Consider the following 112042-nt stretch of genomic DNA (forward strand, 5'->3'; position numbering starts at 1 on the left):
ATATACTTTTATGTTGATACATATTTCACCATTGGATGTATAATGTTTAAAAAAAATATAATAAATTCGGTGAATCGTAAGTTGTAATGTACACTTGTAAATATATAAAATATTATTAACGCGCCGAAAATTGTAACTAGAAATACTTAAAAACATTATACTATAAGATATACACAAAATATATGTACATACGTATAAGCATGTGTTATATATAGTAGCTGCTTTTTTATCTTCTAATTGATGAGCTATACGCTTTCAAGAAATATTTATAACTTTTTGATTATACATAGTATGACGGATATTTTTTTCGAATTTTGTGTTTATATGTTGGAAAACTGTTGTACACATTTTACGTTGCTAAAGCAGATCCGACATTTATCGTTTAAAAGTAGTAAAAAGCGATAAATAATAGAAAATTCGTCGTATTGATTGGAAAAAACACATGTTAAACGCGCAATTATCGTAAACATGAATTTGAGGACAAAAGATTTTAAATTTATACTTCTTATTTATGTTTATATTTCTTTTAAATATAATTGTAATTTACAATTTAGATTGGCACATCTTGCAGCATTTTTAAGTTTATTAAAAATATTAATATTTATATTTATCAATAAGGTTAATATTGTATATAAATAACTTTGTGAAATTAGAATGTGGATTTACGTAAAAAGAGAGTAAAGAGAATAGCAAAGTGGAGGGGGGGGGGGGAAGGGAAAGGGGAGATCTTGTGTTATGTAATTTATTATAAATTAAGAAATGCTAATCAATCACAAATTTTATATAATAACATATTAAATGTAAAAAAAAGTATTTAAGTATTGAACATATAACACATATAATTAGTTTACATATAACGCAAACATCACTAATTTTTATACAAACATATTTTATATATATGTATTTATTTATTTATTAATATTATATTGTATTAATTATATAATTATTATATAATGTGATCTGTATATGTATATAATATACATAATATATAATATATAATATTATTATTTATTGTAGAAATAAATTTATTTCGTAAATTTTTATAGCGAACAAATATAGGTAAGATCAAAGTGATTATAAAAGTGTTTTCTTAACCGACTATTTGCTTAAGACAAATACTGTCAGTATAAGCGACAAATAAACAATACATTGTAAGTCGACATGTGTATTTTGCAAACTTGAAAATAAACTATACGATTAGCCTGGCGAGCTCGAGAAAACAAAGAGATGATCTAGAAGGTTCGAGACAAATTCGAAGGTGCGAACGGAAGGATATACCAGTAACATTAAATTAAATAATTACTTCAAGTACACAAAAGAGTCTTTATTTCGATTGCTTCATCTCTCCTACATCAAGAGACACGGTAGTGTCTCGCGACCAGTTAAGGGCGTAGCGGAGACACCGTGTATCTTAACGCGAGTCGGACATTTGAGTCTTTATAATATTTCGAATCCTCAATAATGGCTGAAGCAATCGAGTTTATACTAGACTTAATCGATAGATTGAGTTCGAATTATATAATAAAAGTGTCTTTATTTCTGCTCTACGTGATTTGTAAGCAGAGATATATAAATGCAAAGTCGAAATATGAAAAATTTCTATTAAGAAACGTCCCCGTCATCATTATCATCATTATCATCATTATCATCATCGACCACGCATACATAGTAGTATCGTGCTACACGTATTCACACGTATACAACACATGCGCACACATATATCACACGTACACAACACATGCAAGATGCATGTAGTGGTAATTTTGTCCATCTCGCACGTTTTACAACAGATGGCGATAGTGGCGCTCCGCCATATCGGCAGCGTGCGGGGTTATGTTGGCTAACTCTCTCTCTCTCTCTCTTTCTCTCTCTCTCTCTCTCTCTCTCTCTCTCTTTCTCACACACACACGCACACACACACACACACTCTCTCATTCTCACTCACTCACTCACTGTTCGTCTTGTGTACTTATTTAGTACATTCATGATCGGCAGCGTGCGGGGTTTTCGATTGCTTTTCTTTATTTCGATTGCTTCATCTCTCCTACATTAATTATATACATCACGAGCGCGTGATTACAGGTACATATATACTATAGATAATAACGAATTTAATAATACATATAAACATAAATATGTTAGCTGTAAATTTTTGTAATATTTATATAATAATTTGTTATACACACACACACACACCACACACGCACACACACGCGCACACACACACACACACACACACACACACACACACACATGTATACGTATACATATATGTATTTTTGTGTGTATGTGTGTGCGTAAACATATAATTTTATTAATTAATATAGAAAAATTAAAAACAAAGCAATATATAATTCAAAATATTTAGATAATATATTTAGGTGCATTTATCATTTAACAAGCAGATTTATATACTTATATTATTTATATATTTATATTATTATATTATATCTAACAGTAAAATTTATTGTAATATTACATGGCTACTTTCTTGTGACAACACAAATAATAATATATCGTTGAAACTACTTCATATAAGTTCACAAAAAAAATGAAATCTTTTTATACATACAGTCACAAAGTTTAGTAAATACAGAAACATCGAATAGTAATACATCTAAATAAACAATAATAGTTAAAGCAGTAAAATAAATAACACATATACAATATAAAAAAATTATATATATGAAGTATATCCATGCATGCAAAGCTGCAATTTTTTTAATTTCACACAAAGAAAAACCTATGATACTGTCTCTGTCTTTCGATTTGACTTTTGCGAATTGATATCTTGCTTTCAGCTTTGTCAGACTTCAGCATTATGGAATCCTAATAGATATAAACAAAAATTTGCACAATAAAATCAATATACTGTTTATATAATAAACAAAACTAATATAAAATTAATACGCAGAAGTTAATAAGCAAGATAGAACAATATTTATTTTTCTTTCGATTTTTATAATAATATTTATTAAATTTACCATTTCTTTTATTTCATCAAATAATATCTTTGCATAGATCTTCAACCATTTAACGTGTGTGTTTATTTCCTAAAATGTATTATTTTTTAACATTAATATAACATTATCAAAATTATTTAAACATTAAATAATAATTATTAACATTGCATTATTATTAAATTTTGTATACATATATAAACATGTAAAATTTTTACCTTAGTTAGAAGATTTACGGAATATACGTTATTAATAATAATAATTAATGCTGCAGTTATATCAACATGTCTAAAAACAAATGTATATATAAAACACAATAAATTTTTGTAAATATTTACAAATATCACAATAAATATTTATAAAAATATGTCACATTACTTTGGTTTTGTGTCCCAAAAATGATTAAATATGAACAACAGAATAGTTGAATTCTTTGCATGCTTCGTAATAATGGATAAGAAACTGTTAAGAAGATATTGATTTTCTTCTTTAAAATTAAATGTATATCTTAAATAGTTTTTAATCATATTATCATCTTCAGTGCAAGCCAAGTATTCTAAAAATTTAGTGTCAGATTTGTTAAATCCTATATTGTACACAGATTGTCAAGTCTCGATCGTGGCTATCATCAAACCTTTACAATATGTCCATTCCTTCCACCATGGCAAAAGTCTATAACATAAAAAAAATTACATTTTCTTATGAAAGATTAGCATATGAATATCTTGACCAAATTATTTAAACATTGTAGGTGATACCTACAGAAGAATTTGATTAAGAAAGGCTAAAAATATGTAACAATAGTTACTTGTGTTTTGTAAGATCTTGGAGGTGTTGTTTTAATTTAATGTTGGCATTTTTCTTACAAGTGATGTCATCAAGAAGACATGCCCATCTTGTAGCTTCTTGTCGTAAACATATTCTAAGTTCGTCTATATCATCAATTTCTTCATATTTGATTCTTTCAAGTAGCTTGTGTAATGAGTGCTTTACTCTTGACTAAAAATCGTAAAATATATATTTATTCTTTTATATATTATAAATATATATTTAAAAATTCTTATATTTTTTATTATTTTTCAATACATTCTTAAAATTTTCTTTATTTTTAAACAAAGATACAGACAAATTCACTTATAGATGCTATCTATTCACGTACAAATATACGTGCAAATATATACATATGTACAATATTATACATGTACGCAAAAATATGATTTAATTTGTGTGAAATGTTTATAATATTTAATAGATATTAAAATTTCATATATTTATCAATCATATTTTATTTTTAAATAAGATATAAAATATATCTTTTTTAGAAATGTAAATTTTTTTAGCTATATATATTTGTTATATTTTTCAAGTAATGTCATCAAGAAGACATGTCCATCTTGCAACTTTTTGTCGTAAACATATTCTAAGTTTGTCTATCTCATTAATTTTTTTATATTTGATTTTTCTAAGTATATGGGATAATATGTTACTTATTCCTTCTAAAAATCGTTAAATATATATGTATTTGTTTATATTATAAATGTATTTAATAATAATTATATTTTTGTATTAATTTTCAATAGATTCTTAAAATATTATATATTTTTCTTTTTCTATAAATTATACAAAATACATACAAAATACATACAAATTCATTTATAGATGCTATCTATTTTCCAATAAATTCTTAAAATTTTCTCTTTCAATGAAACAAACATACATACAAATTCACTTATATGGTAGACGCTAACGTTTATCTATTCACGTACATATGTATACGTGCAAATATACATTTATAATATACATGTACGTAAAAATAAGGTTTAATTTGTGCGAAATGTTTATAATATTTAATAGATATTAAAGTTTTATAGCTACATATTTATCCATCATATATTATTTTTAAATAAAGTATAAAATATATCTTTTTGAGAAATATATAATTAAATTTTTTCAATTGTATATGTTTTATTTTTTTTTAATTACTAATATGTACTATTTTTTAGAGTTATCAACATGTTATATTTAAATAAAGCCAATATAATTGCATTTATTGACAAAGATTTTAAGCATCTAGCTATACATATATTCAATAACAAAGTTATATACTAATAATATTGGCAGTAATGAAAATCATAGACTTTTCGGATAGTTCTTCAGGTGAGTAATTATTCAAACTGAATTTGTTTGCACATTCGTTTGCGACGTAATAGTATGTAAAATTTTATCGCTGCTGGATATATTTTTCTAAGTATTTAAATCATTTGTGATCAATGGGTGTATATGTAAATATTTAAATTGTAATATTTTCATCAAAATTGATTAATATCTACCGTATAATATCTAGTTTCTTCTTTCAACACTGGAAAAGAACTACATATATATTCCAGAGCTTTAAACATAGGATACCATGCTATATAATCTTCTTCTTGATGCAAATACGATGTAATGTTCCAAAATATATAGGAACGGAGATGGCCTGCTATCATTAAATTAAATGCATCATCGATAATTTGGGCACGATTAAGAACATGAATTTTCTTGTAATTATGGGAGTGTAGATAATTTGTAATTCTTTGCCAATTCTCTTCATCATAGTTAACGCGATAATATCCTGTCGAATAGTAAATAAATTTTATCAATTCTTATTGTTCTGAATAATTTTATTATTAATATACTTATTTTTAAACTTATTTCAATTTTTGTTTCATACTTTCTTAATATAAATTATAAATTAAAAACGTATGAAAAATTTGATACATGTAAATAAAATGAAATACAAATAGAAAATTAATTATAAAAATGTCATCCTAATACTTGAAATTGCAGCAAAAATTAAACTGTGCAAGATATTGTTGTACATCATATATCATAAAATAAAATTGATTCTAGTTGTGCATAAATAACAAATATTTAATGCTAACCAATATATAATTTCGGTAACATGTAACGTTAGTTCGGTAACATATTACAAAAATTGTATTACCTGCACTTATTATTATTAATTTTAAAAATATAATTATCTTTTTAATAATTTTTACTATTAGTAGAATAAAATATTTTATTAATATTGATGATGTTATTTAAAAAACGTGTATATATTACACGTATAAACTATGTATATCTTAGAAATATTATATATAATAATATGATATATATAATGATATTATTTGATAGAAATATAATATTAATAATATATATAATGCAGGTGACGTAGTTTGACACCCAGATAGCCACAGTAATTATTATGACATTATTTTAATGTCAAAATGCATCATTTGCCATCAAAATGATGCATTTTGATGTCAAAATAATGTCGTAATAATTACTGTGACTATCTGGGCAGTTGTGAGGAGGTGATGAAAGATGAGATTGAGATGGTAGAGAGAAAGAAAAAAGTCATAAATGACGTATATAAGTAGTAGCTGAAAGAACTAAACTTTATGGTGAAGAGACTGGTGGGTGTGGTGGAGAGTTGTGGTATGGAGGTGGGAGAGGAATAAAGCGGAAAGGAAGAAAGGTGAGGAGGTGCCTTAGGAAGAAAGGAAAATGGAAAGGAGGAAAGTATGATTGAAGAAAAGATAAAGAACAAAGAAGAGAACGAAGAAAAGGAAGGTGAAGAGAGTAAAGTAATATGTGGTGATAGTGAAGAGAAGTGGTCAGAAGGAGAAGAGAAGATAAAAGGTTAAGAGGTGCAAAGAAGGCGAGAACGGTGTATGAAGACGGTAGTGGAGAGAGGGAAGAGGAGTTAGGAGGAGGTGAGAACGGAGGAGAGAAAGAAAGAAGTAGTGCAGAGAAAGAAGAGAGAAGAGAGGAAGGAAAATGTATTATGAGATGGTAAAAGAAGATGGACGTATTACGAGATGGTACAGAATATGATGAGAAGTGTGGATGTAAGAATGGAAATGAGGAAAGGATAGGTGCTTAAGGAGGAGTATAGAGTTGATGGTCGGGATGGTGGAGAAAGAAGAATAAAGGTGATTTGACGGGAGGAGAAATAAGTGTTACGAGAGAAACGAGAAAAACTGTAGTGGCGAGAGGAGAAATACGGTTCGTGGAAAAGTGAGTAAAAGGAAAGAGAGCTAGGATGGAAACGAAAGAGAAGGTAATGGCAGAAGATGAGGATGGTGGAGAAGACAGCGGTGAAAAAGAAAGGAGAGAGAAACAGGAGAAAGAAAGCAGAGGAAAAGAAGGAGGAAAAGAAGATCGAGGAAGAATGAGTTGGGAAAAAAAAGAGAAGAGAAAGATGAAAAGATGAAGGAGGGGGGGGGGGAGAAGTATTTATTGTAGAGATGTAGAAAGTGGTGGATAATAAGAAATTTTGGAAAAAGGGTGGATGATGAGCAGCCACAATTTCTTTCCAAAATTTCACAATACCTTGACTATATAATTGGCTAAATTCACACAATATATAAAATATATAAAAAAATTACAAATATGTTAAAATTATCTGTATAACGTTAATATTATAAAAAATTTTAATAAATACTAAAAAGTAAAATATAAAATTGCACTATTTATATATTTATATATCTTATATTTATATTATAATAAAAAAAATATAATATAATTTTAATAAAATTTAATAATTTTATTAATTAAGAATTTAACAAGGCTCTGTAATATAAATATAAATATAAATTGAGAGTGTCAAACAGGCAATAAGAGCCAAATCGCAGATGACAGTGCGTTATCCCAACGAAACTAAATTTTTTCGTTGGAATTAAAAACCTGTGCACACAAAATCTCTTGTAGAGATTATTCCAATTTTAAATCTTAGCCGTGACCAAGTAAAATTTAGTGTCTTGTGCACAGGACTAACGCATGCCGAATTTGTGCTGAATTAAAACCGTGTTTTCACAAGTTTGAAGGTAAATTAATAAAAGCCACTTAACCGTTTGAAAGATTAAATCTGGATTTCAAAGGCCCCTTACCTACTAAGACAAGAAACCAGTATATTTTAACAGTTGTTGATAAATTTTCAAGATTTCCTTTTGCTGTACCGTGTACTGACGTCTTAACAACTACAATAATAAAACACCTAAAGCATCTTTTTTCCATTTTTGGGACACCGGCATACATACACTCAGATAGAAAAACATTATTTATATCACACGAGTTAAAACATTTTTAACTTCCCAGGATGTCGCAACCAGCCAAACAACTCTCTATAACCCAAGAGGAGACGGTTGAAAGATACAATAGAATAATATGGAAAACTATCACGCTGGCTCTAAAGTCAAACAATATGAAAACTGAGCGGTGGGAGAAAGTAATAGACTCTGCATTACATTCTATCCGCTTCCTTCTCTGTACTGCGACAAACGTTACTCCACATAAACGAATGTTTAATCATCCCAGACGATCATTTAATGGGAGTTCATCACCAACGTGGTTGACTAAACCTGGACCAGTCTTAATGAAGAAATACGTCCGCACTAGTAAACATGATCCATTAGTAGAAGAAGTAGAATTAATAAAAGCAAACTCAGAATATGCATACGTTAGACTTTCGGATGAACGAGAAACAACGATATCAACTAGACATCTTGCTCCTCAAGGAGAAAAATCAAATGAAATAGAGGAGGAAGATGAAATTAAACTGCCCAAACATCAAACAATAAATCAACAAAAGTAGAAGACAAAAAAACAAAGGAAAATGAAGGATCCGCGATCGACTGAGAGTTCAGATGAAATACGACGCATGTACGCTTAAAACATCCTTCTGATTATTTATCAGATTATGTAATAGACTAAAGGGGAGGATGAATGTGATACTATTTAAGTATGTTTCGGTTGGTCAAATTGAGTAACTAGTTTATTTTATGTTTTATGATTGGCTATACTGACAAAAGGAAAACGCACGCTTCTTGTGACACAACTACATGGTTATGTGCAAATATTAGAATAAGAATTTGTACCAGATTTTCTGTTTGTTAAAGCCTTGAATAAATAAGATAAATACTTACTACAATATCTAATATTTGTGACACATACATTTAAATGTATTATATGTTTGGAAGCGTAATATAGTAAACGCGTGGGTCAAGACGGAGCCAGGGGCTCCGCCCCTTTCCTTGCACCCACCCCTTTTCCATAAACTAACCAACCTATGTTCAAAGAACGAATTTTAAACATAATTTAATTAGGGTTAGTTTTTGAGAGTGAGGAGGTACAGGAGGAGGGGCGGAGTCCCTGATTCCTTCTTGATCAACGCGTTTACTGTATTACGCGTCCAAGCATATAATGCATATACATATTTAAATGTATTATATATTTGGACGTGTAATAAAGTAAACGCGTGAGTCAAGAAGAAGCAGAGGCTTCGCCGGGCTTCGGTCCTCTCCTTGCACCCCCACCCTCTTCAAAAACTAACCTTAACCAATCCATTAATATTGAACCAAACCATCAATATTCCATTAATATTGAATGATATTATTTGGAAAATGTCTAAGTATATCTTAAATATAATATTACATATATAATATATATAGTGCAGGATACGCAGTTTGGCAGTTGTCAGATGATGATGCGAGAGGAGATAGGTGTTAAAGAGAAAAAATAAAAGTCATAAATTATATATGTAAGAAAGAGTGGAGAGAACTCAGTTTTATGGTGAAGAGACTAGTGGGCGAGGTGGAGAGTTGTGGTATGAAGAAAGGAGAGGAAGAAAGTGGAAAAAAAGAAAGGTGAGAAGATGCGTTAAGAAGAAAGGTGGAAAGGATAGAAGTGTGATTGGGGGAAAGATAAAGAAAAAAGAAGAAAAGGAAAGTAAAGAGAGTAAAGTAATATGTGATCATAGTGAAGGGGAGTGGTCAGAAGAAAGAAAGAAGAAAAAAGGGTTAAGAGCTGCGGAGAAGGCAAAGACGGTAAAGAGACGGTAGTGAAGAGAAGGAAGAGAAGTGAAGAGGAGGTGAGAAAGATGGAGAAGAAAAAAAGAAGTAATGAAGAGGAAGAAGAGAGAAGAGAGGAAGGAGGACGTATTACGAGATGGTAAAAAAAGGTGGACATATTACGAGGTAGTACAGAAAGTGATAAAGGAAGAAGTAGTAGTATAAAGTTGTAAAGAAAGAAAGAAGAGAGGAGGTATGAATATGGTCGAGAAGTGTGGATGTAAGAATGGAAATGAGAAAAGAATAGATGGTTAAGGAGGATTATAGAGTTGATGGTAAAAATGTCGGGATGGTGATAAACGAGAATAAAGGAGGCTTGACGGAAAGAAAAATAGGTGTTACGAGAGGAACGAGAGAGGATGTAGTGACGAGAGGAGAGGTATGGTTGGTGGAGAAAAGAGTAGAAGGAAAGGAGAAGAGAGGGAGTAGAGGGCTAGGAGAAGAACGGAAGATGAGGTAGTGGCAGCAGAAAATATACGTATAGTGCAGAAGAGAGCAAAGAAGAAAAGAGAGAGAAAAAAACAGGAGAAAGGAAGCGGAGGAAAAAGAGAAGTAGAAGAAGAGGAAGACGGAGTTGAAGAAAAAGGAGAAGAGAATGAAGAGGTAGAGAAGGACGGGGAGGAGAGGTATTTATTGTAGAGATGTAAAAAGTGGTGGACAAAAAGAAATTTTTGGAGAAAGAGTGGATGCTGAAGAGATGTGGGATTGGGATAAATGTGGGCTTGACGATGGTAAAGAGATGGGTTAGGTGATGGCTAGAGGATTGGGGAAAAAGTTCATACGAGGATGAAAAAGATAGTACAAAAAGTGGATAGAAAGGGAAGGATCGCGAAAATGAAGAGAGTTAGAGATAGAAAAAAAGAGAGATAAAATGGAGTAAAAAGTGGAACGAGACGATTAGAAAGGGCGAGACAGAAGAGAGTAGAAAGTACGTTTTGTTTTTTGTTAAAGAAAAAAAAGGAAAAAGGAGATGGAGGTTAAGGTCAAAAAAGGAGAAAGCAGAGAATAAAAAATGACAATTACGTATGTGTAAAAATAAAGACGAGGAATAAGACATAATAAGTCTCTTGGTCTATATTTACCAATTTGTTGTATATTAAATATTATCCAACCATCCTCATTAAATGGTAATGATAATTTCCAATCTTTTTCCTTGCATACCATATGATGAGTAAAATTGTTAAAATCCAAAGACGTTTGCGTAGTAAAAGTTACAGGAAGGCAATTAATTTTTAATTTGTCGTTATCTTTAATCGATACATTTGCTTCGCTCATAATATAATTTTGTGTTATTTTTATGATAGGACAATACGGTTCTTTATACCGTATATTCATTATTTCTATAGCAATATATGGTTCTTCTGCCACAGCAACAATTTGATCCGGAAATTCATGAATTTGAAGACTTTGACGATGTAATTGATCAAATTCACACAGTATGTAAAATATATAAAAAAAATTACCAGTACGTTAAAATTGTTTGTATGATGCTAATTTTATAAAAAAACTTTAATAAATATTAAAAATCAGAACATAAAATTGCACTTCTATTTATATATTTATATTATGATAATAAAGAATATAACATAATTTTAAATAAAAGAATGATGGCAAATTTCGTCCATTTTTGGGACCTCAGATTTCAAATTTTTTTTCATTGCCAAATAATACTATTAGATAAACTATTAATCACAGTAAAATTTCAAGACGAGCATAGGTACGGTTCCGAAGACACAAGGGGGATAGTGATGATTTTCAGTCAGTTTTATGAGAAATTGTCACCTTCATTTCTACATATTTAAGGAACCGTGCCTATGCTCATCTTGAAATTTCTGTGGAATTAATGTCTCATCATATAGTACTATTTGGCATAAAAAAAAGTTTGAAATTTGAGATCCCAAACTTTGACCATATAAAATGAGCTAAAAAACAGTTCTTTTTGCTACCATTCTTTAATAACTTTATTATAAATTTTTTAGGCATTATTAGCATTAATAGAGATTATATGTGAGTAAATTATTGAGAGAGTTATAAAATGATTAAAAAAAGAAATAAAACAAATAAGAATTGAAGACGAAACAAAAAAAAAGAAAAATAATATAAAGAAAATCGTTTTACGAGAGACGAAAATAAAATAGAGAAGAAATGAAAAAAAGATGTAAAGTGTTAGATATTTAAAAACCTGATAAATAAGATTAAAAAATAAATGTAGCACAAAATGTAATTAAAAGAAAAAAAATTATTTGAATTATAGACCATATGAAAAAAGAAAGAAAAAAATAAAAAGAGTAAAAACAATTTAGAAATTATTTAAGACAAAAAATAAGAGACATTTTATAAAACCTCTATTATTAAACATTATTTATGTTACACAATTTTATTTTTCTGATATTATATTTTATATTAAATTACTCACGTGCTATTTATATATGAGCGAATGCTTTTCCAAAATGTTTCTTCGGTGAGGGCGTGTTGCAACATGCGCAATATAAAAGGTGCTATGATTTAAATCAAAATTATAAATTAGATATATTATAAATATAAATAAATATTTACTATAATGATTAGTTGTAAACATAGTCATTTTTTAAAGAAAAATGATATATTTGTATGCCGGGTAATAATGGCGCAAGAGTGAAATGTTTTTTTATTGCCGCACTGTTATCATTCTATTTAATAAGTAAACTCATTAATACTTACAAAGATAGCAAAACTTTAAAGGACCATTCAATTAATTCCCTCTACCTACATATGCGTGAGTATTGCCAGACACTTTGTGTGTGTGTGTGTGTGTGTGTGTGGGTGTGCGTGTGTGCGCGCGCGCGCGTGTGTATTACACTATTTATATAGCTTATTGGTAATGAATATTGCGAGAAATCGATTAAAAATAATTAAATTATTTATAATAATTAATAATTAATTAATAATAATTAAGTTAGATCTATTTGAAAAAACATGAATGATTTTCAAATTACCTTGACAATCAACCTTTAGGAAAAAGTCAGTAGCGTTCACTTCTTTGTCTTTAGGAATCATACAACTTTTATTTAAAACGTTTTTCGTTAAAATAAACTGTTCAAAAATTTTTTATATGAATATTTTAAAATGGAATAGTGATGTATATGCGCGCACACACATAAAAACACCCATGCGCTCACACACATACACACACGCGCACGCACACACACGCGAAAGCGCACACTCGCGTACGCGCTCGCGAGCGCGCACACACACACACACAAATTTATTCATTTTTAAATATATATACAGAGATTTATTGAACAATTTATTTTAGGGAAAAGCGTTTTAGATAAAAAATTATATAATTTCTAAATACAAACAGGTGATCTCTATTGACATTTGTTTAAAGGTTGCTTGGAAGGTTATTTAAAGAATATTTGTTTTAATTATAAAATAATTGTAAAAAGAATATTATATTGGATATTTTATATCTTTAACACATTACTTTACATAAACGCAAATATCTCATGAAATATTAATTTTTCGTCAATCATGTTTCAATAATTTTGTATATAAAATAATGAAAAAAATTAATATTTTTGCAAAGAAAACCACATAGTTTTCAAGGAAAACTGTGTAGCGGCTAGTTGCAAAATACATTTATACATATATATATTGTTTATATTCATAAATACATTAAATATTAATGACAGAATATGCATAAATACGCGCACACGTATATACGTGTGCGTGAGCATGTACGTTGCGTGTGCGCGCGCGTGTGTGTATGTACATTTATAAAAATAATATTTCATTAAAATTCAGATACATAATTAATTATCTTCTAACTTTACACATATTGTAAAGTATTAATAATTAAAAATTTAGGCGGATTATTTTATTATCATATTACCTGTGATAGATTTGCGAATTTTCAATAAACTGTCATCTTGTGAAGTAGAAGGCCACATATGAAAACCATTCAAATTAAAACAGTAATGTTGATCTTGAACTACAAATAAATTTATTATTCTGTCATCAGAATAAATCTAGAAAAAAATAATTAGTATATCGATATAACCTTTTTGAAAATAGTTGCATTAAAAACAAAAACCAATATTATTATAACGTTACTTTATTAAAACGAAATACTTTCTCATTTTGAAAAACACATTAAAATAAATATATAATAACGAAATTTAACATAAATTCCAAAAAATATTAATAGCAGTCACTATTATTTAAATATAATTAGTAGAAATTAATCTACCAAACTAGCGAATAAATAATTTATTCAGTTTCACGACGTTTCGACCATGTGATTGTGGTCTTTATTTAATAAAACACTAAAATATTTTATTACATATATATTCTTTTTTAAAAACATATTAGAATCTGACGATCCTTGGAAACCTGGAAAATTTCAGCAACAACATCTCTAAATCGCTTAGAAAAAAAGGACTAAGAGTAGTATATAATTTACAGAAAAAACGAAGTAGCTTTATCAAAAGAGGTAAGAATACCACTCCTAAATTAAATAAAACAAATGTCGTTTATAGATTGGAATGCATTGATTGCAATGTTTCTTACATAGGACAAACAAAAAGACATCTAAATACTCGCATAAAGGAACACCAGAACAACATTAAAAAGCATGAATCGAATCTGTTTATTGTTAGCAAACATAGAATAGAATGCAATCACGATTTCCGGTGGCTTGACCCTTGTATTTTACACACTGAAAAACATAGACGTAAGAGAGAAATTGCCTAAATATTATATATTAAAAAGCAAACAAACACAATCAATTTTCAAACTGACACAGACAATCTTAACTCTGTTTATGATAAGGTCATTAGAATAATTTAGCGTCTTGTATCAGTAGTTGACAGAATGTCTTAGCGACATGTTAAAGTTCACAGCACTTAACATATCATAATTTATATCTCTATATCTTAATGTGGCTTATTGGAATTGTTTTAAGTAAGTACATTGTTGTCTCTCCTTGCACGAATTGACTTGTATTTAGTTTTAGTTTTGCGTCGCCAACTATTGATTTTTTATAATTTTAGTACTTGAAAAGGATCTAAATTTAAGGTTGAAACGTAATGTACTTCATATCTAATAAAGACTGAATTATAAATAAAAACCAGTATGGTCGAACTAATCATTAATTTTCTTTTAATGTTTTCACTTTGTACTATTGATTGACTTATATAATTTCAAGAAATGTTACTGCCTAAATTTGTATAATAATGTGTTAACTTTAATTTATTTCATTTGTAATTATGGTTTTCAGTTTTATTGATATGATCATTTGTGAATTCTTTTATGTACGTTAATAACTATTTTTGTAATAAAATATTTTATTGTTTACTTGATAAAGACCACAATCACATGGTCGAAACGTCGTAAAGCTGAATAAATTATTTATTCGCTAGTTTAGTCGAAATCTAAAGTTTTGTATTAATATAATTAGCAAATATTACACATTTTATAATTATTGCCTCATGACATTATATTGCAGACTTATTTATATCAAATTTATTCAGATAAATATCATGTGTACTAGCTTATTATTTTATTTTTAATTTTATAAAAATTTAAAAATGTCCAAGGAAAGGTATTAAAAAATAAAAATTTTTAATAAATAAAATAATAATTATATGTATGTAAATGTGTGAAAAGGTATTTAAAAAAACTGTTGATTATTTTATATAATGCTAAATGTTTTAAAACAATTCACAAAGAATGTGTATGGATTTTGTAAAAAGGGTTTGATTTAAGAAAATATTGCAATATGAATGCATAAGTATTGTATCGTTTGCGAGAAGTACGTTGGGAGCGAGATAGCGTTGAAAATATTGAGAATAACCTTATTGACAGAATACGTTGCAAGCAATGTAATAAGACCGTCTTTAAACCAAAAATCCGACACTAACGGATTGTTCATCATGTTATTAAACCATTGTTGTGTCACTTTACGTCCTACTAATTGAGCTACTTCGATTTTGTGAGCAACAGGATATACATTTTTATCGTAGATGATATCGGTTTCCCTGAAAGTTATATTTAAATGTTAAGAGTGAGAACTTTTATATGAAATAAAACTTTATTTTTGTTACGATATTTTAATTCCATTGCTAGATGTACGATTTACAAACTCATGGATACGATTTAGCAAATCAGTATTGTAAATCGTACCAAATAATATTTTCTAATTTTTTCATTTACCATATGAAACTACGATAAATTTAATGTGTAAATTGTTGACTGTTAATATGTATATTGTTGACAAAAAACAATAGATTAAAATAAATAAAAATGTCATTTCTGTTATAGCTTTACTGCAGTTTTAACAACACACTTAGGGAGTACGATTTAGCATACTTTACCTTTTATGCATTTATTAAAACGGTATACTTTAACTTTGTAATTATATAAATAAACATAATTCTACAAAAATTGTTTTCGCAAATCCTTATTCTTTTGCGCATTTACAGAAACAAAAGGTATACACGTTTTTATATTTTATAATTTTGCATGCTAATATAATTTTATTTTTATTGTAATTTTAAGCACTTGTACTCACTTATAAAAAACAAGTCCGAAAACTATTGTGCCTTTGTCATGAAAATTTGGAATTGCAACATGATCCACCTTCGAAATAATGTTCGAATGTTTCCAATTATTATTTAGAAACAACGTGATATTTTTAATTACATTTTCTGTATATTCCATGTAAAATTGCAATTCGTTTCTGCACCATATTGTAATGTTTTGAATTTTGCTATCAAGACAGGATATGTACATAATATTTTGATCTGTAATTTTCCCAGTTTCTATGTTCAATCCATGACCGCACCGCTTTTCAATATTGCGAGTTTTTATATCACTAGGGATTAGGTAATTAGACACAATTATTGTTGCGTGATCAGTCCGCATTAGAGGTGTGGTATTGTAGTGCTTCCATTCCATATTGTTCTCATCTACTTCTATATTTTGCAATGGCATATTTGTCATAACCGTGCATTGATTACATCCTACAGATATGTTAAAGGTTGCTTTGAACCATAGTTCATGTGGATGCAAACATGAATAATATTCAGAAAATGGTAGGACGACTATTATCAGGAAATGCACACCACCTACCCAACTACATTTCAAAGAACATCAATTAATGAAACTTTTTTGACAAGCATAAAAATATTGGGAATTATATAATGGATAAATGTTATATGCGGCAATACATATTATATTTCATAACTCCATTACGTATTATTATAATAATAAATATCAGGGTTCAACCTTAGATTTAAAATCCGCGATATATAATAACTTTTGGGATATTTGTAATATATAAATAGTATATTAATTACAATGTCCTATGTAATTACATATTGTACTTTTTTTAATAAACATCTATTATTTACTTACGTAGATTCTTCTTTCACATCGAAAATTCTAAAGACTTTATCAGCAATACCAAAATATTTTATATTTAAGGTGTAATTTCCTGGTGATAACTCATTCTTAAATAAAATTTCAATTGTGTCTTTTTCAATATTATATGTCGGTTTATAAACTGTATCTTTATCATGCTCATGATATCTTTCAAAATTTTTAATTATAATTATATTTTTAATACATAATTGTTCTGAATGTAAATATATGTGTTTCGTTTTGTTAAGAATGTTTATGCTGATATTGTATTCTCCATAGAAAATATTTCCTTCCATAAATGTTGAAAGCATAATATTGTAATGCATTGGTATTACATAGTTTGATGGTTGATAGCATAAAGAATTACGAATTGAAGCCGTCGCAGCGATAAAAATTAATCCGCTACTTAGTAATAGTTTTAGAAATATCATCATGTCGGAGAAAAGGAATATTTATTTTAGATCTAGAAAACACTCTGCTGGAAAACAAAAGATAAATAAAAAAATTAAATATATCTTTGATGTATTTTTAAATGATTCTTGTATATAAACAAGTAAATAAATATAAAAAGTATTAGAATTATTAATTGAACAACTATTCTAATTAGCGGAATATTATATGGTGAGCAAGTAATGTGCAAATTTCCATTTGTACAATTGTTTAAATATAATTATATATATATATATATATATATATATATATGCTTCTGCAATTAACATACTGTACCAAAATATTAGGTAAGTCAAAATAAGTTAAAAATATAAAAACATATATTTGTCTACAAATAAAAAAAATGTGCGACACTAAAATACATACATACTTGTATATATATATATATATATACAAGTATGTATGTATTTTAGTGTCGCACATTTTTTTTATTTGTAGACAAATATATGTTTTTATATTTTTAACTTATTTTGACTTACCCAATATTTTGGTACAGTATGTTAATTGCAGAAGTATATTAATATAAATGATATATTTTTTTAAATTAATTGCAACAAATTAATGTTTTAGCAGTATGCAATGTTGGCAGAACACAAAATTTCACACATACTTTGTTACAATCTTTATATCTATCACGGTATGGTTTGGAAGATCACGAAAGACTGACTGATTCTCTGTACGTTTTATCGTGATAAATATATTGTGTAGGTCAACAAAATTCTGAGGTCGTTAATATGCACGTTTGCGTGTGCGTGTGTGTGTGTGGCAGCATTTGTGTGTAATAGTTGTCTTAATTAAACATCTTCAAATTTCGTTCAATTAATCAAATAAATTATGCATTATTCACAAATTTATATCCCGCTTATTTGAAAAAAAATGTAAGCAGTCTTTCTAGTTCTCTATTTCTAATAGTAATCAAATTAATATGCATTATTTACTAATTTATATTACTTATTTTGAAAAGCATTTTTACAAATAATATGGTGTAATATCTTGTAATATACTCATCGCTTTCGATAATTTTACCCTAATTATTTTCTTAATTTTATAATTTTAATAATTATCTCAATTATTCTATGCATCTTATTCATATTAAATATTTTTATGAAAATTAATATTCGCGACTCTTCTTCTCCTTGTACATATTTAAAATTCGCAATATATAATAATTTTTAAGACATTGAATATATAAATAGTATATTAATTACAATATCCTATGTAATTACATATTATATTTTTTTTAATAAACATTTATTATTTACTCACGTAGTTGGTTCTATCATGTCGTAAATTCTAAAGACTTTATCAACGGTACCATAATATTTTATATTTAAGATGTAATTTCTTGGTGATAACTCATCCGTAAAGGAAATATAAATTACTAAGGTAGTAGATATTAAACTGACTACACTGGCTGTCTATTAGATTTGTTAAACTATATTTATTGACGTTTCGACCATACGGGCTGTGGTCCTTTTCAAAATTACAATAGAAGCATTCTAGAAATTAATGTACATGCAATCAGAATCAACATTTAAATTGAAAACGTGAAATGTAACAAATGAGACTTACAATGAGTTACTGCATATCGTTATTGACATTTAAAAGTACGCTCCGGTGAGACTTAACTTAAGATCGGATGGTAAATTAACTGCGTTTCACTTGTGTCATCTTGCCACGACTGAGCACACTGTACTAACGAATAAACACGCCGAAAATTATGTCAAAGTTAAAAGTTAACAATAATTACATTCTCGCTAAATTGTGATGTACCATATGGCAAATTACTAAAATAAAATATAAAAAATAAAAAATAAAATATAAAAAGTATAAGATAATAAAAAGATAAATAAATAAATAAATAGATATATTCGGTTCGCTTATGTCATCCTGCCTTAACATACCAATAATAAACTACTAATAATAGCTCCCAACAATGTATGTTAAAAATTTTTTACTTCAATTTCTAAACAAACTGTCATATATCGTACTAAAGCTTTCAGTGTCTTTCTGTAAATTGATAGTGGAATTCAATTTCTTGATAAAGTACATTTCGGCTATTTCTCTTTTTCTTCTATTGTTTTCTTTATGCAGAATTAAAGGATTCGACCAATCAAATTCATGTCCTTGATTAATTCTGTGCTCACTAACAACAGAAAAATTGCTCGCTGAATTTTTAATATTACGTCGGTGTTCGTTAATCCTAGTACTAAGATGTCTTTTTGTCTGCCCTACATAATTAGAATCACAATTGTTACAATTAATACAATAGACTACGCCGGTTTGCTTATTAATATCTAAATTATCTTTCCCCGATTTTATTAAACAGTTCAGTTTTTTGGGGATGGTAAAAATTACGTTAAGGTTCTTTTTGTTTAGAAATCTATATATGTCATTAGTGAACCGATTACAATATGGAATAACGATGAAATTTTCCCTCGAAACATCCGTCGAATCTACATTTATAATTTTTTTATCCTCAATGTTTATAGGTTGTGACAGCTTGTGAGTTCTATCATTGACATATTTATTAATGAGATTTTCCGGGAAGCAATTATTTTTCAAAATATTCTTTACAATTTTTAAATTAGAGTCATGAAACCGTTTGTTAGATAAATTTATTGCATGGTCAACTAAATTGGTAATGGTGTTAATTTTATATTTCGTCGGATGATTCGAGAAAAAATTGAAGTATCTTCCTGAGAATGTTGGTTTTCTGTACCAGTTAGTTATGAGCTTATTATCATCCCTGTAGACAATTGTATTCAAAAAGCTGAGTGAATTATTAGTTTCAATCTCATAAGTAAAAGTTAGTCTTGGGTGATAGCTATTAAATACTTTTTATATTTTATTTTTTATTTTTTATATTTTATTTTAGTAATTTGCCATATGGTACATCACAATTTAGTGAGAATGTAAATATTGTTAACTTTTAACTTTGACATAATTTTCGGCGTGTTTATTCGTTAGTACAGTGTGCTCAGTCGTGGCAAGATGATACAAGTGAAACGCAGTTAATTTACCATCCGATCTTAAGTTAAGTCTCACCGGAGCGTATTTTTAAATGTCAATAACGATATGCAGTAACTCATTGTAAGTCTCATTTGTTACATTTCACGTTTTCAATTTAAATGTTGATTCTGATTGCATGTACATTAATTTCTAGAATGCTTCTATTGTAATTTTGAAAAGGACCACAGCCCGTATGGTCGAAACGTCAATAAATATAGTTTAACAAATCTAATAGACAGCCAGTGTAGTCAGTTTAATATCTACTACCTTAGTATTTCATTCCTGGCGAACGAAATTTAATATTTTATTGAAATATAAATTGTATCTTTTTCAGTATTATATGTCGGTTTATAAACTGTATCTTTATAATTCTCATATTTTTTAAAATTTTTAATTAGAACCATATTTTTAATACATAATTGTTCTGAATGTAAATATATGTTTTTTGTTTTATTAAGAATGTTTATGATGATATTGTATTCTCCATAAAAAATATTTCCTTCAATATATGATATTGTAATGCATTGCTTTTATATATATTGATGATTGATCGCATAAAGATTCATTACGAGAAGAAGTCGTCGCAGCGATAAAAATTAATCCGTTACTCAATAATAGTTTTAGAAATATCATCATGACGGCAAAAGAATTTTTATTTTAGATATGTAAAATATTGTACAATTTGGACAAAACATAAATAATGGAGAAATTAAATATTGCTTTGATGTCTTTTTAAATCAATCTTATATACAAACGAGAAAATAAATATAAGAAATATAAAAATTAGTAATTAGAAAATCATCCTCATTAGTAAAATATTATATGGTAAAAAAGCAATGTGCATATTTCCGTATGCACAATTTTTAAAAAATAAAATTATATATGTATAAGTATAGTAGCTATAGTTCTTATCAATGTATATTTTATTAAATCTTTCTAATTGAAATACTAAATAATAGAGAAATTAAATATATCTCTAACGTCTTTTTAAATCATTCTTATATATAAACAAATAAACACAAGAGATATAAAATTATTAATTGGAAAACTATCCTAATTAGTAAAATATTGTATGGAGAGAAAGCAATGTGCAAATTTCCATTTGCAAAATTTTTGAAAAATAAAATCATATATGTATAAATATGATTTTCTATAAAAAAATTGTGTGTGTGTGTGTGTGTATTTCAGTGTCGCACATAACTGTAATTGACAGATATATACAAAAATTACATTCACAATTTATTGTATATTTTCTTTAAATAATTATTCTTATTATCAATAAATTATATACATTTAATATTTATAAAATATAAAAGTTAGAATATAAGAATGTAAAATACATAAAATTAGTTGTGTGAAACAAATTACTTTTATAAACACAAGAGCCGTTACTTTTATATAAATATAAGCCTGTGTGTTTATTCAGAATAAGAACAAAACAGTACAATTACAATAAAGGACTGAGCAGCGGTGGCACACAGAAAGAGAGAAAACATGTTTATTATTATTTTTCTTTATAGGTCTGTGTTATCTCTTCTTAAATTGTGTATTATAAACTCTAAACGGACAATCACTGAGAATAAAATTAAAATAAAATCAATATTAAATTAAATCAATTATAAACTTAATAATAAATATTATATAAATATATACAAGGGGTCCCAAAACTAGCAGTAAACCTGTTAATAGCAGATACCTCAGATCATATTTAGACGATTTTTCCTCAGCGAAAATGTCGAAGTATCAATACTTTTTTAATTATCAACGACTGAAATTAAATGGTTATTCACAAACTGAGCGTTGTGGAAATAAAATATTAATAAAACACATTCATCAATTAAATTTGAGTAGACTATACATTTAATAGAATTTTAATTTAAGACTTGATTGCAAAAATACATAATGGCAAATTTAGGAACATGCAAAACATATTAGTTTCCCGCGACATTTTGCGGAGAAAAAATTAGCTTCAAATGATCCCAGAAAACTACTATTAACAGGTTTACTATTAGTTCCTACACATCCTGTATATAATGAAGTGTTTTTCAGATATTTCAGATTAAACACATGAATAAATATGTGTTAACAATTGCTTTAAATCTATATTATGGATTTCTTCATTCGATTGACAATTATAATATTTTACCATTTTACTCTATAATTTATATTTACTAAATCATTTTTATAATTTTTAATTGAATTGATACAATTTCTCATCATAGCCTTATTTTATTATTAAGTATTAAAGCTATAGTCCTTATCAATGTTTATTTTATCAAATCTTCCTAATTGAAATATTTTATATATATTCTCATCATCGATATACATGTAACATTATTGTGTTTAATTGTAAAAGTAAAAATTAAGTTTTAATCAGCAAATTTAATTCAATACCTGAAAATGTTTTAACTTTAATGGAGTACCTTATTAAATCAATATGAACTATTGTTTATGCGTTTTTAATGTAATATTAACTTATGCGTTTTGACCGTTTTATAAAATATTTTATGTGGCTAATTTTACGTAAAGTATTTAGTATCCTATTTTTAACTTATAAGGTTAATATAATTCTACTTATTTTTAAGTGTTGTATTTATATTTATTTCTCACTTAACAAAATTAATTTGTTCACATTTTTTATAATACATCATAGTTATCATAATGATGTATTCGATATATTCCCTTATTAGGGGATATATCGAATAAAAATTGAAAGCAATTGTTTTCTTTTTTTATTTTTCTTAATTATATAATCTTTAACAACGAAATTAATGTTAGATTTATTTTTATTGTTACAGTTATTCTATTCAATGTCAACACTGTTTAAAAATCATTTTAAATATTAAAATACACACAGATATTTTTTTATAAAAAAAAGTACGACAACTTTTAGAAAATAAAATTTAATAATCTTGTAATAAAATGACAATTACATAAGTGTCTGTTATAATATTTATTATCTGTTATGTAAATTGTAGTATTTTTAAGTTTTAGAAGTAATTTATTTGATATCAAATTTTTGTAAGTCCAAAATTATTTCAACATTACAGTTTGTAAAATATTATAATATCGACATTATTTGAAATTATCTGTGGATTAAAATTTGAAAATATTTTATAATAAAACTATTTTCTTTATACTTTCATGTTGGAAATTCTTTAAAATTCCGTTATAATGTATAATTAAATTATTGTGGTGTTTGTAAATAAATATATGTTTCGATATTTTAATTTTGACTTACCCAGTATTTCGTAACCGAATGTTAATTGGAAAATTATATTGATAAAATTTATATTTTTTTCTAAATTAACTGAAGCAAATTAATGCTTTAGCAATGTGCGCAATGTCGGAAGAATGTAATTATTCACACACACACTTTATTACAATTATTATGTCTACTACGATATGGTTCGAAAGACCACGAAAGACTGACTGATTCTCTATACGTGTCATCGTGATAAATATGCTGTGTTAAGTCAACATAACTTCTAAGATCAATACATGTATATCTGTGTGTGTGTCGGCATTTGTGAGTAACAGTTGTCTTAATTAAACATTCAATTTTCAGCCGATTAATCAAATAAAATGCATTATTATTTAATTTATATTACTGATTTTGAAAAACATGAAAGCAGTCTTACCAGCGCTCTGTTTCTAATAGTAATTAATAAAACAAAATGTCGCATTTTTTTAACACTGAAATTTTTACAATTAGCAGATAAAAACAAGTATTGTAATTGTTTAGTAAAGAATATGTAATACATCTAAGCATATATCTCTTGAATATTTAACATATGTATAAATTTAATAAAGTTATTAAAATATTTGCGTAAATATTTATGCTTTGGAAAAACAAATATTAATGTTAAAGAAACAAACAGTATAACTAAAATTATTAATTGCCTAAAAAGTAACATGCTGTTAAAAGTACTTTTAAAACAAGTTTTATAAGAAGACAATTAAACAATAGTTTTAATTACAGAAAAATATTTATAGAAAGATATAATTTTCCAGAGATTCAGAATAAAATATAAAAAGTTTCGTTATTTTCCAGAGCTTATTCACAACCTTTTATTATATAATTAAAAAATTTTATATAATTATATATTCATAAATGATTTTGTCATTGGTCTTTTATCCTGTCAGATACTGCTTTCAGTCGAATTTTGGATAACAAGTTGCCCCGTTTTGCTTAAGAATAAAATTATTTTGAGTTATGAGAATTATTTTATATAATTTTGTATTGTTGGAAATAAAATAATGTTTTTATATTGATTTTAAGTTAGAATCTAAATATGACACTACTTTTAAAAACAAGGCATTTATTGACATACGTTATATGTATAAACTATTTTGATAAATAAGATACGCTTTAAAAGTAACAGCGCACAATTGTTATAATAGTTATATCTCGTTGAAAGTAAGACTAGAGTAATTATTATAATTAAAAAATACTTATAAAAATACTAATAATATTATTACTTGATTTTATGTTTGTATAGTATTATTGTAGTAACATTTGTAATAACAATTGAAATATTAAACATATGGGGTATTATTTATGAAGTGATCCACCCAAATTTTCAAAGTTTTCCAATCACGCTGAAATTAGCAAAAAGTGTAGTCCTATCTAATCCTATTATATTTTTTAGAAGTAAATATGAATAACTAATTATTTATTTGCAAAAATAGAAATTTTGTTTTTCTGACTTTAGATTCGGATTCAGCGGATCAAATTACATTAAAAATAACTTTTGTACTTCATTTGTATGGAAATAGTAAAGATTTGAATAAAAAAATACATACAATTTTTTATATAACTGACAAAACCAAGGTCATTATTTAACATTTTTCAAAATCGCCACACGGCATAAAAAACTGGATGCTTCAAGCTCAACTTTGGTACCTTGTAAGTTAAATTTACTTCAATACAATTTTGAGCGAGGGGGTGGCCGATTTGACGTGGAATGACCCATATATTATATATTTATACATGTATATAATTTAATTCATAAGTAATGCATTCTAAAACAAAGCATAACTATTTTTAATAATTAACTAAGTAGTACAGTCTTGAGTGCACAAATGATTGTTGATATACTAACATTTAAATTGTATGTCTGTGTAAAAATATATACTTTTAAGACACTTTAGGACATTTTAAGATACTTGTTTAAGATATATACTTTTGTCTTTTATGCCTTGTTCTCAATTATGACAGCGACAAATTATTTTTTTTTGTCTTAACGCACAAACATTTGCGTTAGATCACATAGCCTGTTTATTGTTCGAGTTATTTTAATATATGCAGCTTTATATTAGTATTAATATACTTTTATGCTGATACATATTTCACCATTGGATGTATAATGTTTAAAAAAAATATAATAAATTCGGTGAATCGTAAGTTGTAATGTACACTTGTAAATATATAAAATATTATTAACGCGCCGAAAATTGTAACTAGAAATACTTAAAAACATTATACTATAAGATATACACAAAATATATGTACATACGTATAAGCATGTGTTATATATAGTAGCTGCTTTTTTATCTTCTAATTGATGAGCTATACGCTTTCAAGAAATATTTATAACTTTTTGATTATACATAGTATGACGGATATTTTTTTCGAATTTTGTGTTTATATGTTGCAAAACTGTTGTACACATTTTACGTTGCTAAAGCAGATCCGACATTTATCGTTTAAAAGTAGTAAAAAGCGATAAATAATAGAAAATTCGTCGTATTGATTGGAAAAAACACATGTTAAACGCGCAATTATCGTAAACATGAATTTGAAGACAAAAGATTTTAAATTTATACTTCTTATTTATGTTTATATTTCTTTTAAATATAATTGTAATTTACAATTTAGATTGGCACATCTTGCAGCATTTTTAAGTTTATTAAAAATATTAATATTTATATTTATCAATAAGGTTAATATTGTATATAAATAACTTTGTGAAATTAGAATGTGGATTTACGTAAAAAAGAGAGTAAAGAGAATAGCAAAGTGGAGGGGGGGGGGAAGGGAAAGGGGAGATCTTGTGTTATGTAATTTATTATAAATTAAGAAATGCTAATCAATCACAAATTTTATATAATAACATATTAAATGTAAAAAAAAGTATTTAAGTATTGAACATATAACACATATAATTAGTTTACATATAACGCAAACATCACTAATTTTTATACAAACATATTTTATATATATGTATTTATTTATTTATTAATATTATATTGTATTAATTATATAATTATTATATAATGTGATCTGTATATGTATATAATATACATAATATATAATATATAATATTATTATTTATTGTAGAAATAAATTTATTTCGTAAATTTTTATAGCGCACAAATATAGGTAAGATCAAAGTGATTATAAAAGGGTTTTCTTAACCGACTATTTGCTTAAGACAAATACTGTCAGTATAAGCGACAAATAAACAATACATTATAAGTCGACATGTGTATTTTGCAAACTTGAAAATAAACTATACGATTAGCCTGGCGAGCTCGAGAAAACAAAGAGATGATCTAGAAGGTTCGAGACGAATTCGAAGGTGCGAACGGAAGGATATACCAGTAACATTAAATTAAATAATTACTTCAAGTACACAAAAGAGTCTTTATTTCGATTGCTTCATCTCTCCTACATCAGGAGACACGGTAGTGTCTCGCGACCAGTTAAGGGCGTAGCGGAGACACCGTGTATCTTAACGCGAGTCGGACATTTGAGTCTTTATAATATTTCGAATCCTCAATAATGGCTGAAGCAATCGAGTTTATACTAGACTTAATCGATAGATTGAGTTCGAATTATATAATAAAAGTGTCTTTATTTCTGCTCTACGTGATTTGTAAGCAGAGATATATAAATGCAAAGTCGAAATATGAAAAATTTCTATTAAGAAACGTCCCCGTCATCATTATCATCATTATCATCATTATCATCATCATTATCATCATCGACCACACATACATAGTAGTATCGTGCTACATGTATTCACACGTATACAACACATGCGCACACATATATCACACGTACACAACACATGCAAGATGCATGTAGTGGTAATTTTGTCCATCTCGCACGTTTTACAACAGATGGCGATAGTGGCGCTCCGCCATATTGGCAGCGTGCGGGGTTATGTTGGCTAACTCTCTCTCTCTCTCTCTTTCTCTCTCTCTCTCTCTCTCTCTCTCTCTCTCTTTCTCACACACACACGCACACACACACACACTCTCTCATTCTCACTCACTCACTCACTGTTCGTCTTGTGTACTTATTTAGTACATTCATGATTAAACATCTATATGCATTAATGTGAAATTTACTTACAATTAGTTTACTTGAAATATTCAATCTCTAAAGTGTTTATCTTATAAGATAGACAAAAAAATCTGAGTAAATAATAAGAAAAAAAAACAAGAATTATTATTGTCATAATTTTTTATCAATTAAGTACTCTCAACTATCCAATAATTAAATAAATACGTACAAATGTGCGCGCGTGTACACACATACACATATTGATATTAAAGAGATTGAAGGAGAGGAAGGAGAAGATAAAAATTTAAATATTCACATATATTTTCAAATATTATATATGAATTTATAGTTTACATATCTAATTAATAATGAATTTCTAATTATATTAAACATATCAAAATAAAGACATACATGTATTTATCAAATGAATAAAATTATTGAATACAGACTTAAAAAATTTATTAAACATAGACTTAAAAAATTAATTAATTAAACATATTCCAAATTTAGAAAAAATAAACTTTATTTATATATGCAACAGCTTTTTAAACTAAATTTTTAAATTCTATTTTATATTAGACAATTATCTCAATCAACATCTACGTCCACATTAGCTGCACTGCAGACTACCTCTACAGCCACATTATCTGCTCCGCGGATATAGCGTTATGCCAATACGATACATTACATGTACTTACTTACTTGCCTTTACTGTACCAACTCTTGTTCTTTCCACGTAATCATGTTTTTACAGTTATCGTTTGCTGTATATCTTCCAGCAAACTTTATTTCGTGTGAAGTGTATTTAATTAATTAAATCTCTGCGAAAGATTGAGAAGATGAAGGGATAATTCAAACTATGAAGACATGGTTACATGGAAAAGACAAGAGTTGATACAATAATAAAGACATACATGTATTTGTATCCTGCTGGCATAAGGTTATAGAAGTTGATTGAGATTGAAAAATAATAATGAAAATAATAAAAAAAATAAAGACACATGTATTTGTATCGTGCTGGCATAAAGTTATAAAAGTTGATTGAGATTGAAAAATAATAATAAAAATAATTAAAAAAAGGAAATATTCAATCATCATTTAAAAGCATATTTGAAATCTGTAGAATAAACAGTTTTTGCAAAAAATGTGGAGCATTAGAGCTCTAGTAAGTCTAAAAATAAATGTAAACATCAATTAATAATAACTGATGTTATATATATATTATATATGTAAACCAATTTGTTGCAATATTCACTATAAAAGGTTGTAAGGGTAAGATGGCTAAAAGTGAATAATTTAAAAGATAGTTAACATAATTTTACATAAACTGAAATATTTCATAAAATAAAATATTTGTAATATTTCGAAGTTTATGTAAGATTATGTAAAAATTATACCTTTACAACTTTTTATAGTAAATATTACGAGTTAAATCGATTTATATGAGAAAAATTAAGGTAATTCTATTTTGAAAATATAAGTGATCTTTAAATAACCTTGAAAATCGCCGTTTAGGAAAAAGTCTGTGTCAACTTTTTCTTTTTCGAAATCCTGCAACTTTTATCTAAATTTAATAGAAAATGTATAAAAAATGCTCGACATTAGTACACACACACACACACACACATATACACACACACACACACATATGGGTAAATTTATATAAATAGGGTGCTTTAGGAGGAATGATCAGGATTCTAGGATATGATTGTACACATCATTTTAAGCAAAGAAGTTTAGATAAACATGTTTAATAATTGTTCTATTCCGGTCATAAAAATATACAAAAATGAATGATATAATCTCTAAAAACTCACCTTTAAAAAAAGGTAAAAAAAGGCGACCAGTTAAGGGCACGCCATTAACAAAAATTATCCATTGCAAACCTATGTAGAATCCTATGAAAAATTAATCATTGCAAACCCACGTAGAATCCTAGGCAAAATTAACCATTGCAAACCCATGTAGAGTCGTACCCATTGCAAACCTATGTAGAATCCTATGAAAAATTAACCATTGCAAACTCATGTAGAATCCTATGAAAAATTAACCATTGCAAACCCATGTAGAATTGTATTAAAAATTATCCATTGCAAACTTGGATAAAAAATGGATGGATAAAAAAAGGCTAGAGGTAAATGTGGATAAGACAAAAATAATGAGGTTTAGAAAGGGGGGAGGAAGAATGAGGAAAATGGAGTGGAGATGGAAAGGGAAAAAATTAGAGGAAGTGAAAGAGTTCAAGTATCTAGGATATAAGTTACAAAGGAATGGAGGACAGGAGGCGCATGTGAGGGACAGAGTGAGGAAAGCAGGAGCGGTGATGAGACAAGTATGGGGTATGGGAAAGAGAAGATTTGCAGGAGACTGGATGAAAAGAGTATGGTTAATGGAAAGGTTGGTGGGAACGGTGATGGAGTATGGGGCGGAAATATGGGGGTGGAAGGAGAGGAGAGAAGTAGAGGCAATGCAGGAAAGATGGATTAGGTGGACGTTAGGAGTAGATTGGTGTACGCCGGGGTATATGGTAAGAGAAGAGATAGGAAAGGATAAATTCAGGATAAGAGCAGGAAGAAGAGCGATAGGGTATGAGAGAAAATTAGAGGAGGGAATGGGAGGAAGTTTAGCGAGGAAATGCTATGAGGAGATGAAGGAGAGGGTAAAGGAAGGAAAGGAGAAAACGGTGTGGGAGGAAGAGAGGGCAAAATTTTTTGAAGGAAGGGGGATAGAAGAGAGGGAGATGGAGGAAAAAAGAGAAAAGGGGGGAGGAAGTATATGAGGGATGGGAGCAGAAGGACAGAGAAAGGCAAAAGGAGGAAAGATGGGAGAAGATAAGAGAGTCGAGATACAATAGATGGTATGGAGAATGGAAGGAGGAGGGTTTACCGGAATACTTGAGAAAGGGATGGGGGGAAAGCAGATGGAGAAGGATAGTGAGGTATAGAATGAACAATGAAATGAGGGGGGCGAGATACTGGGAAGAGGAGGGGAAAAGAAGATGCAGACTATGTGGGATGGAAGATGAAACTTGGGAACATGTAATAGGAGAATGTGGGGGAGAGGGGAATAAGGGAAACTGGTGGGAAAAAATGAGGGAAATACTGCAAGAAGGAGGAGAGGGAGAAAGGTGGATGAGGGAATTAGAGAAAAAGAGGTTGGGGGGGAGGGTGGAAGGGGAAGAGGAGGAAGGAGGTATGAGGAGAATGTGTGAAAGTATGAATGAGGTGTTGGGGAATGTATGGGGAACTGGAAGCCGAGGCGAAGCGAGGAATAGGTTAGGGACAGCTCTTTCTCTCTCTTAATTAGTAAATAGGTAGATTAAGTAGAGATAAGATAATTGTAAGATAGATGTAAGAGTAGAATGTAAGAGTAGTCTATAAGTTAAGATTGTAAGAAATTTGTAAGGTTTGGGTACGCTCCTCAAAAGCGCCTTTAATCCCTGAGGGGGCAAATAAAGTATTGAATTGAATTGAATTGAATTGATAAACAAGATGTCAAGTCCATGCGCCATGTGAAAAAGAAATAAAAAAATTTTAGTTAAAAAAACTGGGAGCGCTGCTAAATAATATTCTAACAATATTAAAATTAAATTGTTACTTTTAAACTCATTACAGTTAAAATATGTTTTGTGTTTAAATTAATTAATGTTACTTTAAGGTGCATTGTAATTTTGAAACTTAGCAGCGCGCCCAGTTTTTTTAACTAAAATTTTTTTATTTCTTTTTCACATGGCGCATGGACTTGGCATCTTGTTTATCTTTTTTTTTAAAAGATAAGTTTTTTTATGGTACGATTCTACATTTGCAAATTTAAATTTTTACTGATTCATTATACGACTCTATATATGTCTGCAACTTTAATTTTCCACTGGTACAAGTTTCTACTTTCACTTGGCGCAATTTTTTTTTTATTTCATTACTTTTGTTACGATTGTACATGGGTTTATAATCGATAATTTTTCATACAATTCTATTGTACATGGGTTTGCAATGTAGAATTCTACATAAATTTGCAATGGATAATTTTTAATACAATTCTACATGGGTTTGCAATGGTTAATTTTTCATAGGATTCTACATGAGTTTGCAATGGTTAATTTTTCATAGGATTCTACATAGGTTTGCAATGGGTACGATTCTACATGGGTTTGCAATGGTTAATTTTGCCTAGGATTCTACATGGGTTTGCAATGATTAATTTTTCATAGGATTCTACATGGGTTTGCAATAGGATAGGATTCTACATGGGTTTGCAATGGATAATTTTTGTTAATGGCGTGCCCTTAACTGGTCGCCTTTTTTTACCTTTCTTTAAAGGTTAATTATATACATCACGAGCGCGTGATTACAGGTACATATATTCTATAGATAATAACGAATTTAATAATACATATAAACATAAATATGTTAGCTGTAAATTTTTGTAATATTTATATAATAATTTGTTATACACACACACACACACGCACACACGCGCACATGCACACACGCAAACACGCGCGCGCGCACACACACACACACACACACACACACACACACACATATGTATACGTATACATATATGTATTTTTGTGTGTATGTGTGTGCGTAAACATATAATTTTATTAATTAATATAGAAAAATTAAAAACAAAGCAATATATAATTCAAAATATTTAGATAATATATTTAGGTGCATTTATCATTTAACAAGCATATTTATATATTTATATTATTTATATATTTATATTATTTATATATTTATATTATTTACATATTTATATTATTTATATATTTATATTATTATATTATATCTAACAGTAAAATTTATTGTAATATTACATGGCTACTTTCTTGTGACAACACAGGTAATAATATATCGTTGAACTACTTCATATAAGTTCACAAAAAAAAAATAAAAAACTTTTTATACATACAGTCACGAAGTTTAGTAAATACAGAAACATCGAATAGTAATACATCTAAATAAACAATAATAGTTAAAGCAGTAAAATAAATAACACATATACAATATAAAAAAATTATATATATGAAGTATATCCATGCATGCAAAGCTGCAATTTTTTTAATTTCATACAAAGAAAAACCTATGATACTGTCTCTGTCTTTTGATTTGACTTTTGCGAATTGATATCTAAGTAATGCATTCTAAAACAAAGCAAGACTATTTTTAATAATTAACTAAGTAGTACAGTCTTGAGTGCACAAATGATTGTTGATATACTAACATTTAAGTTGTATGTTTGTGTAAAGATATATATTTATAAGACACTTTAAGACACTTTAAGTGTCTTTACTTTATATAATATGATCTGTATATGTACCATATATAATACACATAATATATAATATATAATATTATTATTTATTTATATACATCGACACACACACGCGCGCGCGCACACACACGTGATTACATGTACATATATACTATAGATTTACTATAGATAATAAATAAGAATTTAATAATACATATGAACATAAATATGTTAGCTGTAAATTTTTATAATATTTAAATAATAATTCGTTATATACATATATATATATGTATATATATATATATATATACATATATGTATTTTTGTGTGTGTGTGTGTACGTAAACATATAATTTTATTAATTAATGTAAAAAAATTAAAAACAAATTAATATTTAATTCAAAATATATAGATAATACATTTAGGTGCATTTATCATTCAACAAGCATATTTATATATTTATATTATTTATATATTCATATTATTTATATATTTATACATTTATATTATTATATTATATCTAAGAGTAAAATTTATTGTAATATTATAGGATTACTTTCTTGTGACAACACAGGTAATAATATATCGTTTAACTACTTTATACAAGATCCCCCCTCCAAAAAAAATGAAAAGTTTTTGATACATAAAGTCATGAAGTTTAGTAAATACAGAGACATCGAATAGTATTACATCTAAATAAATAATTAAAGCAGTAAAATAAATAATACATACAATATAAAATATTATTCATATGAAGTATATCCCCGCATGCAATGCTGCAATTTTTCTATTTCCAATGCAAGAAAAACCTATTATAATACTGTCTCTGTCTTTCAATTTGATATTTGCGAATTGATATCTTGCTTTCAATTTTGTCAGATTTCAGTATTATGGAATCCTAATAGATATAAACAAAAATTTGCACAATAAAATCAATATACTGTTTATATAATAAACAAAACAAATATAAAATTAATACGCAGAAGTTAATAAGCAAGATAGAACAATATTTATTTTTCTTTCGATTTCCATAATAATATTTATCAAATTTACCTCTACTTTTATTTTATCAATGAATTCTTCGATCTGCAACTTTTTAACGTAATCGTTTATTTCCTAAAATGTATTATTTTTTAACATTATTAATAAACAACATTATTATAACATTATCAAAATTATTTAAACATTACATAATAATTATTAACATTGCATTATTATTACATTTTGTATACATATATAAACATGTAAAATTTTTACCTCAGTTAGAAGATTTATGGAATATACATTATTAATAATAATAATTAATGCTGCAGTCACATGAACATGTCTAAAAACGAAAAAACAAATGTATATATAAAACACAATATATTTTTACAAAATACTTTTAAAAATATGTCACATTACTTTGGTCTTATGTTAAAAAAAAAATTATCGAATATGTCCTTTAGGATAATTTGATTATTCGCATGCTTCGTAATAATATATAAGAAACTGTTAAGAAGATATTGATTTTCTTTTTCAAAATTAGATTTATATCTTAAATAGTTTTTAATCATATCAGCATCTTCAGTGCAAGCCAAGTATTCTAAAAATTTAGTGTCATTTTTTGCAACACCTATAGCATACACTGATTCCCAAGTCATTTTGTTGGTATTTATCATCAAACCTTTACAATATGTCCATTCCTTCCACCATGGCAAAACCCTATAACATAAAAAAAATTAAATTTTTTTATTAAAAACTAGCATATAAATATCTTGATCAAATTATTTAAACATTATAGGCGATACCTACAGAAGAATTTGATTAAGAAAAGCTAACAATATATAACAATAGTTACTTGTGTTTTTCAAGATCTTGGAGATGTTGTTCTAATTTATTGTTGGCTTCTTTCTTACAAGTGATGTCATCAAGAAGACATGCCCATTTTGCAGCTTCTTGTCGTAAACATGTTCTAAAATCGTCTCTATCATCAATTTCTTCATATTTGATTCTTTCAAGTAGCTTGTGTAATGAGTGCTTTACTCTTGACTAAAAATCGTAAAATATATATTTATTCTTTTATATATTATAAATATATATTTAAAAATTCTTATATTTTTTATTATTTTTCAATACATTCTTAAAATTTTCTTTATTTTTAAACAAAGATACAGACAAATTCACTTATAGATGCTATCTATTCACGTACAAATATACGTGCAAATATATACATATGTACAATATTATACATGTACGCAAAAATATGATTTAATTTGTGTGAAATGTTTATAATATTTAATAGATATTAAAATTTCATATATTTATCAATCATATTTTATTTTTAAATAAGATATAAAATATATCTTTTTTAGAAATGTAAATTTTTTTAGCTATATATATTTGTTATATTTTTCAAGTAATGTCATCAAGAAGACATGTCCATCTTGCAACTTTTTGTCGTAAACATATTCTAAGTTTGTCTATCTCATTAATTTTTTTATATTTGATTCTTCTAAGTATATGGGATAATATGTTACTTATTCCTTCTAAAAATCGTTAAATATATATGTATTTGTTTATATTATAAATGTATTTAATAATAATTATATTTTTGTATTAATTTTCAATAGATTCTTAAAATATTATATATTTTTCTTTTTCTATAAAATTTATACAAAATACATACAAAAATACATACAAATTCATTTATAGATGCTATCTATTTTCCAATAAATTCTTAAAATTTTCTCTTTCAATGAAACAAACATACATACAAATTCACTTATATGGTAGACGCTAACGTTTATCTATTCACGTACATATGTATACGTGCAAATATACATTTATAATATACATGTACGTAAAAATAAGGTTTAATTTGTGCGAAATGTTTATAATATTTAATAGATATTAAAGTTTTATAGCTACATATTTATCCATCATATATTATTTTTAAATAAAGTATAAAATATATCTTTTTGAGAAATATATAATTAAATTTTTTCAATTGTATATGTTTTATTTTTTTTTAATTACTAATATGTACTATTTTTTAGAGTTATCAACATGTTATATTTAAATAAAGCCAATATAATTGCATTTATTGACAAAGATTTTAAGCATCTAGCTATACATATATTCAATAACAAAGTTATATACTAATAATATTGGCAGTAATGAAAATCATAGACTTTTCGGATAGTTCTTCAGGTGAGTAATTATTCAAACTGAATTTGTTTGCACATTCGTTTGCGACGTAATAGTATGTAAAATTTTATCGCTGCTGGATATATTTTTCTAAGTATTTAAATCATTTGTGATCAATGGGTGTATATGTAAATATTTAAATTGTAATATTTTCATCAAAATTGATTAATATCTACCGTATAATATCTAGTTTCTTCTTTCAACACTGGAAAAGAACTACATATATATTGCAGAGCTTTAAACATAGGATACCATGCTATATAATCTTCTTCTTGATGCAAATACGATGTGATGTTCCAAAATATATAGGAACGGAGATGGCCTGCTATCATTAAATTAAATGCATCGTCGATAATTTGGGCACGATTAAGAACATGAATTTTCTTGTAATTATGGGAGTGTAGATAATTTGTAATTCTTTGCCAATTCTCTTCATCATAGTTAACGCGATAATATCCTGTCGAATAGTAAATAAATTTTATCAATTCTTATTGTTCTGAATAATTTTATTATTAATATACTTATTTTTAAACTTATTTCAATTTTTGTTTCATACTTTCTTAATATAAATTATAAATTAAAAACGTATGAAAAATTTGATACATGTAAATAAAATGAAATACAAATAGAAAATTAATTATAAAAATGTCATCCTAATACTTGAAATTGCAGCAAAAATTAAACTGTGCAAGATATTGTTGTACATCATATATCTGTGGGATCCGCGAAAAAGAATCGGGCCTTCGGGTGACTAGACCGGGACTCGAACCCGGAACCTTCCGCTTGCCGGGCGACTGCTCTAACCATTAAGCTACCTAGGCCCTCTGCCTAACCTTCTCGCATCACCCACTTACGCGTTATGGAGGAGTCCCGATACTACATATCATAAAATAAAATTGATTCTAGTTGTGCATAAATAACAAATATTTAATGCTAACCTATATATAATTTCGGTAACATGTAACGTTAGTTCGGTAACATATTACAAAAATTGTATGTTACCTGCACTTATTATTATTAATTTTAAAAATATAATTATCTTTTTAATAATTTTTACTATTAGTAGAATAAAATATTTTATTAATATTGATGATGTTATTTAAAAAACGTGTATATATTACACGTATAAACTATGTATATCTTAGAAATAATATATATAAACCCATACAGCACAGATTATTGCAATTATATTGCAGCAAAGTTGCAATGTTGCAAGTTGCAATGCAACATTATAAAGACATTGCAGAGATATAAGTGCACAAAATTCCAGCACACTTGTAGCAACATGACATTAATATTTCGGAAATATTGTATGTAATCCAAATTCTATAATTTATATATTGTAATATATATGAATTAACTACAACGTATTTTCATTAATGATTTATTTACATTTCTATACCTGTATATGCAACATTATAGTTTATGGTTGCAATAACAATGCATTATTGCAAACTCATAACATATTGCAATATTGTTGTAATATTTTGTTGCAATCTTCCAAAAAGCGGACATTTTAACATTGCTGCAATTCAACAGCAATGATGTAGCAACATTTTGCAGTGAATTTGCAATATTGCAATATTGCGGTAAAAGATTGTTGTAATGTTTTTGCAATCTTTCGGTGCTGTATGGGAAGATATGATATATATAATGATATTATATGATAGAAATATAATATTAATAATATATATAATGCAGGTGACGTAGTTTGACACCCAGATAGCCACAGTAATTATTATGACATTATTTTAATGTCAAAATGCATCATTTGCCATCAAAATGATGTATTTTGATGTCAAAATAATGTCGTAATAATTACTGTGACTATCTGGGCAGTTGTGAGGAGGTGATGAAAGATGAGATTGAGATGGTAGAGAGAAAGAAAAAAGTCATAAATGACGTATATAAGTAGTAGCTGAAAGAACTAAACTTTATGGTGAAGAGACTGGTGGGTGTGGTGGAGAGTTGTGGTATGGAGGTGGGAGAGGAATAAAGCGGAAAGGAAGAAAGGTGAGGAGGTGCCTTAGGAAGAAAGGAAAATGGAAAGGAGGAAAGTATGATTGAAGAAAAGATAAAGAACAAAGAAGAAAAGGAAGGTAAAGAGAGTAAAGTAATATGTGGTGATAGTGAAGAGAAGTGGTCAGAAGGAGAAGAGGAGATAAAAGGTTAAGAAGTGCAAAGAAGGCGAAAACGGTGTATGAAGACGGTAGTGGAGAGAGGGAAAAGGAGTTAGGAGGAGGTGAGAACGGAGGAGAGAAAGAAAGAAGTAGTGCAGAGAAAGAAGAGAGAAGAGAGGAAGGAAAATGTATTATGAGATGGTAAAAGAAGATGGACGTATTACGAGATGGTACAGAATATGATGAGAAGTGTGGATGTAAGAATGGAAATGAGGAAAGGATAGGTGCTTAAGGAGGAGTACAGAGTTGATGGTCGGGATGGTGGAGAAAGAAGACTAAAGATGATTTGACGGGAGGAGAAATAAGTGTTACGAGAGAAACGAGAAAAACTGTAGTGGCGAGAGGAGAAATACGGTTGGTGGAAAAGTGAGTAGAAGGAAAGAGAGCTAGAATGGAAACAAAAGAGAAGGTAATGGCAGAAGATGAGGATGGTGGAGAAGACAGCGGTAAAAAAGAAAGGAGAGAGAAACAGGAGAAAGAAAGCAGAGGAAAAGAAGGAGGAAAAGAAGATCGAGGAAGATAGAGTTGGGAAAAAAAAGAGAAGAGAAAGATGAAAAGATGAAGGAGGGGGGGGGGGAGAAGTATTTATTGTAGAGATGTAGAAAGTGGTGGATAATAAGAAATTTTGGAAAAAGGGTGGATGATGAGCAGCCACAATTTCTTTCCAAAATTTCACAATACCTTGACTATATAATTGGCTAAATTCACACAATATATAAAATATATAAAAAAATTACAAATATGTTAAAATTATCTGTATAACGTTAATATTATAAAAAATTTTAATAAATACTAAAAAGTAAAATATAAAATTGCACTATTTATATATTTATATATCTTATATTTATATTATAATAAAAAAAAATATAATATAATTTTAATAAAATTTAATAATTTTATTAATTAAGAATTTAACAAGGCTCTGTAATATAAATATAAATATAAATTGAGAGTGTCAAACAGGCAATAAGAGCCAAATCGCAGATGACAGTGCGTTATCCCAACGAAACTAAATTTTTTCGTTGGAATTAAAAACCTGTGCACACAAAATCTCTTGTAGAGATTATTCCAATTTTAAATCTTAGCCGTGACCAAGTAAAATTTAGTGTCTTGTGCACAGGACTAACGCATGCCGAATTTGTGCTGAATTAAAACCGTGTTTTCACAAGTTTGAAGGTAAATTAATAAAAGCCACTTAACCGTTTGAAAGATTAAATCTGGATTTCAAAGGCCCCTTACCTACTAAGACAAGAAACCAGTATATTTTAACTGTTGTTGATAAATTTTCAAGATTTCCTTTTGCTGTACCGTGTACTGACGTCTTAACGACTACAATAATAAAACACCTAAAGCATCTTTTTTCCATTTTTGGGACACCGGCATACATACACTCAGATAGAAAAACATTATTTATATCACACGAGTTAAAACATTTTTAACTTCCCAGGATGTCGCAACCAGCCAAACAACTCTCTATAACCCAAGAGGAGACGGTTGAAAGATACAATAGAATAATATGGAAAACTATCACGCTGGCTCTAAAGTCAAACAATATGAAAACTGAGCTGTGGGAGAAAGTAATAGACTCTGCATTACATTCTATCCGCTTCCTTCTCTGTACTGCGACAAACGTTACTCCACATAAACGAATGTTTAATCATCCCAGACGATCATTTAATGGGAGTTCATCACCAACGTGGTTGACTAAACCTGGACCAGTCTTAATGAAGAAATACGTCCGCACTAGTAAACATGATCCATTAGTAGAAGAAGTAGAATTAATAAAAGCAAACTCAGAATATGCATACGTTAGACTTTCGGATGAACGAGAAACAACGATATCAACTAGACATCTTGCTCCTCAAGGAGAAAAATCAAATGAAATAGAGGAGGAAGATGAAATTAAACTGCCCAAACATCAAACAATAAATCAACAAAAGTAGAAGACAAAAAAACTAAGGAAAATGAAGGATCCGCGATCGACTGAGAGTTCAGATGAAATACGACGCATGTACGCTTAAAACATCCTTCTGATTATTTATCAGATTATGTAATAGACTAAAGGGGAGGATGAATGTGATACTATTTAAGTATGTTTCGGTTGGTCAAATTGAGTAACTAGTTTATTTTATGTTTTATGATTGGCTATACTGACAAAAGGAAAACGCACGCTTCTTTTGACACAACTACATGGTTATGTGCAAATATTAGAATAAGAATTTGTACCAGATTTTCTGTTTGTTAAAGCCTTGAATAAATAAGATAAATACTTACTACAATATCTAATATTTGTGACACATACATTTAAATGTATTATATGTTTGGAAGCGTAATATAGTAAACGCGTGGGTCAAGACGGAGCCAGGGGCTCCGCCCCTTTCCTTGCACCCACCCCTTTTCCATAAACTAACCAACCTATGTTCAAAGAACGAATTTTAAACATAATTTAATTAGGGTTAGTTTTTGAGAGTGAGGAGGTACAGGAGGAGGGGCGGAGTCCCTGATTCCTTCTTGATCAACGCGTTTACTGTATTACGCGTCCAAGCATATAATGCATATACATATTTAAATGTATTATATATTTGGACGTGTAATAAAGTAAACGCGTGAGTCAAGAAGAAGCAGAGGCTTCGCCGGGCTTCGGTCCTCTCCTTGCACCCCCACCCTCTTCAAAAACTAACCTTAACCAATCCATTAATATTGAACCAAACCATCAATATTCCATTAATATTGAATGATATTATTTGGAAAATGTCTAAGTATATCTTAAATATAATATTACATATATAATATATATAGTGCAGGATACGCAGTTTGGCAGTTGTCAGATGATGATGCGAGAGGAGATAGGTGTTAAAGAGAAAAAATAAAAGTCATAAATTATATATGTAAGAAAGAGTGGAGAGAACTCAGTTTTATGGTGAAGAGACTAGTGGGCGAGGTGGAGAGTTGTGGTATGAAGAAAGGAGAGGAAGAAAGTGGAAAAAAAGAAAGGTGAGAAGATGCGTTAAGAAGAAAGGTGGAAAGGATAGAAGTGTGATTGGGGGAAAGATAAAGAAAAAAGAAGAAAAGGAAAGTAAAGAGAGTAAAGTAATATGTGATCATAGTGAAGGGGAGTGGTCAGAAGAAAGAAAGAAGAAAAAAGGGTTAAGAGCTGCGGAGAAGGCAAAGACGGTAAAGAGACGGTAGTGAAGAGAAGGAAGAGAAGTGAAGAGGAGGTGAGAAAGATGGAGAAGAAAAAAAGAAGTAATGAAGAGGAAGAAGAGAGAAGAGAGGAAGAAGGACGTATTACGAGATGGTAAAAAAAGGTGGACACATTACGAGGTAGTACAGAAAGTGATAAAGGAAGAAGTAGTAGTATAAAGTTGTAAAGAAAGGAAAGAAGAGAGGAGGTATGAATATGGTCGAGAAGTGTGGATGTAAGAATGGAAATGAGAAAAGAATAGATGGTTAAGGAGGATTATAGAGTTGATGGTAAAAATGTCGGGATGGTGATAAACGAGAATAAAGGAGGCTTGACGGAAAGAAAAATAGGTGTTACGAGAGGAACGAGAGAGGATGTAGTGACGAGAGGAGAGGTATGGTTGGTGGAGAAAAGAGTAGAAGGAAAGGAGAAGAGAGGGAGTAGAGGGCTAGGAGAAAAACGGAAGATGAGGTAGTGGCAGCAGAAAATATACGTATAATGCAGAAGAGAGCAAAGAAGAAAAGAGAGAGAAAAAAACAGGAGAAAGGAAGCGGAGGAAAAAGAGAAGTAGAAGAAGAGGAAGACGGAGTTGAAGAAAAAGGAGAAGAGAATGAAGAGATAGAGAAGGACGGGGAGGAGAGGTATTTATTGTAGAGATGTAAAAAGTGGTGGACAAAAAGAAATTTTTGGAGAAAGAGTGGATGCTGAAGAGATGTGGGATTGGGATAAATGTGGGCTTGACGATGGTGAAGAGATGGGTTAGGTGATGGCTAGAGGATTGGGGAAAAAGTTCATACGAGGATGAAAAAGATAGTACAAAAAGTGGATAGAAAGGGAAGGATCGCGAAAATGAAGAGAGTTAGAGATAGAAAAAAAGAGAGATAAAATGGAGTAAAAAGTGGAACGAGACGATTAGAAAGGGCGAGACAGAAGAGAGTAGAAAGTACGTTTTGTTTTTTGTTACAGAAAAAAAGGAAAAAGGAGATGGAGGTTAAGGTCAAAAAAGGAGAAAGCAGAGAATAAAAAATGACAATTACGTATGTGTAAAAATAAAGACGAGGAATAAGACATAATAAGTCTCTTGGTCTATATTTACCAATTTGTTGTATATTAAATATTATCCAACCATTCTCATTAAATGGTAATGATAATTTCCAATCTTTTTCCTTGCATACCATATGATGAGTAAAATTGTTAAAATCCAAAGACGTTTGCGTAGTAAAAGTTACAGGAAGGCAATCAATTTTTAATTTGTCGATATTTTGAATCGATACATTTGCTTCGTTCTTAATATAATTTTGTGTTATTTCTATGATAGGACAATACATTTCTATATGCCAATAATTGATTATTTTTACAGCTGTATATGGTTCGTCTGCACCAGCAACAATTTTATCCCAAAAATTAATCCCAATACTTTGATGATATAATTGGTCAAATTCACACAGTATGTAAAATATATAAAAAAATTACCATTATGTTAATATTGTTTGTATAATGCTAATTAAAAAATTTTAATAAATATTAAAAATCAGAACATAAAATTGCACTTCTTTTTATATACTTATATATATTATATTTATATTATGATATTAAAGAATATAACATAATTTTAAATAAAAGAGTGATGGCAAATTTTGTCCATTTTTGGGACCTCAGATTTCAAACTTTTTTTTATGCCAAATAATACTATTAGATAATATATTAATCACAGTAAAATTTCAAGACGAGCATAGGTACGGTTCCGGAGACACAAGGGGGATAGTGATGATTTTCAGTCAGTTATATGAGAAATTGTCACCTTCATTTCTACATATTTAAGGAACCGTGCCTATGCTCATCTTGAAATTTCTGTGGGATTAATGTCTCATCATATAGTACTATTTGGCATAAAAAAAAGTTTGAAATTTGAGATCCCAAACTTCGACCATATAAAATGGGCGAAAAAACAGTTCTTTTTGCTACCATTCTTTAATAACTTTATTATAAATTTTATAGGCATTATTAGCATTAATAGAGATTATATGTGAGTAAATTATTGAGAGAGTTATAAAATGATTATAAAAAGAAATAAAACAAATAAGAATTGAAGACAAAACAAAAAGAAAAGAAAAATAATTTAAAGAAAATTGTTTTACGAGAGACAAAAATAAAATAGAGAAGAAATGAAAAAAAGATGTAAAGCGTTAGATATTTAAAAACCTGATAAATAAGATTAAAAAATAAATGTAGCACAAAATGTAATTAAAAGGAAAAAATTTATTTGAATTATAGACCATATGAAAAAAGAAAGAAAAAAATAAAAAGAGTAAAAACAATTTAGAAATTATTTAAGACAAAAAATAAGAGACATTTTATAAAACTTCTATTATTAAACATTATTTATGTTACACAATTTTATTTTTCTGATATTATATTTTATATTGAATTACTCACGTGCTATTTATATATGAGCGAATGAATTTCCAAAATGTTTCTTCGGTGAGGACGTGTTGCAACATGCGCAATATAAAAGGTGCTATGATTTAAATCAAAATTATAAATTAGATATATTATAAATATAAATATATATTTACTATAATGATTAGTTGTAAACATAGTGATTTTTTAAAGAAAAATAATATATTTGTATACCGGGTAATAATGGCGCAAGAGTGAAATGTTTTTTTATTGCCGCACTGTTATCATTTTATTTAATAAGTAAACTCATTAATACTTACAAAGATAGCAAAACTTTAAAGGACCATTCAATTAATTTCCTCTACCTACATATGCGTGGGTATTGCCAGACACTTTGTGTGTGTGTGTGTGTGTGTGTGTGTGTGGGTGTGCGTGTGTGCGCGCGCGCGCGTGTGTATTACACTATTCATATAGCTTATTGATAATGAATATTGCGAGAAATCGATTAAACATAATTAAATTATGTATAATAATTAATAATTAATTAATAATAATTAAGTTAGATCTATTTGAAAAAACATGAATGATTTTCAAATTACCTTGTCAATCAACCTTTAGGAAAAAGTCAGTAGCGTTCACTTCTATGTCTTTAGGAATCATACAACTTTTATTTAAAACGTTTTTCGTTAAAATAAACTGTTCAAAAATTTTTTATATGAATATTTTAAAATGGAATAGTGATGTATATGCGCGCACACACATATACACACCCATGCGCGCACACACATACACACACGCGCACGCACACATACGCGAAAGCGCACACTCGTGTACGCGCTCGCAAGCGCGCACACACACACACGCACAAATTTATTCATTTTTAAATATATATACAGAGATTTATTGAACAATTTATTTTAGGGAAAAGCGTTTTAGATAAAAAATTATATAATTTCTAAATACAAACAGGTGATCTCTATTGACATTTGTTTAAAGGTTGCTTGGAAGGTTATTTAAAGAATATTTGTTTTAATTATAAGATAATTGTAAAAAGAATATTATATTGGATATTTTATATCTTTAACACATTACTTTACATAAACGCAAATATCTCATGAAATATTAATTTTTCGTCAATCATGTTTCAATAATTTTGTATATAAAATAATGAAAAAAATTAATATTTTTGCAAAGAAAACCACATAGTTTTCAAGGAAAAGTGTAGCGGCTAGTTGCAAAATACATTTATACATATATATATTGTTTATATTCATAAATACATTAAATATTAATGACAGAATATGCATAAACACGTATATACGTGTGCGTGAGCATGTACGTTGCGTGTGCGCGCGCGTGTGTGTATGTACATTTATAAAAATAATATTTCATTAAAATTCAGATACATAATTAATTATCTTCTAACTTTACACATATTGTAAAGTATTAATAATTAAAAATTTAGGCGGATTATTTTATTATATTACCTGTGATAGATTTGCGAATTTTCAATAAACTGTCATCTTGTGAAGTAGAAGGCCACATATAAAAACCATTCAAATTAAAACAGTAATGTTGATCTTGAACTACAAATAAATTTATTATTCTGTCATCAGAATAAATCTAGAAAAAAATAATTAGTATATCGATATAACCTTTTTGAAAATAGTTGCATTAAAAACAAAACCCAATATTATTATAACGTTACTTTATTAAAACGAAATACTTTCTCATTTTGAAAAATACATTAAAATAAATATATAATAACGAAATCTAACATAAATTCCAAAAAATATTAATAGCAGTCACTATTATTTAAATATAATTAGTAAAAATTAATCTACCAAACTAGCGAATAAATAATTTATTCAGTTTCACGACGTTTCGACCATGTGATTGTGGTCTTTATTTAATAAAACACTAAAATATTTTATTACATATATATTCTTTTTTAAAAACATATTAGAATCTGACGATCCTTGGAAACCTGGAAAATTTCAGCGACAACATCTTTAAATCGCTTAGAAAAAAAGGACTAAGAGTAGTATATAATTTACAGAAAAAACGAAGTAGCTTTATCAAAAGAGGTAAGAATACCACTCCTAAATTAAATAAAACAAATGTCGTTTATAGATTGGAATGCATTGATTGCAATGTTTCTTACATAGGACAAACAAAAAGACATCTAAATACTCGCATAAAGGAACACCAGAACAACATTAAAAAGCATGAATCGAATCTGTTTATTGTTAGCAAACATAGAATAGAATGCAATCACGATTTCCGGTGGCTTGACCCTTGTATTTTACACACTGAAAAACATAGACGTAAGAGAGAAATTGCCTAAATATTATATATTAAAAAGCAAACAAACACAATGAATTTTCAAACTGACACAGACAATCTTAACTCTGTTTATGATAAGGTCATTAGAATAATTTAGCGTCTTGTATCAGTAGTTGACAGAATGTCTTAGCGACATGTTAAAGTTCACAGCGCTTAACATATCATAATTTATATCTCTATATCTTAATGTGGCTTATTGGAATTGTTTTAAGTAAGTACATTGTTGTCTCTCCTTGCACGAATTGACTTGTATTTAGTTTTAGTTTTGCGTCGCCAACTATTGATTTTTTATAATTTTAGTACTTGAAAAGGATCTAAATTTAAGGTTGAAACGTAATGTACTTCATATCTAATAAAGACGAATTATAAATAAAAACCAGTATGGTCGAACTAATCATTAATTTTCTTTTAATGTTTTCACTTTGTACTATTGATTGACTTATATAATTTCAAGAAATGTTACTGCCTAAATTTGTATAATAATGTGTTAACTTTAATTTATTTCATTTGTAATTATGGTTTTCAGTTTTATTGATATGATCATTTGTGAATTCTTTTATGTACGTTAATAACTATTTTTGTAATAAAATATTTTATTGTTTACTTGATAAAGACCACAATCACATGGTCGAAACGTCGTAAAGCTGAATAAATTATTTATTCGCTAGTTTAGTCGAAATCTAAAGTTTTGTATTAATATAATTAGCAAATATTACACATTTTATAATTATTGCCTCATGACATTATATTGCAGACTTATTTATATCAAATTTATTCAGATAAATATCATGTGTACTAGCTTATTATTTTATTTTTAATTTTATAAAAATTTAAAAATGTCCAAGGAAAGGTATTAAAAAATAAAAATTTTTAATGAATTAAATTATAATTATATGTATGTAAATATGTGAAAAATGTATTTTTAAAAAAAAATGTTGATTATTTTATATAACGCTAAATGTTGTAAAACAATTCACAAAGAATGTGTATGGATTTTGTAAAAAGGGTTTGATTTAAAAAATTATGCAATATGTGTGTGTGTGTGAATGCATAAGTATTGTATCGTTTACGAGAAGGTGGGAGCGAGATAGCGTTGAAAAAATTTAGAATAACCTTTTGGACAACATATGTTGCAAGCAATGTAATAAGACCATTTTTAAACCAAAAATCCGACACTAACGGATTGTTCATCATGTTCTCAAACCATTGTTGTGTCACTTTACGTCCTACTAATTGAGCTACTTCGATTTTGTGAGCAACAGGATATAAATTTTTATCATAAATAATATCTGTTTCCCTGAAAGTTATATTCAATTGTTAAGAGTGAGAACTTTTATATGAAATAAAACTTTATTTTTGTTACGATATTTTAATTCCATTGCTAGATGTACGATTTACAAACTCATGGATACGATTTAGCAAATCAGTATTGTAAATCGTACCAAATAATATTTTCTAATTTTTTCATTTACCATATGAAACTACGATAAATTTAATGTGTATATTGTTGATGTTAATATGTATATTGTTGACAAAAAACAATAGATTAAAATAAATAAAAATGTCATTTCTGTTATAGCTTTACTGCAGTTTTAACAACACACTTAGGGGGTACGATTTAGCATACTTTACCTTTTATGCACTTATTAAAACGGTATACTTTAACTTTGTAATTATATAAATAAACATATTTCTACAAAAATTGTCTTCGCAAATCCTTATTCTTTTGCGCATTTACAGAAACAAAAGGTATACACGTTTTTATATTTTATAATTTTGCATGCTAATATAATTTTATTTTTATTGTAATTTCAAGCACTTGTACTCACTTATAAAAAACAAGTCCGAAAACTATTGTGCCTTTGTCATGGAAATTTGGAATTGCAACATGATCCACTTTCGAAATAATGTTCGAATGTTTCCAATTATTATTTAGAAACAACGTGATATTTTTAATTACATTTTCTGTATATTCCATGTAAAATTGCAATTCGTTTCTGCACCATATTGTAATGTTTTGAATTTTGCTATCAAGACAGGATATGTACATAATATTTTGATCTGTAATTTTCCCAGTTTCTATGTTCAATCCATGACCGCACCGCTTTTCAATATTGCGAGTTTTTATATCACTAGGGATTAGGTAATTAGACACAATTATTGTTGCGTGATCAGTCCGCATTAGAGGTGTGGTATTGTAGTGCTTCCATTCCATATTGTTCTCATCTACTTCTATATTTTGCAATGGCATATTTGTCATAACCGTGCATTGATTACATCCTACAGATATGTTAAAGGTTGCTTTTAACCATAGTTCATGTGGATGCAAACATGAATAATATTCAGAAAATGGTAGGACGTCTATTATCAGGAAATGCACACCACCTACCCAACTACATTTCAAAGAACGTCAATTAATGAAACTTTTTTGACAAGCATCAAAATATTAGGAATTAAAAAATGTATAAATGTTATATGCGTCAACACATATTATATTTCATAACTCCATTACGTATTATTATAATAATAAATATCAGGGTTCAACCTTAGATTTAAAATCCGCGATATATAATAACTTTTGGGATATTTGTAATATATAAATAGTATATTAATTACAATGTCCTATGTAATTACATATTGTACTTTTTTTAATAAACATCTATTATTTACTTACGTAGATTCTTCTTTCACATCGAAAATTCTAAAGACTTTATCAGCAATACCAAAATATTTTATATTTAAGGTGTAATTTCCTGGTGATAACTCATTCTTAAATAAAATTTCAATTGTGTCTTTTTCAATATTATATGTCGGTTTATAAACTGTATCTTTATCATGCTCATGATATCTTTCAAAATTTTTAATTATAATTATATTTTTAATACATAATTGTTCTGAATGTAAATATATGTGTTTCGTTTTGTTAAGAATGTTTATGCTGATATTGTATTCTCCATAGAAAATATTTCCTTCCATAGATGTTAAAAGCATAATATTGTAATGCATTGGTATTACATAGTTTGATGTTTGATAGCATAAAGAATTACGAATTGAAGCCGTCGCAGCGATAAAAATTAATCCGCTACTTAGTAATAGTTTTAGAAATATCATCATGTCGGAGAAAAGGAATATTTATTTTAGATCTAGAAAACACTCTGCTGGAAAACAAAAGATAATTAAAAAAATTTAATATATCTTTGATGTATTTTTAAATGATTCTTGTATATAAACAAGTAAATAAATATAAAAAGTATTAGAATTATTAATTGAACAACTATTCTAATTAGCGGAATATTATATGGTGAGCAAGTAATGTGCAAATTTCCATTTGTACAATTGTTTAAATATAATTATATATATATATATATATATATATATATGCTTCTGCAATTAACATACTGTACCAAAATATGTCTAAAATCTAAAATTATTTCAACATTACAGTTTGTAAAATATTATAGTATCGACATTATTTGAAATTATCAGTAGATTAAAATTTGAAAATATTCTATAATAAAACTATTCTTTTTATACTTCCATGTTGGAAATTCTTTAACATTCCGTTATAATGTATAATTAAATTATTTTGGTGTTTGTAGATAAATATATGTTTTGATATTTTAATCTTGACTTACCCAGTATTTTGTAACCAAATGTTAATTGGAAAATTATATTGATAAAATTTATATATTTTTTTAAATTAATTGCAACAAATTAATGTTTTAGCAGTATGCAATGTTGGCAGAACACAAAATTTCACACATACTTTGTTACAATCTTTATATCTATCACGGTATGGTTTGAAAGATCACGAAAGACTGACTGATTCTCTGTACGTTTTATCGTGATAAATATATTGTGTAGGTCAACAAAATTCTGAGGTCGTTAATATGCACGTTTGCGTGTGCGTGTGTGTGTGTGGCAACATTTGTGTGTAATAGTTGTCTTAATTAAACATCTTCAAATTTCGTTTAATTAATCAAATCAATTATGCATTATTAACAAATTTATATCCCGCTTATTTGAAAAAAAAATGTAAGCAGTCTTTCTAGTTCTCTATTTCTAATAGTAATCAAATTAATATGCATTATTTACTAATTTATATTACTTATTTTGAAAAGCATTTTTACAAATAATATGGTGTAATATCTTGTAATATACTCATCGCTTTCGATAATTCTACCCTAATTATTTTCTTAATTTTATAATTTTAATAATTATCTCAATAATTCTATGCATCTTATTCATATTAAATATTTTTATGAAAACTAATATTCGCGACTCTTCCTCTCCTTGTACAGATTTAAAATTTGCAATATATAATAATTTTTAAGACACTTAATACATAAATAGTATATTAATTACAATATCCTATGTAATTACATATTATATTTTTTTTTATAAACATTTATTATTTACTCACGTAGTTGGTTCTATCATGTCGTAAATTCTAAAGACTTTATCAACGGTACCATAATATTTTATATTTAAGATGTAATTTCTTGGTGATAACTCATTCGTAAAGAAAATATAAATTGTATCTTTTATATGTCGGTTATTATATGTCGGTTTATAAACTGTATCTTTATCATTCTCATATTTTAAAAAATTTTTAATTAGAACTATATTTTTAATACATAATTGTTCTGAATGTAAATATATGTTTTTCGTTTTATTAAGAATGTTTATGATGATATTGTATTCTCCATAAAAAATATTTCCTTCAATATATGATATTGTAATGCATTGTTTTTATATATATTGATGATTGATCGCATAAAGATTCATTACGAGAAGAAGTCGTCGCAGCGATAAAAATTAATTCGTTACTCAATAATAGTTTTAGAAATATCATCATGACGGCAAAGGAATTTTTATTTTAGATATGTAAAATATTGTACAATTTGGACAAAACATAAATAATGGAGAAATTAAATATTGCTTTGATGTCTTTTTAAATCTATCTTATATACAAACAAGAAAATAAATATAAGAAATATAAAAATTAGTAATTAGAAAATCATCCTCATTAGTAAAATATTATATGGTAAAAAAGCAATGTGCAAATTTCCGTATGCACAATTTTTTAAAAATAAAATTATATATGTATAAATATTAAAGCTATAGTTCTTATCAATGTATATTTTATTAAATCTTTCTAATTGAAATACTAAATAATAGAGAAATTAAATATAACTCTAACGTCTTTTTAAATCATTCTTATATATAAACAAATAAATACAAGAGATATAAAATTATTAATTGGAAAACTATCCTAATTAGTGAAATATTGTATGGTGAGAAAGCAATGTGCAAATTTCCATTTGCAAAATTTTTGAAAAATATAATCATATATGTATAAATATGATTTTCTTTAAAAAAATTGTGTGTGTGTGTATTTCAGTGTCGCACATAACTGTAATTGACAGATATATACAAAAATTATATTGACAATTTATTGTATATTTTCTTTAAATAATTATTCTTATTATCAATAAATTATATACATTTAATATTTATAAAATATAAAAGTTAAAATATAAGAATGTAAAATACATAAAATTAGTTGTGTGAAGCAAATTACTTTTATAAACACAAGAGCCGTTACTTTTATATAAATATAAGCCTGTGTGTTTATTCAGAATAAGAACAAAACAGTAGAATTACAAAGGACTGAGCAGCGGTGGCACACAGAAGGAGAGAAAACATGTTTATTATTATTTTTCTTTATAGGTCTGTGTTATCTCTTCTTAAATTGTGTATTATAAACTCTAAACGGACAATTACTGAAAATAATATTAAAATAAAATCAATACTAAATTGTATCAATTATAAACTTAATAATAAATATTATATAAATATATACAAGGGGTTCCAAAACTAGCAGTAAACCTGTTAATAGCAGATACCTCAGATCATTTTTAGACGATTTTTCCTCAGCGAAAATGTCGAAGTATCAATACTTTTTTAATCATCAACGACTGAAATTAAATGGTTATTCACAAATAGAGCGTTGTGGAAATAAAATATTAATAAAACACATTCATCAATTAAATTTGAGTAGGCTATACATTTAATAGAATTTTAATTTAAGACTTGATTCCAAAAATACATAATGGCAAATTTAGGAACATGCAAAACATATTAGTTTCCCGCGACATTTGCGGAGAAAAAATTAGCTTCAAATGATCCCAGAAAACTACTATTAACAGGTTTACTATTAGTTCCTACACATCCTGTATATAATGAAGTGTTTTTCAGATATTTCAGATTGAACACATGAATAAATATGTGTTAACAATTGCTTTAAATCTATATTATGGATTTCTTCATTCGATTGACAATTATAATATTTTACCATTATACTCTATAATTTATATTTATTAAATTATTTTTATAATTTTTAATTGAATTGACTCAATTTCTCATCATAGCCTTATTTTATTATTAAGTATTAAAGCTATAGTCCTTATCAATGTTTATTTTATCAAATCTTCCTAATTGAAATATTTTATATATATTCTCATCATCGATATACATGTAACATTATTGTGTTTAATTGTAAAAGTAAAAATTAAGTTTTAATCAGCAAATTTAATTCAATACCTGAAAATGTTTTAACTTCAATGGAGTACCTTATTAAATCGATATGAACTATTGTTTATGCGTTTTTAATATAATATTAACTTATGCGTTTTGACCGTTTTATAAAATATTTTATGTGGCTAATTTTACGTAAAGTATTTAGTATCCTATTTTTAACTTATATGATTAATATAATTCTACTTATTTTTAAGTGTTGTATTTATATTTATTTCTCACTTAACAAAATTAATTTGTTCACATTTTTTATAATACATCATAGTTATCATAATGATGTATTTGATATATTCCCTTGTTAGGGGATATATCGAATAAAAATTGAAAGCAATTGTTTTCTTTTTTTATTTTTCTTAATTATATAATCTTTAACAACGAAATTAATGTTAAATTTATTTTTCTTGTTACAGTTATTCTATTTAATGTCAACACTGTTTAAAAATCATTTTAAATATTAAAATACACACAGATATTTTTCTATAAACAATAAGTACGACAAATTTTAGAAAATAGAATTTAATAATTTTGTAATGAAATGACAATTAAATAAGTGTCTGTTATAATATTTATTATCTGTTATGTAAATTGTAGTATTTTTAAGTTTTAGAAGTAATTTATTTGATATCAAATTTTTGTGAGTCTAAAATTATTTCAACATTACAGTTTGTAAAATATTATAGTATCGACATTATTTGAAATTATCAGTAGATTAAAATTTGAAAATATTCTATAATAAAACTATTCTTTTTATACTTCCATGTTGGAAATTCTTTAACATTCCGTTATAATGTATAATTAAATTATTTTGGTGTTTGTAGATAAATATATGTTTTGATATTTTAATCTTGACTTACCCAGTATTTTGTAACCAAATGTTAATTGGAAAATTATATTGATAAAATTTATATATTTTTTTAAATTAACTGAAGCAAATTAATGATTTAGCAATATGCACAATGTTGAAAGAATATAATTATTGACACACACTTTATTACAATCATTAGTCTTTATGTCTACTACGATATGGTTTGAACGACCACGAAAGACTGACTGATTCTCTATACGTGTCATCGTGATAAATATGTTGTGTTCGGTCAACATAACTTCTGAGGTCGATGTATGTATATTTGTATGTGTGTGTGAGTGTGTGCGTGTGCGTGCTTGCGTGCGATTGTGTATGTGTGTATGAGTGTGTCGGCATTTGAGAGTAACAGTTGTCTTAATTAAACATTCAATTTTCAGTTAATTAATCAAATAAAACGCAATATTCACAAATTTGTATCACTGATTTCGAAAAACATGAAAGTAGTCTTTCTAGCTCTCTGTTTTTAATAGTAATTAATGAAACAAAATGTCGCATTTTTGAAACGCTAAAATTTTTTCAGTCAGCAGATAGAAACAAGTATTGTAATTGTTGAATAAAGAATATGTAATACATTTAAGTACATATCTTTTGAATATTTAACATATGTATAGATTTAATAAGGTTATTAAAATATTTGCGTAAATTGTTATGCTTTTAAGAAGCAAGTATTAATGTTAAAAGAACAAGGAGTATAACTAAAATTATTAACTGCCTGAAAAGTAACATGCTCTTAAAAATACTTTTAAAACAAGTTTTATAAGAAAACAAATAAACAAAAGTTTTAATTATAAAAAAATATTTATAGAAAGTTTAATTTTCTAAATTTTTTAAAATAAATAACTTAATAATTATTGCGCATATCGCAAAATGATACAGGACTTTTCTATTCAGTTGAACACGCTCTATCTGCCCATGAAAGGTGGTTTGCGAATTATGAGCCACCCTGTATATTCTTAATTTAATATTATAAGTTATATAAGTCAACATTATTATCTGGAACATTATTACAATAAAAGCTACATTTTAATGTTTTTTTATACTATATTTTAAGTATCTCATGCAATTTGGGTTTTCTATTTTATTATAAATAGGCAAAAGTATTATATATATGTACATAATGTATACAGAGAAAAATAATCTCAATAATAAACGGGAGCTTAAAATATAATTTTAACATATATTTACCTCATCTTTCTAAATTAACACATCGTCAGAGTTTCTAATCTTAATCATAATATCAGTAATGTTTGTTCACCTAAAATAAGATATTTTAATATATTTTTTATTAATTAGTAACATAATTTAAAATATATTTTATTTATATAATATAAACTCATGAAATGCTTAGTGTGTTAAGTATTTTACAGAATATATGCTATTAATAATATAATTAATGTTGTAATTGTGTCAACTTGTTTACAAAACAACAAACAGTCAATAATCTTGTGCAAATAATTAGCTTGAATATCATTAAGAATATATAGTATATATTTAGAAAATAAGATTTTATTTTACTTCAGTTTAATTGTTTCAAAATTGTTTAATATACACGTAAGTGTACTATTTGTTGCACGTTTCTCAATAGTCGAGGGGAAACTATTAATTAAATAGATTTAAAAATATTTGTTAGTGATGCCATAATTCATGACATTTTTAGAGCAAGCAAAAAATTTCAAAATTTTATGATCACAATAATTTTGTCACATAATATATATTATACGCCGTTGTATATCAAAATGCATTACACCATTACAATAAGTCCATTCCCTTCACCATTGCAGAAGTCTACGAAAATATAAAATTTTATTATAAAAATTTAGCACATATTGAGAGTCTTATATATATTTAAATCGACAAATTTTCCTTAAACTTTAGTGAAGAAATTTATTCACTTCATATCACTTATCTCGAGTAATATTATTAAATATATTATTGTATAATATCACTTCGTAATCGAATTTAAATGCATTAATAACATGGAAAAATGTTATTTATTTTAGAATAAAGGATTTGGCAATTTAAGACTAATACTTTGGTATAAAAACAACAACAGAAAACTAGTTTGTTCTGAGAGGGATAATAAAGTTACACTCTACAAATTTTTAACAATACAAATTAGCAACTGCAGAATTAGGGATCAATTAAATGAAAAACTCGTATAAGAATATTCTCACGTAGAATATTTTACTACACATCGTGTGACACGATATTTGGTTGGGTCAAAAATATATAATGATAAGCGCGAAATGTCATGCTTTGTGTCAAATCATTATGGCATGTACAGAATCGTAAACTCATATGCGTGACAGATTCGATGCACGTCCAATGCTCATTGAGCACAATCATGGATGTTTCGAAGATATTCAAACAGTTTCCATGAAACTGTCATTGACGTGTTACGTAATATTATGACATGTCGCGCTATTTCCTGCATTTACAATCGTACAATTATCTATCATGGCATTAATACAAATTCATTATTTTATGCAAGAATGTTCAAGATCAAAAACCATAAGTATACATTATAGATACACAAATGATATTTCAATCCAGCTTTTTTTATGTCTCACTTTTTTCTTATTATGAATCTTGATATGGAATCGATCAAAGTGTTAAGGAAAAAATGACGAAGGATGTGAATTACAATTTTTTTCTTATTTTACGTATATATGCGTCGTAGTAGCACGCAAACCGCACTGATTTATTCCCAACGATTTTCACATCTCCGTTCGAAGTTATCTGATCGCTTCCGATTTTGCTCGGTCCCGCTGGATTTCTCGCAATATTTCGTCACCTTCCTTTTCCGCCCTCGTTCGCGACGCTAGGCAAGTGCGACGACAGATTTATGGATTCTCTTGACAATGGCTGTGGAAACCCGGCGGGTTCGCGGGTAGAAGTTGGCGGATCTGCCAAGCCGCGTGGCAGACACGAGAGATCTTTCTCTCTCTCCCATCGTTTCTACGCGGCAGCCAACAAGGTTGCGATGTATATACACGGAGAGATATTCCTCGCGGTGCATCTTTTTCGCCCGCGTGGCCGGCGAAATTAGCAAACCAAATTCTCGAAGCCGGCCGTCGCGTCGCATCGCGTCGCGTCGTGTGGCTCGAGCACAGCCGTGGAAAGGTTCGAATTTATTCGCGACCGGGCGTATCGTGGTATATATATACCTGTACCGGGGGTACGGTAAAAAGCTAACCGGAACATCCCGTTAAATACGGGCGGCATAAACATTTCCCGAGTAGGAAGGAAGCGCTTAGCGCTGCACGATTATCGAGAGTTACCGGGTGCGACGACGTTACGGCGATAATATCTGCATTCGAAGGGTGAACTGCCCGCGACGGCGGCGATATTCAGCACGTTTCTTGCTACTGAAAGATGAAAAAAAAAAAAAAGAAAAGGGAAAAAGAAAGACGCTCGTTAGCCGTATTAATTATGAACGTGCAAATCTTTCTCGTTACGCCCAGCTGTGGCTCGCCGTTCTCTTGCACACCGAAGAATATTTCTATATTTTATATGGCACGTTATATCGCGCGGAATATATATGTATATATATATTTTTTTTTTTTTATAATACCTGACTGTGTGTTAATTAAATATACGCGTGCATGCCGCGGATATTTCGTATTCAATTTGAGACGTCGCGAGCCAGTGCGTTTTACGCGTCCTGGATTTATATTTTATATAGAACACAGGATATATCGATTTATAGCGAAGTAAAATTAAGAGATCGTGATTAAAATGCCGAGATAAATTGGATACAGAGCCGATTATTATTGATCATAATATTTGCTGCGCAACAGCACGATTTTATTCTTTGTCTCCGCAAACATTTTTCTCTCGTACAGAAAAAAAAAGCAACGCGCAATAGCATATCTCCCGAGGTGATGTGTAGGCACGATTAAACATTCACGAAAGTCATACGCCATAAACTGTAACGCATGCGGATCTTTTTCTCCCTTACGACACCCAGGAGAATCCACGTGACCTAGGAACTCAGGACCACTGGGTATTTGCGGCAGAGTTTAAAGATGAGTTTGCTCCTTAACGTATATAAATTTATATATATAGATGCGTCTTTCTCCCTCGTGCCATTTCATTACGTCACTGGTTCGTTTTCAAAATATTGAAGGATGTGTTTGGTGAAAAAAAGGAGGACACGTATGTCCGATGCATTTCTAAAAACGACTTAATTGAGTCAAACGTCTCTTGATCCCCTTTCATGTGTTTTATTTCCCGTATTTTTTTTTATTTTACACACTGATCGAGCTATCAGCGTGGCATTGCAACAAAGGCTATCATCGGTGTATATTTCGCGAAACACGATATTTCAATTAAACCTATCGTGATTGGGATAAAGCTCGTCCGTGCACCATGACCGTGCCAATAAAATAAAACGCGATATTGGGTGCTAAGAAGGAAGTATGTTTGTCAATGACCATAACGAATAGGTTGCTGACAATATAAAATGTTTTACTGTTTTTATTTAATTTTCATATCTGCGGCATTTCTGTCTCTCGTATATAAAAGTACTAGATGCTTTTAAGTTAATATTTCATAATATTTTCATATGTGTGGTTTTATCAGTCTATATAGGACAGCATATTTATGTACTCTCTTTTATTATTTTTTATTAAAATAATTGAAACCGTGTCGGCCATTATACGCCTATATACGTTGCAACATTTAATGTTTTGCATACAATATATGTTTCAAGTATACTAATTTTCTATAGATTTATTGATATACAAATTTATAAAGAGTTATCTTTTAATTTAAATATATATAATGAAATAAGACACGATAAGCTTGTTTTATTGCATAACACTATCCCAACGGTGCAATAAAGTTATGGTCTCTTAATGGGTTTTAACGATCACCTTGCAGTTGATATCTTTATTTAATCATACACCGCGAACGTGTTCCTGAATACATTTCGCCGATGATAACTGGGAAAAGTTTTCTATCAGCACCTATTAATCAACGACAACTAATAATAAAAAAGTACATATATGAGAAATATACCTACACGTATTCAACATTTACGATAAAATTGCAAATATGTATATATATATATAATATATATATATATATATAATATATATATATATATATAATATATGCAGTGATAGGTAAGATATATATATATATATATATATATAAAATATATCTCGAGATACAGATACAGATACAAATTAAAATGTATATAGATACAGATATTCAGATACTTTAAAAGTATCTCACAATCAGATACATATCAGATACCTTTAGATTATATTTTATCATAATAATGGTAATATGTACAAAATATACTGAATAATTCTTTTATCTTTATTAATATTTTTTGTTTATATTACAACTTTATTCGTTAGTCTTAACACGTGAAAAATGCCTCAAAAATATCGTCACTCAAACTATTTTGCCACACGGTACTAAAATTTGACCAATGCTTAATAATCGCTCAACCGGTATTGATGACGATATGTTGATAACTTGCAATCTTGATCTTTTAAAAATTTAACGGATTGGGCTATTCAAAAAAATATGTAAAAATGTATCTGCAAATGTACCTGAAAAAAGCAATTCAGATACCATGTTTTGTATCTAGATACAGATATAGATATTTTAATTTGAATATATTTCAGATACAGACTCAGATACATAAAATGTATCTAGATACTGCATCTAGATACATGTATCTAGTATACTGCCCAACACTGGATATATGTATATATATAATATATATATCAAAAATTCATAATACAATTTTATATTAATAAATATTAGATACATAATTTTTTAATATTATTAATTAATTATTAATATTTTAACAATAACATATTAATATTTAAATTATTGTGTGTGTATGTGTGTGTTTACATTAAAATAAGAATAATAAATACACAATATATATTTTAATATTACATATATACACACAACGCTAAAGCGTTAATTTGCTGCAGTTAATTTAAAAATAAATTTCTATCAATATACTTTTGCAATTATCAAAGTGTTCCGAAATATTAGGTAAGTCAAAATAAATTAAAAATATAAAAATCTATATTTGTGTACAAATACAAAAAAAAAATTATCTTATAGTATAACAGAATTTTAAAGAATTTTTAACATAAAAACATAAAAGGAATAGTTTTATTCAAAATTATATCTTTAAATTTTAATGTGTGCACAGAAAATTTCAATTAATGTCGATATTATAATATTTTACGAATTGTAATGTTGAAATAATCTTGAACCCACAAAAGATTAATATTGAATATATTATTTCTGAAATTTAAAAATACAACGATTTACATAACAGAAAATAAATATAATAGACACTTTTAATTGTTCTTTCATTAAAAGATATTATTAAAATTCTGTTTTCTAAAATTTATGTACTTATTTTGTATAAAAAAAAACTATATGTACTTTAATATTTAAAATGTCCATATTTGACACAATTTAATATTGAATTTATGTTTGCTAAATTCTCGGTGAATGTTTGTTTAGTATGTATAATACATAGTCTAAGAGAAGAAATCAAACAGACTTTCAAAGGAACATAATAATAAAAATGTACTCTATCTCTCTCTCTTTCTCTCTCTCCCTCTCTCTCTGCTCTTCAGTTTTTCTTATCCCTATTGTCTTCTTATTATGAATGTACACACAGGTATATATGCATGTAGAAATAACAGCTCTTGTGTTTATAAAAGTAATTTACTTCAGACAACTCATTTTATATACTACAAATTTTTATATTATAAATTGATATTGTATAAATATTAAATAAACATAATTTTTTGACAGTGAGATTAATTATTTAAAAAAAATATAAAATATGTTGTAAACTTAATATTTCTATATTGCTGTCATTACAATATGTTCGACACTGAAATACATAGATGTATAATTTTATATAAAAAAATGTGCAAATAAAAATTTGCACATTGCTTTCTCAGCATATAATATTTCTCTAATTAGGATGGTTTTTCAATTAATAATTTGATTCCATTTTTTATTTATTTGTTTGATTACTTGTTTATATACAATAATCATTTAAAAAGACATTTAAGCTATATTTAATTTCTTTATTTATCTTTTGTCCACAGTGTTTTACCGATCTAAAATAAGTATTCCTCTTCTCTGCCATAATGATATTTCTAACGCTATTATTAAGCAGCGGATTAATTTTTATCGCTGCGACGGCTATCATTCGTAATGAATCTTTATGCTATCAAGCATCAAAATATGTAATACCAATGCATTACGATATCAAGCTTACAACATATCAGTCTCCAATAACTCGTCTAAGAGTCTTGACGTGTTGTCAAACTGACACTATGTTTGTTCTTGACATCTTAAAATTATAATTTTATTTTTATTTTTACAAATCACTTGATAAGGATTCAAAGAAAGGTCGAAACGTTGTGATTGAATAAATAATATTTGCCAGTACGGTCGAGAGAAGATTCTTACCTTTTTTAAATTCTGTCTGGCGATTCTCAAATATCTACGTTCTTATTTCTTACAACATATATTGAAGGAAATATTTTCTATGGAGAATACAATATTAGAATCAACATTCTTAACAAAATGCAACATATATATTTATATTCAGAACATTAGGTATTAAAGATATAGTTCTAATTAAAAATTTTAAAAGATATCATGAGAATGATAAAGATACAGTTTATAAACCGAGATATAGTACTATAGAGGACAAAATTGATATTTTTTTATGGATGAGTTATCATTAGGAAATTACATCTTAAATATAAAATATTATGGTACCGCTGATGAAACCTTTAAAAGTTACGACGTGAAAGGAAAAACTACGTGAATAATAAATGTAAAAGTAAATAATAAATGTTTATTAAAAAGAGTACAATATGTAATTGCATAGAACATTGTAATTAATATACTATTTATGTATTAAATGTCCCAAAAAATTATTATATATCGCGGATTTTAAATCTAAGGTTGAACCCTGATATTTATTATTATAATAATACGTAATAGAGTTATGAAATATAATATGTGTTGCCGCATATAACATTTAGCCATTATATAATTTCCAATATTTTATGCTTGTCAAAAGTTTCATTAATGTATATAGAAAAGGCCAACTTATCGAGCAATTCGTTGAGATGTTGTATCAAATAAATTAAAAATAAAATAAATTAATCAAAAACTAGTATACATGATATTTATTTTAATAAATTTGATAAAAAGAAGCCTGCAATATAATATCATAAGACAATAATTTAAAAAATATGTATTATTTGCTAATTAGATTAATACAAAATATTAGATTATATTATTATATATGTTTTAATGTGTGTTTTTTAAAATGATAAAGTGTTTCATTTTAGCAATAAAATAACGTTAATAATATTAGTATTTGTATTTAATGCAAGTATCTTTAGAACGGTTATATCGATATATTAATTATTTCTTTCTACAGATTTATCTAGATCATCGAATAATAAATTTATTTGTTGTTAAAAATTAACATTATTCCTTTCATTTGGATGGTGACTATCATACGTGACCATCTACTTCAAAAGATAACAGATTATTGAAAATTCCCAATTCAATCAGAGGTATACATAGTATAATAAAATAATCCGCGTAAATTTTTTACTATTAATATATTAAAATATGTGTAAAGTTAGAATAATAATTAAATAATTAATTCTTTATCTGAATTTTAATTACATATTTTTATATTTTGCTTTATTGTATTTATGAAAATTTTTTATAATATTAACATTATGCAGACAATTTTAACATATTTGTAATGTTTTTTTATATATTTTACATACTTTGTGGAATTTGACTAATTACATAGTCGAAATATTATGAAATTTTGGCAAGAAATTATTGCTGCTGGAGAAAACCCAAAGATTTCTGAAAAAATAATAAATAATTGGCATATAGAAACGCATTGTCCTATCATAAAAATAAAACGAAATTATGGGGGCAGAAAGAAGGTAAATGTATCGTTACAATATATCGACACATTAAAGACTGCCTTCCTGTGACTTTTACTACGCAAACATCTCCCAATTTAAAAAATTTTTCTCATTATATGGTATGCGTGTCAAGAGATTTAGAATTATCATTACCATTTCAAGTGTATGGTTAGATAATATTCAATATACAACAAATCGGTAAATATCGATTTTATCTATTTTATTCATTAAAATCCTATAAAAGTCTGAGATATTTATTATATAACTATAATAGTTTTAAAGTGTCTTGTGTAATATTCTGCATTATTTAATAGATAGATAGATAGATATGTAGATGATTTATTGTGCTCCCAATGGAAATTACAAGACGCTTTTATAGAAGCAATCCTAAAGCTTTTATTTATAATCATATAATCAATGCTCATTGCTGGTATATCATCGATTGCAACCACATAATCAACTAAATTCCACACATTCTATGCTCGTCTTCCTTCCAGTGCCATTTTCTTCTCCACTCCATTATCTTTTCTTTGTTCTTTACCTCCGCCTACTTTTTCCTTTCCTTCCTTTAACAAAAAACAAAACCTACTTCCTACTTTCTCTTCCCTCTTCCTTTCTCCTGTCACTCCTTTTCTTCTTCTCCGCTCTCTTCTTTACCATCCGTATCTCTTTTTCTGTTACTACCTCCTCTTCCGCTCCTTTCTTAGCCCCCTTCTCTTCTACTCTCTTCTCCGCAATCCGCACCTTTCCTCCTGCCACTACATTCTCTCTCGTTCCTCCCGTAACACCTATTTTTCCTCCCATCAAACCTCCTTTATTCTTCTTCCTCCACCATCCCGACATCTCTACCATCAACTCTATAATTCTCTATAACCACTTATCCTTTCCTCATTTCCTTACATCCACACTTCTCGACCACCCAGCAAACACCGATATATAATTGTTACATTGCTATAATAAAACGGAATATAACAGGTAATATAATGTGTACGTTACATGTAACATTCATGTTAGTTGTAATTTCCCACTCATAGATGTAACATTTTAATATAACATATATTACATTGTAGTTATATTGTAATTATATATCAAATAGCACATTAATGTATTGATAAGTCAGTGCTATCTTGGGATATAATGACAATATAACTACAATGTAATATATGTAATATTAAAAATGTTACATCTGTGAGTCGGAAATTACAACTAACATATACGTTACATGTAACATGCTTAAGTATATAACATTTATATACTGTGTTTGCTGGGCGTATTCATACTTTCTCTCTTCCTTTTTTTCTTTACTACTTTATATACTAATAATTCCTCCTTCATCACTTTCTGTACCACCTCGTAATACGTCCACTTTTCTTTATTCTCGTAATATGTCTTCCTTCTTCTCTTCTTTCTCTTTACTACTTCTTTTCTTCTCCTTTCTTACCTCCTCTTCAATCTCTTTCCTCTTTCCACTGGTGTCTTCTTTACACCGCCCTCGTTTTCTTTGCTTCTCTTAACCCTTTTCTCTCCACTCCTTCTTCTGACACATTTCTCATAACTATCATTACATAGTACTTTACTCTCTTCACCTTCTTACTCTCCTTTCTTCTTTATCTTTCTTCTAATCATACTTTTCTTCTTCTCACCTTTCTTTCTTCTTAATGCATCTCTTCACCTTTCTTCCTTTTCGCTTTCTTTCTTTCTATCTTCCATACCACAACTCTTCACCACGTCCACCAGTGTCTTCACTATAAAACTCGCCCAGCAAACACAGTATATAAATGTTATATACTCAAGCATGTTACATGTAACGTATATGTTAGTTGTAATTTCTCACTCATAGATGTAACATTTTTAATATTACATATATTACATTGTAGTTATATTGCCATTATATCCCAAGATAGCACTGACTTATCAATACATCAATGTGCTATTTGGTATATAATTACAATATAACTACAATGTAATATATGTTATATTAAAATGTTACATCTATGAGTGGGAAATTACAACTAACATGGATGTTACATGTAACGTTATATTACCTGTTATATTCTGTTTTATTATAGCAATGTAACAATTATATATCGGTGTTTGCTGGGTCAGTTCTCTCAGCTCCTTTTTAAATATGTCCCGGTAGGTAGATATACATATATAGACATATATAATTACATACTCTACTTAGGATCATCCGAATCATTGTAACATCTTATCACTTTCACTGTATATACCTCTAAAAAATATGAAGACTGAGGGCGCGACGGACACCTGGGAGGGCTGGGCGCGCTAATTTTAAATTTTCTATTATCTTCTCTTCTTTATACTTTGAAATGTTGTGGAGCTCGAGCAATGACAAGCATTATTACCTCTTATCATCGTCGAATGAGACGCTTCACATAATTGCCTTCAGCGGGCTCGTTTGATCGGTTAATTATATATACAATATATATATATATATATATATATATATATAATATTATATTTAAGATATACGTATAAGCGATTTCTAAATAATATCAATCAATATTAAAGTTATATTTTTAGAAATATTTTATTCTAATAATAGTACAATTCTTATTAAAAAGATAATTATATTTATATAATTAATAATATAGTAAGTGCAGGTAGCATACAATTTTCGTAACGTTACATGTTACAGAAATTATATTGGTTAGTATAAAATAGTTATTATTTATACACAATTGAAATCAATTTTATTTTATTATATACAACAATAACTTGCACAGTTTCATTTTATCTACTATTTCAAGTAATAGCATGACATTTATATAATTAATTTTCTATATGTATTTGCATTTTATTTATATATATTAAATTATTGATACATCTTTAATTTATTATTTATATAAACAAAAATATGGAATAAAAATTGAAATAAGTTTGAAAATAAGTATATCAATGATAAAATTAATCAAAACAATAAAAATTGATAAAATTTATTTACTATTTGACAGGATATTATCGCATTAACTATGATGATGAGAATTGGATAAGAATTAAAAAATTTATTTATTTGAAATTATATATTGCTTTGCTTTAAATTTTTTTTACGTTAATTAATAAAATTATGTTTAAGCGCGCGCGCGTGCGTGCGCACACACACACACACACACATATATATATATATATATTTATGTGTGTGTGTATAATTTACCCTCGTCTCTCAAGAAGGTATTTTCGATGACGTCGGGCATCAATAATTCTTTAGCACCTATAGGCTTGCAGCAGCTCACAGATTTTTAGATTTCTCTCCACCTATGTAAACATCAAGTGGCTGAATTATGCCAGTTGTTCCAGCAGGAATTGTCATAATTTTTACGTCCTTACACATTCAAACCGTGGAAGAATTTTCTCAAACAGTTTTCTGACTTAATCCTCTTATACGGCTATAATGTAAATTTACATTTGAGGTATAATATCCTAAAAATTCAATCTTTGGTTCATAATCAATTTTCATAATACAAATTCTCCTCATTATTGCACTGAATATCAAAAATAATGCAACAAAAAACTAAAAAATTTAAAATAACAAAATAGTTTTAAAAAGTAAAAAACAAAAACAAAAGGGAATAGTTTCTCGCCACCTCCACGTTGGTTATTCCCGGGTTCGGCAGAGAGCGAGAACTTGACTTATTTTTTCAATTAAATCCTTCAAGAGCCCGTCTTTTATGGTAGTCTTTGTGAAATTACAAACAAAGCTATCGCCATGAATAGCAAGAGTCATAAGGCGGACAGAGCGCGCGTATAGCGGTATACAGAGGTACTTCAAACGTATTTCTAAATACTGCGACTTCGGAATACAACTTTATCATATATGGTTGAATTTGTTGTTAAATATATTATAAGTTATACTATAAACAAAATTTTTTAATTTTCAAAAATTGAGAGGAGGGAAGAGGATTTCGAAAAATATAAAATTTTCGAAAAATTTGATTGCACAATTTTAAAGTACATTAGAAATCATAAAAATTTTGTTTAAAATTTTTTTTTATATCTCCTACTGTTTCGACGATATTTGCTCAGAAAGATAAAAACCTATTTTTCTTTAAGAGAGTTTTTACCACTTTAACGGCCGTATGGGCACGTATAAAAAAATACGTGTCTCTTATTTTGACCTAGACTACAACATATTCTAATTGTACCATAAATATATCAAAATCGGCGAGTGGCACTTGGGTAGTGTTACTTGTGAGAAACGAAGGGATGAGACGAAATCTACTATCAAAGTAGATGTTTCCCTAGCGTGCCATACGTTTCCCTCGCTACTCTCCTAAAGTGCAAACCCACCAAATGGGAGGGAGGAAACGGTTCAGCGAACAGCTACTTGCGGTTTCATAACCGCTTCATAGATTTGGAGGGCAACGATCTATCAGACTCGTAATATTTTCATTTTAGCTGCGGAAAATCAGATACTCTTGTCGTATCGAGGATGTATAGCGTTTTCAGTTTTTTTTTTTTTTTATTAGAATCCTATTCTTTCATTTTATCGTAAGAAAGGTTCGAAATTTCTATTGCAACCTGTTTTATTTTTCTCATCAATTTTCTATGATATATTACATAGCTTTTACACGAGTATAAAGTATAAATATATAGAAAATTAGCATGACAAAGCAATAAAAATAATAAGAAATAATAACTGGATCATTAATTTAATATTTTATGTTTGAGAAATTTATATTATCAAGTGAATCATGGTATAATAATTTCGGCTACGCCATATTTGCATGATATTTTAGAGAAATATTACTGTATTTATAATACTAGCCTTATAATTAATTCAATATATCTTTTTTCCAACAAATGTATAATTTAAAAAATGTTAATCTACAAATTGTATACCCTGTGTTGATATCTATATTTGACGTGATTTATTGTGAATTATTTTCCCGATCACGAGGTTCCTGATTAACGTGCGTCACGAAGCTCGAAGATTAACGATGGGAACCGTTAAGAAAAGCGGAACACTCGACCGGGCGGAAGTTGCGTTCGTGACACGCCATGTCGTTTGCAATCCTTTGATTTCTCCGACATTGGTATCCGGTGCACGCTAGATTCGAATTAGGATAATAATCGCGCACCTAGTTGCCGCCGAGCGAAGGCCTTTCGAAAGGCTCTTTTACGCGTCGCCGTGAAACTGCGGAATCGCGTGAGCTTTATTCGATTCATAAAGTTTCTTCGTGAATAGCTTCTATGTTAAGAATTAATTACTCGTTTCGGAGCAATGCGATGATATTATTTTCGCGCAAAAAGAGAAGACGTAAGGATAAGAATATGTAGCACCGTAAATATCGTAACCCATATACAGCACCGATAGATTGCAAAAACATTACAACAATCTTTCACCGCAATATTGCAATATTGCAAATTCACTGCAAAATGTTGCTACATCATTGCTGTTGAATTGCAGCAATGTTAAAATGTCCGCTTTTTGGAAGATTGCAACAAAATATTACAACAATATTGCAATGTTATGAGTTTGCAATAATGCATTTTTATTGCAACCATAAACTAATGTTGCATATACAGCCCAGCAAACACAGTATATAAATGTTATATACTTAAGCATGTTACATGTGACGTATATGTTAGTTGTAATTTCCCACTCATAGATGTAACATTTTTAATATTACATATATTACATTGTAGTTATATTGTCATTATATCTCAAGATAGCACTGATTTATCAATACATCAATGTGCTATTTGGTATATAATTACAATATAACTACAATGTAATATACGTTATATTAAAATGTTACATCTATGAGTGGGAAATTACAACTAACATGGATGTTACATGTAACGTACACATTATATTACCTGTTATATTCCGTTTTATTATAGCAATGTAACAATTATATATCGGTGTTTGCTGGGAGGCAATATTGCAAAAAATTATTTTATTACAGTATTATACCCAGCAAATACCAAGTTACAGTTATATAATTGTTAGTTGTAATTTTCCACTCAACAATATAATTGTTATAATACACGTATTATATTTTTGAGTGGGAAATTACAACTAACAATTATATAGCTGTAACTTGGTGTTTGCTGGTTATATATATGTATATATATTACAATATATAAATTATAGAATTTGGATTACATGCAATATTTCCGAAATATTAATGTCATGTTGCTACAAGTCTGCTGGAATTTTGTGCACCTATATCTCTGCAATATCTTTATAATGTTGCATTGCAACTTGCAACATTGCAACGTTGCTGCAATAATCTGTGCTGTTTGGGAAAATGTTTTTTTTTTATAAAACACATGCAAGTAATTAATGATATAGATTTTTCTTACATACACTATATTAAATATCCTTTATCTTTATGTGCTTCGTACAAACAATATCGAATACAAGCTTATCTAACGTTAGAAGCTTAATATGTTTGGCGCGGAATATATTTCTTGCGTTGATTACAGCTTCTATATCTAATGGCTGCATCGCTCCGTTTCTGGTGCTCCTGAACTAAACATGCTGTAATTTTCTAGTAACCGCTATAATTACATTTGCATGTGTGTATGCAGTACGGATCCGAGCACACTGATAATCGTGCGTTTTATAAGTGCGTGGGTTAAACGACTTTCCTGATAATATAGCTTCCAGTCTCTAAGTACCAAGTACAAACACTAGGGTTTCAACTATGAGAGCAACGCGACCGACACGCGAAGTGTAGCGATCGTTGTGCTCGCAGAACGTCTAATCTCGGATAAACTTTGCCGACCATATTTAGATCGGAAGGAACAGAACAGACAGATTGCTCCAAGTGCTGCGAAGGCGCAGCAGCAGTGAGCTACTACCATGAAGATAGTTTTCGAGATAGTAGAACTTGGATTAATTACCACGTCGCGCGCATTACATACGCTACTAGTTCTTTTCCAATCTCGCGCGTTTCCAATTTCTGTTTTATTGATTTCGAGCTATTTAAAAAAAAATTGCGGTGGATAATAACTTCCAAATTTCTTCTTCGATGCATTTCGCGATAATTCTAAATTTGATCGTGTTTTGAGTTGATTATTAATGCAAAAGCGAAAAATAGAGTGGAATATTAATAAAAGTTAGAAATTAAATGTTTAATAATACTTTTAGGAAATACTTAAAATATTTTTACAAAAAAATACAATTTAAAAATGTTTAAATTTTTCTATTTCCCTGGATAGCGACTTTTTGATGCGTTCGTTGTAATTACTTCCCCTCTCTCTTTTTCCCGCCTTCCAAAAAAAAAAAAATAAAATAAAAATAAACGCATGTCTCGTATCCTGCAATGAAAAAAAATGCAGAGCCCATGACGCAACGTATAACTGCAGCACACTGCACTCGCGTTAGAGATATTTCGCACATCGCCGTGATGATCCACGTGGCGTGTAATATGTTGTATGCGTGTGTATATATATGTGTGTGTGTGTGTGTGTTTATGTGTGTGCAAGAGTCGGCGGATTTATATCGCGCAGCGTAGATTTGGTCAGCGGGCCAAATTAAAATCCTGTTAGGACATAATTGTGCAATCACCATGGCACAGAAATGGGGATAAATAAACGGAAGTACGGAACGTTTGAAAACTAATGATCTCTCGAGGGTACCGCTCGAAAGCGAACAATTCCGCAATCGAGTGATGAAAAATTGATTTGGTAATACCACCACCGTAATAAGTTTGACTGGCGAATTACAACGTTGGGATGTATAAGCCATTATGTTGGTCAAAATAAATATTTTATGTTATGTAAATATTTTATATGTGCATTTTATAAAAATAAAAATATTTTATTCGAAAATATCGGATTATACGATTAAAGTATAAATGTAAAAAATTATGCGGAAGACTCTCTCTCTCTCTCTCTCTTGTAAAATCAGCAGGATAATCGCAATCCACTTTGAGCCATTTGCAGCACTGAAATGTAAAGTGGGAAAAAATTCTGAAATATACATAAACCTTGTAGGGAGTCCCGGTGGCAACTTAGTTTTTTGACATTTTAGCGGATTAAATGTAACCATTCACGTATAGAGGAGTACTTGTGTCAGTATTTGCGTAAGCGAAATTCTGCGGTCGCACGTTCCTTTTTTTTAATCGTAAAAACGGAAGACGAGACCGGGATTCGTTTAACGCCGTAATCGCATCGGCCCTGCTGTGAAGAATAGTCACATAATTACAGAGGAATCTTTCGATAACGCGTCCGCGGCGAGCAATTACAAAGGTAACGAGGTACCACTTTGCGAACATTTCTACGGCCAGCCACTCTTTCACGCGGCCTTTCTTTTCTTTCTTTCCCTCTTCCTTACTGTTCGCTATCCACTCGCTTTTCTCAGCAAAAGGGCCGCTCGAAGCCAGGTGCGGAATGCGTAATGGAGACCTTTTCGTTCTACCCTCGCTGCATCCTGAAAACTGATTCCCCTCATTGGCGAAGTGCCTTTTTAAATTATCGCGTTAAAAGCTCACGATATTGGTCACTTGGCACGATCGGATTTGCGGTTTTGTGAGAAACTTTTTCCTGGCGCAAACAGGATGCACTTTCGTTTCGTATTTCTCGCAATCGATTTTTACCGCGAATGTTTTGCCTAGGATGCAACAAACTTGCGGAACAATTATTTACGCTCGATCGTGTCAATTATTGTTTGTTCTCGGAAACGCAGGGAGAATAGCCGAGTTAAACGTGCAATCGTCGCTAAATGTTGCCAAGAAGTTTTTTTTTTTAGTTTGTAGAAATCGGAATTTCGCGAAACTCCTTGCCAAGAAATATAACTATTGTTATTGCGTTTGTAAGTGATCAATAATTTTATATTGAATTAATAAGTATGAAATATATATGTCTATTTGTGTGTTTAGAATTAAATAATTTTTTTCAATATGTTAAAATATGTCAAAACTTTGTTTTGTAAAAAAACCTAAGTATTCTGCAACTGAATTTACTGAGAGTGTGCGATATATATGTATATATATAAATACAACTAGCTCTTATGCAACAAAAAGTGAGAATATACTGCGGTCAAATGCTTTGGATAATCCGCTTCCAAAGGATCGATATTCCGCGGATCTCATTATGCGAAATTTAACACATCAATTTAGTTGCCTTTCATCAAAGGCAAAGGATCTGGAAATGTAGTTCGCTGGAAGAACTTCCCGCTTTTGGCAGATATATATCGTCCATTTCGTGAAACTGACTCTCTGCGGTAATCCACGATTAAATTCAGAATCTCTAATTCGTGACTAACTGGTCGAAGAGTTTAAACTGTTTCTAACGATACAACTACAAATTCTGATAGTTTAAACGTTCGATAGTTTATATGCGCAAAGACCACTCGGAAATCGATACAGCCTTTAATTTCAAAGTCTTAAAATTATGATAATTTGATTCGTTTAACAAGAAAAGTGTCTACAGTTCTTAATTTTAATATATATATATATAATATATGTTCAATTTAACGACCACCCTAATATATATATATCTATATATATATATGTTCAATTTAACGACCACCCTAATATATATATATTAGGGTGGTCGTTAAATTGAACATCATGTTGGATGGTCATAAATCAGCTCCAAATGTAGAAAAAATAATTCTCTAATTCTTTCAGATTTTTATTTTCAGCCTTGAGTCTCCCTGTTTACACGTGTTATGTTATATTCTTATATCAGTTCATTTATTTATTCATTTATATGTTATTTAAATATTATTTATATTATATTTTTTATAATTTGAAAAAATACTTAATTTACTTCAGTTCTAGATGGAATTAGCTGCAAAAGTAGTGAACAAAATTATTTAATTTTTCATAAAAGATAGTCATAAATATTATATGGGCTATTCCGCTATTTATATTATTTAACTATTTTATATTATTTTATACTATATTTTCGGTATTTTCAAACAGTTTCAACTTTTTTTCACTAAAATTTCAAACTATTTACAACAAAAATTGATGACAGAAGCAGCTGCAGAACTGTGGTATTAATAAAATTATTAATAAAATTACATGCCAACAGGGAGACTCAGGACTCAAAATAAAAATCTGAAAAAATTAGAGATTTTTTTTTCTACATTTAGAGCTGATTTACGACCATTCAACATTAAAATTTTGAAAAAACCTATATAACGACCACCCTAATATATATATATATATATATATATATATATATATATATAATATATATATATATATATAACTGCAAAGATTTTCTTTAGTGTGTCATTTGATGTGTAATTTAATTTTTATTAAGAGTTTTTTCTACATAAATTATTTACGGTACTGTATAGTGGCATGTATACATGTTTCAACGGAATTCTAGAAAGTGTTCTATATCAGAATGACATGTGCTATCCATTTTCACAATATACAGCTAAAAATAATGGTCATGACCGTTTTGTTGCGGGACGTGATCATATTTAATGGAATATTGCATTACACTGAGAGAGCAATGAGAATTTCAGAAATTTGATACTGCATATATACATTTCAGAGTTTCTGAAACAGTTTTGCGTCCGCTTGGATCATAACTTGTTCGTAGACGAGCGTAACTCATCTTGATGTTGAATCTATGCTGACCGGACTAAATTGATTTCGCTTCACGCGTTTCACTCGTATCTACGATAGAACGGCACGAAAGCGCAGAGGAGAAAGAAAGGGTAGAAAAGGATGGAGAAAGGGTGAAAGACATCGATGTATCGGCTTTCATGCGTTATTCGGAATTCAAGTCACGTGACACGGACGTTCCAGTGTCCATGGAATCAGGTGACACGTCGACTATCCAAGTCACTATCAATTTGAAAGATCAGCGCGGGTCTTTGTCGCACATTCTCGAGTAAAGTTATATAATATATTACGTGACGCAACCAATATAACAGACGAATTTGGGAATCCAAGTCAAATTATGCCACTAAATATATAATAACATTTGAGATTGCTCCAAGAAGAATTATATATTGAATATTTTTTTCTATTTTAAGACAGTGAGCATTTAAAATTTTGTCGTTAAAATATAATTTCATGCAACGATTATTTTATCGTGTCAATAATTATTCAATTCATTTCTTATAGCATATTTACATAGATAATTTATTAAAAATGTAGAAGAGATGGTTACAATCGATATCTCTACTCCATTAAAAATTACATAAAAAAGTTATTCTCTCAAGATAAAGATTTTCGTAAAGAGCAAGAGATATTGAACTTTCGTGAAAGAATAAAGTTGTATTTTTTAAGAAAACTTGATTAGCATGATATTTGATTTTAGAATTACAGTTTTTTTTTTGAAAGATATATTGATATAATTTTTCGAGAAACACACTATATCGATTAAGAGCACTATTTTTATATACCAAATACTCTGTCGGTTAGATGGTTATTCGGAGCACGGAAGGTATTGCTTTCTAGAATCACAATTTCTTTGCGATTCGGCAATGGATACCACAAGCGTTATATAAAAGAGCATCGCACGTGCTAAGATTCGTGGTATCTCGCGATCGCGAGTATAGAAATGGATATGAATTAACCGTAAACTTTTTCTATCCCATAATAAATACATTTTCGAAATTCTGCGTTTGACATATATATATATATTTTTGTTGTATCTTATATTTTAAATGTAATCCAGAAATGGAAGAGCACATTTAAAAAGAAATTTCTTAATGCGACCAAGTCACTTCCCAAAGTCGCTGTACACGGCGGAATTAAATCCAAATCCCCATCACATCGTTTTGAATATTTAAAATCTCAAATTTAATCCTGAGCCTATATATATCGCTAGATATTTTCCACGAAATATTCTGTATGGCAGGCGGTTTACTTTTTAAAACAGAGCAAAAAATAGACGAAAATCTTGCGAAGTTCCATAGGTCTGTCTTTGAGGGAATACATCGCGTGCCGCGAGTTTCGGTGGGGTTGAAAAAGGATGAGATGAGGGAAAGAAGAGAGAAGAGGAAGGTGGCTCGGTGACAGCGGCCGACTATTTCCAGCCATTTCGAATCCATTACGGCGGTTCCATCCTTCTGTGCCTGAAGTCGACTACGGGGCAATGCATCATCCGTAAGTGAAGCCACGGGCCGGCGATCGTTCCGAAACTCCTCTGTTACTCGCGCTCTCTTCTCTTCCATTCCTCTCTCTCTCTCTTTCTTGTAGACTCCCTTCCACCTCTTGATACCTCTTCCTCGAGGCAAACGAAGAAATGCCGGAGGACGCGTAGGCGTAGTTCTCCCTCGTCCCACGGCGGCTCTCACAGACTTATAAATCAAACCTCCGTGAACAAATCGCTACGGAGATCCCATGGCGGTTCCAGGCGCTCTTCTTATTCCTCTTCCTCTTCTTCTTCTACTCCATCCCACTCGCGTCCCTTTTACACGACTTCTACCGACGTCCCACCCACGCGTGCACGTTTTCTTCAACCCTCGTCGTGTATCCTCATCGGGATCACGAGACGTTCCTAGAAAGAAACAGCGGTTTTGCTCGGCTTTCTTAACCCTAAGTTAGTTTGGAGGACGAGCGATTTCCCGAGTAGCAAGAAACGCTAATTGTCGTCGCTGCTCACGTCTGCACAGACGCGGCGCGTTCTCCTTAATTTCTTCTTTTTTTTTTCTTCCCATTTCACGTTAAGCGCGATAGAATCATCTCGACGACATTCTGTATCGCATTTGTTTCCAAGTTTGTTTCACTGGCTGCCACTATCCGAGAGATCGAGAGAAGTAGTCGTGTTTTTCACGCCAAGTTTTTCTAGGGAAATTCAATCGCAGCCATAGCCGCGTCGCGTCGATCGATTCGCAAACAGCCGAGTGCGGAATCGACTATTGGATTTAATTCCGCCGTGTACAGCGACTTTGGGAAGTGACTTGGTCGCATTCTGATCCTTCCTCGGGAGTCGCATTAAGAAATTCCTTTTCGTTCCTTGGAAAAATTACTTCGAACACTTTTCTCTTCTAAGTAAGACGGAGCGATATTCTCCGGAGACGCATTTGTTTGAGACCATCTTTTAGGTATCGTTCGATTACTTTGAGCAACTTTTGATCAACATTAAATTTAACTGTGCATAATGTAAAAAAAGAAAAAAAAGTCGGATGGTTTTGCGTGCGTAAGATGGTTTTGCTATTTTTGAAAAGCATACGGAAATAAAAACGACGCATTCCCAGCAACATATATTTTTGCTCTTTATTATTTGCTGCGATGCAGATGAATAAACATTTTAATTTAAAAAAAATGCATTCCTTCACTTTATGTATTTTAGCATCAATGTAAAATTTTTTAAATAATAGAATATGTCCGAAAGATTAATTTTAACATATCAATTTTCTATCGCAATTTTAAAACTGTATTGAATTGTAGTATTATTTTTTGCTAATGAAATCGTTACTAAAGTTAAGCCGTATTTTGTTATGCCAGTATAAAACATACAGGGCAAACAATGAAATTACAACTCGAGTCGACAAATACCAAGAACAATATTTATGTTTCCTTAAATGTTTGAATTTACATAATAAATTATTATATAAGACAACCTGTCGTTCCGAACGAAATGCGTGAAGGAGGCGAACGTTGTGTCAGGATAACGAAGTTTGAATATTTTGCAGTGCAAATTCACGGTAAATTACAAACAACCGTTGTCGGTATTACTATACACACGAGCTACCTCGACGATCCTGAATCTCAAAGTATAACTCAAAACAACTTCTATCCCTTTCTCCTGTAACTTTGTTGTACACAACAGACTGGTTATTTGCTTTATAATTCTTGTCGCTCATTTCATGTTCTCTACATGTGCGCGCAGTTAAAAGTTAAAACACAATATTTATTTCTATATTAAGAATAAATAGACATAACTTAGAGAGGAAATTTTTGTATAATAATTATAAAGTATATTACACTAGAGAAAAAATATGAGCGTTTAATGAAAAATATTTTATACGCAATATTTTTTATCTTCAAAAATTTGAAATTTCTCGTACGAAGATATTTTTTATTCTATTTTTCTTAAAAATAAATGTTTTTTCCGTAATAATTCGTCAAGTATCTATTGCTTATCTTAGTCCTCGTATTATGTTTACGGCCCAATCTAATATTTGCCATTCGAAAATACACTACAGGCGTTCATCGAGCTAGAATTGCGCTCGCCGTCCAATCCAACTTTGATTGAGGTCACAATTCTAACTCGACTAATTGGCAAGAACAGATATCTTCGGAGAATCGTAGCCGGTTGATGATACAACGGTTAGTTAGTTAATACCAGACAGTGAGTACAGCGTATCCCGCGTCACGTCAAGGCTCCGTAAACACAACCGGGCGACCATAACTTCTTGGGCATGCTGTTGAAGCGCGTGGAAAGCAACTTTAGGAGCAATTAGGAATCAGCAATCAATCCAAACGTGCATGAATACCAACGGAAGCCGTGTCCCGGACGGTCACTGCAATTCGTGTAGTTGCGGCATGCATTATTCCGAACGATCGCCGAAGATCTCTCGGACTCATCACGCGTAAAGTCGCGAATTTCGTCAAATCGACCTTGCGCGACGATTACAACGCTATCCACGACTACAAAAGCTACGGCATATATAGAAACGCAGTTGTATCCAAATATACGCGAGAGATCGATTCCGGAGATTGAATAAATTCGCGTTTTACGTTTTAATGTACTCAGCGGGTTCATAATCTTTCCGATCCGGAGCTACGGTACCTTTCAGGATGTGCCTGTGGTACACACTGGCAAAACAAGTTATTCAAAGTAATGGCGAAAGTTTGGCGGATTTATTAGCACCGATAGAAAGGCGAATTTATATATGCGTATGTATATGTCGGCAATCTTCCGCGAATGCATATATTCACGTCGCCAATAAGCCGAGAGCGCAGCCTCAGTGCGCTTCCGACCCGTAAACCGCATATTATTTCACCAGTATTTGCGGGACTGCATATATCCGGATGGATCCGGTGAATGCTCTCTTTTGCTTCCGTTCGATTCTTTTTTTTTTTTTTTTTTCTAACCGTCCCGATATCCGGAACTACGGTGATTACGTTTCTCGGTTATGGCATCCTCACAACCGATGCTTTTTCTCTAAACGAGATATCGGCACCCGCGATATAGCTCGAAGTTGAGAGAGAAGAATAAATCTCATCCAAATTCTTTCTCTCTCTCTCTTTCGCTCTTGTACGTAAAACGTCAATGGTACGTTGTTTACAGCGTTTACATTGCGATGACGCTATTCAACAAGGAAACATGATGAGTTTCGATGGCTGATATGTTATTGATGAAACACTCGTGAACAACGAGGTGTTAAGTGCATGAACAGTCGTAGCGCAATTGCGGTCGCTCTGTTGACGATTTCAATGCGTGATGATTTCAATACTCTCGACGATAACATCGGACGTGTGCTTTGAAGATAATAGGAATTGTATGCAAACGATATATGTTATGCAATAGTATGCTAAAGTTTCAAATAGTTTAGTACCAAATATCAGAATAAAGTTTTTACCCGTTTAAATATATGCTTTTGTACTTTGTACATTCGTGTAAAACTGATCAAATTTAATTAACTTGCTATTGTCTTAGTTTCATTAATCTTTGTTACATAAAATTAATAAATAAAATTATATAATCGTTATATCACACGGGCAGTGATTGGAATATAAATGCAATACATACTTTATAATCAACAAATAAAAAGACAATAAGAGCTAGATAAGTTCTATACTAGAAATATATTTGTGAAAAGATTTATAACATAAATTATTAAATATTATACAGAAGTAAATTCGATTCGTCGTACGTTTCGGTTGTCTTTTTCAATCTTCTTTAGCGAATATATTAAAAATTAAAATATTAGTATAAATTAACAATAAATTATTCATCAATGTCATTATAATAAAAATATACGGAGTCGATTTATATGCTAACATCCGAAATCAACGCATTTATAAAGCAAGAGCATTTTTTTAGTATATATTCTATTCCTCACAACGTCATTATATGTAATTGTCGCAAAACAGATCTCTCGCTAATTGTTCTGTTAGGAGGTCGGTTGCGAATCTCAATAACAGCCATTGTTAATATGTCTATAAAATCATAAGTATACGAAAAAAATTAACATTAAAGATACATACTTTATACTTTTTATAGCGACTCTGTTCTCTGCTGATTAATAAAATAATCCCGTAGCATTAACAATTTTATAGAAGCATTTTTTGCATATTGAGTGTGACATTTTTCGTGTAATTTTCTGTCTTTTCACGATTCTATTGGCATATAAACGTGAGCATTTAACGGGATAAAATTCTTTTCTCGTAATCGCTCGCGTAATCGCCGGATTCTGCCGCAAACTTGGTACGAAACAAACAAACGTGCATGAAAGCCTGAATGGCGCGTCGATCAGTTTGGCAATTTTTTTGTCGTCCGCGACCGACGAGTGCATCCGTCGGAAAGTCCTGTTCCGATTTTTCGTCTCTGCCGAGCCGGGCTAACACGAGACGCGGCGGGACATAAAAATGTCGATAGCGTTAACGAACGGAATTGGCGATTTTTATTTTCAAGTTGGCGTTCGTCCAGTCGTGCGCTGTTTTACGCGCCACCCTCGAGCGCAGCTCGTCCGACAGCGTCGTTAGGAGAAACGCAGATTGGATATTGGATTTTACGTACGAGCCTCTCGGCGCCTACGGTCCTTGATCCCTATGCGAGGATCCATACTTTTTAGGTCCGTACGATCTCTCGAGGAAACGTAACTATTAATTGGCCGATCATTATTATATCTCGAAGTTCGTTTATTATAGATATTCTGAAAAATGTGATTTATAAAACGCGAAAGAAGAAAAAAATACTTACGTACTGACTACTACTTTTTATTCAATACTAGACAATAGATAGTAGACTGTAAAAAAATATGTAATATATTACACAAAAATATGTAAAATTACATAAATAATAAGTGTAAAATTACACAATAAATAATAGAAATGATTACCTTTTCATTATTTATCATGTAATTTTACATTTATTATTTATGTAATTTTACATATTTTTAATGTAATTTTATAAAATTTTTTTACAGTGTAGATGGAAATAATCCATTAATGACTATCCCAAAATAATCGACTGTATACTCTAATTGATTCGGATTAAGCCGTTTGTCGGAGCAGAGAGTGAAAATCAATGCAATATTCATTAAACGCATCAAATACGTTTGCCACGTATCAATTATAAGAAAATATTACGTATTTAAAATATCTATTATTTACAAACATAATCATTGCACATATTTTATATGTTCTTGCACTTAAACAAATAAATATTTAATTATAAAGATTTACAGAAAAAGTTTAAACATAAATAAGCTTTTATAAAATATTAAAATATAATTTTTATATATTGATAATTTAAATAAAATTTTATAAAAATTCAAAATAGCAATATTAAAATATTTTATATGTATCGAAATAATTTATTGACATTTATATACAAATGTTACAATTATATTTTAAATATTCTATTAAATATTAAATTTTTTTAATAACATTTAGAATATTGCATTGATTATACAATAATGTAAAGTGAATCACTGTTGTGCTGCACTTTTAGCTTTTATACGCTATTCGTCTCGACTTGTTACAATTCTTCTGACCGGCCATTGCGCTTTATGTGTGACAATAAAGTCAGCTATACATATGCACTATCACGCGCATAATGCATACAGCTGCGACCTATCGCACTTTTCTCGCTCGTGACCTTCAATTCTTCATTTGAATAAAAATTTAATAGCAATGTTTCAAGAGAAAGCATATTTCACATGCATTTACTATAGTAAGAAATGCGAATGTCTTTGCGTAACATGAAGAAAGAAAATTTAAATTCATGAATTAATAAAGCCTTCCTTTATCTTTGATATAAATAAAATAAGTGTTCTATATAGCTGATCATTTATTGCAATTCGATAGAAAAATGGCACTTAATCCATAACTAAAATGAAATTCTATTCCGAAAGTGCTTGGGGAATAAAATCGATAGTTTACAGCAACTGCAGTACTTTTATATACAACTCGAAACTTTTCGAAATCTTTCCTCATAAATTACACTGAAGACTTTGCACAAAGAAAATTTTGAATAACCAAGTACATCCTTGTTTATACTTCCGATAAAACAATATTATAAAGTGCAATGACTGTTTCCAAAGTATGTTATTTGCGCTATTCTGGAAATTTTAAGTAGCATTTTTATGATATTTCAAAGAAATAATTTTTCACAAATTAAATAAGAAATAAAACAAGATCTTCAACGCGCATAGAGGAATCCGATGAGCCAATATTTACGGAATTTTTTATCAATAACAGTGTTGCGATGGTATTTTTAAAGATCGCAAATATTTCGAATAACTTAAATGATTTATATTATTTCATGATAATGTTATGCATAAATGTTTCGAATTTGTTCATGTAATTATAAATATAGTAATTGCAATTACATACATTACTGTTAAAACATATAATGAATGCATTACCTCTTGCAACTAAATAGTATATAAAAAAATATAAAAATAATTTTTCTATAAAGCGTTTGCTTGTTTTAAAGTTTAATGTTAATAAATTATATATAATAAAATACATGTAAAGGATATATAAGAACAAAATAAAATTGAAGCAATTTAATATCTGTAAAATACTTTTTCGAATAAAAAGATAACGGTTCTTTTATAACCAGCACATTCTTAATTCATACTTAATTAATAGAAGAAATAATATTGAGTACGAGTCACATTGTGTAATTGTGATATAATATTCATGCTGTGTTCGGAATTTATTGGATTTATCTATGAGATTGTATATATTAATTAATATTAATTTCATTATAAATTTGTAGCCGTGTTATAGTATTTCTCTAACAAATGTGATACGCTGTTTTATTATAAGATATTGTATAAATAATATATAAATTTAATGATATCTATTAATACATTAATGACATTATTATAACTAAATTATTAAAAATTTTAATTAAATTTTAATTTTGAAAACATCTATTTTTTATTTAATCGGCACTATTTGATTAATATAAAATTATAATAAAATTTATATAAAAATTAATTAATATAAGAATTAATATAAAATTATTTTATATTAATTTTTTATTTACATAATTAAAAAATTGATTAAATTTATACATTGTCAATTATGAACTATCTAATTGATAATCTCTTCTTAATATATTTTTTTAAATAAAATTTTATTTTGTAATAATTTTGTTATTTATACACTTTTAAAAGCAATTTCTTAAGAACTCTTAATATATCTTTTAATTGTTTCATATAATTGATAATGCGAAACACTCAATGTTTTTATTGAAACGGACATTGAAAACTACAGTCAGATTTCAGTTAGCAGTATTTGTCATTCTGTGCAGTTCGCTTTGTCGACGACACGACAGATTTCTCTCTAATAACGTAATAATTTTTTTATAATTGCTTTATTGCTAATTGATTATCTTCCGATTCGTCGATTCCAGGCGAACCGCATCACGTTCATGGTTTATTGCATCGTATGTCAAGCGATAAATGACCAATTATGGTGCAACGGCTTTCATAGTTTCATTTTAACTAGCAGCTATTTACATATTAATTCTTTTATATTGTTAATTGACTATATTAATTTTATCTTTTCTAATCTTTTCTTACAAGTATTAAAAAAAAATCAAACATCAATATCAATCAAGTACAAGATATATTATTTCGAGAGAAAATATTATTTCATACTTTATAAATTTTGTTCTATAATTTATTCGTGATCAGCGTCACTGCGTCCTTTTGCCCGAATATCCTCGCTTTTGCGCGAACATATTACTTCATTACATTATATACCAATCCTCGCGAATGTGTAGTCGGTCGTGAAAGAAAGGAAAGAAAGAAAGAAAAAAGAAAATAATATTCCCGCGTGTAAATATAACAATGCATCGGCTGCAACCGCGTATTCTTTGTCGTAATTCGTGGCCGTAATCGAGTTCGTTTGCTTAATTGCAACGCGTATTTCACCCTTATCCACTCCTTTGTACGTCCGACTGACTTAATCTGTCCGTAATCTTGTAACGCGCTATCCGCAACAAGCCATGTAAATATCAGATGTTGCGAAAGTGGCTGCGGCGATTCGCGAGGGTAGATTATTTTACGGTCAGCATAAGCTGCATGTACGTACGTACATATGTATACACACATTCGCGAGGCGTCGTGCGGCCGGCTTAAAAGCGACTGAATCTACTCGTAAATGAAACAATTATTCGTCGCGCGCGGCCAACGCAAACCCTTACAAAGGATTCATACGTACGTGTGCATTTCGATACGATCCTTGAATACTAACATACCGCGGACGCGCCTATCTGTCTGGTGGTACCTCTTGTGCATAAATCGCTGTCGCGCAAGGAACTGCGAAATCGGGCGAAAACACACAACGCGGGTGTTGCCCGGAGGAGAATGCCATTTACATAATAATTCGAATAGCTACGGTGCATCAAAATTTTCGTGCCAGTTCGAAACTGCGATCGCGTACACACGCACGTATTGCCTTCTCTGCTATAATTATAGAATGAAGCAATTATAGAGTTTGATAGACACATCCGGTCTCAAAATTGTATATCAAATTTTCCACAATTTAATCCTAATGTGTTGATAAGGCCAACTATCGAGCATAAATCGAAAGAATATTCACATAAAAAAAAATAATGATTAAAAATAAAAAAAAATTTATTTAATTATATCCAAATATTATAAACAAAATTAATAAAAGAAAATTAGTAGGCCAACTAAACGAGATAAAAAAATTAGGTGTTAATAAGGAATTATTAATATAATTCGCATGTTATAATTCGTGTGTAATAAATCGTGTGTAAACGTTTCGACTACACTACGGTCTTTTTTAATACAAGATTTAAACAAATTAGTAAAAACAAAACGTTTACACACAATTTATTATACACAAATTATACATGCAAATTATATTAATAATAAAGTAAATTCCTTATTAACACCTAATTTTTTTAGCTCGTTTAATTGGCCTACTAATTTTCTTTTATTAATTTTGAATTTATACAAGCCTTTATTGATTAAATATTATAAACAAAGTTGATATTACAAAGTTAAATAGACGTTTCGACTGTACGCAGTCTCCTTCTATATTTAAAACAATTATATAAACTTATTAAATGTCAAATTAAAATAAACAGTTGTATCTGTGAATTATGTAGACGCATTATTTCGTGGAATTCTTAATATGATCTTAGATGTGGAAATTCAAATTTATAATTCTTTCCACAATTTTTTTATATTTTTGTACCAATGTATATTTATATTCCTCTCGGATATTTATAAAACGTTTGCAGTATTTTGCTTTACAATTTTTTGATCACACAAAAACTATACAGATAAAATTCTAAAAAACATTTTTAAAGTATTTTTCTATATTTTTTTCTCTCTCTCTCTTTGTATATTTCTCTATATTCTGAAATTTTCATGTTAACAGAAGGGTCAATTGATGAAACTTTGTTTGTTCTACTAGATTTATTTTACGTCCTCCAGACTAGTATCATATATTGTAAGCGAATCGCGACGTAGAAATCGTGTTTTTGACGATACAATTAACAACACATTCAATTAAACACGTATATCTGATTATGAGCGATAACGTTGCGAATCGAGCAGTGAATATAGGAATTGATGTTCGATGCTTATATGAATTGTTACATGGTTCGTATGTGGCCCGCATTATGCTGTTAATAATGCGAGAGTATATAATCATAGTTATCGCGTGAGTGTTATCGACTATGTTGAAAGCATTAGAGGCATCGTAGAACACGATGTGAATTCGACGCAACCGCAAATAATATTATGACCGCGCAAATTGTCCCCAAGATTATGCCGTGATTCAACCCATTTGAAAGAGAACGTATCAAAAGGCGTCGGGGATCGCTGAATCTTTCGAGGCTTTTAAAATCGAGTTGAAGAGTTTTGCGACGCATCAACGCAAATCGACACTCTTCTGCTATCGAAAGATGTGTCATAAGCAAAAACGGATACGACACCTGTCGAGAGAAAACCAGGTCAGAAGGTCCCGTTTTGTTCTGGCCAGATCACGTTGAGAATCGATGGCGTCGCTTCGAGAAGGGCAAAAAAGTGATATTCTTGCGAAGCGCGACTGACAATAGAATTTCGGATCAATAATGAGGCATTGAATGAAATTATATTGAAAGTAGAGATATCTCGAATTAGCTTTATATAAAATGCCGAGAGAAATTTCGACTTTATACGTAGAGGATATCGTAAAACGCATATTTTAAATGCTTTTTATTTGTAAAATATTCGGCTACATTTTTTTAAAAGCAATCGTATCATGAGATACAATCACTGAGTTCAATTTTGTCGGCTTACGAAGCACTGCTGCGCAAAACAATTTACTGAGACAAATCCATTAAAACTTCAAATGAGTATGTAGTAGAGAAAGAGGATTAAAATAGAAAAGTTTCATGTACATATGTACTGGCGCGATCCTTTTCCCATAGTACATAAACAAACTGTTAGCAAAATATTTTAAATTTCTTAACTAATAAAAATATATATTTTTTCACAATTAAATAATTTCATATTCAATTTCAAAATTGTTTTTTATTATTGTAAACTGCTAATAATTAAAGTTTAGTTAATTAAATTCTGCATTTTTCGCTTAAATGTTAAAGTTTTAATTTTCTATAGCAATAAATATAACTAAAAAATAATTTACGTAAATGCCATTCTTTCATTAAAAATACATCCTAAAAGTCTGCTTTAAAAATGCATATTCTCTCTGTTTCATTGTACCAAAATACTCATTAGTGCATAATCTCATGTTGCAACCTCAACTCTCGTGTCACATTTCATTTGCCATCTGCTTTTCATACATTGTCATTCATTTCTGTTTTCCTTTCACAAACTTTTTTTTCGGGTTTGCGCTTCGTTTGTCTATTCACCTTCACCGTCTGCCACTCACTTTCAGCGTGTCAAGACCAAAGCGAGCATGCGAATCACGCCGTCAGAAAGAAACGAGAACGTCGTTAAAAGAAACAACGATTCTCGAGATAATGACGACCGCGTAGAGAGATTTTTCACACTTTCTTTGATAATGAAAGCCACGGTAAATTATCGGCACGAACAATGTGAGTGGAAATGTTATTTCTTTCAAGATGCAATATAAGAATCATTTCATCAGGTACGCGCATTGATGTCATACATATTAATTTATATGAACGAGAAAAAACATTAGACTATGATATTATATACTAGATATGTTTAATTATCTTCAAATTATTAAAATTTCTTAATAAGAAATCTTTTATTCTTTTTTTTCTAAAAAGAAGAAAGAGTTTCTCTATGATATTATATTCTGGATATGTTTAATTATCTTCGGATTATTAAGATTTTTTAATAAGAAATCTCTTCCCAAAACAGCAGATATATTCCGAAAATGTTCAGAGAACATCCTGAGGATGTTCGAATATCCTCTGAATACCTTTTGGATATGTTGTGCTATTAGGATTCTTCTTTTTCTAAAAAGAAGAAAGAGTTTCTCTATGATATTATATACTAGATATGTTTAATTATCTTCAGATTATTAAGATTTCTTAATAAGAAATCTCTTCCCAAAACAGCACACATATTCCGAAGATGTTTAGAGAACACCCTGAGAATTTTCGAATATCTTCTGAATATCTTTTGGATATGTTGTGCTATTAGGGTTTTTCTTTCTCTAAAAAGAAGAAAGAGTTTCTCTATGATATTATATACTAGATATGTTTAATTATCTTCAGATTATTAAGATTTCTTAATAAGAAATCTCTTCCCAAAACAGCACACATTCCGAAAATGTTCAGAGAACATCCTGAGAATGTTCGAATATCCTCTGAATATCTTTTGGATATGTTGTGCTATTAGGGTTCTTCTTTTTCTAAAAAGAAGAAAGAGTTTCTCTATGATATTATATACTGGATATGTTTAATTATCTTCCTATTATTAAGATTTCTTAATAAGAAATCTCTTCCCAAAACAGCACACATATTCCGAAGATGTTCAAAGAACACCCTGAGGATGTTCGAATATCCTCTGAATATCTTTTGGATATGTTGTGCTATTAGGGTTCTTCTTTTTCTAAAAAGAAGAAAGAGTTTCTCTATGATATTATATACTAGATATGTTTAATTATCTTCAGATTATTAAGATTTCTTAATAAGAAATCTCTTCCCAAAACAGCACACATATTCCGAAGATGTTCAAAGAACACCCTGAAGATGTTCGAATATCTTCTGAATATCTTTTGGATATGTTGTGCTATTAGGGTTCTTCTTTTTCTAAAAAGAAGAAAGAGTTTCTCTATGATATTATATACTAGATATGTTTAATTATCTTCAGATTATTAAGATTTCTTAATAAGAAATCTCTTCCCAAAACAGTACACATTCCAAAGATGTTTAGAGAACATCCTGAGGATGTTCCAACATCCTCTGGATATTCTCTGAATATCTTTCGGATATGTTGTGTTATTAGGGATTCTTCTTTCTCTAAAAATAAGAAAGAGTTTCTCGAACAAATGACAAATTTATTGGCAAGATTTTCCTGATATGAGAAATCCACAGCTCACATAATTGCTCATTAAATCGTCGCGTGTTTCTTAGTGATTTGATCAAAGAAGCATCATTCTTTCTCGTGTTTTCTTCAATTCACAAAACCAACAATAAGTAAACCGTCGTGCGTCCTTTTCCTCCACGTTTGGATTTGCTCCTCTCTTTTGTCCATTCGCAATTCCCTTGCCTGTCGGCGTTATACGCCGCCACGAAGGGATATGAACAAGCGCTTTTCGTACATTACCCGAGGCAGACCGTGTCCTTGGCCGTCGTGTTTCTACTGCCTGCTGTTTTCTTTTTTTCAAGCTCAAGAAGAGGAAACGAAGAAGAAGTCCGGAGACAAATAGCGCGGCTAAAAAAAGAACAGGGGTAGACGACGAGCGTCTCGTCCAAACTTTCATTGTATTCTAGAGACGGCTGGATATTACGAGCACGAGATGTTTCTGCTCTTTTCCTCCCTCTTCTTCCCCTTCTCCATTTTCCTCCCACGTCTTCGCCTTGTTTCCTGCTTGTCCCTGCTCGTTTCTCTGTATGTTTCCTGACAGGTACTAATGGTTTGCTAGAGTTGAGAATGCAAGATTCGAGGAAGAATTGCTAGTCTCTCTTCGAACAATCTTTACATGAATCGCGGAAGTCAGATTGCGTTGAAATACTTGGACTTGATGTTAGACAAAAGAAAAATAAATATTTGTTTGTATAATATTATATATGAAAGTTAATAAATGATAAAATCATATTGCTTTTTATATTAAACCCAGAGAGAATATGCATATCAACGGTGTTAATGTAATAACAATAATCGAATATTTGATAAAAAAATTTACTCGACAACAATCATCATGAAACAGTTAATAGATTTAAATTAAATCCAGTTTGAATGTATCATAATTATATAATGATATAGATGCAACAAGAATAAAAATTGGATTTATGTTATAAAAAAAACTAGGGCAACTGTGTTTGGACAATCGTTTGTCGTCAATCAAGACGTCGAATAAAAAAAAATAGCGAAATGTTATTGCTCTCCAACGACAAATTCCGGTGATAACATTTTACAATCGATCGTTCGTAAAGAGAGTTCTCTTGTTACATCATCAGCTCTCAGATTGAACATAATATAATTTTGTACTTTTATTCTGGAGACTCTTGACAAACTGAAATATGACGTCCAGAAATATAGAACAAGTTTTATGTATCACTGTATATATAAAATCGAGAGACAGTTACTTTATTTTAGTTTTAATCATGTTATTTTAAATTTTACCTACGAAAAGTTACATTGTTATTTTAATAATAGAAAAGTCTTGAAAAATTTCTTGAAAATATAAATTAATCATTCGAGAATAATATATATAAATATGCCAATGTAGAAATACGTTTAATATAATTCAATTTTTATATTTTATAAATCAGATATTACAGGAAAAATTAGTTTTGTTCGTGTCAAAGAATTTATGATTAAAGTAGTTTTTATCGTGATTTTGGTTCAAGAATTGATGAGTGTTCTCTGAGAAAAAATGGAGCATCGCTCACTGTCTGAAAAGAAACTAGGTACAACTGGACGATGATTGAAGTTCCCTCATTTTCTTAAGTATCTCGATACATCGTGTAGAGCTATTTTAGAAAATGATACGACTTTGAATGATACGGCAATAAATACTCAGACAATACCATGTCTAAAAGTGGCGCATAAGACATCTTTAAATAGTCTTTAAGACGTCTTTAAGAAATCTTATGATATGATATCCAAAAGACGTCTTAAAGACATCTTAAGGATGTCTCATGTCCAATTTTAGACGTGGCGTTGCCTGGATATGGAAAGATTCGGATTACTGGGTTCTCCCCTTGCTGTCATCTTATGACGTGTTGATAGACCACGTACGAAATGTATTTTAATAGAAACCTTTTTATGACGCGTCCGTACCATTTCTTCCGTGAGTTGTATTTCATCGACCTGATCCGACCTGAGTCCCTCTCTTCGCGTAATTCCATACAGCGAAATCTGGCAAAAGGAAGTCTGCCTCCTGGGAGGCGTCAAATCTCTTCATTCCGAATTCCCTTTTTCGGTTAACCGAGGTGAAATGTGTGCGCATGTGTGTGTGTGTGTGTGTGCGTGTGCGTGTATGAGCGAATGGTCTCGCGTATTGAATTATTACGACCTTCTATCCAACGTCAACGGGGAATGCAAAAGGGAAAGTGTAAAAGCGCGATATCAAAGATAACACTCGCCTCATCGATCGCGCCGAATCACGCACTTCAACGCTTTTGTCTCTTGATTAATCATTATAATCTATTTTTACGATTTATAATTTTGTTTTTCTGATTTGTTACGGAATGAATATTATTATGTTTGTTTCTTATCAATCATTATATCGTGTAATTTTGTAGAAACGAGAAGAAAAGCGTGGATGGATAAATCTCCGTGTCTTCCATTTGTCAATTAAAATATAAATCCAATACACATGTGATGCTACACAGATGTAATGTGATGCTACAATGTATGACGGCAAAGGGGATTATTTTCATTATTACGTTATTTTCCACGCATTTTCATTAAAATTAACGAGTTACATACCGAATCGTGCAATAATAATACGAGGAATTTAACATGGAGCAAGAGCGAGTATGAAATCGGCTCGAAAATTTATTCTTTTCATTTACGAGACTTTTGCAAGCACACGGTTGCTTTAATAAATTTCGTGAAGTAGGATGCGAAATAGAACGCAAAAGAAACAACTGGTTGTTCGGAATATATATAAATGATATGCAAATCCATGCTACATCCTGCTATTTTCTAAATTTGCTTCAGTTCAGTCGTTCCTTCTCTCCCTCTTGTTCGCGGTTTCCGTCGACATGACTATACTTATTCTTTGTATGATGCATTTGTATCTTTAGATCATATTTTTTTTTTTTTTTTACTAACGTTAAAAATGCATATCCAATCGGGAAAAATGCGATCAAGATTTCGAAATGGATCTCGATTAAGATGGATCGGCAAAATGATGGCGGGTTAAATTTTCACGAAAATCATGCTTGATGCATCTATTTCGTGATATCAATTATTCATGCACCGGTGTCGCCTTCGCCGCATGATACAACAGCGCGAAGGATTGTGGAATTCTGTTTACAATTTGCTCATCTCCGTTTTTACATATTTATAAAACTTTATTCTAGAAGAAATCTTTTGTGCGCGCGAAAGAAAAACGTTTAATATCAACGTAATAATATGCATAATATATAAATAAAATACAAAACAAATATTAAGTAAAGAATAGACGTTATTTATATTAAAGAATATATCTATATAATATATTAAAAATATATTTAGCGATCACATTAGAAAAATACATAAATAATGAAATATATAATATCCTCTTTTCTTCTAATTTTGTTATAATACGTTTTTTATGTCTCGTCAACAAAAGATGATCCCTAACGGATATCCCCCTAAAAGACACCTCGAAGAAAACGTTTAGCGGTCGCTTCCAAAATTTTGAGCAGGCGACGACGTATCAAACATTCATGTAAATCACGGCGACTGACGTATCCATTTCGTGGTTTCAATTATTTACGCGGCAATGTCGGTGCCAGTTTCGAGTTCTTTCTATAGCGTGGCAACCGGCACACAGCACGGTGTGTGCGTATCGATCTTGTCTCGTGTTTCTATCAAGCCGTGCGACGTGAGCGTTTATTTCGGGATGGATGTTCTCCGCTCGCGCGCCCGAAAAACGAGAATAATGAAGAAACGTGATTGCCGACAGTCTCGTAATCGGATATCCATGTGCCACGAATAACGTAGAAATCCGAATGATCTCATAGTTTGTTTCTAGAGAGGCAAGTTAGAGACATGGTGGACATTTCAACGATATTATGATACTGGTCGATAAATATATGTATCTAGATTGCTTTTTATATCGAGATAGAATGCTTATAATATGATATCTTTTATAAATATGCATTTCATCGACGATTATTTTGTGACTTTTATTAAAGATGCTTTACATCATATTAATATATTTTTTTATCATCACATGTAGGAATATTTATAATTTATTTATTTGAAGCATCTGCTGTATGTGATTAATAAAACATAAAAGCGATTTTATTGGGACATATTAATATTTATCAGATTTATAAATATGAGCTATAAAAAAATATAGCTTTACGATTTCTAAATTATTTTATAAAAAATATTATAAATATTTTATATTTACATAGCTCTCAATACATTATGCGAAAATTCATATAATATTAATTGTTTATACAACGGCTGCAACATGTATCAGAAGTGGCAAATGGTGGTTCAATGATATTTTGTTAAACAAAACACAATTACAATAAATTTATAAAACCATCAAATCGGTTTTTCAAATATTTCTCTGAAAAACAAGCTTTTGCGTGCATATTATTTAATTCCCGTATCATGTACATACATGATATTAAAATTTAATATTAAAAATTTAATATTTTAAAATAAATTTGTATACACTTTAATATTACTTTGTTTCTCTATTTTGCCTTACATCACTTTCGATACGGTAATCAATAAAGCAAATGGCAAATGGTAAATTGATGATGAAAGCCTGATGCTCAAGTCGAGGCTTTTACGAGTCGCTCGTAAAGTATAGTAGCATCATATGTTTCATCAGCGCTAAATTGTTTCTCCGTGCAACTTCGGTTGCAGTATCACCGTAATTGCAAGCGAAGATGAAATCGCACATCATCGCATTTTACGGAATTTTTTTTAATAGACGGGCGTTATGCGGAGCTAATTTAACGGCGCGTTTTACGTCGCATCCAGAAACGCGTGTTCCGTCCTCGTATTCCCGCGACATGGCCGAACGTGAGTCGCATAATTGTGCAATGAAGGACGGCCACATCGAGAAGGCGAAAAAGGAGGCACACCTCGGTGTGTGGATGATTTTTTTTGCTGTTCTTTTTTTTCACCATGGACCGAGTGTAACCGGACGTTGGTGTCAGTCGTTATTGCGCGGCCGGGTTTTTTTGAAAAATTTGTGGTACGTCGTTGCAACAGCAAATAAGTACCGGGAACTGCGAGATGAAAAGTACCAGCGGAATGAGATGTGGCACGTAGAAACCGTATTAATCCACGCAATGCGCGTATATAGATGATTATTTCTTAAATAGGTTTGAAAATCTTAATCTTTTCTTTTCAAATCTTTATATATAAAAAAACAAATTTTTTTGAAATGGAAAGCTTAAAATTTTTAAAAATAATCAAGTACTTAGATTTTTTATAAATAAAAACCGAATAATAAAAGTGTTAGATCTGAAATGTATTTAATTATTTTATTCTCCGAAAAAGAGAAAGAAATATTATAATAAATCTATGATTGTATTATTTATAATGTATGTAATAAATAAATGTATTAATAATTTTTTATTTGTAAGGAATAATTTTTACTGTTAAAATCGTATATTTTGAAAGAGGCAACTATCTAACCAATTATATAATCTTTAGTTACGTTAAAAATATTTATAAAATATAATGTAAAAAAAATAGTTATTCCACCAATTATTCCACGCTTGTCCTTATAATAAATTACACGATGATCTTGCTGTCATTTGCACGATGATGTTTTGAGCAAGAAGTATCAACGCGAATCGCTCTGTGTCGCATTATGTATCTTTCAAAATACGTTTAATCTATCTAATTATTACAGTCAGCAATGATTATTTCACATAATTAAATAATTTTCTATGATAAATAACATATGAATTATCATACCGATAGTTATTTGCCTATACAATGATAAACTTAATATAATCTGATTATTATATATGAATAATACATTTATTTCACAAATTTTCTATTTTGAAATTTATCGTGCAAAATTAAATTTTGATTATATATCTTCAAAGATCACGTCTTAATTAACTATTATTCAATTAACATTATATATTAGAATGAAATCAGCAATGCCATAAAATGTCGCAAAATATAGATCAATTATGAACTATGTTGTAACACGTTTACATAAATATCTAATCACGTAATTTAATATTTGCAACATAATAAAGTGTGCGTTGCGTGTTATTAATGCCGAGAATGTAAAATGTTGCACAAAATGCTGCACGTGATCTCGTGTAGATTAGTGCGCGGACAATCGTAATTAATTATGATTTTGCGAGCGAGTACTTTCGCGTGTATGTACCCTAAGAAACAGCCCAGGAGGTACAGGATGTACAGTACGTGTGTATATGTGTAAGTGTGTGCGTAAACGTATACTTAGATATATTTACGTAAATAAATTAAAAACAAGTCAATATGTAATTCATAATAAATATATAGTGCATTTATCATTTAACAAACATATATATATATATATATATATATATATATATATATATTATTTATATTTATACATTTATATTTTTATTTTATATCCAACAATAACATTTATAGTAACATTATGTGGCTACTTTCTTGTAAAGATAAGCAATGTTCAACTACATCAAGCAAATTCGCAAAAAAATGAAAAATTTGATGCATGTAGTCATAAATATTTGTAAATACAGAAGCATCGCATAGTAATACATCTAAATAAACAATAATTAAAGCAGTAAAAGAAATAGTACGTACAATATAAAAAAATTATTTATATGAAATATATCCTCGCATGCAAAAAGATGCAATTTTTTTAATTCCACTAAAAGTAAAACCAATCATAATACAGCTCTATCTGTCTTTTGATTTGATTGTTGCGAATTGTTATCTTGCTTTCAATTTTGTCCAAATTCTTCTCTAGGAAATCCTAATAAATACAAACAAAGATTTTTATAATGAAATCAATATCTTGTTTACATAATAAACAAAACAGACACAAAATTAATATTTAGAATTTAATAAAGAAGAAAAAAAAATATTTTTTTTCTTTCGCTTTCCATAATAATATTTATTAAATTTACCCTTCCTTTCACTCCATAATTTATATCTGTATTGTTTTTCACCCATTTAACGTATTTGTTTATTTCCTAAAATGTATTATTTTTTAACATTATTAATAAACACCGTTATTATAACATTATCAAAATTATTTAAACATTAAATAATAATAATTAACATTGCATTGTTATCATATTTTGTATACATATATAAACATGTAAAATTTTTACCTGAGTTAGATTTACGGAATATACGTTATTAATCATAATAATTAATGCTATAGGTACATCAATTTGTCTAAAAACGAAAAAATGTATATATAAAACACAATACAATTTTACAAAATATTTATAAAAGTATGTCACATTACTTTGGTTTTACGTAAAAAAAGAAAGCATTTAATATGTTCTTCAAGATAGCTTGATTATTCGCATGCTTCGTAATAATATGTAAGAAACTGTAACGAAAATATTGATATTGTTCTTTAGTATAAGGTTCATATGTTAAATAGTGATTAATTGTATTAGTATCTTCACTGCAAGCCAAGTATTCTAAAAATTTGGCGTCAGATACTTCAACAGACACTGCTTCCCTAATCAATTTGTCGGAATTTATCTTCAAAGCATTACAATATGTCCATTCTTTCCACCATGGCAAAAGTCTATAACATAAAAAAATCAAATTTTCTTGTTAAAAAATAGCATATAGATTTCTTGATCAAATTATTTGAACATTTCAGGCGATATCTACAGGAGAATTTGATTAAGAAAGACTGAAAATATATAACAATATTTACTCGTGTTTTGAAGGATCTTGGAAATGTTGTTTTAATTGATTGTTGGCTTCTCTCTTACAATTGATGTGATTAAGAAGACATGCCCATCTTGCAGCTTCTTGTCGTAAACATATTCTAAGTTCGTCTACATCACCAATTTCTTCATATTTGATTTTTTTAAGTACATAGTTTAATGTATCACTTATTAGTTGCTAAAAATCGTTAAATATATATTTATTTGTTCATATTATAAATGTATTTAATAATAATTATATTTTTCTATTATTTTCCAATAGATTCTTAAAATTTTCTCTTTCTATGAAACAAAAATACGAGGACTATTTAAAAAGTTTCCGGCCTTTTTAAGACAAACACATATTTCGAAGCAAAACAAAATTTATTTCTTCATGTAGTCTCCCTGCAACTCGATACATTTGGTCCAACGTTTCTTCCATCCTTTTAAACCGTCAAAAAAATTGATTGTCTAAACCTGAAAATACTGGTTTACAGCGTCTTCCATCTCAGCATTTGATCCATATTTTTTTCCCTCGAGAAATTTTTTCAATTTAGGAAACAGGAAAAAGTCGCTGGAAGCTGGATCTGGCAAATAGTGTGGGTGCGGAAGCTATTCAAACTTCAATTCGTTCAATTTTTACATTGCGACCATGCACGTGTGAACCCGAGCGTTATCCCGACGAAACAGGATTTTTGGAACTTTGGAAGAGTGCCATAGACAAAGTAATGATCAGAATGACTTGAAATTTTTATGGTTTACATATATCAAGGTCATCTGTCGGACGGTGAAAGAAATTTTTTTTCTATAATTACTTTATGTCGATGAGGCCGGAAACTTTTCAAATGACCCTCGTACATACAAATTCACTTATAGATGCTATCTCTTCATGTACATATGTACGTGCAAATATATACATATGTATTATATATGTACGCAAAAATATTATTTAATTTGTGCGAAATGTTTATAATATTTGATTGATGTTAAAGTTTTATAACTATTTATCAATTATATTTTATTTTTAAATAAGGTATAAAATATATCTTTTTGAGAAATATATAATTAAATTTTACTAACTATATATGTTTTATATTTTTTAAATGACTAACATGTAATATTTATAAAAAGCCTATATAATTGCAATTTATTGACAAATATTTTAAGCACCTTGCTATACATATATCCAATAAAAATGTTATACACCAATAATATTGGCAGTAGTGAAAATCATATACTTTTCGGACAGTTCTTCGGGTGAGTGATTATTCAAACTGAATTTGTTTGCGTATTTATTTACTAATAGTATGTAAATTATCATTGTTGCTAGATATATTTTTCTAAGTTTTTAAATTATTTGTGATCAATGAGTGTATATACAAATATTTAAAACATAATAGTTTCATTGAAAGAGTGATGGCAAATGTAACCCATTTTTGGGACCTTGAACTTTCTTTCATCGCAAATAATACTACTAGATGAAACATTAATCTCAATAAAATGTTAATGTTAGGATAAACATGGTTCCGGAGATATAAAGAAGTGAATGTAATAGTTTCTCATCTTTGACTAGAAATCATATTTGATATAAAAAGAATTTAAAATTTGAGGTCTTAAAATTCGACTTTATAAAATGGGCGAAAAAACAGGTCTTTTTGCCATAACTCTTTGTTAATATTTACCGCCATATATGCAATTTCTTCTTTCATCACTGGAAAAGTATTACATATATATTCCAGAGCTTTAAACATAGGATACCATGCTATATAATCTTCTTCTTGATATAAATACGATGTGATGTCCCAGAATATAGAGCAATTGAGATGGCCTGCTATCATTAAATTGAACGCATCATCGATAATTTGGGCACGATTAAGAACATGAATATTCTTGTAATTACGAGAATTTAGATAATTTCTAATCCTTTTCCAATTCTCTTTATCATAGTTAACGCGATAATATCCTGTGGAATAATAAATAAATTTTAACAATTTTTATTGTTTTGAATAATTTTATCATTAATTTATCTATTTTTCAACTAATTTCAGTTTTTGTTTCATATTTTTTTTATATATAATTTATAAGTTAAAATCGTATCAAAAATTTATTACATGTAAATAAAATGAAATACACATAGAAAATTAATTATAAAAATATCATCCTAATACTTGAAATAGGAGCAAAAATTAAACTGTGCAAGATATTGATGTATATCATATATCATAAAATAAAATTGATTTTAGTTGTGCATAACAAATATTTAATGCTAACCAATATATAATTTCGGTAACATGTAACGTTACTTCGGTAACATGTTACGAAAATCGTATGTTACCTGCACTTATTATTATTAATTTTAGAAATATAATTATTGTTTTAATAATTTTTACTATTAGTAGAATAAAATATTTGTAAAAATATAACATTAATATTAATGATGTTATTTAGAAAACGTGTATATATTACACGTATAAACTATGTATATCTTAGAAATAATATATTTAATAATATGATATATATAATGATATTATATGATAGAGATATAATATTAATAATATATATAATGCAGGTTACGTAGTTTGGCAGTTGTGAGGAGATGATGGAAGATGGGATTGAGATGATAGAGAGAGAGAGAAAGAGAGAGAGAAAAAGTCATAAATTACTTATGTAAGTAGGAGTTGAAAGAACTAAACTTTATGGTGAAGAGACCGGTGGACGTGCTGAATATTTGTGATATGGAAGTGGGAGAAGAAGAAAGCGGAAAGGAAACGTGAGGTGCCTTAGAAAGAAAGAAAGGTGGAAAGGAGGGGAGTTTGATTGGAAGAAAGATAAAGAACAAAGAAGAAAAAGAAGGTGAAGAGAGTAAAGTAATATGTGGTGATAGTGAAAAAGAGTGGTCAGGAGGAAGAGAGAAGAGATAGGGGTTAAGAGGTGCGGAGAAGGCGAGGACGGTAAGGAGACGGTAGTGGAGAAAGAGAGAGAGAGAAGAGGAGTGAAGAAGAGGTGAGAAAGAAGGAGAAGAAAAGAAGAAGTAGTGAAGAGAAAGAAGAGACAAGAAAGGAAGGAAAACGTATTATGAGAGTCTAAAAAAAGGTGGACGTATTGCGAGGTGGTACACAAACTGATGAAAAAGGAATTAGTAGTATGATGTAGTAAAGAAGGAAAAGAAGAGAGGAGGTATGAATATGGTCGAGAAGTATGGATGTAAGGATGGAAATGAGGAAAGAATAAGTGGTTAAGGAGGATTATATAGAGTTGATGAAGATATCTGGATGGTGGAGAAAGGAAAATGGAGGAGGTTTCACGGGAGGAGAAATAGGTGTTACGAGAGGAACGAGAAAGGATGTAGTGTGGCGGAAGGAGAGGTATAGTTGGTGGAAAAGAGAGTATAGAAGGGAAGATGGCTAGGAGAGGAACGAAAAAGGAGGTATTGGCAGAAGAAAAGATACGATGGTGAAGTGATCGGTGGAGAAGAAAGAAAGAGAGAACAGGAGAAAGGAAGCAGTAGAAAAGGAGGAGAAGAAAAAGAAGAAGAAGAAGGTGAAGGAAAAGGAGAAGAGATGGATGAGAAGGAGGAGGAGGAGGAAGTGGTGGATAAAAAGGATTTTTTGGAGAAAAGGTAAATGCTGAAGAGATGTGGAATTGGGATAAATGTGAGCTTGACGATAATGAAGATGTAGGTTAGATGGTGGCTAGAAGAAAGGGTAATAAGAGAGAAATTGGGAAAAAAGCAGAAAAAAAGGATAGGAGAGGAGAGGATCGAGGAGATGAAGAGATTTAAAGATATAAAAATGGGAAATAGGGTGGAGTGAAAAGGGAGACGGGACGATTAGAAAGGAAAGGGCGGAAGAGAGTAAAAAGTAGGTTTTGTTTTTTGTTAAAAGAATGAAAGGAAAATGGAGATGGAGGTTAAGTTCAAAAAAAAGAGAAAGGAAAGAATAAGAAAATGGCAATTATGTATGTGTAAAATAAAGACGAGAAGTAAGATATAACAAGTCCCTCGGTTGATATTTACCAATTTGTTGTATATTGAATATCGTCCAACCGTCCTCATTATATGGAATATATGTATAATATATTGTCAAATTTTCTGTCCCGCATACCATATGATGATAAAATTTGTTAAAATCGAGAAACTCTTGCGTAGTAATAGTTATAGGAAGGCAGTCAATTTTTAATTTGTCAATATTTTGTATGAATACTCTTACTTCGTTTATAGAGGTCTTATAATTTCTTATTATTTTTATGATAGGACAACGATTTTCTGCATCCCAATAATTTATTGTTAATTGATCAATATTTGGTTTCCCTATAACAGCAGCAATTTCTCCCCAAAAATTCGGAATACTTTGACGATGTAATTGGCTAAATTTACACAATATGTAAAATATATAAAAAACATTACAGATATGTTAAAATTATCTGTATAATGTTAATATTACAAAAAATTTTAATAAATACTAAAAAGCAAAATATAAAATTGCACTTCTATTTATATATTTATATATCTTATATTTATGTTATGATAATAAAGAATATAACATAATTTTAAATAACATTTAATAATTTTATTAAATTTTTAGGCATTATTAGCATTAATATAGATTATATTTAAGCAAAGTATTGAGAGAGTTATAAAATGATTAAAAAAAGAATTAAAACAAATATAAAGTTAAAGACAAAACGAAAAAAAAAAAAAGAAATATAATATAAAGAAGATTGCTTTACGACGGACGGAAATAAAAATAGAGAAGTAATAGAAAAGAGATATAAGTGGTACATATTTAAAAATATGTTAAATAACGTGTATCAATATAAGAGTTTTAACAAGGCTCTGTAATATAAATATAAATTTAACGTATAAGACGGGCAACAAGAGCCAAATCGCGGATGACAATGCGTTATCCTAACGAAACTAAATAATTTTTTCGTTAGAATTAAATACCGGTGCACAAGGCACCAAATTTTACTTGGACACGGCCAAGATTTTAAATATGAAATAATCTCATATTTGAGATTTTAATTTCAATACCCCTTTTAACCCCCCTACGGAAAATAAATAAATGAATGCAAGAGAAAAATATAGATCCGAAAATCGCTGAATCGGGAAACGAACCCGAGACCTTTCGCTTGCCGGGCGACTGCTCTTCCAGCTGAGCTATTCAGATCCTTTCGATTCTATACTTTTCTCTGTTATATATATTAATGTTGGTAAACAAACGCATTTTTTAAGCCAGCGTGTATCAATATAAGAGTTTTAACAAGGCTCTGTAATATAAATATAAATTTAACGTATAAGACGGGCAACAAGAGCCAAATCGCGGATGACAATGCGTTATCCTAACGAAACTAAATAATTTTTTCGTTAGAATTAAATACCGGTGCACAAGGCACCAAATTTTACTTGGACACGGCCAAGATTTTAAATATGAAATAATCTCATATTTGAGATTTTAATTTCAATACCCCTTTTAACCCCCCTACGGAAAATAAATAAATGAATGCAAGAGAAAAATATAGATCCGAAAATCGCTGAATCGGGAATTCCCGATTCAGCGATTTTCGGATCTATATTTTTCTCTTGCATTCATTTATTTATTTTCCGTAGGGGGGTTAAAAGGGGTATTGAAATTAAAATCTCAAATATGAGATTATTTCATATTTAAAATCTTGGCCGTGTCCAAGTAAAATTTGGTGCCTTGTGCACCGGTATTTAATTCTAACGAAAAAATTATTTAGTTTCGTTAGGATAACGCATTGTCATCCGCGATTTGGCTCTTGTTGCCCGTCTTATACGTTAAATTTATATTTATGTTAAATAAGTTTAAAAAACAAATGTAGCACAAAATAATATTAAAAGAAAAGAAATTATAAGAAATTGAACGTTACAAAGAAATAAAAGCAAAAATAAAAGAATAAAAATAATTTATAAATTATTTTAAAAAGTAACAAATTATGAAAAAAAAATTAAAGGTAATTATGAGATATGGGGAGCTACATTCGATTTCAATGACCTCGACTTATATTGTGAAGATCACTCTCCTGAGTAAGTATCAAAAGGTTTTAAGTGTCGCTCATTGTTTATAAAAAAGTTATTAATATGAAAAGTTTACTTAATGAAACTAATATTTGTGACAAATATACATTTAAATGTATTATATGTTTGGACGCGTTATAATTTAACGTAAACGCATCCCATACAGCACAGATTATTGCAATTATATTGCAATGTTGCAAGTTGCAATGCAACATTATAAAGACATTGCAGAGATATAGGTGCACAAAATTCCAGCACACTTGTAGCAACATGACATTAATATTTCGGAAATATTGCATGTAATCCAAATTCTATAATTTATATATTGTAATATATATAAATTAACTACAACGTATTTTCATTAATGATTTATTTACATTTATATACCTGTATATGCAATATTAGTTTATGGTTGCAATAACAATGCATTATTGCAAATTCATAACATTGCAATATTGTTGTAATATTTTGTTGCAATCTTCTAAAAAGCGGACATTTTAACATTGCTGCAATTCAACAGCAATGATGTAGCAACATTTTGCAGTGAATTTGCAATATTGCAATATTGCGGTGAAAGATTGTTGTAATGTTTTTGCAATCTATCGGTGCTGTATGGGCCCATACAGCACAGATTATTGCAATTATATTGCAGCAACGTTGCAATGTTGCAAGTTGCAATGCAACATTATAAAGACATTGCAGAGATATAGGTGCACAAAATTCCAGCAGACTTGTAGCAACGTAACATTAATATTTCGGAAATATTGCATGTAATCCAAATTCTATAATTTATATATTGTAATATATATACATATACCCAGCAAACACCAAGTTACAGCTATATAATTGTTAGTTGTAATTTCCCACTCAAAAATATAATACGTGTATTATAACAATTATATTGTTGAGTGGACAATTACAACTAACAATTATATAACTGTAACTTGGTATTTGCTGGGTATAATACTGTAATAAAATAATTTTTTGCAATCTTCCAAAAAGCGGACATTTTAACATTACTGCAATTCAACAGCAATGATGTAGCAACATTTTGCAGTGAATTTGCAATATTGCAATATTGCGGTGAAAGATTGTTGTAATGTTTTTGCAATCTATCGGTGCTGTATGGGTGTATATGTATATAAAAAAGTGATAACAAAACAACAATTCTTTCTTTCTCGAGAAACGGTTTTAATAGGAAAAGTAATGAAATTATAAATCTAGTAGCAGAATTAGGAAAATAGCGGAATTGTTATATTAAAAAAAAACATTAGGAAATAATATAAGAATAAGCCAAAAAATAAGGGACATTTTATAAAACTTCTATTATTAAACATTATTCATGTTACACAATTTTATTTTTTTGATATTATATTTTATATTTATATTTTATATTTTATATTGAATTACTCACGTGCTATTTATATATAAGCGAAATCCTTTCCAAAATATTTTTTCAGTTAAGGCGTGTTCCATCATGCGCAGTATGAAAGGTGCTACGATTTACATGAAAATTATAATTAAGATATGTTATAAATATATATTTACTGTAATAGTAATTGTAAATATAGTGATTTTTGAAAAAAAGTGATGTATATTTATACTAGGTAATAATCGCGTAAGAGTGAAATGTTTTTTACTGTAAGAGTGTGTGTGTGTGTGTGTGTGTGTGTCGCACAGTTTGTCATTTTATTTTATAAGTAAATTTCTCGTTAATACTTACGAAAATAGCAACACTTTAAAGGACCATTCAATTAATTCCCTCTATCTACTATATGTGCGATTATTTCCGGATACTTTGTGTATATATTATTTTATCTTTACTACTTATTGTTTTAGTAATAAATATTGCGAGAAATCGATTTATAATAACATGAAGATAGATCTTTTAAAGAAAAAGAACATATATTACCTTCATAAAATCTTGACAATCAGTCTTTAGGAAAAAGTCATCGTTAATTTGGTTGTCTTTAGGAATCATACAACTTTTAAATAAAACGGTTTTTCTCTAAAATAAATTGTTCAAAAAATCCTTGTATGGATATTTTAAATTAAATAGTTTACTCACACACGCACGCACGCACACACACACAAATGTACTCGTGCGTATCCACGCGCACACGCATACACACAGTGACACACATACACAAATTATTTTTAATTCTAAAATATCCACACAAAAATTACTTGAACAATTTATTTTAGAGAAAAACGTTTTAGATAAAAGTTATATGATTCTCCTGAAGACAAGCAAGTAAAGCTACTAAATAATTTATAAGTCGATTTCTCGCAATATATATTATATTATTAAAATAATGTTTTAAGGATAACATTATCAATGTACATTATCAAAACAATAAGTTTTAAGATAGCATAATCATAGAGATAATATTTTCAGGACATTCTATATATTTAACATTGTTTTACATAAACGTAAATATCTCTGAAATATTAATTTTTCGTCGATTTTGCCTCAATAATTTTGTATATAAAATAATACAAAAAATTTATATTTTTTCATAAAAAGCCCATTGTTTTTAAAGAAAACTATGTAGCTGCTGGTTACTAATTACATACATACACATATGTATTGTTTATATGTATAAATACTTTAAATATTAATAAATAATATGCATACATACGCACACACGTACATACGTGTGTGTTGTGCGTGTGCGTGCGTATGTGCGTGCGCGCGTGCGAGCGTGGAGCGTGCGCGCGTGTGTGTGTATGTGTGCGCGCGCGCGTGTGTGTACTTTTGAAAAAAATATATAATAAAATCCAGATATAGAATTAACTATCTTCTAATTTTACATATATTTTAAAATATTAATAGTAAGCGGACTATTCTATTATATTAGGTATACCTCTGATAGAATTGGGAATTTCCAGTGAACTATTAACTTCTGAAGTAGAAGGCCACATATGATAACCATCCAAATTAAAAGAGTAATGTTAATTTTGAACAACAAATAAATTTATTATTCTGTCATCAGGATAAATCTAGAAAAAAATAATTAATATATTATTGATATAACCATTCTGAAGATACTTGCATGAAATACTGATATTAATATTATTAACGTTACTTCATTGTTAAAATGACCACTTTCTCATTTTATAAAACACACAAAAAAAATATAATAATAAAATCTAAAATTTTGTCTTAATATAATTAGCAAATATTACATATTTTTTAAATAAAAAATATGTTGCAGACATCTTTTTATCAAATTTTTTAAAATAAATATTATGTATATTAATTTTTGATTAATTTATTTTATTTTAAATTTCATAAAAAATTTAAAATATCTAATAAAATGGTGTTGAAAAATAAAAACTTTTAATAAATTAAATTATAATGTGTAAGTACATATATGACAAATGTATTTTTAAAACATTGTTGTTTATTTTATATAATGCTAAATATTTTAAAACAATTCACAAAGAATGTGTACGGATTTTATAAAAAGGGTTTCATTTAAAAAATTTTTGCAATATAAATGCATAAGTATATTGTAAAAAATGTAAAAGAGAGCGAGATAGCGTTGAAAATATTAAGAATAACCTTATTGACAGCATACGTTGCAAGTAATGTAATAAGTCCTTTAAACCAAGTATTCGACACTAACCGATTGTTCATCATGTTATTAAACCATTGTTGTGTCACTTTATGTCCTACTAATTGAGCTCCTTTGATTTTTTTAGCAACAGAATATAAATATTTATTGTACATGATATCTGTTTCCCTGAAAGTTATATTTAAATATTAAGACTTAGAAATCTGTGATCGTACGAAATAATTTTTTAAAATTTTTTAATTTACAATAAGAAACAACGTTAAACTTCTGTTAATATGCATCGTTGACAAAGAACAGTAGCTTGAAATAAATACAAAAATGGCATTTCTTTTATAACTTTATTGCAGTTTTAAATCTATTTTACAGGGTACGATTTAGCATACATATTTTCCTCTTTATGTGCGTATTGAAAAATGGTAAACTTTAACTTTTTAATAATATAAATAAACATAATTTTACTAAAATTGTTTGTTTTCGTAAGTTCTTATAATTTTGAACGTTTACAGAAACAAAATACCTATTTTTAAATTATATAATTATACATACTAATATAATTTTATTTTTAATGTAATTAAGCATTTATACTCACCTATAAGGAACAAGTCCGAAAACTATTGTGCCTTTGTCATGGAAATTTGGAATTGCAACATGAGACACCATCGAAATATGATTTGAATGTTTCCATTCATTTTTAAAGAATAATGTGATATTTTCAGCTACATTTTTTGCAAATTCCATGTAAGTTTCAAATCTGCACCACATTTTAATGTTGCGAGTTTCGTTATCAATAGGAATTAGGTAATTAGACACAATCATTGTTGCGTGTTCAGTCCATATTACAGGTGTGGTAATATGGTGATCGTAGTGTCTCCATATCATATTGTGCTCATCTAATTCCGTACTTCGCAATGGCATATTTGACAATGCCGTGCATTCTTTACATATTATGGAAATGTTAAAGGTTGCTTCTAACCATAAATCATGTAGATGCAAACATGGTACTTTTTGAAAAATTTTGTCTATTATCTGGAAATGCTGAGCACTTACCCAACTTTATTTTCAAAAAACATAAATTAATGAAACATTTTTGACAAGCATAAAAATATTGCGATTTAGAAAATGTATAAATGTTATATGCGTCAACACATATTATATTTTATGACTCTATTATACATATTATTATAATAATAAATATAAAGATTGTTTGCCTTTAGATTTAAATTCCGCGATATATAATAACTTTTAGACATTTAATACGTAACTAATATATTAATTCCAATGTGTTATGTAATTGCATATTGTACTCTTATTTATTAATAAACATTTATTATATACTTACGTAGATTTTTTTTTCACGTCAAAAATTTTAAAGATTTTATCAGCAACACCAAAATATTTTATATTTAAGATGTAATTTCCTGGTGATAACTCATCTATAAAGTACATATAAATTGTGTTTTCTTCAGTATTATATGTCGGTTCATAAACGATATCTTTATGATTCTCATGATATCTTTCAAAATTTGTAATTAGAACCACACTCTTAACACATATTTCCGAATGTAAATATATGTGTTGAGTTTTATTAAGAATGTTTATGCTGATATTGTATTCCCCACGGAAAATATTTCTTTCAATATGTGTTATAAGCTTGATATCGTAATGCATTGGTATTACATTTTTTGATTTTTGATAGCATACATATTCATTGCGAGTGGAAGCTGTCGCAGCAATAAAAATTAATCCGCTACTTAATAATAGTTTTAGAAATATCATCATGTTGGAGAAAAGGGACATCTATTTTAGATCCGTAAAACACTCTGGATAAAAAATAAATAAAGAAAATAAAGATAGGTTAGATGTTTTTTGAATGATTTTTGTATATAAAAAATGATAAAAACAAAAAATATTAAAATTATTAATTAGGAAACCATCCTAATTATCGAAATATTATATGGTAAGGAAATACTGAAATACATACATAAATACATACATATATACATATATATATATATATATATATATATATATATATATATTGTTTTGTCCTCGAGACCGATTCGTATAAGTCCCGCACGCACTCTTACTTATTCGCCCGCAAAGAACGTACTCATAAATAAGAGAAATAATATTTAATGATAATGCAATACAAGAAGTATATATTTATTTACATTATAATATACGCAATTTTATGTAATGGAAGCTAGTCTCAGCTGACAGAGGAAATGTCCTCACCGCATGACAGGTGGACCAGAACCAAACGCAACGCTAAATAACAAAGACGCGACGATATTCATAAACAGCCTCTTGACGACGATGTTCGATCCGCGATGTACTTGAATTCAAAGAAGACTCGATATTCGGCGATCAATTCAGGGACATATCAACGAATAGTCGGAACACGAACGTAACAATATATATATAATTTTGTTGACGTTGTGTATCTGATAGAATGCAACGATTGCAATGCAACATATACAGAGCAAACAAAAAAACAATTAGCTACAAGCGTAAACGAACATTTTCAAAATATTAAACAACATCATAGCAATTTCAACGTAATTGGCAAACATCGTACAAAATATGATCATTATTTTAAATGGATGGAACCTAGGATTTTACATTGCGAAAAACACAGAAGAAAAAGAGAATTAGCGGAGATGTTTTTTATTAAAAAATATAAGAATAACATCAATTTACAAAGGGACACAGAAAATCTAAATCCTATTTATGATAAGTTGATTCACAGTATATGATTGTCTATTTATTTATTTATTTATTTATTTATTTATTTATTTATTTATTTATTTATTTATTTTGTTGTATTGTCGAACTTTGATATTATTGTGTTTTTAAACGTTTGACTTAAATTGATTTACTTGTCTCCGGTTTAACATTAGTAGTCTTAAAGAAAAATTATCTAACTGCTTATTGCAATTTTCATATTTTTTTTTAAAGGTAACTATGTGTTTTCTTTACATCAACTGATTTATCTCATTATTCTGTGCATAAAAGTATTAAGGTATGATAATCGAAAAATGAATATTTCCCAAGATATTTTGTATTTTATGTCAAAATACTGCAAATTTGCAGCCTTAATAACTCGAAAAATACTTCATTAAATAATATTTTATTGTAGTGTTTTGGAAAGATCTCGAAGTCAGCTACAAAAGTATGCAAGAAAAAATATAGTGTTCCATTTAAGAAATTGAAGTTGACCTTCACGTAACCTTCAAATGGCTATTCAAGGTCAAATCAATGACACCATCTCATGTCTCCCTTGAAACCATACAACTTTTATCTGAAACATTTTTGTCTTAAATTTTTGGATTTTGAGAAATTTTAGTGGAAAGATTAAAATGGCCTACCCTGTATATATATATATATATATATATATATACATATACCGGGTGTCCGATGACTCGCGTTTGACACGTTAATGGGAGATTCCTGAGGCGATTTGGAGACGATTTTTCCTCAGCGAAAATGATGAGAAAGGTCATCATATTTTTAATGTTCCTAATTTTTTTAATTTGTATATATCTCGTATATAATATTTATTATCAGATTTATATATATATATATATATATATATATATATAATATATACATATATATGTATTTCTATTTTGCACATATTGTAATTGACAGCAATATAGGAATATTAAATTTACAGCACATTTTATATTTTCTTTAAATAATTAATCTCATTGTCAAACATTTATGTACACTTAAAATTTTTAGAACATTAGTAGAATATAAATACTTAATATATAAAGTTAGTTGTCTGAAATAAATTACTTTTATAAACACAAGAGCCGTTATTTGTACATACATATAAACCTGTGTGTACATTCAAAATAAGAAAAAGACAATAGGGATAAGAAAATCTGAGAAGCGGCAAGAGAGGAAGAGAGAGAAAGAAAAAGGTAGAGCACATGTTTATATTATTATGTTCCTTTGAAAGTCTGTTTGACTTCTTCTCTTAAACTGTGTTTATAAACACTAAATAAACATTTACCGAGAATTTAGCAAACATAAATCAATTTTAAATTATATTAATTATAAACCTGATAATAAATATTATATAGATATATACAAAATGTCCCAGAACTAGTAGTAAACCTTTCGGCATTTTCGGCATTTTCGAGGAGGAATAATCGACTCTAAATATCTACTATTAACAGGTGTTTTACTATTTCTAGGATATTCTGTATATAAGAGGATATTTTTCAAATATTTCAGATTAAACATTTCAAAATAAATGTGTTAACGACTACTTCAAATCTAGAATATTATGAATTTCTACATTTGATTGACAATTCTTCTTTCTTGTTACAGTTATTTTCTACTCAATGTCAGTACAACTTCAAAATAATTTTACATATTAAAGTATTTTTAAATTTCAGAAATAATTCATTTGATATCAAACTTTTGTGAGTCTGCGATTATTTCAACATTACGATTCAAAAACTTTATAATATATCGTCTTTATTTGAAATTATCTTTGGATTAAACTGTATGATAAAATTTTTTTTGTATTTGTAGACAAATATATTTTTTATATTTTAGAATTATGTTGACTTACCCAATATTTTGAAGCAGAATGTTAATTGGAAAATTACGTTAAAGAAATTATATTTTTTCTTTAAATTAATTGCAGCAAACTAATGTTTAAGCAATATGCGCAATGTTAAAGGGATGTAATATTCACACACACTTTATTACAATCACTATGTATACCACGATATGGTTCGAAAGACCACGAAAGGCCGACTGATTCTCTGTACGTGCCATCGTGCGATAAATATGATACGTTAAGACAACAAAACTTCTGAGGTCGATATATACACATATATAAATATATATGTGTGTGTGTGTGTGTGTGTGTGTGTGTTTGCGTGCAAGCGTGCGTGCGCACGTGCATATATGTGTGCGCGCTTAAACATATAATTTTATTAATTAACGTAAAAAAAAATCAAAAACAAAGCAATATATAATTCAAAATAAATAGATAATACATTTAGGTGCACTTATCATTTAACAAGCATATTTATTTATTTATATTATTTATATATCTACACAATTATATTATTATATTATATATAACAGTAAAATTTATTGTAATATTATATGGCTATTTTCTTGTGACTATACAGGTAATAATATACATATAGGTAATAATATATTAACTACTTCAAGCAAGTTTGCAAAAATTTTAAAAACTTAAGACACGCAAACATATAGTTTAATAAATACAGAGGCATCGAATAGTAACTCATCTATATAAAAACTAATTAAAAGCTGTAAAAAAATAGTACATACAATAAAAACAATTATTCATATAAAGATCGTCACGCATGCAAAGCTGCCACTTTTTTATTCCCACTTCTTATAACAAATACTTTTACAATATTGTAACTGTCTGTTGATTTGATTGTTGCGAATTAATATCTTTCTTTTAATTTTGTCAAAATTCTGCATTATGAAATCCTAATATATAAGCTAAGCTTTGCACAATGAAATCAATATACCGTTTATATAATAAACAAGAAATTTAATATTCAGAAATTAATAAGATAAAACAATATACTTTTTACTTTCCATAATAATATTTATTAAATTTATCTTTTCCATGTGATACCTGACTAATAAATATTCTGTGATGAACAATCCAGCAACTATGTGTGTATTAACCATCAACCTTACGCATTCCTTTATTTGCTCAAATGTATTATATATTTAACGTATAATAACGTGGTTGTAACTTTATACAATTATTTTAAACAATATATAATAATTGTTAATATTGCATTATCATTTTGTATACATATATAAACATGTGAAGTTTTTTATTTGAATTAGATTTACGGGATATAAGTTGTTAATAATAACAATGAATGCTGCAAGTATAATAACATGACTAAAAACGATAAAACAGATGTATATAATACACATAATAAACTTTTGTACAAAATATTTTCAATAATATGTCGCATAACTTTGGTCTACTGATCGTAAAATCTTCTAATATGTAGTTCAAGACAGTTTAATCCTTCACATGCGTCGTAATAATATGTAAGAAACGATTAAGAAGATATTGGTTTTCTTGTTCATAAATAGAGCTATATTTTAAATAAAATTAAATTATATCAGTATCTTCAGTGCAAGCCAAGTTTTTTTAAAATTTAGAATCTAAATCTCTATATCCTATAGCATACATTGACTCCCAATTCTATGCGAACTTTATCATCAAACCTTTACAATATGTCCATTCCTTCCACCATGGCAAAAGTCTGAAATAAAAAAAAATTAAATTTTTTAATTCAAAATTAGCATATGGATTTCTTGATCAAATTATTTGAACATTATAGATGATTCCTACAAGAGAATTTGATTAAGAAAAGTTAAAAATATGTAACAATATTTACTTGTTTGTTGTCTAGTATCGTAATTAGCTGTAATTATTACATTTAATGATTATTGAACTTGTGATAATATAATCGACGCGAAACTGTATTATAATTATAAATTTTTGTCAAAACGCAATTATACATTATTGGAAGTATAAATAGGGGTTACAAGAATATAAATAAAAACTTTCAAGATCATATATCGACATGATTTAAATACGCAAAAACTAAATATCTAAGAGAAGCAGGTATATATCGAAAAATTGTAAAAGAAACATTAATTTAGACATAAATTAATGTTTCTTTTACAATTTTTTGATCATATAGATTTTTACGAATATTAATTACTTTTTTAATAATGTTTCCAGTGAGAAATGATGGTCGAATCGATGCTGACTCGTTGTTGAATCGATGTCAAATTCGTCGAATCAATGTCGAATCGATGACGATTCGACCAATCATTTCTCACTAGGTTTAAAATCAAATTTAATGTCTGATAAAATTTAAGTTTTTTTTAAATTGCGAATATAAATTAATTATAATATCAACAATTGCTTTATTACTATATTTCATTATTTTTATTTTTTGATTCTATATGTGTAATTGTATCATGTTACAAATAATATATGTTTATAATAGTTTAAGAATTTTTATTTTTTACATAAATTATAAATTGTTTACAAACACATACAT

At 28.9% G+C, this 112042-nt stretch overlaps 4 protein-coding genes across 4 annotated transcripts; all 4 read right to left on the reverse strand.

Moving 5' to 3' along the window:
• Positions 1 to 2389: 2389 nt before the first annotated feature.
• LOC114928803 (aminopeptidase N-like) lies at positions 2390 to 24154 on the reverse strand. Its single transcript, XM_029300145.2, has 14 exons — positions 23958 to 24154; positions 17249 to 17732; positions 16404 to 16967; positions 15687 to 15870; positions 13725 to 13860; positions 12267 to 12348; positions 10933 to 11255; positions 5291 to 5571; positions 3769 to 3959; positions 3595 to 3632; positions 3339 to 3516; positions 3179 to 3248; positions 2985 to 3053; positions 2390 to 2829 (listed from the first exon to the last, which is right to left on the reverse strand). Exons 2-14 carry the CDS (start codon positions 17686 to 17688, stop codon positions 2728 to 2730), a joined length of 2658 nt encoding a protein of 885 aa, XP_029155978.2. The 5' UTR covers positions 17689 to 17732; positions 23958 to 24154; the 3' UTR covers positions 2390 to 2727.
• A 9488-nt stretch (positions 24155 to 33642) lies between these two features.
• On the reverse strand, positions 33643 to 50261 carry LOC114930064 (aminopeptidase N-like). Its single transcript, XM_085488094.1, has 10 exons — positions 50201 to 50261; positions 45707 to 45842; positions 44256 to 44337; positions 42916 to 43235; positions 36632 to 36912; positions 35107 to 35297; positions 34671 to 34970; positions 34524 to 34593; positions 34320 to 34382; positions 33643 to 34164 (listed from the first exon to the last, which is right to left on the reverse strand). The coding sequence occupies exons 2-10, from the start codon at positions 45762 to 45764 to the stop codon at positions 34054 to 34056; spliced, it is 1476 nt and encodes a 491-aa protein (XP_085344220.1). The 5' UTR covers positions 45765 to 45842; positions 50201 to 50261; the 3' UTR covers positions 33643 to 34053.
• On the reverse strand, positions 46469 to 106217 carry LOC146720737 (aminopeptidase N-like). The gene is made up of 3 exons (XM_085488084.1): positions 105526 to 106217; positions 47679 to 47862; positions 46469 to 46531 (listed from the first exon to the last, which is right to left on the reverse strand). Exons 1-3 carry the CDS (start codon positions 105849 to 105851, stop codon positions 46469 to 46471), a joined length of 573 nt encoding a protein of 190 aa, XP_085344210.1. The 5' UTR covers positions 105852 to 106217.
• On the reverse strand, positions 94066 to 105100 carry LOC114944767 (aminopeptidase N-like). The gene is made up of 10 exons (XM_085488093.1): positions 104924 to 105100; positions 104223 to 104358; positions 102770 to 102851; positions 99334 to 99683; positions 97001 to 97281; positions 95327 to 95517; positions 94901 to 95191; positions 94761 to 94827; positions 94554 to 94619; positions 94066 to 94399 (listed from the first exon to the last, which is right to left on the reverse strand). The coding sequence occupies exons 2-10, from the start codon at positions 104278 to 104280 to the stop codon at positions 94295 to 94297; spliced, it is 1491 nt and encodes a 496-aa protein (XP_085344219.1). The 5' UTR covers positions 104281 to 104358; positions 104924 to 105100; the 3' UTR covers positions 94066 to 94294.
• Positions 106218 to 112042: the final 5825 nt, after the last annotated feature.

Source organism: Nylanderia fulva, unplaced genomic scaffold, assembly GCF_048542155.1.
Source record: "Nylanderia fulva isolate GAGA-0341 unplaced genomic scaffold, ASM4854215v1 Scaffold62, whole genome shotgun sequence".
Classification (NCBI taxonomy): domain Eukaryota; kingdom Metazoa; phylum Arthropoda; class Insecta; order Hymenoptera; family Formicidae; genus Nylanderia; species Nylanderia fulva.

Bases quoted from the DNA above. Each gene is read 5' to 3' on its own strand.
- LOC146720737 (XM_085488084.1), bottom strand. From the start codon at position 105,851: ATGCCATTGCGAAGTACGGAATTAGATGAGCACAATATGATATGGAGA. The intron at 47,863-105,525 runs GTGAGTATAAAT...TATAACTTTCAG, and splicing joins TTCGGACTTGTTCCTTATAG to GGAAACAGATATTATTTATG. The intron at 46,532-47,678 runs GTTATTCTAAAT...TATGTTTTTCAG, and splicing joins CAACATATGTTGTCCAAAAG to TGTGTAAAATACAAGGGTCA.
- LOC114930064 (XM_085488094.1), bottom strand. From the start codon at position 45,764: ATGTGGCCTTCTACTTCACAAGATGACAGTTTATTGAAAATTCGCAAA. The intron at 44,338-45,706 runs GTAATATAATAA...TTTAAATCATAG, and splicing joins AATTCGCAAATCTATCACAG to CACCTTTTATATTGCGCATG. The intron at 34,165-34,319 runs GTAAATTTGATA...TATATCTATTAG, and splicing joins TTGATAAAATAAAAGTAGAG to GATTCCATAATACTGAAATC.
- LOC114944767 (XM_085488093.1), bottom strand. From the start codon at position 104,280: ATGTGGCCTTCTACTTCAGAAGTTAATAGTTCACTGGAAATTCCCAAT. The intron at 97,282-99,333 runs GTAAATATCAAC...ATTATTCCACAG, and splicing joins ATTCAATATACAACAAATTG to GATATTATCGCGTTAACTAT. The intron at 95,518-97,000 runs GTAAATATTAAC...AACGATTTTTAG, and splicing joins AAGAAATTGCATATATGGCG to CAACTAATAAGTGATACATT.
- LOC114928803 (XM_029300145.2), bottom strand. From the start codon at position 17,688: ATGATGATATTTCTAAAACTATTACTAAGTAGCGGATTAATTTTTATC. The intron at 16,968-17,248 runs GTAAGTAAATAA...TTTGAAATGTAG, and splicing joins GATGTGAAAGAAGAATCTAC to TTGGGTAGGTGGTGTGCATT. The intron at 3,633-3,768 runs GTAACTATTGTT...TTTATGTTATAG, and splicing joins CAAGATCTTACAAAACACAA to ACTTTTGCCATGGTGGAAGG.